Genomic DNA, 144,179 nt, shown 5'->3' with positions numbered 1-144,179 from the left:
CCAAGCTGGATCTCTGAAGAAACAAGCTTCATTCGGGCTCCTTGCAGATCATTTCCAGCCACACTGAGACGAAGGACATCAAGATGTGACTAATTCCTCTCACCTTGATGCTTAATGTTGTTGTTGGCTTCTCTTTTCTTGAGCAGTTCCTTCTTTCCCCCCCAATGTACCACGCCCTTCCAATTTTATCTGTCTGTCTGTCTGTTTTGTCTGTCTGTCTGTCTGTCTGTCTGTCTGTCATATATTGATTATTGTCCCTTGTATATTGACTAGGGGAGAAGGGGGAAGACCTGTTGGATCAAGGCATCAAGCATCAGGAGGTTGGATGTGCAAAGCTCCAAGTCTGTTCCTCTGTCTCTCTTCAACTTCCATTCACACACACACACACACACACACACACGCACGCACGCACGCACGCGCGCACACACACACACACACACACACACACACACACACACACACACACACACACACACACACACACACACACACACACAAACCCACCCATCCGTATATGAAGTCTAAGAGGGGTACATGGGCGGTTTAAGGTAAGGGTTAAGGTTTAGCTTTATGATGCGTTTAGGCCAGGTGTATATGGCCTGTAATGCAGTTACTCTGGTCACTGGGGGGTGTGAGCCACCCTGTAAACACCTCTTCATTCACACTCCCCCTATTCCTCTCTCTCTCTCTCTCTCTCTCTCTCTCTCTCTCTCTCTCTCTCTCTCTCTCTCTCTCTCTCCCTCCCTCTCCATCGTTCCACTCCTCAACCTCTCCCTCAACATCAGCAAAACAAAGAAGCTGATTGTGGACTTCAGGTGGAACCACGCTGGACACGCCACCATCCTCAACAGGGCAGCGACAGCGACTCTTCAACCTCAGGATGCTGAAGAAATGTGTCCTGTCCACACGAGGGCCTTCACAGTGTTCTAAAGGGGCACCATCGAGAGCATACTGTCGGGCTGCATCACAGCCTGGTACGGCAGCTCCACCGGCAAGGACCGCAAGGTGCTATAAAAGGTGGTAACGCTCAGCTGAATAGACACTACTAGTTTCTATCCCCCAGACTACTGAATAGACACTACTAGTTTCTATCCCCCAGACCATCAGATTGCTGAATATACACTACTAGTTTCTATCCCCCAGACTGCTGAATAGACACTACTAGTTTCTATCCCCCAGACCATCAGATTGCTGAATAGACACTACTAGAGTCTATCTCCCAGACCATCAGACTGCTGAATAGACACTACTAGTTTCTATCCCCCAGACTGCTGAATAGACACTACTAGTTTCTATCCCCCAGACCATCAGATTGCTGAATAGACACTACTAGAGTCTATCTCCCAGACCATCAGACTGCTGAATAGACACTACTAGTTTCTATCCCCCAGACTGCTGAATAGACACTACTAGTTTCTACCCCCCAGACTGCTGAATAGACACTACTAGTTTCTACCTCCCAGACCATCAGACTGCTGAATAGACACTACTAGTTTCTATCCCCCAGACCATCAGACTGCTGAATAGACACTACTAGTTTCTATCCCCCAGACTGCTGAATAGACACTACTAGTTTCTATCCCCCAGACTACTGAATAGACACTATTAGTTTCTATCCCCCAGACCATCAGACTGCTGAATAGACACTACTAGTTTCTATCCCCCAGACTACTGAATAGACACTACTAGTTTCTATCCCCCAGACCATCAGACTGCTGAATAGACACTACTAGTTTCTATCCCCCAGACTGCTGAATAGACACTACTAGTTTCTATCCCCCAGACTACTGAATAGACACTACTAGTTTCTGTCCCCCAGACCATCAGACTGCTGAATAGACACCACTAGTCAGCTACCTGTCCCCCCCCCCCCCGCCCCCCTGCCCTGATTGTGCAACGACGTTTGGAGTAATGCAACAGCTGAAACAGATCTGGGACCAGATTTAGACCAGGCTAGACTGAACAATGAGCCATGATGATCTTCCCCCAGCCTTCTTTCCAGGGTGAGGAGGTTAGTCCCTGTTGGCACTGAAAGAGGAAACTAACAAACTAGCTGCCCCCCTCTCTCTCCATCCCCCTCACCCCCAACTCTCTCATCTTGACCTCTGACCTGTGAGGGTCAGCACCCATAGAATTCCCAGATGTCAGGGTAGGGAGCAGGGCTCTGGCAGGCTCAGGTTACCCCCAGGCAGAGTGGCGCCATGGAGCTTCTCCAAGAGAAAAAGAGAGAGAGAGAGACAGAAAGAGAAAGTGAAAGAAGAGAGAAAGAGAGGGAGAGAGAGAGAGAAGGAAGAGAGAGAAAGACAGAATAGAGAGAGAAGATAGAGAGAGAAGACAGAAAAGAGAGAAAGATGGAGAGAGAGAGAGAAAGAAGAGAGAAAAATACAGAATAGAGAGAGAATGGAGAGAGAATGGAGAGAGAGAGAGAGAGAGAGAGAGAGAAAGAGAGAGAGAAAGAAAGAAAGAAAGAAAGAAAGAGAGAGAGAGAGAAAGAGAGAGAGAGAGAGAGAGAGAGAGAGAGAGAAAGAGAGAGAGAGAGAAAGAGAGAGAAAAATACAGAATAGAGAGAGAATAGAGAGAGAATGGAGAGAGAGAGAGAGAGAGAGAGAGAGAGAGAGAGAGAAAGAGAAAGAGAGAAAACATACCTGTCAGCCGCCCCTCTCCAACCAAGCCTCCACAGGAGAGGAAAAGAGGAGGAGGGGAAAAGGAGAAGAAACGGAGTGGAGAAGTGGGTAAAGAGAAGGAGGAGGAGAAGAGAATGAGAAGACTCCAGTCTACCCTGCCACCCAGTATGTCCAACACATCTTCCTATAACCTAATGTCACTCCCTCCCTGGGTTTCCCCTCGATGACATCATCACTTCCTCCACACACCACCCAGCCCCTTGTACTAGGTCAGAGGTCAACTGACAACCTGCGAGGGCTGCTATGATCTCCCTGAAGTCATTATTTGTCTGGGCTCTTTCTATATTCCTCTCTCTGTCCTTCTCTCCTTCTCTCCTTCTCTCTCCTTCTCCCTCACTCCGTAGCTCCTTCTCTCTCTGTCCTCTTCTCTCTCTCTCTCTCCTCTCTCTGTCCTTCTCTCTGTCCTTCTCTCCTTCTCTCTCTGTCCTTCTCTCCTTCTCTCTCTCTCCTTCTCCCTCACTCCATAGCTCCTTCTCTCTCTGTTCTCTTCTCTCTCTCTCCTCTCTCTGAACTTCTCTCCTTCTCTCTCTCCTTGTCTCTTTCTCCTCTCTCTCTCCTTCTCTCCTCTCTCTCTTTCTATCCTCTCTCTCCTTCTCTCCCTCCCTCCCTCTCTCCTCTCTCTCTCATTCTCTCACTCTCTTCTCTCTCATTATTTCCTTCTCATTTGTCTTTCCTTGATTCCTCCTTGCGTCCTTTAGTCCTTGAATACTCCTTCCTTCCTTTAGTCCTTGATTCCTCCTTCCTCCCGTTAGTCCTTGATTCCTCCTTGCGTCCTTTAGTCCTTGATTCCTCCTTCCTCCCGTTAGTCCTTGATTCCTCCTTGCGTCCTTTAGTCCTTGATTACTCCTTCCTTCCTTTAGTCCTTGATTCCTCTTTCCTTCCTTTAGTCCTTGATTCCTCCTTACGTCCTTTATAGTCCTTGATTCCTCCTTGCGTCCTTTAGTCCTTGATTCCTCCTTGCGTCCTTTAGTCCTTGATTCCTCCTTGCGTCCTTTAGTCCTTGATTCCTCCTTGCGTCCTTTAGTCCTTGATTCCTCCTTGCGTCCTTTAGTCCTTGATTCAAGAAAAAATAAGTGACCAGAAGAGAAAAGGATGTTGAAAGAGAGGCGATAAATAAGGGAAGACTTTTGAGATGCACCGATGGACATTCTTCCTACCCAGAATGCTCAGTTTCCTTTTTCAGGAAGTAGGCTACACTACCTTTTAGGAATGAAACAAACAAAACACATTATTACGTCAAATCTACAAACAATCAGACAGTTTTCCAGGGTAGCCTAGTGGTTAGAGCGTTGGACTAGTAACTAGAAGGTTGCAAGTTCAAACCCCCGAGCTGACAAGGTACAAATCTGTCGTTCTGCCCCTGAACAGGCAGTTAACCCACTGTTCCTAGGCCGTCATTGAAAATAAGAAGTTGTTCTTAACTGACTTCCCTTGTTAAATAAAGGTAAAAAATAAATAAAAAATATGGGATGAATGAACTATTCACAATCGATTTGTGGAGATAAAATCATGGTTTATGGAGGAAGAAAACAAAGTTCCATTGAGTTTGATAAAACGGTTATAAATTAAAAATTGTTTATTGATGAGATACCATTTTCTGAGGCCTGACCCCCCCCCCCCCCCACCTCCACATCCAAAACGCCATTCTTCCCCAACACTCACAAGCAAAGCAGAGCATTTCATCAGACTTGTTCCGTTTCAATTCAACCGTATCTATTCGGGGTAGAATGAATGTTTGTGTGAAGATATCATTTATTTATTTATTTTTTAAATCACAATACTTGTCTCCATAAATACACTTGCAGTCACGTTTGCTCGTACATGTATGAACACAGATGACAAACAGGAGAGAAATGTGGTCACACACAGTATCATCAAACACGGAGATTGACCTAAGGATAACTGCTAACAGCTGTATCTAGTATATTGAGCATTAATGTGTTAAAAGTAGGAACAGAGTGTACAAAACATTAAGAACACCTGATCCTTCCAGGACATAAAGACTGACCAGGTGAATCCAGGTGAAAGTTATGATCCTTTATGGACATCAATTGTTAAATCCACTTCAGTCAGTGTAGATGAAGGGGAGGAGACAGGGTTAAAGAAGGATGTTTGAGCCTTGAGACAGTTGAGACATGGATTGTGTATGTGTGCCATTCAGAGGGTGAATGGGAAAGACAAAAGATTTTAGTGCCTTAGGGTATGGTAGTAGGTGCCAGGCGCATGGGCTTTAGTGTGTCAAGAACTGCAACACTGCTGTTTTTTTCATTACCGTGAACAGTTTCACAATTTCCCAAGAATGGTCCACCACACAAAGGACATCCAGCCAACTTGACACAATTGTAGAAAGCATTGGAGTCAACATGGGACAACATGAGTTCATGCCCAGACACATTGAATATGTAACTCAATATTAGGAAGGTGTTCTCAATGTTTTGTACACTCCGTGTGTAAATTACCAGCAATGTAATAACCCTATAGCCTATTGGGACAAGTCGCACAGTTCGAAACATTTTTTGCGTGCCTTTACGAAACATTTACGTGTCTATTTTCTGTTTCCCCTCCCCTCCCTCCCTCCCCCCTCCCCCCATGAAAGGTTAAATAAATGAGCGTATTTCTGAATGTGTTTCTGCAGCCAGTACGGAAAGGAAGTTATGCTATATCTCCGCCGGTGGAGAGGCGTGGCTATACTCACATTCCAAGGGGCGGGACTTCATCTGTAGCCTCCGGACTCTATAGTTCGTGGTTGACTCCAAACTGTGGACCATTTGTTTTTGTCCCTTTTCTGCCTAAATAGAAACACGTTTCGTCATGTATAAGCTACTTTTCGATTATTTACTCTACCGTTCTCATTTGTGGTGGTGAGCGAGTAACACACACAGCAAGCAGTCAGGAGGGTATATTTAAGAGTATAAGAGTATATTTTGGTTGTAAATCAGGTTATTTAAAGGGTTAAATGTTTTAAGGACACTGGACCACACATGGTAGTATGAGAAGCTAAGGGTTAAAAACTCCTTTACCTTCAACATAAGTCTGCCTCAAAAATAGTCTCAAATGACCTAGAAGTATATAGGCTATTGAAATATAGGCTATTGAACTCAAATGTCAAAACCAAATCGAATTTAACAATTCTTTATGGAAAATTTTGATAATAGATATTTCAATTTAAATGATCTCAAACGAATTACAAAGTAGTGACGGTCTACGGCAAAACGTTGTGATTGTATTTGTGTGTGATTTGATGTTTTCTTCATGCGAACATAATTATAATGTTGCTCACTGTTGACCGGATAACAAATGATTTGCGTTCGTTCAGGAAGAGAAATACAACATTGTTAAAAGTATCTAAGCTAGATTTTATAACGGGGGGGGGAAAAAGACGTTCATACAAAATGTATGTAATTTTGTATACAATTAAAAGTGTAATTTAATATGTATTTTTATATCTTTCTATATATTTTAGGACTACATACATAATCCCACATTTGGGGAAAAAAATGAATAATATAGATAACATATATTGTATGGACATAATGGACATGGTCAAGTTGAGTAATATTCATGTGATTATACAAAGTGGAGAAACAGAAAACAATACCAATTAATTATCACCAAAGGATAAGATTTTTTAATTCTAGTAAATCTATATATTTGGCTGTTTGAATAAAGGTTGTTTTGAGAGATAATCATAAAACTATACATTTTGACGTAATAATAATGGCTCGATGAATAATATAGTTATTTTGCTTGGTAATAGTATTAATTATAAACAGCTAAATATCCCCGACTTGGAAGTTGAAAGTGAAAAATCAACATTCTCTTACTATTTGATCACCTTGTTATAAATTCTGACCGAGCTGCTAGGGCTTCCATCTGAGTTGAAACAGTTCAGCTAAATGAAATGCAACGACATCTAAAATGAGTCATCTTTGATAATTACAAGGGGTCATTAAAACATTACTTTTTAATTTTGTCTATTACCTTTTTAATTGATTCGTCTTGACTTTAGATTTAAACTCAAATGTGAATCTTGTTTAGTTTTGTAAGTCAATAATATCAAGAACTTTAACATTGTTTTAACTATTTCATAAGCAAAACATTGTATTATATTTGCTTATTTACTGCTCTTCCCCATGCTGTGCTAGATTTGATTCAGTTCATTTTTCTTCAGTCTTTTAAAATGGTTTCTGTATTAAAATAACCATATAGTCCCAAATGAAATACCTTACTTTTTTTATGTCCACATTACTATAATGAAAGTGGATATATTGTACAGGCAAAGTAAATAACTTAAAGACAGAACCACTTAGGTAAAAAATAAATATATCCTCTCACCTCTGCACACAAGTAAGAACTTGTGATCCAAAATGCTTTCATTGACTGATATGTAAAGGAGAGAGTAGAGAGTTGAAGGACCACACAAACCACACAAAAACTCAACAGTCCTTACAGGCAGGTCACAATGGCTTGCAAGGTCTGCAATTGGTCATTCAACTCTTTACTCTTTCCTTTCTAGCTCTTTCCCTAGTTGTGTTATATATCTATAGTGTTCTATATCTATAGTGTCTTTATCTATAGTGTTCTATATCTATGGTGTTCAATATCTATATTGTTCTATATCTATGGTGTTCAATATCTATATTGTTCTATATCTATGGTGTTCTATTCTATGGTGTTCTATATCTATATTGTTCTATATCTATGGTGTTCTACATCTATAGTGTTCTATATCTATGGTGTTTTATATCCATATTGTTCTATATCTATAGTTTTCTATATCTATGGTGTTCTATATCTGTGGTGTTCTATATCTATGGTGTTCTATATCTGTGGTGTTCTATATCTATGTTGTTCTAAATTTATGGTGTTCTATATCTATGGTGGTCTATATCTATGGTGGTCTATATCTATGGTGTTCTATGTCTATATTGTCTATATCCATATTGTTCTATATCTATGGTGTTCTATATCTATACTCTCTATATCTATATTGTTCTATATCTATGGTGTTCTATATCTATATTGTCTATATCTATATTGTTCTATATCTATGGTGTTCACCATCTTCCCTGTCATGTCCTGGAGGTCAGAGGAGGCAGAAATGGTAGCCAGGATCCTTCAGGCCTGGTCAATCTTCCCCACCCTACCCCCAACCATCCCCATACCGTACAACCCCACTGACGTTTACATGTAGGACCAAAATGACCAAGCTGACCATCTCTGAATGAGGCTCTGGTCAAACATAGGTTTGGGAATTATTCCTATCATATTTGTTTTGTGAATATGTTTATGTGAAATGTTATGTGTGGTTGTGCATTTGAGCATGACTGATCGTTGTGTGTGTATATATGTCTGTGTGTGCGTGTATGTCTGTGTGTATTTCTGCGTGTGTGTGTGTGCGTGTTTGTTAGTGAGTATAAACACATGGGAGTTCAGAGGAATTCCAGTGGTCTCCCTACTGTCCTGTATCTCCGCATTCCTACCTCACTGGAGGTGAATAGGTCAGGGGTCACCAATCACATTACCATGGAGAGAGAGAGAGAGAGCTCTGTTCAAACCACCCTGGAATTTCAGGTTGGGACTCGGAAAAGAGGGGTGGGAGGGAGGGAGGAGGGGAGGATGAGGGGGTAGGCTTCCACACGGTGCCCAGAGAAGAGAAGGAGATGGGGGAGGGTGGAGGGGGAGGAGAGGAGGATGAGGGGGTAGGCTTCCACACGGTGCCCAGAGAAGAGAAGGAGATGGGGGAGGGTGGAGGGGGAGGAGAGGAGGATGAGGGGGTAGGCTTCCACACAACGCCCAGAGAAGAGAAGGAGATGGGGGAGGGTGGAGCGGGAGCCAGGTTGAAGGGCCAGGGGTGAAGGGTTAAGGGTTAAGGGTGAGGGGTAAGGTAGGATGCCATAGCCCTTTCCTGCTGTCAATGACTTAAAGTGCCCTCTAAAGATTATTTAAAATAAACAGTTTTGTTATATGTCAGTCTTCTGTGATTTATATGAAGTGTAATAGTGGAATGCAATCTAACAACTGAATAAATGTCAACTCTATATCTGACGTGGTTCAGGTGTCTTATTATTTTTAAGCCCATAACCACGTGTGTGAGGTGTATACTTTTGTTTCAAAGTAGATTTGTTTCAGCCTACCAATAATCACTCTCTCTCTGACCCTGATTTAATCACTCTCTGTGACCCTGATTTAATCACACTGTGACCCCGATTTAATCACTCTCTGTGACCCTGATTTAATCACACTGTGACCCTGGTTTCATCACACTGTGACCCTGATTTAATCACATTGTGTTCCTGATTTAATCACTCACTGTGACCATGATTTAATTACACTGTGACCCTGATTTAATCACACTGTGACCCTGATTTAATTACACTGTGACCCTGATTTAATCACACTGTGACCCTGATTTAATCACTCTCTGTGTAACCCTGATTGAATCACTCTGTGTAACCCTGATTTAATCACTCTGTGTGACCATGATTTAATCACTCTGTGTGACGCTGATTTAATCACTCTCTGTGACCCTGATTTAATCACTCTGTGTGACGCTGATTTAATCACTCTCTGTGACCCTGATTTAATCACTCTCTGTGACCCTGATTTAATCACTCTGTGTGACCATGATTTAATCACTCTGTGTGACGCTGATTTAATCACTCTCTGTGACCCTGATTTAATCACTCTCTGTGACCCTGATTTAATCACTCTGTGTGACCCTGATTTAATCCACTGCAATAAAAGGTTTAAGGAGCTATATGTAATATCTTTGCATATTGTAATTTCAGAGAATTGCCTTGATGTATCCACAGTAATACTAGTGTGATAGTGTTTCACAATATTCTCTTTTCGGAGGGCATCTGCAAGTTCTGCTGTATCTGTCAGGGCACTCTGGGAGAGAGAGAGAGAGAAAGAAAAGAAAGAGAGAGAGGTAGAGAGCTAAAGAGAGAAGGTGAGAGAGAGAGAAGTGTTTTGTTTGGCCAGCCACGTCTGGTGTGTTTTGGTTGGCCAGCCACGTCTGTTGTGTTTTGGTTGGCCAGCCATGTCTGGTGTGTTTTGGTTGGCCAGCCACGTCTGGTGTGTTTTGGTTGGCCAGCCACGTCTGGTGGTTTTGGTTGGCCAGCCACGTCTGGTGTGTTTTGGTTGGCCAGCCACGTCTGGTGTGTTTTGGTTGGCCAGCCACGTCTGGTGGTTTTGGTTGGCCAGCCACGTCTGGTGTGTTTTGGTTGGCCAGCCACGTCTGGTGGTTTTGGTTGGCCAGCCACGTCTGGTGTGTTTTGCCTGGCCAGCCACGTCTGGGTGTGTTTTGGTTGGCCAGCCACGTCTGGTGTGTTTTGCTTGGCCAGCCACGTCTGGTGGTTTTGGTTGGCCAGCCACGTCTGGTGTGTTTTGGTTGGCCAGCCACGTCTGGTGTGTTTTGGTTGGCCAGCCACGTCTGGTGTGTTTTGGTTGGCCAGCCACGTCTGGTGTGTTTTGGTTGGCCAGCCACGTCTGGTGTGTTTTGGTTGGCCAGCCATGTCTGGTGTGTTTTGGTTGGCCAGCCACGTCTGGTGGTTTTGGTTGGCCAGCCACGTCTGGTGTGTTTTGGTTGGCCAGCCACGTCTGGTGTGTTTTGGTTGGCCAGCCACGTCTGGTGTGTTTTGGTTGGCCAGCCATGTCTGGTGTGTTTTGGTTGGCCAGCCATGTCTGGTGTGTTTTGGTTGGCCAGCCATGTCTGGTGTGTTTTGGTTGGCCAGCCACGTCTCTGTACCCATGATGACCCCTCTTACAGACATCTGACACATAAGTGTCTCAGTCTATATTGTGGCAGTGGAATGTACACATTCTCTGACCGTCTGAAGCAAAGAACCTGTAAAACAGGATACAACATGAGTTACTGTGAGGAGGAGGAGGAAGAGGAAGAAGAGGCAAAGTGACACCAAGGGCTTGTTTTAGTGAGGTAATGGGTGGGTTAATATTTTTTAATTTAACCAGGCAAGTCAGTTAAGAACAAATTCTTATTTACATTGACGGTTTAACTGCCTTGTTCAGGGGCAGAATGACAGATTTTACCTTGTCAGCTCGGGGGATCCAATCCAGCAACCTTTTGGTTATTGTCCCAACGCTCTAACCACTAGGATACCTTGTCGCCCCAAATATCATTAATATCGTTTCTCAAACGACACACACACACACACACACACACACACACACACACACACACACACACACACACACACACACACACACACACACACACACACACACACACACACACACACACACACACACACACACACACACAATGAACAATGATAACATGGCTATATACTGTACATGGGACACCAGTACCAAGTCAATGATAACATGGCTATATACTGTACATGGGACACCAGTACCAAGTCAATGATAGAGTCCAATGTGTGGTATAGAGTCCAGTGTGTGGGTATAGAGTCCAGTGTGGATATAGAGTCCAGTGTGTGGGTATAGAGTCCAGTGTGTGGGTATAGAGTCCAGTGTGTGGTATAGAGTCCAGTGTGTGGGTATAGAGTCCGGTGTGTGGGTATAGAGTCCAGTGTGTGGGTATAGAGTCCAGTGTGTGGTATAGAGTCCAGTGTGTGGGTATAGAGTCCAGTGTGTGGGTATAGAGTCCAATGTGTGGATATAGAGTCCGGTGTGTGGTATAGAGTCCAATGATTGGGTATAAAGTCCGGTGTGTGGTATAGAGTCCAGTGTGTGGTATAGAGTCCAGTGTGTGGTATAGAGTCCAGTGTGTGGGTATAGAGTCCAGTGTGTGGGTATAGAGTCCAGTGTGTGGGTATAGAGTCCAATGTGTGGATATAGAGTCCGGTGTGTGGTATAGAGTCCAATGATTGGGTATAAAGTCCAGTGTGTGGTATAGAGTCCAGTGTGTGGGTATAGAGTCCAGTGTGTGGGTATAGAGTCCAATGTGTGGATATAGAGTCCGGTGTGGTATGGAGTCCGGTGTGTGGTATAGAGTCCAGTGTGTGGTATAGAGTCCAGTGTGTGGTATAGAGTCCAGTGTGTGGGTATAGAGTCCAGTGTGTGGGTATAGAGTCCAGTGTGGGTATAGAGTCCAGTGTGGGTATAGAGTCCAGTGTGTGGTATATAGTCCAGTGTGGGTATAGAGTGTGGGACACAGGTGTGTCCTGTTTCCATTGTTCATCCTTAAGATGTTTCTACAACGCGATTGGCGTCCACCTGTGGTAAATTCAATTGATTGGCCATGATTTGGAAAGGCACACACCTGTCTATATAAGGTCCCACAGTTGACAGTGCATGTCAGAGCACAAACCAAGCCATGAGGTCGAAGGAATTGTCCGTAGAGCTCCTGTTTTGGCTTTTTCATTATGGGGTATTGTGATGTCCTTATGAGGTATTGTGTGTAGATTGATGAGGAGAAAAAAACCTATTTAATACATTATAGAATAAGGCTGTAACGTAACAAAATGTGGAAAAAGGAGTGTGAATAATTTCAGAAGACACTGTGTGTGTTTTCTCTGTACCAACACTACGTGAAAATACGCTGTTAGAACCTCTGAATGATTAGTGTTCACACACATGGTTATCCCAATGACGGTATGAATCTATAACTGCTAGGAATCTCACCTCAAATCAGAGCCAACCAGAGGAAGGATGTGGGTACCAGCAACATCCATGAACGGATCTGGCACGGCCAGGAAGAAACGGGAGCAAACACGTCACCATGGCAACCCTAGCTGCTACAGACATGCTGGCTCACATGGTAACGGAATTGGACAGGAGAACAGTGTAACCTAATGTTCCACAGAGTCCCCGATCTATTCACCCAACCAACCAACGTGTCAGAAAACAGATGTTCACACCATGCCAGGGTCAGAAAGTCTGTTACAGAATCAAACAAGTAGCATTCAGTCTCTCTGACTACATCATTCAGTCTCTCTGACTACATCAGTCTCTCTGACTACATCATTCAGTCTCTCTGACTACATCATTCAGTCTCACTGACTACATCATTCAGTCTCACTGACTACATCAATCTCTCTGACTACATCATTCAATCTCTCTGACTACATCAGTCTCTCTGACTACATCATTCATTCTTTACCTCCTTTCCCACTTCCTCTCTCTCTGATTCCATCTCAAAATCAAATCAAATGTTATTTGTCACATGCGCCGAATACAACAGATGCAGACCTTACAGTGAAATTATTAATACAACAGGTGTAGTAGACCTTACAGTGAAATGCTGAATACAACAGGTGTAGTAGACCTTACAGTGAAATGCTGAATACAACAGGTGTAGTAGACCTTACAGTGAAATGCTGAATACAACAGGTGTAGTAGACCTTACAGTGAAATGCTGAATACAACAGGTGTAGTAGACCTTACAGTGAAATTATGAATACAACAGGTGTAGTAGACCTTACAGTGAAATGCAGAATACAACAGGTGTTGTACCCCCCCCCCCTCCACCCCATCACCCTACAGAAAGATCCAGCTACCCCCCCCCTCCACCCTCTATCACTCTACAGAAAGATCCAGCTACCCCCCCCTCCACCCTCTATCACCCTACAGAAAGATCCAGCTACCCCCCCCCCCCCTCCACCCTCTATCACCCTACAGAAAGATCCAGCTACCACCCCCCTCCACCCTCTATCACCCTACAGAAAGATCCAGCTACCACCCCCCCCCCCACCCTACAAAAAGATCCAGCCACCCCCCCCCCTCCACCCCATCACCCTACAAAAAGATCCAGCTACCCCCCCACCCCATCACCCTACAAAAAGATCCAGCTACCCCCCCCCCTTCACCCCATCACCCTACAGAAAGATCCAGCTACCACCCCCCTCCACCCTCTATCACCCTACAGAAAGATCCAGCTACCACCCCCCCCCCCCACCCTACAAAAAGATCCAGCCACCCCCCCACCCCATCACCCTACAAAAAGATCCAGCTACCCCCCCACCCCATCACCCTACAAAAAGATCCAGCTACCCCCCCACCCCCCTACAAAAAGATCCAGCTACCCCCCCCTCCACCCCATCACCCTACAGAAAGATCCAGCTACCCCCCCCTCCACCCTACAAAAAGATCCAGCTACCCCCCCCCCTCCACCCCATCACCCTACAGAAAGATCCAGCTACCCCCCCTCCACCACATCACCCTACAAAATTATCCAGCTACCCCCCTCCACCCCATCACCCTACAAAAAGATCCAGCTACCCCCTTCCACCCCATCAGTCTACAAATAGTTCCAGCTACCCCCACTTCACCCCATTACCCTACAAAAAGATCCAGCTACCCCCCCCCCTCCACCCCATCACCCTACAAAAAGATCCAGCTACCCCCGCTTCACCCCATCACCCTGCAAAAAGATCCAGCTACCCCCGCTTCACCCCATCACCTTACAAAAAGATCCAGCTACCCCCCCTCCACCCCATCACCCTACAAAAAGATCCAGCTACCCCCCCTTCCCCCAGTCACCTCCCCCTCTAGTCACCCCCTCCCACCCCCAACCCCCATATTCACCACTTCTCATCCCAAATGCCCCCCCCCCCCCCAACTCCCCACCTTCTCCCCTGTGACCCCTCCACCCCCAACTCTCAGAACTGAAGTGTCACCCCCCCACCCCCCTACAAAAAGATCCAGCTACCCCCCCTCCACCCCATCACCCTACAGAAAAATCCAGCTACCCCCCCCTCCACCCTACAAAAAGATCCAGCTACCCCCCCCTCCACCCCATCACCCTACAGAAAGATCCAGCTACCCCCCCTCCACCACATCACCCTACAAAATTATCCAGCTACCCCCCTCCACCCCATCACCCTACAAAAAGATCCAGCTACCCCCTTCCACCCCATCACCCTACAAAAAGATCCAGCTAACCCCCCCCCAGCCCATCACCCTACAAATAGTTCCAGCTACCCCCACTTCACCCCATTACCCTACAAAAAGATCCAGATACCCCTCCTTCCCCCAGTCACCTCCCCCTCTAGTCACCCCCTCCCACCCCCAACCCCCATATTCACCACTTCTCATCCCAAATGCCCCCCCCCCCCCCCCCCAACTCCCCACCTTCTCCCCTGTGACCCCTCCACCCCCAACTCTCAGAACTGAAGTGTCACCAAGAGGGGAAACAGTCATATGGCTAACTGCCAGTAATATCGTTTTATTTCTCTAACATAAACAGCGTATTAAAATACATGAACAGTACAGTAAAATGAAGATGTTTATTTAGGCTTTTTTGTTGTTGTTGATTAGACCTTGCAAGGCCTCTTGAAACCGAGGTACTCATAGGATTAGGAGTTAGTCATTTAATAGACTCTCTACGGGGACACCACTGTCAGTCATTTGAGCACCCGACGGTTCCATGGTGAAGAGTAGAATCAGAATGAAGAGCATCAAAACATTTGTGATAGCCTCTTCTGCCATCTACTGGCCATAAGAGAAAATTGCACCCTGAATTTCAGTGCATTCAGTATTCAAACCCCTTGACTTTTTACACATTTTGTTACGTTGCAGCCTTATTCTAATATTGATTCTATTGTTTGTTTCCCCTCATCAATCTACACACAATACCCCATAGTGACAAAGCAAATATTTGCAAATCACATTTAAGTCCCACAGTTGACAGTGCATGTGATAGTAAAACCAAGCAATGAGGTCAGAGGAATTGTCCATAGAGCTCTGAGACAGGATTGTGTCGAGTAACAGATCTGGGGAAGGGTACCAGAACATTTCTGCAGCATTGAAGGTCCCCAAGAAAAACAGTGGCCTCCATCATTCTTCAATGGAAGAAGTTTGGAACCACCAAGACTCTTCCTTGAGCTGGCTGCCCAGCTAAACTAAGCAATAGGGGGAGAAGGGCCTTGGTCAGGGAGGTCACCAAGAACCCAATGGTCACTCTGACAGAGCTCCAGACTTCCTCTGTGGAGATGGGAGAACCTTCCAGAAGGACAACTATCTCTGCAGCATTCCACCAATCAGGCATTTATGGTAGAGTGACCAGACGGAAACCACTCCTCAGTAAAAGGCACATGACAGCCTGCTTGGAGTTTACCAAAAGGCACCTAAAGACTCTCAGACCATGAGAAACAAGATTCTCTGGTCTGATGAAACCAAGCGTGGCGTCTGGAGGAAGTCTGGTATCATCCCTACGGTGAAGAATAGTGGTGGGAGCATCATGCTAGCCTAGTGGTTAGAGCCAGGGTAGCCTAGTGGTTAGTGGTTAGAGCGTTGGACTAGTAACCAAAAGGTTGCAAGTTCATATCCCCGAGCTGACAAGGTACAAATCTGTCGTTCTGCCCCCGAACACTGTTCCTAGGATGTCATTGAAAATAAGAATTTGTTCTTAACTGACTTGCCTAGTTAAATAAAGGTAAAAAAAATAAAATAAAAATGCTGTGGGGATGTTTTTCATCGGCGGGGACTGGGAGACTAGTCAGGATCGAGGTAAAGATGAACGGAGCAAAGTACAGAGAGATCCTTGATGAAAACCTGCTCCAGAGAGCTCAGGACCTCAGACTGGGGTGAAGGTTCACCTTCCAACAGAACAACGACCCTAAGCTCACAGCCAAGACAACACACGTGTGGCTTCGGGACAAGTATCTGAATGTCCTTGAGTGGCCCTGCCAGAGCCCGGACTTGAACCCAATCTAACATCTCTGGAGAGACCTGGAAATAGCTGTGCGGCAACACTCCCCATCCAACCTGACAGCTTGAGAGGATCTGCAGAGAAGAATGGGAGAAACTCACCAAATACAGGTGTGACAAGTTTGTAGCGTCATACCCAAGAAGACCCAATGCTGTAATCACTGCCAAAGGTGCTTCAACAAAGTACTAAGAAAAGGGTCTGAATACTTATGTAAATGTAATGTTTCAGTTCTATATATTTTTGTATAAATTAGCAAAAATTCTAAAAACTTGTTTTTGCTTTGTCATTATGGGGTATTGTGATGTCATTATGGGGTATTGTGATGTCATTATGGGGTATTGTGGTGTCATTATGGGGTATTGTGAGGATTGATGAGGGGGGAAAAAACAAATTAATCAACTTTAGAATTTCTTTATTTTACTAGGCAAGTCAGTTATTTTCAATGATGGCCTAGTGGGTTAACTGCCTTGTTGAGGGGCAGAACAACAGATTCGTACCTTGCCAGCTTGGGGACTTGAACTTGCAACCCTTCGGTTACTCGTCCAACACTCTAACCACTAGGCTACCCTGCCGCCCTAGGTGTAACCTAACAAAAAGTCAAGGGGTCTGAATACTTTCAGAAGGCACTATATCTCCCTTATTGTCTTCAACAGACGCTCAAGAAAGTAGGGGGGCGTTGCCAGTAGTGACAGATGAAACAGCCTTTAAGGGGTTAATGAAGTGGTCCTTAATGTGGTTTGAACTTTTCTACTCTCTACTTTACGGCTCTCCACATTAGTGACACAGAATATCATATGTTTCTAACCATTTTCTGGTCGGCCTACATTCTAAATCATTTGCATTTTTCATTCATTTCAATCATTCATTCATCCACTAAACCCACCAACCCATCCATTCAGCATATCCTTCCTGATTCTTCAATTGACATATTCAAACCTGACTGTCGCTGTGGTCTCGTTTATAATGCACCACTAAATGTCCATCACAATAGATGCCACTTATCCTCTAGCCCCTGGTCTCTCGGGTCCGTCTGCCGGTAAACTGCTGTGACGAATTACACTGTTTGTCTGCTAGAAGCTACCCCTGGATGATTATAATGTTTTCCCTTTGTAATGTTGGTCTTTTAATCATTACCCAACTGGGCACAGTCAACTCAACGTCTATTACACGTTGGTTCAATGTCATTTCAACCAGTGTGTAACCTGTGGGTAGTCTAGTCTATGTTATTTGTGTGTGTGTGTGTGTGTGTGTGTGTGTGTGTGTGTGTGTGTGTGTGTGTGTGTGTGTGTGTGTGTGTGTGTGTGTGTGTGTGTGTGTGGTGGCTATAATATCCTGAATACTCTCTTCCAGTCCGTGTGTGAGAGAAGATGTTTCATGTTTCCACATGCAGTACCTGGTTCGAGTCCAGGCTGCATCACATCCGGTCGTGATTGGGAGACCCATGGGGCCCGCTTACAATTGGCCCAGCGTCGTCTAGGGTAGGCCGTCATTGTAAATAAGAATTTGTTCTTAGCTGACTTGCCAATTAAATAAAGGTTACATTTAAATAATAATAATAATTGTTAAAGAACGTTCTCGCTCTCTATTCAGCGCCTCTCTTATCTTGAGGGTTTTTTTCTTTAGTAAAATGCATCCAATCCCCTTGATCCCCAACATAACTAGGCCAATCGTATGCTTCAATGTGACATGGTTCACAGTGCTGTAGCAAGCCAGGAACGTCTCAAAACATACCGACAAATAACCCCCGTTGACTCATCAGTAGAAAATATTTGTTTTTCTTTTGGTTCATTCAACAACAATATGAGCCTTGTTACAACAGGATGTTGTATCTATATATACCTTATGTCATGCCTTATTGCAGTTATTCCCAAACTGCAATGCTGCCAAATAAAAATGTGATTCACATAAAAAAATAAAATAAAAAAAAATTGGGGGGGGGAAATTTCACATTTTCCAACAGGGCTATACATAAGCGTCTTATAAGGTGAGCTACCGAGTCGCTAGGACAGGCAATCCCCATACTATTGTCGAGGACTTCATTCTTCCTGCTGCCGTGGATATGGCTGGGACAATGCTGGGAGAAAAGGCCAAAAAACTATACAGACAATGTCTTCATCAAACAACACTGTTTCCCGACGCATCAGTGGCATGTCAGGAGATGTTTTGAAACAATTACTGCTTCGCATGCAAGCCAGTGAATTCTATGCGTTACAGCTGGATGGGTCAACAGCTCCTGGTATATGTATGTTACGTTTATGGGGGGTCAGTTTAGGAAGACATCCTCTTCTGCAAACCACTGGAAACCAGGACATGAGAGGATATATTTAAAGTACTGGACAGCTTTGTGACATCAAATGGACTTTGGTAGTCAAGATGTGTTGGTATCTGTACTGATGGAGCAAAAGCCATGACAGGGAGACATTGTGGAGTGGTAACGTGCATGCAAGCAGTTGCTCCCGACGCCACTTGGGTACACTGCAGCATCCACCAAGAGGCTCTTGCTGCCAAGGGAATGCCTGACAGCTTGAATGACGTTATGGACACTATAGTGAGAACGGTTAACTTTGTTTAAGCAAGGCCCCTGAACTCTCGTGTATTTTCTGCACTATGCAATGATATGGGCATTACAACATACAGAAGTGCACTGGTTATCAAGGGGCAAAGTATTGACAAGTTTTTTTTAATTGAGAGACGAGCTTAAAGTTTTCTTTACTGACCATAATTTTCACTTGTCTGACCGCTTGTATGATGACGAGTTTCTCACACAACTGGCCTATCTGGGTGATGTTTTTTCTCGCCTGAATGATCTGAATCTAGGATTACAGGAACAAGTTGGAGCTCTTCTCTGTCTGCATTAACAAGGAAAACACACAGGTCTTTCCATCATTGTATGATTTTCTGTGTGCAAATGAACTCAATCTTATGGACAATGTCAAATGTTATATAGCGAAGAACCTGAGTGAGCTGGGTGCCAATTACGCAGGTACATTGCTGAAAAGGAAGACACAAACAACTGGATTCGTTATCCCTTTCATGCCCTGCCTCCAGTCCACTTACCGATATCAGAACAAGAGACCCTCATCGAAATTACAACAAGCGGTTCTGTGCTAATGTAATTCAATCAGAAGCCACTGCCAGATTTCTGGATTGGGCTGCGCTCAGAGTATCCTGCCTTAGCAAATCGCGTTGTTAACACCATCGTGCGCAAATTGATTTTGTCCCTCCACACCAAACGCAATCACGACACATAGCTTGAAATATCAAAACAAACTCTGTGCCAATTATATTAATTTTGGGACAGGTCGAAAACTATTAAACATTTATGGCAATTTAGCTAGCTAGCTTTCAGTTGCTAGCTAATTTGTCCTATTTAGCTAGCTTGCTGTTGCTAGCTAATTGTCCCTGGGATATAAACATTGAGTTGTTATTTTACCTGAAATGCACAAGGTCCTCTCCTCCCACAGTTAATCGACACATAAAACGGTCAACCGAATCGTTTCTAGTCACCTCTCCTCCTTCCAGGCTTTTTCTTCTTTGGACTTTATATGGTGATTGGCATCTAAATGTTTATAGTATTCCCACGACTGACCTACCTCAGTTCAACTTTCAATCACCCACATGGTGATAACCAATGAGGAGATGGCACGCGGGTGGGTATCTGCTTCTATAAACCAATAAGGAGATGGGAAAGGCAGGACTTGCACCGCGTTCAGTGTCACAAATAGAATTGACTTCCATTTTAGAGCTTGGCAACACAGACGCTCATTGGCGCATGTAAGTGTACATTTAGTTTGCAAAGATCGTGGCACGCGATGCGAGCGGTGTGGTCAGCATGTTAGACACTGATGCCCTTTGCAACCATGTTAGACACTGATGCCCTTTGCAACCACGTACCTATGTGAGAGTGGATTCTCAGCCCTCACTAGCATGAAAACTAAATACAGGCACAGACTGTGTGGAAAATTATTTAAGACAAAGACTCTCTCCAAATACAACCCAACATTGCCATTATGTGCATCTTTTCAAGCACACCCTTCTCATTAACCTGTGGTGAGTTATTCACAATTTTCGATAAACAAATAAGGTTTTATATGTAAGATGGTTAAACAGAGAGCAAAATTATTGATTATTATATTATTATTATTTGTGCCCTGGAGCTCCTTAAGAGCTCTTTGTCACTTCCCACGAGCTGGGCTGTGACAAAAACTCACACTCATTCTTAAGTTTAATAAATGTATCATATAGTGTGTGTGTGGCAGGCTTACAATGATGGCAAAAAACCACATTCGAGAGTGCGCTGACCCTGGTGCTAGAGGGGGTACGCAGCTGGAGGTCGAATGTTTGAAGGGTTACGGGACTATAAACATTTTGGGAGCCACTGCCTTATTGGAATGATTTTATTGGTAAGATATTTTGGAAAAAGTTAAGATGTTGCCACACACATACCTACTTATTAACACAATTAAGGGAATGCATTTTGAAATGATTCATAAATATTATCCTGCCAACCACTATATGAAGAAGTTAAAAAAATAAATACATTCAAATTGTATCTTTGTAATGACCACCGTGTTCCATCTTTTTTTGGCTTTGTATTCATGTAAGGAATCTGTGACAAGACATCAGTAGATTTATGATGGAACACATTTATGAAGATTTCACACTATTATGGAGAGATGTGCTGCTTGGATTCTTTACTTAGAAATAAGTTGACATTTGTATGTAAATTCATTTCATAATTTTTGAGGGACAAATGTCATAGTCACAAATGTACATTTACAAAACAAAACACAGTTCCTTACCTTACAAAAACAAATATTTTAAGACAATTAAATACTTGACCAACAAAAAAGCTGTTAGAAGTATAAATGCGTGTACGCCCCTTAAGGTCCCTGTGTAATGTGATATTGTACTCTCTAGCCCAATTGTCCTTTGTATATTCTTTAAATATACTTGTGTTCCCCCATGTACCTTTGTATTGATTTGTTGTTAATAATAATAACAATAAAACAATATACAAATAACAAAAAAATGATAGAGATTACGCTCATGATGTTAAATTGCAGTCGCAATTTTGGAGCGCAGTTGAAAAGTTAACGCACTGACTATACAACGGACTCATTAGAAAAAATAAAAGCAGTACTTTTCAATGCGTGAGATTTAAGAGGTGTGCCGTGTGAGTGTGAGAATAGGGTCAAACGCGTGTGTCTCACGGCCAATGCCTGAGAGCTTGCAGCTCTGTCGACCGTACCAAGCCTATAATCAATTTACCAATATGTCGTATCTACTTCCGGTTAGGTTACACTTTCAACCGGAAGAGCATCTAGAAACTGTCATGGCGGCGTTGTGTTTCTTTTGTGCTAGCCACTAACTTGACAATTAGCTTTTCCGTGGCACTTATGCTTCTTAGAACTTCTAATCACATATAAATATAATTTTGTTATTTACATTTTGTAAATAGCAGCTATTTGTTCTCAGCTGGCTAGCTAACTTAGTGTCGCTGTGCTGTTTCCAGTCATGAAGACAGTTTTGATGGTGGCGGAGAAGCCGTCGTTGGCTCAGTCAATTGCCAAAATCCTATCTAAAGGTAAGTGATCTCTAATGTTTACTCTGTTAAAGCAACTAGCAAGCTAGGAATCAACAACCATGTACCAGGGAAAAGCCAGCAGCAGCAGTTAGTTATCGTTCATCTTGTGAGTAACTCCTTATCTAAATGATTAACTCCATGTAAAGCAACAGAGAAACACGTGTTTTTGGTGCTGTAAAATTAGTTTATTGTCTGTTTTAAGCCTTTAGCAGATGATAAGGGAACAATTGACTTCTTCTTGACCAATGACCAATACATTTTCGTTGTCATTGTGGCAAACAACTAACATGAGAGTTGGAACGTATACTGAGTGATTTCAACAATAACAATAATAATAGTAATAATAATAATCTTTACCCTACTGTCAAAAAAAAATACATTCAAAACACACATTCAATCTAATTTATAGCCTCAACATTTACAAATAAATAAATATTTTTAATATTTTAGAATCGATCGGTTAGAAATCCACTTTGTCTGGAAGTGGCGCATATACAGGCTATATTGATGGGCTCGAACTCCAGGGAGAAGGAGGTACAGCGGGGGTTTTTCCTCAGCACGGGCATCCTGAGGGTGATGGGGATGGTCTCTAACCTGAGGGTGCTGTCCAGACCCTTACAGGAGTGGCTTTCAAGGCAGTTGGCTTCATAAAGGACTGGAGGCACCCGGTTCAAGTCAATTTTTTCCCTTGGAAGGAGGAAGAGAAAACAACAAGATTGTCAGACTCGGAACCAAGCCACAATTGAAGGAAGAAGAATATATCCTTAGAATGGAAACGTGCATTTACACACAGTCTCCGAAGCCTAGTATCCAAGGATGCATTGGTGATTTAGCACTCATAAGTGTGTGGCTGTACATGCATTTTGATAGTCTAATACATTCTTCCAATCAGTCCATCCGTACAGTAAAGGTACTCACACGTAGTTCCAGGCGGCTACACTGCGTTCGTTAAGGCGGTTGGGCAGGCTGACTAGCTGTGCGTGGTACTCCTGCAGGCTGCTAGTGCAGAAGCTCTCGTCCACACACTGGCCACCCAGGGGCACACACACGCACTGACGCAGGGCCAGCACGCACAGGAGTAGCAGACGCAGGTGCTGCATAGGAAAACACACACAGGGAGAAAACACAGAGTTTTGAGTATCAATGTTGAGTTGGAGCTGAACACAGAAAACACAAGGGGGTTGAATATCATTGTTAAACCCAGGGATGTACTGTCTCTGGTTTAATGATATAATGTCCTGTCATTAGGCTACTGGCAGCTGAAGCTGAGTGGATATAAAACACTAGGGAGTAAACATTACATCTGTGCAACTAAAGACAAAAACTAGCCTTAGTTTAAATTACATTTTTTTATCATCTCTTTAATCTGTTAAAAGGAATTTGTCCAAATGCCAGAAAATTCCTAGCTACATTCAACTCTTGTACCATAAAACCATTCTAATCAAACCTCAAACGAATAATTAATTTGACGGTTTGACCTTCCGTAAAAATAAAAAAAATCCTCAGCCGATCACTCAGTAGCACTGTTGCTCATACTCTGCTATAAGAATGAGCCTAATAGCAACAGCAAAGGAGGAAAATCAAAGCACATAGTCTGTCTTTACATTATGCCCCCACAGCATAGCCAATGAGAATCAAGAGCAGTCATAGTGAAAGTTAGCTCTAGTCCCTAGCCCCTGATCACACATCACCTGGAGAGTACCACTGGCTAGTTACAGCTTCTGTTGTTATGGATCTCTTTGTATCTCACCTGGAGCTGTTGCATGTTGAGTTCTGGAGTGAGTTCTGGCTTCTGGTTCTGGAGTCTCGTTCTGTCTCTGCTGTTCTGTGTGTTTCTGTAGCTTTCTGTCTCGGCTGCTGCTGCTCTTGGTACCCTTTGGTTCGTTCAGAGCTGATGTCCATCGTCTCGAACCAGGGATGTATTTATGCACCTGGGATTGTAAGGGTGGTAGGGGTCAGCTTCACAACTAGAGATGGGTAGAAAGGTGGGGGGGGGGGTCACTCAGTCACTGGCTTGTTGTGTCTCTCATTACCATGGTCTTTACCATGCATGTACCGCCATTAGCATTCAGCCTTGAGAGAGGCATGTCATTAACTTTACTTCGTCACGACGTAGCGTTTAGCTCAGGTGGTATGAGCCCCATGACAGGGTCAGGGGAAGGGCAATGGAGTTTCCGCTATGGTTTAGCCTTGATATACTTTGAAATCCTTTTTTTTTTTTTAAATAAGAGTTGAATCATGCTATTAGCTTCCGTTTTTTTTGTTGTGTAAAATAACCTCCCGAAATAGTTTGAATCTGTATTTTCAATAAGTCGTGACATTTCTACAAAAATATTTGATTAGTTGGACCAAGGCAAGTCAGCTAGGTAGCTTTTCCATTTCACATCTTGTCACATGTAGACCAGATGGGTCCACAAAAGGTATTTTTTTTAACAAGGGTAGTCTCATCAGGTAGTCTCCTCGGGTAGTCTCATCGGGTAGTCTCCTCGGGTAGTCTCCTCGGGTAGTCTCCTCTGGTAGTCTCCTCTGGTAGTCTCCTCTGGTAGTCTCTTCAGGTAGTCTCTTCAGGTAGTCTCCTCTGGTAGTCTCCTCTGGTAGTCTCCTCTGGTAGTCTCCCAGGGTAGACTCCTCTGGTAGTCTCCTCTGGTAGTCTCTTCAGGTAGTCTCTTCAGGTAGTCTCCTCTGGTAGTCTCCTCTGGTAGTCTCCTCTGGTAGTCTCCCAGGGTAGACTCCTCTGGTTGTCTCCTCTGGTGGTCTCCTCGGGTAGTCTCCTCTGGTGGTCTCCTCGGGTAGTCTCCTCTGGTAGTCTCCTCGGGTAGACTCCTCGGGTAGACTCCTCTGGTAGTCTCCTCTGGTGGTCTCCTCGGGTAGACTCCTCTGGTAGTCTCCTCTGGTAGTCTCCTCGGGTAGTCTCCTCTGGTAGTCTCCTCTGGTAGTCTCCTCGGGTAGACTCCTCGGGTAGTCTCCTCGGGTAGTCTCCTCTGGTAGTCTCCTCTGGTAGTCTCCTCGGGTAGACTCCTCTGGTAGTCTCCTCTGGTAGTCTCCTCTGGTAGTCTCCTCGGGTAGACTCCTCTGGTAGTCTCCTCTGGTGGTCTCCTCGGGTAGTCTCCTCTGGTAGTCTCCTCTGGTAGTCTCCTCTGGTAGTCTCTTCAGGTAGTCTCCTCGGGTAGACTCCTCTGGTAGTCTCCTCGGGTAGACTCCTCTGGTAGTCTCCTCGGGTAGTCTCCTCTGGTAGTCTCTTCAGGTAGTCTCCTCGGGTAGACTCCTCTGGTAGTCTCCTCGGGTAGACTCCTCGGGTAGACTCCTCTGGTAGTCTCCTCTGGTAGTCTCCTCGGGTGGTCTCCTCTGGTGGTCTCCTCTGGTAGTCTCCTCTGGTAGTCTCCTCGGGTAGACTCCTCTGGTAGACTCCTCTGGTAGTCTCCTCTGGTAGTCTCCTCGGGTAGTCTCCTCTGGTGGTCTCCTCGGGTAGTCTGGGAGAATTACCACTTTTTACAAGTCACACTATTTTAAGGATAGATTTTTTATGTTCCTCTGTTGGTTCTTTTCATCAAGTGGTTCAGAGTATATAGTCTACAATGTTGACTGGGTGTGTGTGTGTCCCAAATGGAACCATAACACTATATATAGTGCCAACCAATAGGGAATAGTGTGCCATTTAGGAGACGCCATAGATCCAGGTTTAACTCCTCATGTTTCTCTTCTCAACCCCAGGCAGCTGCTCCAGTCGCAAAGGTCTCAACGGAGCATGTTCGGTCCACGAGTACATGGGCACTTTCTCAGGCCAGAGCGTGCGCTTTAAGATGACATCAGTGTGTGGGCACGTGATGAGTCTGGATTTCATAGGTAGGTTTTTTTGTTGTTGTTGTTGATTTTAGGCTAAATCCTACATTTTTGACTGGATTCAATCTGTGTCTCAAATCTTAGTGGGATAAGTTGATAACTCCGGTGCCTGTTCGGTCCCCCTCTCCCTCTCTCCAGGGAAGTATAATAACTGGGACAAGGTGGATCCAGCTGAACTCTTCACTAAAGCCCCTACTGAGAAGAAGGAGGCCAACCCCAAACTCAACATGGTCAAGTTCCTACAGGTTCGTCTGTGTCTCTAGTCACAGCTGAAGGGGTTTTGACCTTTGGAAACAGGGTCGTTTTCCTGTCAATCGTTCATGTAACTGTTCCAGCCCCCCCCCCCCCCCCCCTCTATATCAGTTGATTGGTCTCCTTTGTAAAATAATAATAATAATTCTGTCACTGTCTTTCTCCAGGTTGAAGGCAAGGGATGTGACTACGTGGTTTTGTGGTTGGACTGCGACAAAGAGGGAGAGAACATCTGCTTTGAGGTAACCCCAATTCAACGTTACGTTCTCTAGTGCTAGAGGCGTCACTACAGACCCGGGTTCGATCCCAGGCCTGTGTCACTACAGCAGGGCCTTCCGAGTGGCTCGGCGGTCTAAGGCACTGCAGTGCTAGAGGCGTCACTACAGATCCGGGTTCGATCCCAGGCCTGTGTCACTACAGATCCGGGTTCGATCCCAGGCCTGTGTCACTACAGATCCGGGTTCGATCCCAGGCTGTGTCACAACAGATCCGGGTTCGATCCCAGGCTGCGTCACTACAGATCCGGGTTCGATCCCAGGCCTGTGTCACTACAGATCCGGGTTCGATCCCAGGCCTGTGTCACTACAGATCCGGGTTCGATCCCAGGCTGTGTCACTACAGATCCGGGTTCGATCCCAGGCTGTGTCACTACAGATCCGGGTTCGATCACAGGCTGTGTCACTACAGATCCGGGTTCGATCCCAGGCCTGTGTCACTACAGATCCGGGTTCGATCCCAGGCTGTGTCACAACAGATCCGGGTTCGATCCCAGGCTGTGTCACTACAGATCCGGGTTCTGCGTCACTACAGACGCAGAACCCGGACCCGGATCTGAGCTGTGTCACTACAGATCCGGGTTCGATCCCAGGGCTGTGTCACTACAGATCCGGGTTCGATCCCAGGGCTGTGTCACTACAGATCCGGGTTCGATCCCAGGCCTGTGTCACTACAGATCCGGGTTCGATCCCAGGCCTGTGTCACTACAGATCCGGGTTCGATCCCAGGCTGTGTCACTACAGCAGGGCCTTCCGAGTGGCTCGGCGGTCTAAAGCACTGCAGTGCTAGAGGCGTCACTTGCTGCTGGTCTTAACCCACCCTCTCCTTGCTGCTGGTCTTAACCCAGCCTCTCCTTGCTGCTGGTCTTAACCCAGCCTCTCCTTGCTGCTGGTCTTAACCCACCCTCTCCTTGCTGCTGGTCTTAACCCACCCTCTCCTTGCTGCTGGTCTTAACCCACCCTCTCCTTGCTGCTGGTCTTAACCCACCCTCTCCTTGCTGCTGGTCTTAACCCACCCTCTCTGCTGCTGGTCTTAACCCACCCTCTCTGCTGCTGGTCTTAACCCACCCTCTCTGCTGCTGGTCTTAACCCACCCTCTCTGCTGCTGGTCTTAACCCACCCTCTCCTTGCTGCTGGTCTTAACCCACCCTCTCCTTGCTGCTGGTCTTAACCCAGCCTCTCCTTGCTGCTGGTCTTAACCCACCCTCTCCTTGCTGCTGGTCTTAACCCACCCTCTTCTTGCTGCTGGTCTTAACCCACCCTCTCTGCTGCTGGTCTTAACCCACCCTCTCTGCTGCTGGTCTTAACCCACCCTCTCCTTGCTGCTGGTCTTAACCCACCCTCTCCTTGCTGCTGGTCTTAACCCACCCTCTCTGCTGCTGGTCTTAACCCACCCTCTCTGCTGCTGGTCTTAACCCAGCCTCTTCTTGCTGCTGGTCTTAACCCACCCTCTCCTTGCTGCTGGTCTTAACCCACCCTCTCCTTGCTGCTGGTCTTAACCCAGCCTCTCCTTGCTGCTGGTCTTAACCCAGCCTCTCCTTGCTGCTGGTCTTAACCCAGCCTCTCCTTGCTGCTGGTCTTAACCCAGCCTCTCCTTGCTGCTGGTCTTAACCCAGCCTCTCCTTGCTGCTGGTCTTAACCCAGCCTCTCCTTGCTGCTGGTCTTAACCCAGCCTCTCCTTGCTGCTGGTCTTAACCCAGCCTCTCCTTGCTGCTGGTCTTAACCCTCTCTCTAGGTTGGAAAGTGTTTTATTACAGCTTATTCATAACAGTTATTACAAGGTTGTCACTTTCCCAGGTCCTGGACGCCATTGAGCCGGTGATGAACCGTCCGTACGGCAGTGAACGGACCGTCTACCGAGCCAAGTTCAGCTCCATCACCGACACCGACATCTGGGCAGCCATGAATAAGCTGGGAGAGCCCAACCGTAACGAGGCTCTGTCCGTAGACGCCCGGCAGGAGCTGGACCTGCGCATTGGCTGTGCATTCACCCGGTACACTACACCACCCGACAACACACCCCATTCCAACACGTCAAATACAGTGCCTTGCGAAAGTATTCGGCCCCCTTAAACTTTGCGACCTTTTGCCACATTTCAGGCTTCAAACATAAAGATATAAAACTGTATTTTTTTGTGAAGAATCAACAACAAGTGGGACACAATCATGAAGTGGAACGACATTTATTGGATATTTCAAACTTTTTTAACAAATCAAAAACTGAAAAATTGGGCGTGCAAAATTATTCAGCCCCTTTACTTTCAGTGCAGCAAACTCTCTCCAGAAGTTCAGTGAGGATCTCTGAATGATCCAATGTTGACCTAAATGACTAATGATGATAAATACAATCCACCTGTGTGTAATCAAGTCTCCGTATAAATGCACCTGCACTGTGATAGTCTCAGAGGTCCGTTAAAAGCGCAGAGAGCATCATGAAGGAACACACCAGGCAGGTCCGAGATACTGTTGTGAAGAAGTTTAAAGCCGGATTTGGATACAAAAGATTTCCCAAGCTTTAAACATCCCAAGGAGCACTGTGCAAGCGATAATATTGAAATGGAAGGAGTATCAGACCACTGCAAATCTACCAAGACCTGGCCGTCCCTCTAAACTTTCAGCTCATACAAGGAGAAGACTGATCAGAGATGCAGCCAAGAGGCCCATGATCACTCTGGATGAACTGCAGAGATCTACAGCTGAGGTGGGAGACTCTGTCCATAGGACAACAATCAGTCGTATATTGCACAAATCTGGCCTTTATGGAAGAGTGGCAAGAAGAAAGCCATTTCTTAAAGATATCCATAAAAATTGTCATTTAAAGTTTGCCACAAGCCACCTGGGAGACACACCAAACATGTGGAAGAAGGTGCTCTGGTCAGATGAAACCAAAATTGAACTTTTTGGCAACAATGCAAAACGTTATGTTTGGCATAAAAGCAACACAGCTGAACACACCATCCCCACTGTCAAACATGGTGGTGGCAGCATTATGGTTTGGGCCTGCTTTTCTTAAGCAGGGACAGGGAAGATGGTTAAAATTGATGGGAAGATGGATGGAGCCAAATACAGGACCATTCTGGAAGAAAACCTGAAGGAGTCTGCAAAAGACCTGAGACTGGGACGGAGTTTGTCTTCCAACAAGACAATGATCCAAAACATAAAGCAAATTCTACAATGGAATGGTTCAAAAATAAACATATCCAGGTGTTAGAATGGCAAAGTCAAAGTCCAGACCTGAATCCAATCGAGAATCTGTGGAAAGAACTGAAAACTGCTGTTCACAAATGCTCTCCATCCAACCTCACTGAGCTCGAGCTGTTTTGCAAGGAGGAATGGGAAACAATTTCAGTCTCTCGATGTGCAAAACTGATAGAGACATACCCCAAGCGACTTACAGCTGTAATCACAGCAAAAGGTGGCGCTACAAAGTATTAACTTAAGGGGGCTGAATAATTTTGCACGCCCAATTTGTCCGTTTTTGATTTGTTAAAAAAGTTTGAAATATCCAATAAATGTTGTTCCACTTCATGATTGTGTCCCACTTGTTGTTGATTCTTCACAAAAAAATACAGTTTTATATCTTTATGTTTGAAGCCTGAAATGTGGCAAAAGGTCGCAAAGTTCAAGGGGGCCGAATACTTTCGCAAGGCACTGTATACAGAGAGAGTTGGCCTTCACCTGGTACACTACCCTACACTACAATACCCTACCCTACACTACAATACACTACACTACAATACAATACACTACCCTACACTACAATACCCTACCCTACACTACAATACACTACACTACAATACCCTACCCTACACTACAATACACTACACTACAATACACTACCCTACACTACAATACACTACCCTACACTACAATACACTACACTACACTACAATACACTACAATACCCTACCCTACACTACAATACACTACACTACAATACCCTACCCTACACTACAATACACTACACTACAATACACTACCCTACACTACAATACACTACACTACCCTACACTACAATACCCTACACTACAATACACTACAATACACAACCCTACACAACACTACCCTACACTACAATACACAACCCTACACAACCCTACACTACACTACAATACACAACACTACACTACAATACACAATCCTACACTACCCTACACAACACTACACAGCCCTACACTACAATACACTATCCTACACTACACAACCCTACAATACACTGCCCTACACAACCCTGCACTACCCTACACAATCCTACGCTACAATACACAACCCTACTCTACACTACCCTACACAACCCTACAATACACAACACTACCCTACAATACACAACCCTACACAGCTTTGCACAACCCTACACAATCCTTCACAAACCTACCCCACACAGCTTTACACTACCCTGCACTACACAACCCTACACTATCCTACACAACCCTACACTAACCTACCCTGCACAAAAATACACAACTCTACATTCCCCTACCCCAGACTGCCCTACCCCAGACTGCCCTACCCCAGACTGCCCTACCCCACCCCAGACTGCCCTACCCCAGACTGCCCTACCCTACCCCAGACTGCCCTACCCTACCCCAGACTGCCCTACCCTACCCCAGACTGCCCTACCCTACCCCAGACTGCCCTACCCTACCCCAGACTGCCCTACCCTACCCCAGACTGCCCTACCCTACCCCAGACTGCCCTACCCTACCCCAGACTGCCCTACCCTACCCCAGACTGCCCTACCCTACCCCAGACTGCCCTACCCTACCCCAGACTGCCCTACCCTACCCCAGACTGCCCTACCCTACCCCAGACTGCCCTACCCTACCCCAGACTGCCCTACCCTACCCTGCCCTACCCTAGACTGCCCTACCCTAGACTGCCCTACTCTACCCTAGACTGCCCTACTCTACCCTAGACTGCCCTACTCTACCCTAGACTGCCCTACTCTACCCTATACTGCCCTACCCTACCCCAGATTGCCCTACCCCAGACTGCCCTACCCCAGACTGCCCTACCCTACCATAGACTGCCCTACCCTACCCCAGACTGCCCCACCCCACCATAGACTACCCTACCCCACCCTACCCTACCATAGACTGCCCTACCCTAGACTATACTTGACTACACTACCCCAGACTGCCCTACCCTACCCCAGACTGCCCTACCCTACCCCAGACTGCCCTACCCTACCCCAGACTTCCCTACCCCAGACTGCCCCACCCTACCCCAGACTGCCCCACCCTACCCCAGACTACCCTACCCTAGACTGCCCTACCCTACCCTAGACTGCCCTACCCTACCCTAGACTTCCCTACCCTACCCTAGACTTCCCTACCCTAGACTGCCCTACCCTACCCTAGACTGCCCTAGGGCTGGCCCCTATCTAGACTGCCCTACCCTAGACTCCATTACCCTACCCTAGGCTCTCCTACCCTAGACTATACTCGACTACACTACCCTAGACTCTCCTACACTAGTCTATACTCGACTACACTACCCTAGACTAAACTATACTACCCTAGACTCTCCTACCCTCATCAGACTGGCTTTCACCTGGTCAGTTATTTCAGATCACTGCAATGAAGGCGAGGAGAGAGGATTTTTGTTGTTGTTGAGAAAGAGCCACAGAGTTTGACTGATTTTAATTCAGCCAATGTTGAGGTTATTGTGTCAACTATGCTGATGCCAGTGGTGCTATCCTGTTTTTTGGAATGTGTTCCAGGTTCCAGACCAAGTACTTCCAGGGTAAATATGGTAACCTGGACTCATCCCTGATCTCCTTTGGGCCATGTCAGACCCCCACACTGGGCTTCTGTGTGGAGCGCCACGACAAGATCCAGTCCTTCAAACCAGAGACCTACTGGGTCATACAGGCTAAGGTGAGCTCCCAACCCTAAACCGAGTCTTTAAAAAGATACATCAGGATTATTCTATGTAAAAAAAAAAAAAAAAATACTGAAGTATTCCTTTAAGGCTAACCTCGTCCCTAACCTCAAACCTCGAACCTAACCTTGACCCTAGATCCAGTCCCTCAAACCAGAGACCTACTGTGTGTTACAGCAGTGTAGGCTGGTGGTTGGCGATTATAGGAGGATGTGCTCATTGTAATGGCTGGAATGGAATACATTGAAAGGTTTTAAACCCATCAAACATATGGAAAACATGTTTGACTCTGTACCATTTATTCCATTTCAGCCATTACAATGAGCTCATCCTCCTTGTGCTCCTCCCACCAGCCTCCACTGTCATACAGGCTAAGGCGAGCGAGCCCCCCCCCCCCCCCCAAAAAAAAAAAGCCTGTCAGAGGGTTTCATGTGGGAATGGGGTGCTTCTTTGAGTAAATATTTTATATCCTGACCCTTCTCCCTCAACAACACCCAAAGATGACCTCGGATACTCTCAGAAGCAAACAGGTGCTCAAAGAGCCATTAGTCTAACATAATACATGTAATGTTGTTCTGTAGGTTTTAAAAGGGAAAGAGTCTCCTCTGACTCTGGACTGGGACAGGGTGAGGGTCTTTGACAGAGAGGTGGGACAGATGTTTGTCAACATGACTAAGACCTCCAGAGAGGCCAAGGTAAGACCTGTCTCTCTACCTGTCTCGCTGCCTGTCTCTCTACCTGTCTCTCTACCTGTCTCTCTGCCTGTCTCTCTGCCTGTCTCTCTACCTGTCTCTCTACCTGTCTAGCTGCCTGTCTCTCTGCCTGTCTAGCTGCCTGTCTCTCTGCCTGTTCTAGCTGCCTGTCTTTTTTCTCTCTGTCTTTCTGTCTCTATCTCACTCTCTTTCTGTCTCTGTTCGTCTGATGGTCGTTAGTAGCCTACCAAACTTGCTTACTACTCCGCTCTCTATTGCCCCTTTAATCACTCTGACATCAATGCAAATGTAATTTAAAAAAATCTAATCAAACACTTCATTAGATCCCATGAGTTCATGTTGTGCAACATTTCTAAAGGAATTGCGTGAGAAAACATAGTGATGGCCTCTACTAAAAATAGGAGCATCCCATCAGCTTTCTATAGGCTAGGCCTACTATTTATCGGCATTCCTAATATTAAGCTCATTGTTTGTCTTTACAACAGGAGTATAGCCTAGCTAGCTGGCATGAAAATGAACCATGGGAAAAGCATCCTCCATTCGCTATTTAAGTGCATAGAGGACACTTCTATTTTTTTCCCCCATGCCCCTGTTTCGAGACAGGTGCATGAAAATGGTCCTTTCTAAATCAAAACTAATTTCACACACATATTATTTAGTATTTCTAAAGACAACATTCAATTAAGAATAGTCTGATGGGGGGGTGACAATATTAGCCTATCACTTTAGGATGATGTATTATAACTTGCGAATGATGCCCAGCATGTGCAGTAAAGGCAAGGAACAGCACTTGCCTTTTTTTTAAACAAATTTTTCAAATCCTAGTCGCACACCTCATGTAGTCTTAGCCCATTGGCCAAATGTTTTGATAAGGTTTCTGACACAACCAAAGTGGCCAAATAACTAATCCGTTTTATAACTGGTGAAGAGCCTAACTGACATACATAGGCTGCGCGTGAGCATCAAGTTAGGGGAAGAAAATGTTCACCATAAAAATTCACCTTTTTTAATAACGCATTATTACATGCATAATCCCATTTGCATTCACACTTTCGAGAATAGTGTTTTCCAGCTAATTTATTACATTTGGGAACATTCGTGCTTATTTATTTTTTAAATTTTTTTATTTCACCTTTATTTAACCAGGTAGGCTAGTTGAGAACAAGTTCTCATTTGCAACTGCGACCTGGCCAAGATAAGGCATAGCAGTGTGAACAGACAACACAGAGTTACACGTGGAGTAAACAATTAACAAGTCAGTAACACAGTAGAGAAAAAAAAGGGGAGTCTATATACATTGTGTGCAAAAGGCATGAGGAGGTAGGCGAATAATTACAATTTTGCAGATTAACACTGGAAGCTTATAGCCTACTGCCGCGTGTGCATTGCCAGTCTTATAACATTTTAAGCTAAATGTTCTGATGTGGTGCATCAGCCTCATTGCTTCTAAGTTTATTTTTGTTGATGCTAGTGGTTGTATTAATGTGGGATCTATCGCATCCCACAACTGTCCCAGAGTATGTTTGGAATATTTACTTATTGTACAGATGGACAAGTTGACCAATGGCATAGGTCAAATTTTGTATTACGGGGGATAGTGGATTGTCATAGGCTAGTGCATTTCCTGTTTGTTAGATCTACTCATCTTATTGGCTGACAAAGTAAATTTGGACAGTTCTAACATCTTCTACATGCGCCTCAGAATTCAATAAGAGAGACCGTGCACAGTTGCGTCCCCGATGTGTCTGTCTTCATTCACTTGTAGCCCACTTCTTAGCTGAAGTGCCTGTGAGATGAACCTGATAACGTGACAGGCATTGGCTGTGTGTGAGCCAATTTTGGGCAAAATATCTGATATGATTGGTTCAAAGATCAGAATTGGGCTGCCTGTGTAAACGCAGTCAAAAGAGCGCCTTTATGAAAGGTGTAGTTGTCTTCCCGTCCTGAAGGTGGAGTCGGTGAGTAAGAAGGAGAAGGCCAAGCAGAGACCTCTGGCCTTGAACACCGTGGAGATGCTTCGAGTGGCCAGCTCCTCTCTAGGTGAGACCACCAATCACAGCACAGACATTAGCATCCGTTCAGCCAGTAGTCAAGCCATTCAGCCAGTAGTCAAGCCATTCAGCCAGTAGTCAAACCATTCAGCCATTCAGCCAGTAGTCAAACCATTCAGCCAGTAGTCAAACCATTCAGCCAGTAGCCAAACCATTCAGCCAGTAGCCAAACCATTCAGCCAGTAGTCAAACCAGTCAGCCAGTAGCCCAGCCATTCAGCCAGTAGTCAAACCATTCAGCCAGTAGCCAAACCATTCAGCCAGTAGCCCAGCCAGTCAGCCAGTAGCCCAGCCATTCAGCCAGTAGTCAAACCATTCAGCCAGTAGCCAAACCATTCAGCCAGTAGCCAAACCATTCAGCCAGTAGCCCAGCCATTCAGCCAGTAGCCCAGCCATTCAGCCAGTCAGCCAGTAGTCAAACCATTCAGCCAGTAGCCAAACCATTCAGCCAGTAGCCAAACCATTCAGCCAGTAGCCCAGCCATTCAGCCAGTAGCCCAGCCATTCAGCCAGTCAGCCAGTAGTCAAACCATTCAGCCAGTCAGCCAGTAGCCCAGCCATTCAGCCAGTAGCCCAGCCAGTCAGCCAGTAGCCCAGCCATTCAGCCAGTAGCCCAGTCATTCAGAAGTGGATACGCTTCATTCACAATCATCAAGGATGGCACAAATGTATTACAACTGTTCCTCTGAAGTCTGAATTGAAGGTGCTGTGTTCTCTTCCATTTTAGGAATGGGTCCACAGCACACCATGCAGATAGCAGAGCGTCTGTACACCCAGGGTTATATCAGCTACCCCCGTACTGAGACCAACCACTACCACGACAACTTTGACCTGAAGGGGACACTCAGACAGCAGGCTAACAACCCCTTCTGGGCTCAAGAGGTGAGAGCAGAGCGACACCGAGGCTGCGTGTGCTTCCACTATTTCTCCAACTCTTATTCCAGAAGTGTGCACTTGCAAACTCAGCGTCGGAGATTCTAAAAGCATAAGATTGGCTGGAGAAAGTGTGTGAACTTTTGGAGACTGGCGGAGAATCAGGAAGCAGTCTGAGACTGAGGAGGTCACACACCGATACAAAGACATGTACGCACACACACACAGATGAAACATATATACTCTAACAAGAAGACAAACCTATCAAATAGACAAGGACTCACACTGATTTAATGCGTAACATGTGATGAATTCAGGTTATTGTTATTGCATACTGCCCTGAGTTACGTAATTTGGAAGTTACCTCGCAATAAATTCAAAATGTAGCAAAAAGCATCTAACAAAACTGGGACAGACGCACACACACACACACACACACACACACACACACACATACATTATTATGCATGCAAACACTTGCTCCAACACGTGATTAGTTGTGAATTAGATACATCCTCCTGGTTGACATTATTTGAAGTTACCTTCAAAAAATTGTGCCAAGACAAAATACAGTGAAACTGATCCCAGAGCAGCAAGCCTACGTTGAGACTATGAAAACCAGCCTTGACGTGGTCTATCCCCCTCTAGGTGAAGGCTCTGCTGTCAGAGGGACTGAACCGTCCCAGGAAAGGAGCTGACGCAGGAGATCACCCTCCCATCACCCCCATGAGGGCTGCCTCCGAAGGAGAGCTAGGTGGGTAGTGGCACCTTGAAACTAGCCTGGTAACATCTGCTTGTGTTTCCTCACTATTGCCGACTCCAGCACAAACAATTCATGGAACCAAGCTACCTTGTATCATGTCATGTTTCACCTGCTATATCTACATATCTTTCCTTTTGACTTCTCCTCCTCCCGTCCTTCGATTCCTTATGTTAGCTCCCCTCCCATCACTTTCCGGTCTCCACCAGGGTCATGTTCATCAGGGCACGTCCTTGGGGAAAAAAACATGTTTTGTCGATGTGAAACGGAAATGAGCATTTCATATTGGACAATTTGGTTGAGGTAGTCCCTCCCAGTTTGTTTGTTTGTTTCCATTTGGAGCCTAATGAACATGACCCTGGCATCTCATTGTGCTGCCTTCATTCTCACACACCTTGCACAGTCTTTACATGATGCCTTAAAATTAAATGTAAAAAAATTATTACATTTTTTTTTTTTCCTTACCAGTCCATGTACAGTTAAAGATTATATATTTTTTTTATTTTAGAGTTAGTACGTGGTGGAAACATTTTTAAGATTCGACAAACTTTTAGGGCAAGATGTTTCCAAAGTTTGTGTCAAAATTGCTCAAACTCAGTCAATTTGGTTGGGGATTATTGATGGACAGGAATATTCAAACTTTGATTTTCAAGCAAATTTAAGTCAGGACTGAGAATGGACCGTTCAGGAACACTCAAAACCTCTTGGAAAGCAATTCTGTTGTGTCTAGCATAAAACAATTGTGTAATTGTCCCACTTAAAAATAAAAACCATCACGAGTGTTTCATATTGAAAAAAGTGTTTTTCTAATGTCCATGTAGTGCCTTCCTGTTTCAGTCTGTTTTCTTCTGTTTGGTACCTAATGAACACACCCACTGCCTGTCTCCCCAACAGGAAGTGACGGGTGGCGTCTGTATGAGTACATCGTGCGTCACTTCATCGCCACGGTGAGCCAGGACTGTAAATACCTGCAGACAACCATCTCCTTCACCATCGCCTCCGAGGGTTTCTCCTGCAGTGGGAAGACACTCATATCGCCTGGTGAGGTCCTGTTGTTGTTTACTGTTGTTGTTGTTGTCCTCTGGTCTTGTTTCCTAATATTGTTATGCTGAGAAATGTATTCTGATACACATGACTAATACAGTTCAACCAACTAATTGGTGTTGCCGTTTTCATGAATAAGACATTAATAAATCATTCTAAATGCTTCATAAATTATACTAAATGTTAATAAGCTGTTGTCTAAAATCTTTATGAATGATACTAAATGTTAAGCTATAGTTTAAATGCTTTCTAAATTGTACTATTTATTTATAATGCTAATAGATGTCTAAATGTTTGTTGTGACTGGGACACAGGCTTTACGGAGGTGATGCCGTGGCTGGGTATCCCTCTGGAGGAGGCCATGCCAGTGTGTGAGAGGGGAGATGTCTTCACAGTGGAGGAGATTAAACTAGTGGAGAGGCAGACCAGCCCTCCAGACTACCTTACTGAGGCCGACCTCATCACACTGATGGAGAAACACGGCATAGGTGTGTGTGTGTGTGTGTGTGTGTGTGTGTGTGTGTGTGAGATTCATATTATATTACCGCAGGCGTCTGTCTAGGATTAAGTTCATGGTGGAATACTGTGTGTGTGTCCCCATCCCTCCCTCCAGGTACTGACGCCAGTATCCCGGTCCATATCAACAACATCTCTCAGAGGAATTATGTGACAGTGGAGAACGGACGCAAGCTCAAACCCACCAACCTGGGCATCGTCCTAGTGCATGGATATTACAAGACAGGTGTGTGTGTGTGTGTGTGTGTGTGTGTGTGTGTGAGCATCGTCCTGGTGCACATATTCTTCAAGACAGGTCAGTACTAACTTTTAACACTCATCACACTTGCAGGTGGATCATACATTTGCCATTAGCACAAGATAGACATATTTTCATGTATGTTCTAGGCCATGTGTATCCATATGTCCGTGTGTGTGTATTTACCCCGCAATGTGTGTGTAGATGCTGAGCTGGTGCTGCCTACCATCCGTGGTGCGGTAGAGAAACAGCTAAACCTGATTGCTCAGGGCAAGGCCAACTACCAACAGGTTCTGCAACACACACTGGACATCTTCAAGAGGAAGTTCCACTACTTCTTTGACACCATCGCTAGTGAGTACAACACACTCACACACACACACACACACTGGACATATTCAACAGGAAGTTGCACTACTTCTTTGACACCATCGCTAGTGAGTACAACACACTCACACAAACACACACACTGGACATCTTCAACAGGAAGTTCCACTACTTCTTTGACACCATCGCTAGTGAGTACAACACACACTCACACACACACACACACACACTGGACATTCAACAGGAAGTTCCACTTGAAAAGGAACTAGCAGGAGCGCTTCAGGTATCCCATAAAACCCACAGGTGCTCTCGGATGGGAATAGTGATTGAAAAGCGAAGAAAAACAACCACAAATACTGTAATAGAGTCAATACTCTACTGTAATTTAGTCAATACTCTACTGTAATAGAGTCAATACTCTACTGTAATTTAGTCAATACTCTACTGTAATTTAGTCAATACTCTACTGTAATAGAGTCAATACTCTACTGTAATAGAGTCAATACTCTACTGTAATTTAGTCAATACTCTACTGTAATAGAGTCAATACTCTACTGTAATAGAGTCAATACTCTACTGTAATAGAGTCAATACTCTACTGTAATTTAGTCAATACTCTACTGTAATTTAGTCAATACTCTACTGTAATTTAGTCAATACTCTACTGTAATTTAGTAAATAGGTAGGTAGGTATGAACTAGCTAATGGATGGCATAAACTACCCATGTATCTGTCCTGTAGGTATGGACGAGCTCATGGAGGTGACGTTCTCTCCCATCGCTGCCACTGGCAAGCCCCTGTCTCGCTGCGGCAAGTGCCATCGCTTCATGAAGTACATTCAGGTCAGTGTTACAAAACAACAACAAAAGGTCACTGGGTCAACCCCCATCTGATCAATACTGCTAATCACCATCTGATCAGTACTGCTAATCACCATCTGATCAATACTGCTAATCACCATCTGATCAATACTGCTAATCACCATCTGATCAGTACTGCTAATCACCATCTGATCAATACTGCTAATCACCATCTGATCAATACTGCTAATCACCATCTGATCAATACTGCTAATCACCATCTGATCAATACTGCTAATCACCATCTGATCAATACTGCTAATCACCATCTGATCAATACTGCTAATCACCATCTGATCAATACTGCTAATCACCATCTGATCAATACTGCTAATCACCATCTGATCAATACTGCTAATCACCATCTGATCAATACTGCTAATCACCATCTGATCGGTACTGCTAATCACCATCTGATCAATACTGCTAATCACCATCTGATCAGTACTGCTAATCACCATCTGATCAGTACTGCTAATCACCATCTGATCAATACTGCTAATCACCATCTGATCAGTACTGCTAATCACCATCTGATCAGTACTGCTAATCACCATCTGATCTGTACTGCTAATCACCATCTGATCAATACTGCTAATCACCATCTGATCAGTACTGCTAATCACCATCTGATCAATACTGCTAATCACCATCTGATCAGTACTGCTAATCACCATCTGATCAATACTGCTAATCACCATCTGATCAGTACTGCTAATCACCATCTGATCAATACTGCTAATCACCATCTGATCAATACTGCTAATCACCATCTGATCAGTACTGCTAATCACCATCTGATCAGTACTGCTAATCACCATCTGATCAATACTGCTAATCACCATCTGATCGGTACTGCTAATCACCATCTGATCAGTACTGCTAATCACCATCTGATCAATACTGCTAATCACCATCTGATCGGTACTGCTAATCACCATCTGATCAATACTGCTAATCACCATCTGATCAGTACTGCTAATCACCATCTGATCAGTACTGCTAATCACCATCTGATCAATACTGCTAATCACCATCTGATCAATACTGCTAATCACCATCTGATCAATACTGCTAATCACCATCTGATCAATACTGCTAATCACCATCTGATCAATACTGCTAATCATCTATTTTAATAATTATACATCATAATTATACATAGGATTTAAAGGACGCTGTAAAGAAGATTTCTGTGACAAACCTTTTTAATCGATCTAAATGGTTTATGTGAACTATGTTCATAGTTCCTGACTGTGATTACGTTGTGCGTTCCCCTTTAAGAGCGTCCCGCAAATCCGTGTTAGAAGGAAAAAAATGTAGCTCTGGTAAAATATTCTCTACCTCTCTGCTCTCTCTCCCTCTTTTCCCTCTCATCTCTCCCACTCTCTATCACCCCCCTCCCCTTCACTAATGTGGAAAAGTTGCCCCCCCCCCCTATTGAGTTTGTCCCCTCATTGAAAAACATCACAAACTTGCCAGCCAGATGGCCAGCTGGAGAGCAAGCCAGAGAGCTAGCCGGTCAGAGAGCCAGTCGGCCAGCCACCCAGTCAGTCAGAGAGCCAGCCAGCCATCCAGTCAGAGAGCCAGCCAGCCATCCAGTCAGAGAGCCAGCCATCCAGTCAGTCAGAGAGCCAGCCAGGCAGTCATCCAGTCAGTCAGAGAGCCAGCCAGGCAGTCATCCAGTCAGTCAGAGAGCCAGCCAGGCAGCCATCCAGTCAGTCAGAGAGCCAGCCAGGCAGTCGTCCAGTCAGTCAGAGAGCCAGCCAGTCAGCAGGTGTAGTAGACCTTACAGTGAAATGCTTACTTACGAGCCTCTAACCAACAATGCAGTTAAAAAAAATACGGATAAGAAATAATAAATAAAAGTAACTAAAGAGCAGCAGGAAGCCAGTCTAGTGGTTACCGGTGTCTCATTAACCCTAAGCTAGGTCAGGGATGGTAACCGCAAAGATATTTTTTAACCAAGATAGTCCATCTCTGTCATTTTTACAGTAGAAGCAAACGAAGCATGGTGGGCAGAACGCGGAAAGGAGGTAGGCAATGCCAAGTACGAGCTAGCGAGATGCTATTGGCGCGTCGTAGCATGTATTTACATATATCCGTTAGGGATTATTGCCTCTGTGAAGTGAACTCAATTTGACCTAGCATTCCTTCTAAACAACACATTTTTTTTCTTCTATATAAAACTTAGCACACTGTGTTCCTTACAGATTTTAGTTTTGGGAACAGAAACATTTATTGAGATCGAGATGTTTAATCAATGAGAATGTGAATCTTGGTCCAGTTTTTACCTAGTTCCATCCTCTCCCAATACACGCGACTGGACTTCCTCTCACCACCATATCGTGTGAAGAGACCGCCTTGAAAATGTTCATCTGGTCTTTCGTGTCATAAATAATCCTTGGTTCCTGCCTGCGCTTGGTAAAGAAATGGGATGGCGACATAACCCCCCTCCTTGGGACCATCTGGCAGAACGCCCAGAATATGTTCTATAAGTTAAGATAGGAGACGGTGCCAGACACATGCCAGAACCAAACCTATGAACCATGCCTATGTAACGTGTCTGTAACCAGTATATAAGGGAACTAACGGGACTGCCCCGTTGGTGCTCCTGACAGACCGGTTCTTTATGCAGCTGTTTGACTGTGACGTCTCCAGCTTGCTGTTAATATACAATGATTCATTTAAGATGGACTTCGACTGTCCCATGGGTAGAATTTCCACCACAGGATGCTTCAGCTTTATAGCCCCTTGCGACGTGTCTGTCTGTGGTAAAACGTGTTGGACGAGTGTGATGTTAGCATCGCTAGCTTTTGGCTAAAAGCTTCAGCTAAGTAGCATACCGGTATGTTACTGTAAATTATTATAATTATCCATGCTAGGACACTACTAATTTGGTTACATAATAATGTGCTATGCTTACTATTATTTTACTTTGGCAAAATGTGGAATATATAGTGATTACTTACTAGTTACTCTTCTGCTACGTTGGGATTTGAAAGTTTGAGAAAGTAGCCAACTAGCCATCGATGCAGTGTCACTCTTATTTCTTAATAGATACAGGTTTACCCAGTAAGGGGACAGGATGGTCAATCAAAACAGGGAATACTCAATATTTTTTGTTTGTTTGTGGAAACTTGCCTCATTTAAGAGTCAAGTTCAAAATCTCTTGACTGCCTTCAACAACGAAAAGGCAAGTGCCAAAGTTAGATGACTGCCACACACACACACACACACACACTTTGGTTGTCGGGGAGAGTGGCATAAGTTGAGCCATTATTTACATTCAACATCACTCCGTCAACAGACCATATAGTTTTATTTCTAGATATTTCAGGATGTTGTGTATCCCTGGAAATAATCAGAATTCATGTAAATGTTACAATTTTGAAAATGACTAAACCCCCCAAAAAGTGGCCACTTGTGGGTAAGTTGAGCTGCGGGACAGGTTAAATTACCCCGGGACAGGGTAGGTTGAGCTGCGGGATAGGGTAGGTTGAGCTGCGGGACAGGGTAGGTTGAGCTGCGGGACAGGGTAGGTTGAGCTGCGGGACAGGGTATGTTGATCTGCGGGACAGGGTAGGTTGAGCTGCGGGACAGGGTAAGTTGAGCTGTGGGACAGGGTAAGTTGAGCTGCGTGACAGGGTAGGTTAAGCTGCGGCGCGGGACAGGGTATGTTGAGCTGCGTGACAGGGTAGGTCGAGCTGCGTGACAGGGTATGTTGAGCTGCGGGACAGGGTATGTTGAGCTGCGGGACAGGGTATGTTGAGCTGCGGGATAGGGTCAGTTGAGCTGCGGGTCAGGGGCAGTTGAGCTGCGGGACAGGGGCAGTTGAGCTGCGGGACAGGTTAAGTTGAGCTGCGTGACAGGGTAGGTTGAGCTGCGGGACAGGGGAAGTTGAGCTGCGGGACAGGGTTGGTTGAGCTGCGGGACAGGGTAAGTTGAGCTGCGGGACAGGGTATGTTGAGCTGCGTGACAGGGTAGGTTGAGCTGCGGGACAGGGTAGGTTGAGCTGCGGGACAGGGTAGGTTGAGCTGCGGGACAGGGGCAGTTGAGCTGCGGGACAGGGGCAGTTGAGCTGCGGGACAGGGGCAGTTGAGCTGCGGGACAGGGGCAGTTGAGCTGCGAGACAGGGTAGGTTGAGCTGCGTGACAGGGTATGTTGAGCTGCGTGACAGGGTAGGTTGAGCTGCGTGACAGGGTAGGTTGAGCTGCGGGACAGGGTAGGTTGAGCTGCGTGACAGGGTATGTTGAGCTGCGTGACAGGGTAGGTTGAGCTGCGTGACAGGGTAGGTTGAGCTGCGTGACAGGGTAGGTTGAGCTGCGGGACAGGGTAAGTTGAGCTGCGTGACAGGGTAGGTTGAGCTGCGGGACAGGGCAGTTGAGCTGCGGGACAGTGGCAGTTGAGCTGCGGGACAGGGTAGGTTAAGCAGCGGGACAGGGTAGGTTAAGCAGCGGGACAGGGACAGTTGAGCTGCGGGACAGGGTAGGTTAAGCAGCGGGACAGGGTAGGTTAAGCAGCGGGACAGGGTAGGTTAAGCAGCGGGACAGGGTAGGTTAAGCAGCGGGACAGGGTAGGTTAAGCAGCGGGACAGGGTAGGTTAAGCAGCGGGACAGGGTAGGTTAAGCAGCGGGACAGGGTAGGTTAAGCAGCGGGACAGGGTATGTTGATCTGCGGGACAGGGTAGGTTGAGCTGCGGGATAGGGTAGGTTGAGCTGCGGGACAGGGTAGGTTGAGCTGCGGGACAGGGTAGGTTGAGCTGCGGGACAGGGTATGTTGATCTGCGGGACAGGGTAGGTTGAGCTGCGGGACAGGGTAAGTTGAGCTGTGGGACAGGGTAAGTTGAGCTGCGTGACAGGGTAGGTTAAGCTGCGGCGCGGGACAGGGTATGTTGAGCTGCGTGACAGGGTAGGTCGAGCTGCGTGACAGGGTATGTTGAGCTGCGGGACAGGGTATGTTGAGCTGCGGGACAGGGTATGTTGAGCTGCGGGATAGGGTCAGTTGAGCTGCGGGTCAGGGGCAGTTGAGCTGCGGGACAGGGGCAGTTGAGCTGCGGGACAGGTTAAGTTGAGCTGCGTGACAGGGTAGGTTGAGCTGCGGGACAGGGGAAGTTGAGCTGCGGGACAGGGTTGGTTGAGCTGCGGGACAGGGTAAGTTGAGCTGCGGGACAGGGTATGTTGAGCTGCGTGACAGGGTAGGTTGAGCTGCGTGACAGGGTAGGTTGAGCTGCGGGACAGGGTAGGTTGAGCTGCGGGACAGGGTAGGTTGAGCTGCGGGACAGGGGCAGTTGAGCTGCGGGACAGGGGCAGTTGAGCTGCGGGACAGGGGCAGTTGAGCTGCGAGACAGGGTAGGTTGAGCTGCGTGACAGGGTATGTTGAGCTGCGTGACAGGGTAGGTTGAGCTGCGTGACAGGGTAGGTTGAGCTGCGGGACAGGGTAGGTTGAGCTGCGTGACAGGGTATGTTGAGCTGCGTGACAGGGTAGGTTGAGCTGCGTGACAGGGTAGGTTGAGCTGCGTGACAGGGTAGGTTGAGCTGCGGGACAGGGTAAGTTGAGCTGCGTGACAGGGTAGGTTGAGCTGCGGGACAGGGCAGTTGAGCTGCGGGACAGTGGCAGTTGAGCTGCGGGACAGGGTAGGTTAAGCAGCGGGACAGGGTAGGTTAAGCAGCGGGACAGGGACAGTTGAGCTGCGGGACAGGGTAGGTTAAGCAGCGGGACAGGGTAGGTTAAGCAGCGGGACAGGGTAGGTTAAGCAGCGGGACAGGGTAGGTTAAGCAGCGGGACAGGGTAGGTTAAGCAGCGGGACAGGGTAGGTTAAGCAGCGGGACAGGGTAGGTTAAGCAGCGGGACAGGGTAGGTTAAGCAGCGGGACAGGGTAGGTTAAGCGGCGGGACAGGGTAGGTTGAGCAGCGGGACAGGGTAGGTTAAGCAGCGGGACAGGGTAAGTTGAGCAGCGGGACAGGGTAGGTTAAGCAGCGGGACAGGGTCAGTTAAGCAGCGGGACAGGGTAGGTTAAGCAGCGGGACAGGGTAGGTTAAGCAGCGGGACAGGGTAGGTTAAGCAGCGGGACAGGGTAGGTTGAGCAGCGGGACAGGGTAGGTTAAGCAGCGGGACAGGGTCAGTTAAGCAGCGGGACAGGGTAGGTTAAGCAGCGGGACAGGGTAGGTTAAGCAGCGGGACAGGGTAGGTTAAGCAGCGGGACAGGGTAGGTTAAGCAGCGGGACAGGGTAGGTTGAGCAGCGGGACAGGGTAGGTTAAGCAGCGGGACAGGGTCAGTTAAGCAGGGGGACAGGGTAGGTTAAGCAGCGGGACAGGGTAGGTTGAGCTGCGGGACAGGGTAGGTTAAGCAGCGTGACAGGGTAGGTTAAGCAGCGGGACAGGGTAGGTTAAGCAGCGGGACAGGGTGCGGGACAGGGTAGGTTAAGCAGCGGGACAGGGTAGGTTAAGCAGCGGGACAGGGTAGGTTAAGCAGCGGGACAGGGTAGGTTAAGCAGCGGGACAGGGTAGGTTAAGCAGCGGGACAGGGTAGGTTAAGCAGCGGGACAGGGTGGGTTAAGCAGCGGGACAGGGTAGGTTAAGCAGCGGGACAGGGTAGGTTAAGCAGCGGGACAGGGTAGGTTAAGCAGCGAGACAGGGTAGGTTAAGCAGCGAGACAGGGTAGGTTAAGCAGCGAGACAGGGTAGGTTGAGCAGCGTGACAGGGTAGGTTAAGCAGCGGGACAGGGTAGGTTGAGCTGCGAGACAGGGTAGGTTGAGCTGCGAGACAGGGTCAGTTAAGCAGCGTGACAGGGTCAGTTAAGCAGCGTGACAGGGTAGGTTAAGCAGCGTGACAGGGTAGGTTAAGCAGCGTGACAGGGTAGGTTAAGCAGCGTGACAGGGTAGGTTAAGCAGCGTGACAGGGTAGGTTAAGCAGCGTGACAGGGTAGGTTAAGCAGCGTGACAGGGTAGGTTAAGCAGCGTGACAGGGTCGGTTAAGCAGCGTGACAGGGTAGGTTGAGCAGCGGGACAGGGTAGGTTGAGCAGCGGGACAGGGTAGGTTGAGCAGCGGGACAGGGTCGGTTAAGCAGCGGGACAGGGTCGGTTAAGCAGCGGGACAGGGTAGGTTGAGCAGCGGGACAGGGTAGGTTGAGCAGCGGGACAGGGTCAGTTAAGCAGCGGGACAGGGTAGGTTGAGCAGCGGGACAGGGTAGGTTGAGCAGCGGGACAGGGTCAGTTAAGCAGCGGGACAGGGTAGGTTGAGCAGCGGGACAGGGTCAGTTAAGCAGCGGGACAGGGTAGGTTGAGCAGCGGGACAGGGTCAGTTAAGCAGCGGGACAGGGTAGGTTGAGCAGCGGGACAGGGTAGGTTGAGCAGCGGGACAGGGTCAGTTAAGCAGCGGGACAGGGTAGGTTGAGCAGCGGGACAGGGTAGGTTAAGCAGCGGGACAGGGTCGGTTAAGCAGCGGGACAGGGTCGGTTAAGCAGCGGGACAGGGTCGGTTAAGCAGCGGGACAGGGTCGGTTAAGCAGCGGGACAGGGTAGGTTAAGCAGCGAGACAGGGTAGGTTAAGCAGCGGGACAGGGTAGGTTAAGCAGCGGGACAGGGTCAGTTAAGCAGCGGACAGGGTAGGTTAAGCAGCGGGACAGGGTAGGTTAAGCAGCGGGACAGGGTAGGTTAAGCAGCGGGACAGGGTAGGTTAAGCAGCGTACACATTTCTGTACTGAATTAAATATTACCACAACCTTTTTTAAAACCTTTTTCTAGTTTTATTTTCAAAACACAATTCAACACAATCACTTTTTTTTTGTCTTTTTAATAATTTTAAGCATCTTTTAACCCCTAACAAACACTTTGCTCCTTTTTTGATAAGCACTTAACCCTTAACGTAGGCAAGGCCCTGTTGTTACTTAATATCCTAGCGATACGGCCTTGCAATGATTGGCTCAACCCACACATCCCACAATGATTCACTTTCATGCTGTTGAAGCTTATAGAGCCCCCGACTGATGTGTGTGTATAGCAATAAAACAATGATCTACTTTGGTTTAGATGATACAAGCATCATGAAACCTCAATATTTTCATTTGACTTGGTGAAAATCAGTTTTTTTTTAAATTTAACTCGCTTTTTCCATGTGGTTTCTTCCTTCACAGACTCCATGAAAAAATTACCTCTTTCTTCAATATTTGGTCAAATTCTACATTTTGTTTATGGTTTCTTAGAAACAAGGATGGCTCAACTTTATCCCACTCTCCTCTACGGGAAGGCACTAGACTCTCTGACACGTGGCCAGCATGCATTAATTCCCCCCCCGTACCCCGTTCTACCGGTTTGGTGGCCGAGCTACGGCCTTCGGTCGGCGGAAAGGGACCAGAAAAGGGAGCTTTTAAATGAAAATAAGCCACTTCAACTGAGGAAGTCATAGAGGCATGTATTATTCATCAGGGTCCTTCATTAGGGGACATTGTTACAAAACGTTTTGCAATTGGAAAAACTAAGAAGGAGCGTTTTGTCATTGGACCAGGTAGTCCCTCTCATGTTCTAGTCTGATTGCGTCGGCATGTTGCTATGGGACGACGTGTCCCCAGAGTGGCGTGTACCGGTCTAGTGACGTTGGGGAGAGCGGAGGAGACAGACAGAGGGGTAGAGGCAGAGAAGGACAGAGGGATAGACAGAAAGACCCACGTGGCTGATTTGACTGATGAAGAAAGCCACAAGGGAACCATGAAATGACCTCATAAGGAGGATGGGAAGACATCCGGTATCCAAACAAAAGGTTGCTGGTTTGATTATAATTATTTTTTTAACCTTTTATTTAACTAGGCAAGTCACTTAAGAATAAATTCATATTTTACAATGACGGCCAAACCCTCCCCTAACCCGGGCCAAACCCTCCCCTAACCGGGCCAAACCCTCCCCTAACCGGGCCAAACCCTCCCCTAACCCGGGCCAAACCCTCCCCTAACCCGGACGACACTGGGCCAATTCTGCACCGTCCTATGGGACTCCCGATCACGTCCGGTTGTGATTACAGCCCGGGATCAAACCGGGGTCTGTAGTGACACCTCTAGCACTGAGATACAGTGTCTTTAGACCGCTGCGCCGCTCGGGAGCTGAACCGACAAGGTGAAAAATCTGTCGATGTGCCCTTGAGCAAGGCACTTAACTTGAATTTGCTCCAGAGCTGCCGTACTACTTTGGCTGACCCTATAAAACAACACATTTCACTGCACCTATCCGGTGTATGGGCGATTTTAAACACCATATATACACATTTCAGGACCTTCAGAAAGCATTCACGCCTCTTGACTTTTTTCCCACATGTTGTTGTGTCACAGCCTGAATTTAAAATGGATTACATTTAGATTTTGGTCTCCAGTAGTGAGCGAGTGGAATTTTAAATGGATGTTCTGGAACGAGCCTACCGGAGGTGACAACAGATTTAATATATAGCATATAACTTCAGGGGCAGCAGGTCGCCTAGTGGTTAGAGCGTTGGGACAGTAAGGTTGCTGGATCTAATCCCCAAGCTGACAAGGTAAAAGTCTGTCGTTCTGCCCCCTGAACAAGGCAGTTATAATCCACTGTTCCCCGGGAGGCCGTCATTGTAAATAAGAATTTGTTCTTAACCGACTTGCCATGTTAAATAAAGGTTAAATAAAAAATGTAAACAATGACATCTCATTTGCCCAGACCTGCATTCACTCCTCCTTCCTTAGTACCTGCATTGTTGTTTGCCACTTGGCCTTAAATTGTATCAATTTGTTTTTCCTCTGTCGACCATGCTATATCAATATTTCAATAATAAATCATTTGATTTTTCGGATTGATTGATTTCCACCATTTTAGTCTGTTTTAAAAACATTTTGTTAAAGATGAGTTGATGAGAAGAGAATCATCCAGCCCATTGGGTATCTCACTAAACCCCAAAATGCCATGTCTTGAAATATGCAGACAGACTGATTTTAAAAGTAAGTTTACAATGTAATACTTTTGGCAGCCAACTTTCTAGTTCTGCCCAGAAGATTCCGGACTTCATAGCATTCCCAGAATGCATTGGATTATTGAGTCATTGTTAGTTTTACACTGAAGACGTGACTCTGACGTTGTGCTCTAGAATTTGTGAATTTTGTCTCTTGTATAATTATTTATTTCTATACATTAGTTTATACTGGATTAAAGCATTTAACTGTTATTTTGTTAGTTATGCTTCAACTTTCCCTCCATTTTTGTACCAACATCAGTTTATATTTATAATACTTAGAAAAAGTAAGTGACGTCAAATATATAAAGATAACTTCATCCCATTACTCACCAATATGAAAACGGATCTAATTAAATTGAATAATCTTCCCATAAATCTTACAGGGAGAATATACCATGGTGGCCAAAACAATAACAACAACTAATTCTGCTAATACCAATTACCCCCACCGAAGATGTTCTTTTAAATAGTGTACTCGGTCATAACAGACTTTTATAAAATAAAAGTTATAGAAAAAAAAGATGTAGAACTTTCCAAGTCTTGATTTTTATCCTTCTATCAACTCTCTACCCAATACTTTTACTTGTGACTTATACAGTACCAGTTTGGACACACCTACTCATTCCAGGGTTTTTATTTTATTAGAATAATAGAATAAGTAGAATAAGACAGACATCAAACCTGTGAAATAACAAATATGGAATGATGTAGTAACCAAAAAAAAAAAGTGTTAAATAAATCAAAACACATTTTATATTTAAGATTCTTCAAAGTAGCCACCCTTGATGACGTTGCACACTTTAGTGAAAACAAATCAAACTTTATTAGTCACATGCGCTGAAAACAACAAGTGTAGAACCTTACCGTGTAATGCTGACTTACAAGCCCTTAACCAACAGTGAAGTTCAAGAAGAGTTAAGAAAATATTTACCAAGTAGACTAAAATAAAAAGTAACACAATAAGAATAACATTAACAAGGCTATATACAGGGGGTACCGGTACAGAGTCAATGTGGAGGTTATATACAGGGGGTACCGGTACAGAGTCAATGTGGAGGTTATATACAGGGGGTACCGGTACTGAATCAGTGTGGAGGCTATATACAGGGGGTACCGGTACTGAATCAGTGTGGAGGTTATATACAGGGGGTACCGGTACTGAATCAGTGTGGAGGCTATACACAGGGGGCGCCGGTACAGAGTCAGTGTGGAGGCTATATACAGGGGGTGCCGGTACCGAGTCAGTGTGGAGGCTATATACAGGGTATTACGGTACAGAGTCAGTGTGGAGGCTATATACAGGGTATTACGGTACAGAGTCAGTGTGGAGGCTATTTACAGGGGTACCGGTACAGAGTCAATGTGGAGGCTATATACAGGGGGTACCGGTACAGAGTCAATCTGGAGGCTATATACAGTGCCTTGCGAAAGTATTCGGCCCCCTTGAACTTTGCAACCTTTTGCCACATTTCAGGCTTCAAACATAAAGATATAAAACTGTATTTTTTTGTGAAGAATCAACAAGTAGTGGGACACAATCATGAAGTGGAACAACATTTATTGGATATTTCAAACTTTTTTAACAAATCAAAAACTGAAAAATTGGGCGTGCAAAATTATTCAGCCCCTTTACTTTCAGTGCAGCAAACTCTCTCCAGAAGTTCAGTGAGGATCTCTGAAGGATCCAATGTTGACCTAAATGACTAATGATGATAAATACAATCCACCTGTGTGTAATCAAGTCTCCGTATAAATGCACCTGCACTGTGATAGTCTCAGAGGTCCGTTAAAAGCGCAGAGAGCATCATGAAGAACAAGGAACACACCAGGCAGGTCCGAGATACTGTTGTGAAGAAGTTTAAAGCCGGATTTGGATACAAAAAGATTTCCCAAGCTTTAAACATCCCAAGGAGCACTGTGCAAGCGATAATATTGAAATGGAAGGAGTATCAGACCACTGCAAATCTACCAAGACCTGGCCGTCCCTCTAAACTTTCAGCTCATACAAGGAGAAGACTGATCAGAGATGCAGCCAAGAGGCCCATGATCACTCTGGATGAACTGCAGAGATCTACAGCTGAGGTGGGAGACTCTGTCCATAGGACAACAATCAGTCGTATATTGCACAAATCTGGCCTTTATGGAAGAGTGGCAAGAAGAAAGCCATTTCTTAAAGATATCCATAAAAAGTGTTGTTTAAAGTTTGCCACAAGCCACCTGGGAGACACACCAAACATGTGGAAGAAGGTGCTCTGGTCAGATGAAACCAAAATTGAACTTTTTGGCAACAATGCAAAACGTTATGTTTGGCGTAAAAGCAACACAGCTGAACACACCATCCCCACTGTCAAACATGGTGGTGGCAGCATCATGGTTTGGGCCTGCTTTTCTTCAGCAGGGACAGGGAAGATGGTTAAAATTGATGGGAAGATGGATGGAGCCAAATACAGGACCATTCTGGAAGAAAACCTGATGGAGTCTGCAAAAGACCTGAGACTGGGACGGAGATTTGTCTTCCAACAAGACAATGATCCAAAACATAAAGCAAAATCTACAATGGAATGGTTCAAAAATAAACATATCCAGGTGTTAGAATGGCCAAGTCAAAGTCCAGACCTGAATCCAATCGAGAATCTGTGGAAAGAACTGAAAACTGCTGTTCACAAATGCTCTCCATCCAACCTCACTGAGCTCGAGCTGTTTTTCAAGGAGGAACAGGAAAAAATTTCAGTCTCTCGATGTGCAAAACTGATAGAGACATACCCCAAGCGACTTACAGCTGTAATCGCAGCAAAAGGTGGCGCTACAAAGTATTAACTTAAGGGGGCTGAATAATTTTGCACGCCCAATTTTTCAGTTTTTGAAATGTTAAAAAAGTTTGAAATATCCAATAAATGTCGTTCCACTTCATGATTGTGTCCCACTTGTTGTTGATTCTTCACAAAAAAATACAGTTTTATATCTTTATGTTTGAAGCCTGAAATGTGGCAAAAGGTCGCAAAGTTCAAGGTGGCCGAATACTTTCGCAAGGCACTGTACAGGGGGTACCGGTACAGAGTCAGTGTGGAGGCTATATACAGGGGGTACCGGTACAGAGTCAATGTGGAGGTTATATACAGGGGGTACCGGTACAGAGTCAGTGTGGAGGCTATATACAGGGGGTACCGGTACAGAGTCAGTGTGGAGGCTATATACAGGGGGTACCGGTACAGAGTCAATGTGGAGGTTATATACAGGGGGTACCGGTACAGAGTCAGTGTGGAGGCTATATACAGGGGGTACCAGTACAGAGTCAATGTGGAGGCTATATACAGGAGGTACCGGTACAGAGTCAATGTGGAGGCTATATACAGGGGGTACCGGTACAGAGTCAATGTGGAGGCTATATACAGGGGGTACCGGTACAGAGTCAGTGTGGAGGCTATATACAGGGGGTACCGGTACAGAGTCAATGTGGAGACTATATACAGGGGGTACCGGTACTGAATCAGTGTGGAGGCTATATACAGGGGGCGCCGGTACAGAGTCAGTGTGGAGGCTATATACAGGGGGTACCGGTACTGAATCAGTGTGGAGGCTATACACAGGGGGCGCCGGTACAGAGTCAGTGTGGAGGCTATATACAGGGGGTGCCGGTACCGAATCAGTGTGCGGGGGTACAGGTTAGTTGAGGTAATCTGTACATGTAGGTAAGGGTAAAGTGACTATGATCTAGATAATAAACAGTAGTACAGGTTAGTTGAGGTCATGTGTACATGTAGGTAGGGGTAAAGTGACTGTACATAGATAATAAACAGTAGTACAGGTTAGTTGAGGTCATGTGTACATGTAGGTAGGGGTAAAGTGACTACATAGATAATAAACAGTAGTACAGGTTAGTTGAGGTAATCTGTACATGTAGGTGGGGGTAAAGTGACTGTACATAGATAATAAACAGTAGTATAGGTTAGTTGAGGTAATCTGTACATGTAGGTAGGGGTAAAGTGACTGTACATAGATAGTACAGGTTAGTTGAGGTCATGTGTACATGTAGGTAGGGGTAAAGTGACTGTACATAGATAGTACAGGTTAGTTGAGGTCATGTGTACATGTAGGTAGGGGTAAAGTGACTGTACATAGATAATTAACAGAGTAGCAGCAGTGTACAAAGGGGGGGTGGGGTCATCCGGTGGCCATTTTATTAATTGTTCAGCAGTCTTATGGCTTGGAGTTAGATGCTGTTCAGGAGCCTTTTGGTCCTCCTTAAAAGTTACATATCACAAAATGTTGATTTGAAACATTATGGCCATCAGAGCAACCTTGAGGGAATCTTATTTCAGTCAGAAACTGACAATCTCTTAGAAAAACACCATCATCTATTACAACCTAGAAAAGGACGCGGTCACTGTGTGTGCGCGCGCAGTCCCATCTCAAAGCATCTTACCCTAAACACAAGGACGCACACACAACCGTGTGTGTGTGTGTGTGTGTGTGTGTGTGTGTGTGTGTGTGTGTGTGTGTTTTGTTAGATGCTTTTTGTTTTGCATTTCATTGAGTTCCACAAGTCTTCCAGATGATGTCGTCCAGGAGAGAAGACATTATATTCACACTGAGTGAACAAAACATTTTAAGAACGTCTTCCCAATATTGAGTATTGACCCCCTCCCCTTTCCCCTCAGAACGGGCTCGTCTGGGCATGGACTCTAAATGTTGTTTGAAAGCGTTCCACAGGCCCAAGTTGACTCCAGATGTGTCAAGTTGGCTGGATGTCCTTCGGGTGGGGGACCGTTCTTGATACGCATGGGGAACTGTTGAGCGTGGGAAAAACCCAGAAGCGTTGCAGTTCTTGACACAAACCAGTGTGCTTGGCACCTACTACCATACCCTGTTCTAAGACACTTAAATATTTTGTCTTGCCCATTCACCCTCTGAATGGAGCATCAGTGCTAGAGCATTCGTGTGTGTGTGTGTTCTTGTCAGTTTCCTGGTATGTCTACTTTAGGAGCGTTTGATTTAACTTGCACGGTACAGTGGAACCAATTGTCTCAGAAGTGCGAACTCTGCCCATCCTGCACGCTAATTATTGATTGTTTCTCCCAGGCCAAGCCCAGCCGGCTGCACTGTGCTGGGTGTGATGAGACGTACAGCCTGCCTCAGAACGGAGCCATCAAACTGTACAAGGAGCTGCGCTGCCCGCTGGATGAGTTTGAGCTGGTGCTGTGGACCTCTGGATCCAGGGGAAAGAGCTACCCCCTTTGTCCCTACTGCTTCAGCAACCCCCCCTTCAGGGACATGAAGAAAGGTGAGGGGAGTGTGTGGGTGGTGAGTGATTGGTCGTTATAGGGTTTGGGGTCAATTTCAATTCAGGAAGTAAACTGATGTTCCAACTTTTCCTTATTGTTTTTCTCTCCCCCTCCCCATCTCTCTCACCCTCCCTCCCTATTTATCTCCCCCTCCCTCCCTATTTCTCTCCCCCTCCCTCCCTATTTCTCCCTCCCTCCCTCCCTCCCTCCCTCCCAGGTATGGGATGTAATGAGTGCACCCACCCGTCCTGCCAGCACAGTCTCAACTCCCTGGGTATTGGTCAGTGTGTGGAGTGTGAGGGCGGGGTGCTGGTTTTGGACCCTACCTCTGGCCCCAAGTGGAAGATGGCTTGCAACAGGTGCAACGTGATGGTGCACTTCTTTGAACACGCACACAGGGTGCAGGTAGGCAGGAAGAGGACTTTAGTTGTTTTCATTGTTAATTCTCATAAACCTAATTTGCATTTTTTCACAGTGTTTATTTTATTTATATTCCATTATTTATTTATCTTTTTATTTAACTGGGCAAGTCAGTTAAGAATCAATTATTTTTTACAATGACGGTCTAGGAACAGTGGGTTTAACTGCCTTGTTTAGTGGCAGGATAACAGATTTTTACCTTGTCAGCTCGGGGATTCGGGTTACTGGGTTATTGGCCCAACACAATAGGCTACCTGCCACCCCTTATAACAGTTATCCCTCTTTTCTCTCTCTCTCTTTCTTCCCTCTTGCTGTGTTCACTCCCCCCCCCCCCCCCCCTTCCCATCCCCACCCCTCGTCTCCTCTTGCTGTGTTCACTCCCCCCCCCCCCCCCTTCCCATCCCCACCTCTCGTCTCCTCTTGCTGTGTTCACTCCCCCCCCTCCCATCCCCACCCCTCGTCTCCTCTTGCTGTGTTCACCCCCCCCTTTCCCATCCCCACCCCTCGTCTCCTCTTGCTGTGTTCACTCCCTTCCTCCCTATCCCCATCCCCACCCCTCATCTCCTCTTGCTGTGTTCACTCCCTTCCTCCCTCTCTGCCCCCCCTCCCCATCCCCACCCCTCGTCTCCTCTTGCTGTGTTCACCCCCCCCTTTCCCATCCCCACCCCTCGTCTCCTCTTGCTGTGTTCACTCCCCCCCTTCCCATCCCCACCCCTTGTCTCCTCTTGCTGTGTTCACTCCCTTCCTCGTTCTCTGCCCCCCCCCCCTTCCCTCCCCCACCCCTCGTCTCCTAGGTAACCCAGGAGAGCTGTGAGGCATGTGAAGCGTCCCTGGTAGCGGTGGACTTCAACAAGACGCGCTCCCCGCTGCCTGACGGAGAGACGCAGCACAGCGGCTGTGTGTTCTGCGACCCAGTCTTCCAGGACCTGGTTGAACTCAAACACGCCACCATGAGACACCCCTCAATGACCCGCGGCGGGGGTGCACGGCGAGGGGGGCGGGGCAGGGGCAGAGGGCGCAGGGAAAAGAAACCTAAAGACAAGATGGCTGCCTTGGCAGCGTACTTTGTGTAGCAGTAGATCAGGGTCATTATGTGAAGCTGGGTTAATATGTGATGTTATGGCATCTTTAATAAATGATGGCATCGTGTGGAAAGTAAATGCCTTTTTGTAAACAGAAATTGGTCGTTGTGTTTTCTGAGTCTTTGTTATTGTAGCTGTCTTAGCAGATTGCGCCTGGGGAGAGAAACACTGATCTATGTCATATACATCTTCATCTTCATCAGTAGGCAGGTTTCCATTGACCCAGTTAATTAGACAAAAGCAATGTCGCCCCCCAAAAAATCGCTGTGACGTGTGTATTGGGACACGGCAGCATGTGTAATGGGACAGGGTAGCATGTGTAATGGGACAGGGTAGCATGTGTAATGGGACATGGCAGCATGTGTATTGGGACATGGTAGCATGTGTATTGGGACATGGTAGCATGTGTATTGGGACATGGTAGCATGTGTAATGGGACAGGGCAGCATGTGTAATGGGACAGGGTAGCATGTGTAATGGGACATGGTAGCATGTGTAATGGGACAGGGTAGCATGTGTAATGGGACATGGTAGCATGTGTAATGGGACAGGGTAGCATGTGTAATGGGACAGGGTAGCATGTGTAATGGGACAGGGTAGCATGTGTAATGGGACAGGGTAGCATGTGTAATGGGACAGGGTAGCATGTGTAATGGGACAGGGTAGCATGTGTAATGGGACAGGGTAGCATGTGTAATGGGACAGGGCAGCATGTGTAAAGGGACAGGGCAGCATGTGTAATGGGACAGGGCAGCATGTGTAATGGGACAGGGTAGCATGTGTAATGGGACAGGGTAGCATGTGTAATGGGACATGGCAGCATGTGTATTGGGACATGGTAGCATGTGTATTGGGACATGGTAGCATGTGTATTGGGACATGGTAGCATGTGTAATGGGACAGGGCAGCATGTGTAATGGGACAGGGTAGCATGTGTAATGGGACATGGTAGCATGTGTAATGGGACAGGGTAGCATGTGTAATGGGACAGGGTAGCATGTGTAATGGGACAGGGTAGCATGTGTAATGGGACAGGGTAGCATGTGTAATGGGACAGGGTAGCATGTGTAATGGGACAGGGTAGCATGTGTAATGGGACAGGGTAGCATGTGTAATGGGACAGGGTAGCATGTGTAATGGGACAGGGTAGCATGTGTAATGGGACAGGGCAGCATGTGTAATGGGACAGGGCAGCATGTGTAATGGGACAGGGTAGCATGTGTAATGGGACAGGGTAGCATGTGTAATGGGACAGGGTAGCATGTGTAATGGGACAGGGCAGCATGTGTAATGGGACACGGGCAGCTTGTGTAATGGGACAGGGCAGCATGTGTAAAGGGACACGGCAGCATGTGTAATTGGACAGGGCAGCATGTGTAAAGGGACACGGAGGCATGTGTAATTGGACAGGGCAGCATGTGTAATGGGACACGGGCAGCTTGTGTAATGGGACAGGGCAGCATGTGTAAAGGGACACGGCAGCATGTGTAATGGGACAGGGCAGCATGTGTAAAGGGACACGGCAGCATGTGTAATTGGACAGGGCAGCATGTGTAATGGGACACGGGCAGCTTGTGTAATGGGACAGGGCAGCATGTGTAATGGGACAGGGCAGCATGTGTAATGGGGCACGGTAGCATGTGTAATGGGACACGGTAGCATGTGTAATGGGACAGGGCAGCATGTGTAAAGGGACAGGGCAACGTGTGTAATGGGACAGGGCAGCATGTGTAATGGGACACGGGTGCATGTGTAATGGGACACGGAGGCATGTGTAATGGGACACGGAGGCATGTGTAATGGGACATGGCGGCATGTGTAATGGGACAGGGCAGCATGTGTAATGGGACAGGGCAGCATGTGTAATGGGACAGGGCAGCATGTGTAATGGGACAGGGTAGTGTGTGTAATGGGACAGGGCAGCATGTGTAATGGGACAGGGCAGCGTGTGTAATGGGACAGGGCAGCATGTGTAATGGGACAGGGCAGCATGTGTAAAGGGACAGGGCAGCATGTGTAATGGGACACGGTAGCATGTGTAATGGGACAGGGTAGCGTGTGTAATGGGACAGGGCAGCGTGTGTAATGGGACAGGGCAGCATGTGTAATGGGACAGGGCAGCGTGTGTAATGGGACAGGGCAGCGTGTGTAATGGGACACGGGTGCATGTGTAATCGGACACGGGTGCATGTGTAATGGGACAGGGCAGCGTGTGTAATGGGACAGGGTAGTGTGTGTAATGGGACAGGGCAGCGTGTGTAATGGGACAGGGCAGCATGTGTAATGGGACAGGGCAGCATGTGTAAAGGGACAGGGCAGCATGTGTAATGGGACACGGTAGCATGTGTAATGGGACAGGGTAGCATGTGTAATGGGACAGGGTAGCATGTGTAATGGGACAGGGTAGCATGTGTAATGGGACAGGGTAGCATGTGTAATGGGACAGGGTAGCATGTGTAATGGGACAGGGCAGCATGTGTAATGGGACACGGCAGCATATGTAATGGGACAGGGCAGCATGTGTAATGGGACAGGGCAGCATGTGTAATGGGACAGGGCAGCGTGTGTAATGGGACAGGGCAGCGTGTGTAATGGGACAGGGCAGCATGTGTAATGGGACACGGCAGCATGTGTAATGGGACACGGCAGCATGTGTAATGGGACACGGCAGCATGTGTAATGGGACACGGCAGCATGTGTAATGGGACAGGGTAGCATGTGTAATGGGACAGGGTAGCATGTGTAATGGGACAGGGCAGCATGTGTAATGGGACACGGAAGCAATAGGAGAAATGTTCCAAAGATTGGAAACAGTTTTATCCATTAGACCGGGTGGATTTCTTAATTGTCCATTTAAATAATAATCCACTCCACATTTCATTATTAATGCCTACCGCTGGCTAAATCTAGTTTTCAACTATAAAAATGCAGGACAAACGATTGTCTTTTTTCTTTACAGGAGTTTCACCATCCAATTAGGCTATTTCAGATCCAAGGATGAAATCTCTTCATCCACCATTTTGTTTTCAAGAGTCTAAATGAAAAAAAAAAACAACAACACTTAGTAACAAGAATAATAATGCAACTATCTAATAATAATAATGAAATAACCCGCAAATTATTAACTGCCTTGCTCAAGGGCAGAACGGCAGATTTTTCCACCTTGCCGACTTGGGGATTCGAACCAGCGACATTTCACTTACTGGCCCAACGCTGTTAGATCTGTATAGTAACCCAAGCTTATAGTTAATTGTTTTATTAATATAATCAATAATTAGCTTTCCAAAAATGTATTCAGAATCTATCCTCAAAATCAGATATTTCAAACAATCAACACTTTCAAACATTGTTCTATCACTTACAGTGGGGCAAAAAAGTATTTAGTCAGCCACCAATTGTGCAAGTTCTCCCACTTAAAAAGATGAGAGTGGCCTGTAATTTTCATCATAGGTACACTTCAACTATGACAGACAAAAGGAGATTTTTTTTCCCCCTAGAAAATCACATTGTAGGATTTTTTATGAATTTATTTGCAAATTATGGTGGAAAATAAGTAGCTGGTCACCTACAAACAAGCAAGATTTCTGGCTCTCACAGTCCTGTAACTTATTCTTTGAGGCTCCTCTGTCCTCCACTCGTTACCGGTATTAATGGCACCTGTTTGAAATTGGTATCAGTATAAAAGACACCTGTCCACAACTGATCCGTGTAATGGAAAGAATGAATGGGGCCATGTATCGTGAGATTTTGAGTGAAAACCTCCTTCCATCAGCAAGGGCATTGAAGATGAAACGTGAGTGGGTCTTTCAGCATGACAATGATCCCAAACACACCGCCCGGGGATTGAAGGAGTGGCTTCGTAAGAAGCATTTCAAGGACTTGGAGTGGCCTAGCCAGTCTCCAGATCTCAACCCCATAGAAAATCTTTGGAGGGAGTTGGAAGTCCGTGTTGCCCAGCAACAGCCCCAAAACATCACTGCTCTAGAGGAGATCTGCATGGAGGAATGGGCCAAAATACCAGCAACAGTGTGTGAAAACCTTGTGAAGACTTACAGAAAATATTTGACCTCTGTCATTGCCAACAAAGGGTATATAACAAAGTATTGAGATAAACTTTTGTTATTGACCAAATACTTATTTTCCACCATAATTTGCAAATAAATTCATTAAAAATCCTACAATGTGATTTTCTGGATTTTGTTTCCTCATTTTGTCTGTCATAGTTGAAGTGTACCTATGATGAAAATTACAGGCCTCTCTCATCTTTTTAAGTGGGAGAACTTGCACAATTGGTGGCTGACTAAATACTTTTTTTGCCCCACTGTACCTACATTTTGAAATTGCCAGCTGTGTAATTTATTATTCGCCCTGTAACAAACAGCATGATATAGGATTTGATATAGGATTTAAAACCAAATTATATAGTATGTTATGTCAAACAATGAAAATTCAAACGATATTATTTATTTTTTTGCTCAGAAAACTTGGGGGCCAAATAAAACCGTGTGTGGGCCAAGTTCGGCCCGGGGGCCGCCAGTTGGGGAACCCTGGTATACATACAGGCTGTCGCAAATGTATTAATGCGCAATATGCCTAAATGGATCATGGAAACACATCCACCACTTCATTTTGTTCGACACTGGGTTTCAGTGAAAAAGTTTTTTTTGTGTGTGTGAGGTCGGCAGGGTAGCCTAGTGTTGCGTTGGCCTAGTAACCCGAAGGTTGCAAGTTCGAATCCCCGAGCTGACAAGGTACAAATCTGTCGTTCTGCCCCTGAACAGGCAGTTAACCCACTGTTCCTAGGCCGTCATTGAAAATAAGAATTTGTTCTTAACTGACTTGCCTAGTAAAATAAAGGTCAAATTAAAAATAAAATTACGTCCAGCTGTTTTTATCGACACGACAGTTCAATGAAAACGCATCGCAGCAGGCATATTGTCCCATCTATTGTATATGCCGAACATTCTAAATGTCGACAAAAAAAAATCACAGGACAAGTTAATGGAAACGTAGCTAATGTTAGTGTCCTGTGAGGGAGTGTCACATTTGCTGAAGTGCAAATCTTTCTGAATACCCCTGACTGAATAGGCTTTCGTTTGTCTCGCCTGGCCAGCCTTCTACAACATCTGTTTCGTTCAGTTTAGGCTTCCAAGGCTCGTATTTTATATACGCTATAAAACGGTTCAGATTTTGCCCATTTTGAGACTATCTAATATGTTCATAGATCTGTGTTTGGCTGCGTAGACACTACGGGAATGTAACGTTCCTGAACATTGGACTCGACTTGCAGAGCGCATGACAGACCATGGGAGAATCTCAAATGTATCGTCCTCGTGTCCTCTCTCTCCTGCTGAAAACCCATTGGATTAAGGAAGCCAGAGGTCCCGCCCCTCTAACCTTCTCCTCCAATAGGTTTTGAGGAGGTAAAGAGCGAGGACGCATGGAGTACACACACTTGAGATTCTCCCATGGTCTGTCGTGTGCTCGGCAAGTCGGAGTCTGGTGTTCAGGAACGTCAAATTCTCGTTGTGTCTACGCAGCCAAACACAGCTCTATGAACATAGTCTCAAAATGAGCTTGCGCCCACCACGAGCAAGCCCATGATCTACAACTCAGTGATATGCGCAATATTCAGTGTATTAGCGGTCTTCGAACAAAGTGGTTCGTTTTCACGTCGCCACGCTTCTTCTGGACTTCCATGACTTTAAACTGTTTTTTGTGTCAGTCTTGAAAGGGCGTGTAGTTGTCTAGCTCAGTCCAGTAGCGAGCTAGTAAAGGGAGTGCCCTGAAGAAGATAGGCCAAGGTAAGAAATGTTATCGTGTCGTACTGTAGCTTGAAAGTAGTTTGTGCTTCTTTTTTTTTTTTTTTTTTTGCAAAGCCGTAAATATAATCAAACGTGTTGTTTGTGGAGACTCAGACTGCATCTCCGACGGTTTAATATATAGCAAATAGGTTTTGCAACTAGGAATGTAGACATCGAATGGCCTAACAGAAACAGTGTGTCAAATACACGCACGTCTCAACAGTGATTTTTATTCGTCATGTTGTGTTAAATTATTGTATTATTAAAACATTAATTCACATCATGTGCACAACATTTCCTCTATTTCTGTTCCTAAGCTACACACACACACACAGGTGACCACGAGCCCCTTGCTAAAGCTACACTACATCAAATCAAAGTTTATTTGTCACGTGCGCCGAATACAACAGGTGTAGTAGACCTTACAGTATAAATGCTGAATACAACAGGTGTAGTAGACCTTACAGTGAAATGCTGAATACAACAGGTGTAGTAGACCTTACAGTGAAATGCTGAATACAACAGGTGTAGTAGACCTTACAGTATAAATGCTGAATACAACAGGTGTAGTAGACCTTACAGTGAAATTATGAATACAACAGGTGTAGTAGATCTTACAGTGAAATTATGAATACAACAGGTGTAGTAGATCTTACAGTGAAATGCTGAATACAACAGGTGTAGTAGATCTTACAGTGAAATGCTGAATACAACAGGTGTAGTAGACCTTACAGTGAAATGCTGAATACAACAGGTGTAGTAGACCTTACAGTATACATGCTGAATACAACAGGTGTAGTAGACCTTACAGTGAAATGCTTACTTACAGGCTCTAACCAATAGTGTAAAATATGTATTAGGTGAACAAGAAAATAAATAAAAACAGTAAAAAGACAGTGAAAAATAACAGTAGCGAGGCTATATACAGTAGAGAGGCTATATACAGTAGCGAGGCTATATACAGTAGCGAGGCTATATACAGTAGTGAGGCTATATACAGTAGCGAGGCTACATACAGACACCGGTTAATCGGGCTGATTGAGGTAGTATGTTGGTATGGTTAAAGTGACTATGCATATATGATGAACATGGAGTAGCAGTAGTGTAAAAGAGAGGGTGGTGGGGGGGACACAATGCAGATAGCCCGGTTAGCCAATGTGCGGGGGCACTGGTTGGTCGGGCCAATTGAGGTAGTATGTACATGAATGTATTGTTAAAGTGACTGTGCATATATGATAAACAGAGAGTAGCAGCAGCGTAAACATGGCCAAAAGTATGTGGACACCTGCTCGTCAAACATCTCATTCTAAAGTCATGGGCATTAATAAGGAGTTGGTCTCCCATTTGCTGTTGTTGGACACTGATGTTGGGTGATTAGGCCTGGCTTGCAGTCAGCGTTCCAATTCATCCCAAAGGTGTTCGATGGGGTTGAGGTCAGGGCTCTGTGCCGGCCAGTCAAGTTCTTCCACACCGATCTTGACAAACCATTTCTGTATGGACCTCGCTTTGTGCACAGGGGCATTGTCATGTTGAAACAGGAAAAAAGTTGGAAGCACAGAATCGTCTAGCATGTCTTTGTATGCTGTAGCGTTAAGATCTCCCTTCAATGGAACTAAGGGGACCGAACCATGAAAAACAGACCCAGACCATTATTCCTCCTCCACCAAACTTTACAGTTGGCACTATGCATATAGGCACTAAGGATTCCACCAAACCCAGATTCATTCTTCGGACTGCCAGATGGTGAAACGCGTTTCCACTGCTCCAGAGTCCAATGGAGGCAAGCTTTACAACACTCCAGCCGACGCTTGGCATCGGGCATGGTGAACTTAGGCTTGTGTGAGGCAGCTCGGCCATGGAAACCCATTTCATGAAGCTCCCGACAAACAGTGCTTGTGCTGACGTTGCTTCCAGAGGCAGTTTGTAACTCGGTAGTGAGTGTTGCAACCGGGGACAGATACATTTTACGCGCTTCAGCACCCGGCGGTCCCGTTCTGTGAGCTTGTGTGGCCTACCACTTTGATGCTGAGCCGTTGTTGCTCCTAGACGTCTCCACTTCACAATAACAGCACTTACAGTTGGCCGTGGCAGCTCTACCAGGGCAGAAATTTGACGAACTGACTTGTTGGAAAAGTGGCATCCTATGACGGTGCCACGATGAAAGTCACTGAGCTCTTCAGTAAGGTCATTCCACTGCCAATGTTTGTCTATGGAGATTGCATAGCGGTGTGCTCGTTTTTATAGACCTGTCAGCAATGGGTGTTGCTGAAATAGCCGAATCCACAAATTTTGATTTCATATCAATGAGAAATAATTTTCAAAAAGTCAAAAGTTACAGTGCCTTCAGAAAGTACTCACACCCCATTAGTTTTTCCACAATGTGTTACAAAGTGGGATTAAAATGTAATTTTACACAAAACACTCTGTCAAAGTGGAAGAAAAATTCTAACAACAAAGTCAACATAGTCCTTAAGTGAAATCCCTGAGCGGTTTCCTTCCTGTCCGGCAACTAAGTTAGGACGGACGCCTGCATCTTTGTAGTGACTGGGTTTATTGTTACACCATCCAAAGTGTAATTAATTACCACCATGTTCAAAGGGATATTCAATGTGTTTTATTTATATATATATATAATTTTTTTACCCAATAGGCAATGGAAAACCTCCCTTTTTTGTGTTTGAATCCCACATGGCCATTGTTCCATGTTGCAGTGCTTGTTTTTGCTAGTTATCTGTCTATCTGCCTGCCTGCCTGCCTGCCTGCCTGCCTGTCTGTCTGTCTGTCTGTCTGTCGTTACCGCTGCGCCAAGAAAGCGATCTCCCTTGGGAGAGCGGTAATTAGGTTTGTTACAATAATAAAACCTAATGGTAAAAATGATTTTACAATCATTCTGAGCAGAACCCCTATTTTTCTTTTTGTTCCATTCCGATGTTCCGATAAGAAAATAAAAGTTCTGAACCGTTTCGAACCTCTAAAAATTGCCGGTTCATTATGGTTCCTTTTATAAAAATAAAAAAAATGAAACTCAAATCAACATTGTTTACATTTGGCTCTTTAATTTACTCCCTAATTAGCACCAATGGAGCAGCTTATTGTAGAACGGGTGAGATAGTTGTTTACCAGTGTTGGGGAGTAGTGAACTGCATATTGTTCAACGAGTAATTTAACTACATTTTGTAGTACTTTGGCGGTCGTTGAGCTAAATTCAAATCTTGGTAGTGTTTCCAGTAGTTATTTACCTCATTTTGCCATGTAGCGGTGTAGCTAACTACTGGAACTACACACTACTGTTTTACCATGTAGCTAACTACTAGAACTACACACTACTGTTTTACCATGTAGCTAACTACTGGAACTACACACTAAGGTTTTAACATGTAGAGGTGTAGCCAACTACTGGAACTATACACTACTGTTTTACCATGTAGCGGTGTAGCTAACTACTGGAACTACACAATACTGTTTTACCATGTAGCGGTGTAGCTAACTACTGGAAGTACACACTACTGTTTCACCATGTAGCAGTGTAGCTAACTACTAGAACTACACACTACTGTTTTACCATGTAGCTAACTACTGGAACTACACACTACTGTTTTACCATGTAGCGGTGTAGCTAACTACTGGAACTACACACTACTGTTTTACCATGTAGCTAACTACTGGAACTACACACTACTGTTTTACCATGTAGCTAACTACTGGAACTACACACTACTGTTTTACCATGTAGCTAACTACTGGAACTACACACTACTGTTTTACCATGTAGCGGTGTAGCTAACTACTGGAACTACACACTACTGTTTTACCATGTAGCTAACTACTGGAACTACACACTACTGTTTTACCATGTAGCGGTGTAGCTAACTATTGGAACTACACACTACTGTTTTACCATGTAGCGGTGTAGCTAACTACTAGAACTACACACTACTGTTTTACCATGTAGCTAACTACTGGAACTACACACTACTGTTTTACCATGTAGCAGTGTAGCTAACTACTGGAACTACACACTACATGTTTTACCATGTAGCAGTGTAGCTAGCTACTGGAACTACACACTACTGTTTTACCATGTAGCGGTGTAGCTAGCTACTGGAACTACACACTACTGTTTTACCATGTAGCGGTGTAGCTAACTACTGGAACTACACACTACTGTTTTACCATGTAGCGGTGTAGCTAGCTACTGGAACTACACACTACTGTTTTACCATGTAGCGGTGTAGCTAACTACTGGAACTACACACTACTGTTTTACCATGTAGCGGTGTAGCTAGCTACTGGAACTACACACTACTGTTTTACCATGTAGCAGTGTAGCTAGCTACTGGAACTACACACTACTGTTTTACCATGTAGCGGTGTAGCTAGCTACTGGAACTACACACTACTGTTTTACCATGTAGCGGTGTAGCTAACTACTGGAACTACACACTACTGTTTTACCATGTAGCTAACTACTGGAACTACACACTACTGTTTTACCATGTAGCCGTGTAGCTAACTACTGGAACTACACACTACTGTTTTACCATGTAGCTAACTACTGGAACTACACACTACTGTTTTACCATGTAGCTAACTACTGGAACTACACGCTACTGTTTTACCATGTAGCGGTGTAGCTAACTACTGGAACTACACACTACTGTTTTACCATGTAGCGGTGTAGCTAACTACTGGAACTACACACTACTGTTTTACCATGTAGCGGTGTAGCTAGCTACTGGAACTACACACTACTGTTTTACCATGTAGCGGTGTAGCTAACTACTGGAGCTACATACTACTGTAGTTTGGATGTAGGGAGCTACTAATTTTTAAGGTACCTTGAGTAAATGGAAAGATTCACCCATTTTGAATGTTATATTGTTTTTGTGCGTCTCTGAGCGATGTTCTATCGATTCCCGCGGTCATTTCATGCTTTCATGTGTATCTGAGCTATTCGCCCTGTTCAAGAAGGCAGAAATGCTGCCGTTTCAAGAACAGTAGAGATCACTTTCGTTCCCTGAACCGGTACCAACCCCTGAATGGTATGCTGTGTGTATGTGTTCCAAGTTCAGGTATGGGTGGTGTCATGGAGGAGGAGGTGGTGCGGGGGTGCCTGAGGAGGTTCCTAGAGGATTTCCCTGCTCCGCTGGGTCCTGAAGACCCCCTGCCTCTCAACCCCCTCAGCAGGAAGGTCACCCTGGACGAACTAAGAGGAGAGAGCCTGGATCTGGGCTTACGCCTACTCAACACCAGGTGTGTGGACAAGCTGACGGGAGACAGCATGGACCTCGGCCTATGCTTGCTCAACAGTGTGTGTGTGAGTGTGTGTGTGTGTGTGTATCTGTCTAGGTATAGGACTACCTGGTCCAATAAGAATCACTTGTTTTCATTTTCCGTTGAAAAATGTTTTGTTCCGGTTTGCTTTAATGAACATGACCCCGCTGGTGTTGATGCCGCAGCTTGCAGACCGCATTGTTTACATTCCTGTTGTGCAGCAGCAAGCTGATCCTCATATCAGTGTCCTGTCCTGTTCATTATACCCTGCGTGAGTAGAGGGGCTGAGTTACAGGGCTGTCTATCACAGAGAGAGAGTGAGAGAGGGGGATGGAGAAAGAGAAGAGGGAGAAAGGAAATTAGAGAATATGCAGTTAGATAGTTACGAAGAGCAGTCAGATAGTTACAAAGAGCAGTCAGATAGTTACAAAGAGCAGTCACGAAGAGTAGTCAGATAGTTACGAAGAGCAGTCAGATAGTTACGAAGAGCAGTCAGATAGTTACGAAGAGCAGTCAGATAGTTACGAAGAGCAGTCAGATAGATAGTTACGAAGAGCAGTCAGATAGATAGTTACGAAGAGCAGTCAGATAGATAGTTACGAAGAGCAGTCAGATAGTTACGAAGAGCAGTTAGCTAGATCGTTACAAAGGGTAGTCAGATAGTTACGAAGAGCAGTCAGATAGTTACGAAGAGCAGTTAGATAGTTACGAAGAGTAGTCAGATAGATAGTTACGAAGAGCAGTTAGCTAGATCGTTACGAAGAGTAGTCAGATAGTTACGAAGAGCAGTCAGATAGTTACAAAGAGTAGTCAGATAGTTACGAAGAGCAGTTAGATAGATTGTTACGAAGAGAAAGCAACACAGCCACAGGGAGGGCTGTATGTAAACTGCCTCTGAACACACTTCAGGGATAATTACCCAGCTGGGTAACACTTTACCTGACACCCAGCATCATAACATGTTGTGACAATGTCATAACCACGTCATATGTCATAACAGCTGACATAACTTGTCATATGGTCATAACACTGTCATGACACATATTTACACCTGTTGTGAAATATATTGTGTTATTTTATGGCTGGTTATGACACCTACATAAGAGTGTCAAAACACCACTAAACCTACCACACGAGGCAAAACATTCCATTACACCATAGCCTACCTATGTTTATGTTTATGCTACGTAACATTTTATGAAATCATTGTAATTGTGCAAACATGCACCAACCCCAATGCTCTGTTTTGCTGATGACTGGGATGAATGTAGGAGCAGATTTCAGAAGCAGGACAAGACACCCTCTTTGTTGACTGATAAATAAGGGCTTGTACGTGATTGGCCTATCTGGTTTATGTGATTATGATGTCATAATGCTTCTTGACAGTGTCATAAAGTGTATGTTCTACAAGTTATTTAAAATATGATGGGGGTGGGGGGGGGGAGCATGACTGTAAAGAATGAATTACAGCAACAACAGAGGACTTTAGAAATCAACTTTCAAACAAAAGAAAACCTCTTGGCAGGGAAAAAAACTCATTTTAATACATTTGGGTTTTGACACTATGTAGGTGTCACAACCAGCCATAAAATAACACAATATATGTCACAACAGGTCTAAATATGTGTGTGATGAGTGTTGTTATGACCATATTATGACAAGTTATGACACGTTGTCAGCGGTTATGACCGTGTCATAACGACTTCTTTTGCTGGGTGTCAAGTAAATTGTTTTCAAAAGCAGTAGTATTGAAAACAACAAATGTCAGAGATTTAAACAACAATGTGCCAGGCCAGGCCAGAGGAGCTCAAGACAACAATGTGCCAGGCCATAAGAGTTAGGTCTCTGATAGTGTGTCCTCTTTTCTTTCTGTCTTCTGACTCTTCTGAGGCACTTCCTGTTTGTATGACCTAATTTCCTGTCTGTAGAATCACTATTGTTCTACCCACTTCCTGTTTCCCCCTGAGCATGTATCAGTCCCCTGTTCCACCCTGGCAGCACTCTAATCTCGTACAGAGAAATTACAGATGTGTGTGTGTGCTGTTTAGCTTTGTTTAATTTTGGCTGTGTGTGTTTACCATAGAGAGAGAGAGAGGACTCCTCTTTGTATCTGTAGTATTATAGCGTCCATGACAGCATAGGCAGCGCCATTAAGGCAATATCCATTTTGAAGTAGTCTGTTTTTTCTTCTTCATTCCTCCCGATGACCTGGTTGGACATAGACTCCCAACGGGGTCACAAGGGAGGATTAACCAAAATAAGTTGGAAGTACCACTACAGTAAAATGGTAGAAGCCCTCAATGTTGCTGCCCATACCTTTGTCCACTAGAGACCTCTAACATTCTCTATGGTGTTCACTCATAAAGGACTCTCTCTCTCCTCTCATGCAGAGACGCTCCTTCAACACTGAATGCAGCCATGTGCCACGCAGCCTTGGCTGAGCTGCTGAAGGCTGACCTTTCACCTTTCCACCTCCCCCAGGAAACCGAACAGCAGCAAGGAGAGGAACAGGAAGTTGTTTGTGAGTTCGGACTCATGATGTCATCTGTGATTCAGACCACCTGTGTCCAGCAGAGCGTCCCCTTCTCTGTGTGTGTGCCGTGGCGGGGAAATGTAGCCAATTGTCATACTTGAGTAAAAGCAAAGATACCTTGAGTCATTTTCTATTAAAAGGTCAAAGTGAAAGTCACCCAGTAAAAGACTAAATTGCAGTCCGCTAGGTTCCATCACTGTGTGTGTGTGTGTGTGTGTGTGTCCATTGACCACCCTTTAACCCCTGGGGTTTCATCTCCCAATACCAATGAACCCCTAGACAATTGTGTAAGTCTGAAAGGCTTGGATATGTGTCCTACAATATGGAGAACATTCTCATCTGGATTACCAGAGACCTAACTGAATTTCCTTTGGCCCCTCCCCTCTCGTCCTAAGTGCTCCAATCGGAGCCCGTCCAGCGGCTGTTTCTCAATAAGCTTCGAGAGGTGGGTGTGGCTTGGCATCAGAATCTCCCCTCCCCTCTCCCAATAGGACCCTCCCGTTTCCTCATGTGCTCCGCCCACGCCATCAGGAACACTCGAAGGAAGATGGAGGATCGCCATGTGACCCTCCCTGACTTCAACACACTCACTGGCCTCAAGGTAATAACTCTGTTATAAACAGTTTATCTCAGCTGGACCCAATTCTCTTCATAGCCCATACCCCTCTGCCCTAACCAGTGCTTAACAGGAACAGGAACCTTGCCATTTTAACAGGAACAGGAACAGGAACTGGATTGTTTCGTTCTGGAACCTATTTGACCGGATCCAGTACTTCTCGTGGCACTTTTTTTTGCAATGTAGAAATTCAAATAAGAGTGATCAAAGTTCATTTGAGTTTCCTCTTCGTTAATTCTCCTGCCCCCCCCCCCCCCCCCCAAGGTGTCCTCCAACACATTGGAGCGGCTGGCTTCCGGGTTGGATGCGCGCTGTGTTAAGAAGCAGTGCGGCTTGGTTTTTGGTTGTGTATCGGAGGACGCATGACTTTCAACCTTCGTCTCTCCCGAGCCCGTACGGGAGTTGTAGCGATGAGACAAGATAGAAGCTACTAAAACAATTGGATACCAAGAAATTGGGGAGAAAAAGGGGTAACATTTTAAAATAAACTGTAACTTAAAGCAGGTACATCCTCAGTGTTCACAGTAAAACTGTAACTTAAAGGGGGTAGAGCCTCAGTGTTCACAGTAAACGTGCGCTGGAAGTTGCACAGAATTCAAGTTTTTAAACAAATTCAAACGATCAAGTTTGCACTCAGCAGACCTGAAATTATGCTCAGTGACAAATATTTTAGGGAACATTGGTTGCACCCTCCCCCCCACCCCTTTTCCCTCAGAACAGCCCCAATATGTCAGTGCATGTTGACTCTACAAGGTGTCAAAAGCGTTCCACAGGGATGCTCGCCCATGTTGACTCCAATGCTTCACACAGTTGTGTCAAGTTTTCTGGATGTCCTTGATACACACAGGAAACTGTTGAGCGGGAAAATCCCAGCAGCGTTGCAGTTCTTGACATAAACTGGTGTGCCTGGCACCTACTACCCTACCCCGTTCAAAGGCACTTACATCCTTTGTCTTGCCCAGTCTTGCCCTGTCTTGCCCAGTTACACTAACTAGTACTTGAAAGTATTTTTACTTAAGTAATTTATACCACTGGCTGTGCTTGTGTGATAAATAATACACGGCAATTTAATTCCACTAAATTATGCAAATTAACCTGTGAATGCTCTCAATGGGATTTGATAGGAGTGAAGTCAAATTCAAACTGGCTTCCTTTGACACTTTTTTGTGCGCCAGGACCAATCACAGTTGAGCTCACTCAGTTTAGCTCAATGCTGATTGGCTAGTTTGTTTTGTCAAGGGAGGCCAGATGCTCGCTGGCTTCCGTTGCCTTCAATGCTACGGGTGGCAACAATGTCATACTCGTTTGGCTTACCCACAGAGAGACAGAGGGGCGCTGTTTCGCTCGCTCGGATGCTTTCTCCTGTGAGATACAGTGCATTTGGAAAGTATTCAGACCCCTTGACTTTTCCCACATTTTGTTGTTACGTTACAGCCTTATTCTAAAATAAATTATATTAGTTTTTTCCCCTCATTGATCTACACACAATAACCCATAATGACGAAGTTTTTTAGAAATTTTAGCAAATTTATGAAAATAAAAAACTATCACATTTACATAAGTATTCAGACCCTTTTACTCAGTACTTTGTTGAAGCACCTTTGGCAGCGATTACAGCATCAAGTCTTCTTGGGTATGATGTTAGAAGCTTGGCACACCTGTATTTGGGGAGTTTCTCCCATTCTTCTCTGCAGATCCTCACAAGCTGTGTCAGTTTGGATGAGGAGCGTCGCTGCACAGCTATTTTCAGGCCTCTCCAGAGATGATAGATCGGGTTCAAGTCCAGGCTCTGGCTGGGCCACTCTCAAGGACATTCAAAGACTTGTCCCAAAGCCACTCCTACTCCTACGTTGTCTTGGCTGTGTGCTTAGGGTCGTTGTCCTGTTCGAATGTGATTTCGTGTTTCGGAAGACACATGGCTCTCGACTTTCGCCTCTCCCGAGTCCGTACGGGAGTTGCAGCGATGGGACAAGACTGTAACTACCAATTGGATACCACGGGAAAAGGGGGTAATTTAAGAAAATAATAATAATAATAATAACAAAAATGTATGATGGAGGCCACTGTGATCTTGGGGACCTTTTAGTGCTGCAGACATTTTTTGGTACCCTTCCCCTGATCTGTGCCTCGACACAATCCTGTCTCGGAGCTCTATAATTCCTTCGACCTCATGGCTTGGTTTTTGCTCTGACAGGCACTGACAACTGTAGGACCTTTTATATAGACAGGCGTGTGCCTTTTCCAAATCATGTCCAATCGATTGAATTCACCACAGGTGGACGCCAATCAAGTCGTAGAAACATTTTAAGGATGATCAATGGAAACAGGATGCACCTGAGCTCAATTTCGAGTCTCATAGCGAAGGGTCTGAATACTTATGTAGTAAGGTATTTCTGTTCTTTTATTTGTAATAGATGTAAATACATTTCTAAAAACCTGTTTTCACTTTGTCATTTTGTTGTATTGTGTGTAGATTGATGAGGAAAACAAATATTTAATAAATTTTAGAATAAGGATCTAATGTACCGTAAAGGTAGAACATATCTGACATACTTTCCAAATACACTGTACATTCTCTATAATTATAATTATATATATTTTTTTCCTAAAAAAAAGAATTGTGAGCTCAGCATCCATGGATACACACCACTGTCATGTACACGCCTTTTTATTTGGGGAAATGGCGTTTACCCTCTTATTGCGTTGCCAACATTGATCAAAGCTCAACATTGCTTATTTTCTTGATCAGAGTTCTAATCGCGTCTGCCTTTTTGCGAGCGAGGAGAATCATGTACAGTTGGTAGGCTTAACTTCCCCGTAGGCTTAACTTCCCCGTAGGCCTAACTTCCCCGTAGGCTTAACTTCCCCGTAGGCCTAACTTCCCCGTAGGCCTAACTTCCCCGTAGGCTTAACTTCCCCGTAGGCCTAACTTCCCCGTAGGCCTAACTTCCCCGTTGGCCTAACTTCCCCGTAGGCCTAACTTCCCTGTTTAAAATGCGATCAAATGCCAATAATCCAGTTCTATAAATATCCTTGGTTTTGGTTTATATCAGTGGTTGTTCGTCGTATCTTGATCATCCACTGGGGTCGATAGTTTACCCTCTACATCCCTGGAGTTGGTAGTTTACCCTCTACATCCCTGGAGTTGGTAGTTTACCCTCTACATCCCTGGAGTTGGTAGTTTACCCTCTACATCCCTGGAGTTGGTAGTTTACCCTCTACATCCCTGGAGTTGGTAGTTTACCCTCTACATCCCTGGAGTTGGTAGTTTACCCTCTACATTCCTGGAGTTGCTAGTTTACCCTCTACATCCCTGGAGTTGGTAGTTTACCCTCTACATCCCTGGAGTTGGTAGTTTACGCTCTACATCCCTGGAGTTGGTAGTTTACGCTCTACATCCCTGGAGTTGATAGTTTACCCTCTACATCCCTGGAGTTGGTAGTTTACCCTCTACATCCCTGGAGTTGATAGTTTACCCTCTACATCCCTGGAGTTGGTAGTTTACCCTCTACATCCCTGGAGTTGATAGTTTACCCTCTACATCCCTGGAGTTGGTAGTTTACCCTCTACATCCCTGGAGTTGGTAGTTTACCCTCTACATTCCTGGAGTTGATCGTTTACCCTACATCCCTGGAGTTGATAGTTTACCCCTGGAGCTGATAGTTTACCCTCTACATCCCTGTAGTTGATAGTTTACCCCTGGAGTTGATAGTTTACCCTCTACATCCCTGGAGTTGGTAGTTTACCCACTACATTCCTGGAGTTGATAGTTTACCCTCTACATCCCTAGAGTTGGTAGTTTACCCCTGGAGTTGGTAGTTTACCCTCTACATCCCTGGGTATAAGCAGTTCAGGGGAGGATCTTCCAGCTTACAGATCTACTTCCATGGAAGGAGAAGAGGAAGGGTTCCGTTTGGGTCTTCGTTTCACGGTTTCATTTATTGGAGCACTTCTTTCTTACTGCAAGTTGATTGGCTGAACCTCTGACTGCTTCCTGTACCTCTTCCTGTAGGACGGTGTGGAGCGTGGTTACTATGCTGTGTTTGACGGGCATGGCGGTGTGGACGCTGCTATCTATGCTGCCACCCACCTGCACGTCACTCTCAGCCAGCAGGAGGAGCTGCAGAGCGACCCGGCCACTGCCTTCAAGACAGCCTTCACTCGCACTGATGACATGTTGAGAGGGAAAGCCAAGAGAGAGGTAAGCAATAGACATGGTGGAGATTGGGGCTTTTATATGGAAAGCCAAGAGAGAGGTAAGCAATAGACATGGTGGAGATTGGGACTTTTATATACTCAGACATGGATCCTAATAAACCCGGCTCTAACCGAACAACCGTTGGAAATGATTCTCATAGATCTGAGAGGATAAGATAACTGTAGCAATATACCTATACTATTCCAGTATTACTTACACACATCATTTTAGATCTGAAGGAAATGTGAAGGTTAGGCTGGGGTAGGACTGGACAGTCCTCTCATCCTCTATGATGTGAAGGTTAGGCTGGGGTAGGACTGGACAGTCCTCTCATCCTCTATGATGTGAAGGTTAGGCTGGGGTAGGACTGGACAGTCCTCTCATCCTCTATGATGTGAAGGTTAGGCTGGGGTAGGACTGGACAGTCCTCTCATCCTCTATGATGTGAAGGTTAGGCTGGGGTAGGACTGGACAGTCCTCTCATCCTCTATGATGTGAAGGTTAGGCTGGAGTAGGACTGGACAGTCCTCTCATCCTCTATGATGTGAAGGTTAGGCTGGGGTAGGACTGGACAGTCCTCTCATCCTCTATGATGTGAAGGTTAGGCTGGAGTAGGACTGGACAGTCCTCTCATCCTCTATGATGTGAAGGTTAGGCTGGGGTAGGACTGGACAGTCCTCTCATCCTCTATGATGTGAAGGTTAGGCTGGGGTAGGACTGGACAGTCCTCTCATCCTCTATGATGTGAAGGTTAGGCTGGGGTAGGACTGGACAGTCCTCTCATCCTCTATGATGTGAAGGTTAGGCTGGGGTAGGACTGGACAGTCCTCTCATCCTCTATGATGTGAAGGTTAGGCTGGGGTAGGACTGGACAGTCCTCTCATCCTCTATGATGTGAAGGTTAGGCTGGGGTAGGACTGGACAGTCCTCTAATCCTCTATGATGTGAAGGTTAGGCTGGGGTAGGACTGGACAGTCCTCTCATCCTCTATGATGTGAATGTGTTGGATGCTGGGAAGGTTGTCTATCTTTTATGACGGGGGTGTCTATCTTTTATGGCGGGGGTGTGTCTGTCTGTGTGACGGGGGGGGGGGGGGTGTCTGTCTGTGTGACGGGGGGGGGGGATGTCTGTCTGTGTGACGGGGGGGGTGTCTGTCTGTGTGACGGGGGGGGGGTGTCTGTCTCTGTGTGACGGGGGTGTGTCTGTCTGTGTGACGGGGGTGTGTCTGTCTGTGTGACGGGGGTGTGTCTGTGTGACGGGGGTGTGTCTGTCTGTGTGACGGGGGTGTGTCTGTCTGTGTGACGGGGGTGTGTCTGTCTGTGACGGGGGTGTGTCTGTCTGTGTGACGGGGGGGGGGGGTGTCTGTGTGACGGGGGTGTGTCTGTCTGTGTGACGGGGGTGTGTCTGTCTGTGTGACGGGGGTGTGTCTGTCTGTGTGACGGGGGTGTGTCTGTCTGTGTGACGGGGGTGTGTCTGTCTGTGTGACGGGGGTGTGTCTGTCTGTGTGACGGGGGTGTGTCTGTCTGTGTGACGGGGGGGTGTGTCTGTCTGTGTGACGGGGGGGGGTGTCTGTCTGTGTGACGGGGGTGTGTCTGTCTGTGTGACGGGGGTGTGTCTGTCTGTGTTGTGTCTGCAGCGTCTTCGCAGCGGCAGTACAGGTGTGGCGGTGCTGCTGCAAGGGGAGTGGCTTCATGTGGCGTGGCTGGGAGACTCCCAGAGCATGCTGGTCCGACGAGGACAAGACATCACTCTGATGGACCCACACAAGCCTGACAGAGAGGTCACACACACTTTATTGATTATTTTTACCTTTATTTAACTAGGCAAGTCAGTTAAGAACAAATTCATATTTACAATGCCGGCCTCCCTTATCCCAGACGACGCTGGGCCAGTTGTGCACCGCCCTATGGGACATACACAGTGCTAAACATCTCTCCACTGCTGTCTTCCTATAGGATGAGAAGCAGCGTGTAGAAGGCCTGGGTGGATGCATCGTCTTCATGGGCTGTTGGCGTGTCAATGGAACCTACGCCGTCTCTCGGGCCATAGGTGAGTGGAACCCAACCTTGTGGTGGTTGAAACAACGCCCCAGGAATAGACAACAACTCTGCTCTTCTTCTTCAACATGCCTCCACTGTTACCTTGGTAACCTCTGTCCTGAAATGGCTTCCTTTCACCTCTGTCCTGAAATGGCTTCCTTTCACCTCTGTCCTGAAATGGCTTCCTTTCACCTCTGTCTTGAAATGGCTTCCTTTCACCTCTGTCTTGAAATGGCTTCCTTTCACTTCTGTCTTGAAATGGCTTCCTTTCACCTCTGTCTTGAAATGGCTTCCTTTCACCTCTGTCCTGAAATGGCTTCCTTTCACCTCTGTCTTGAAATGGCTTCCTTTCACTTCTGTCTTGAAATGGCTTCCTTTCACTTCTGTCTTGAAATGGCTTCCTTTCACTTCTGTCTTGAAATGGCTTCCTTTCACTTCTGTCTTGAAATGGCTTCCTTTCACCTCTGTCCTGAAATGGCTTCCTTTCACCTCTGTCCTGAAATGGCTTCCTTTCACCCCTGTCTTGAAATGGCTTCCTTTCACCCCTGTCCTGAAATGGCTTCCTTTCACCTCTGTCCTGAAATGGCATCTTTGCAATCCTCCGTCTTTATTTTGATGCCTGTAACTGTATGTTCATATTTATACTGAACTGATGAGCACAGACTGATATGCAAGCCAGGACGGTGCACATCCAATAATACTCAACACATCTAATAACCAGTCTCCTTTACTTTACTTGTGAACCGCTGCCTCTACACACTGACACAACACCTCTTTCCCAGGGGACTTTGACCAGAAGCCCTATGTCTCTGGCGACGCTGACTGTTCCTCCACACGGCTACACGGAGACGAAGACTACATCCTCCTGGCCTGCGACGGTTTCTTTGACGTCGTCCGGCCCGCAGAGGTCCCGGCTCTGGTTCTCGGGGCGCTACGGGAGCAGGGGGAACCCCAGGGGGCCGTGGAGGGGGCCGGGTGTGAAGAGATCTCAGAGGGTGTACTAGGGGAGCGAGTGGCCCAGGAGCTAGTAGCTCATGCCAAGGCAGCGGGCTCTAGTGATAACATCACTGTCATGGTGGTGTTTCTATGTCCTCCTGCACAGCTACTGCTCCAGGACCAGAGCAACATCGCTGTTGCTACGGAGGGGCCAGCCCAGGAGTAGGGTAAAGTTGTCCCTAGGCACTGATCTGGGGTAAGTTTTGTATTAATGGTTAAGGTTAGAATTCGGGGGGGATCTGTACCTAGGGGAAACTTCACCCCGGAGTGCCAGCCCAGGCCTCCAACTCCCAGAACACACAGGGGCAGTGAGACAGGAAGTCTGCTGCTGCTACCCACAGTGCACGTGGGCAGGAATTGGACTGGATTTAAAAGGCAGTATTTATTATGTAATGACGGGACGGTGCCAAACACTTCTCGGTCACTGCGTGTTGTGGTCAGCCTTTTGATTCACCGCTGGTGCTGAAACAGATATTCAACTGGACTGGAGAAGCTCTGTTCATAACAAAACAAGTCTTAGCACAGACTAATAGTTTCTACTATGGTTCTGCCAATGGTCAGAATCCAGTGTGCTTCAATAAGGTCCTTCTGGATTCGTCAGGAGATGTAATGCAGAGCTGCCCAACCCTCTTCCTGGAGATCTACTGTCATCTAGGTTTTCAGTTTAACCCTCTTCCTGGAGATCTACTGTCCTGTAGGTTTTCAGTTTAACCCTCTTCCTGGATATCTACTGTCCTGTAGGTTTTCAGTCCAACCCTCTTCCTGGAGATCTACTGTCATCTAGGTTTTCAGTCCAGCCCTCTTCCTGGAGATCTACTGTCATCTAGGTTTTCAGTCCAACCCTCTTCCTGGAGATCTACTGTCCTGTAGGTTTTCGGACTCCTCTTCCTGGAGATCTACTGTCCTGTAGGTTTTCAGTCCAACCCTCTTCCTGGAGATCTACTGTCCTGTAGGTTTTCGGACTCCTCTTCCTGGAGATCTACTGTCCTGTAGGTTGTCAGTCCAACCCTCTTCCTGGAGATCTACTGTCCTGTAGGTTTTCAGTCCAACCCTAATTTAGCGGTTCTGATTCAGCTTGTTAACGTCTTTGTTGAGCAGCTAATTAATATAATCAGGTGTGTTAAATTAGGGTTGGACTGACAACCCACAGGGGCGGTAGATCTCCAGGAAGAGGGTTGGACTGACAACCTACAGGGACGGTAGATCTCCAGGAAGAGGGTTAAACTGACAACCCACAGGGACGGTAGATCTCCAGGAAGAGGGTTGGACTGACAACCTACAGGGGCGGTAGATCTCCAGGAAGAGGGTTGGACTGACAACCCACAGGGGCGGTAGATCTCCAGGAAGAGGGTTGGACTGACAACCCACAGGGGCGGTAGATCTCCAGGAAGAGGGTTGGACTGACAACCCACAGGGGCGGTAGATCTCCGGGAAGAGGGTTGGACTGACAACCCACAGGGGCGGTAGATCTCCGGGAAGAGGGTTGGACTGACAACCCACAGGGGCGGTAGATCTCCGGGAAGAGGGTTGGACTGACAACCCACAGGGGCGGTAGATCTCCAGGAAGAGGGTTGGACTGACAACCCACAGGGATGGTAGATCTCCAGGAAGAGGGTTAAACTGACAACCCACAGGGACGGTAGATCTCCAGGAAGAGGGTTGGACTGACAACCTACAGGGGCGGTAGATCTCCAGGAAGAGGGTTGGACTGACAACCTACAGGGGCGGTAGATCTCCAGGAAGAGGGTTGGACTGACAACCTACAGGGGCGGTAGATCTCCAGGAAGAGGGTTGGACTGACAACCCACAGGGGCGGTAGATCTCCAGGAAGAGGGTTGGACTGACAACCCACAGGGGCGGTAGATCTCCAGGAAGAGGGTTGGACAGCCCTCATATAAGGGATGTAGAACTCTGTTGGTGTCTCTAACATACTCCCTCCATTTCTCTTAGCGTCACCAATTCTTTGGTATCTCTGTTACAAGCTAAGGGATAGAATGCTGTCATCCATGCCTCAGGTTTTATTTCAGACGGGTGTGATAGAATTATTCAGTTTCCTACCATCTTGGATTGAAAGGGCTGAGAGGATTCATCCTCTTGGATTGTTCTAAAACAAGAGGTAAACTAGATGGGTCATTTATGTCAATACCTCAAACCACTTTTACCCCTGTTGATATGATGCGTGATATGTGCCATTTTGTGTGTGTGTGTGTGTGTGCACGTGAACTGTACGCCAAGGTGTGTGTGCACTGTACTGTTCACACGTGTGATGTGTATTTCTGTCGTTTTATTTTCTGCCTTTTAAACATGATGTCAAAACACTGTGTCCAGCAAGAACACAAGCAGTGTAACTTTCCCACCTATATCAGTATTACGGACCAATCAGCCTTCTGTCCATGGATATTAAATATATCCTGGCCTCACTTCTTCAAGGCATTATCAGTGTTAAAAATGTCTGGATCGGGGATTTGGTTTTGAGGGTGAAATCCAAGATGGCCGCACTTCAGTTTTTTTTTGAGTCAGTGAGAGCGTACCGTGAGGGTTCGAGAAAGAGAGTTGGTTAAACCTCTTTAAAGAACTTTTGTGCCAAATGCAATTAGTCTTTGCATCTCTTTTTGTTTCTTGTCTCGTTGAATCAGCACAAGATGTGTGAATCAGCAGTGTAGTCATTCATTATCAGTGTTCCTGTGTGGTTTGTTTTTGGAGGAGTGTGTCTCTCTGTAGATGCGGTGGTTGTCAGGTTGTAACAGTTCTCTACTTGTAGTGCCTTCACTAGGTATCTCTACTCACTTACAGGGCTAACACTAGCTGATTCTTTTAATCAGGACAAAGAGAGTAGAGGGGGGGAAATCATGTCTCTTTCTACCTTTTTTGATGCCCCCAAACTAACTCCTCACTCGCAAACAGATTTTGAAATGAATTTAAAAGCAAAAAAAAAAAAAAAGTGTTTTATTGGAGTAGAGCTATGTGTATCTAACCAACCTTTGGCTGTTTAACGTGTACACACACACACATAGTTCCGTAAGTCTCTGGACTTCGTTAGACAGTGTTTCCACTTCCTGTTTACTACCACAGCTTTATAATCTTTAACGTCCTCATACTCATACCTATAACCACTTGATGTCGTTTAAACCTTTTAAAAACTATTTAGAGTGTTTTTACCACTTTAGGCCTCTACTGTCGTCGTCCTTGTTGAACCGTGTATTAAAACAACATTTCCTAAATCAACTTCGATGTCTGGTTGGTTCTTTGCTTTGGGTAAATGGACCCAGTGGAACTGTAGCAGATTCTTCTGTGTTACTAATAAACTAGAACAAGTCCACTACTCTCCTATACTTAATCATATGTTGTTTGACAGGGATCATGTGTAAATTATTTTTTTGGGGTGTAGTTGATTGCACCAGATTGGAGACATCGGTGAAAAGGTAGAAGTCGGAGGTAGACCTTTTGAGAAGTGAAACTACTGTCCTTTTGAGTCTCTACTGTTTTCCCTCTGCCACACAGCTGTTGGTGTTTTAAGAGACACACACACACACACACACCCCTGCTTTCCTGGAAATCAAAACAGTCTCCCTGCCAAATGAAAGACAGTCCCGTTTAAGCCAATCAGGCGTAAGAGGTGAAAGGGAAAGTCCAGAACAAACTCCATTCCTTCAATAAAAGGAGGGAACTTGATTCCATTTGACTTTCAGTTGAGTTTGTTTCAAAGAAAGACGCTGGAAACGGGGCCCTTTTCCACCTCATCAGCTTTAACTCACTCAGCTGTTCTCCAGTAGACTACTAACAACGCATGTCTCTTATTGATTAGGTTAATCAATTAAGTTGATGCATATGTAACATAACTTTAGACCGTCTATCGTCCCTACCCGGCCCGAATCAGGGACCCATTGAAACGCTATTTAGCGCGCACCACTGCTAACTAGCTAGCCATTTCACATCGGTTACACATATACAATATTGATCTAAAAGTCCTTGTACTTTTATCCAGGAGACAGACTTCTGACAAAAACACAATACATTAGACTTGTTTATGGTTGGTATTTGTGATTAGCATGTGATGCAGCTTCCGTGGAGCTGTAACCTGAATACTGTAGATTTGACAAGTATCCTTTTAATGTTGTACAATATAAAAACATACAAACGACAGCATACAGATGCACAGAAACATTCACGTCACCCCTGCCCATTCCCCCATCTCCAGCGCCCGCATCACTCTCAGCCACATGTCCTCAAACTGCACGGTTTGGTTTCTCTCTGTCGCCCACACACTTTCAACATTTAGATAAAGCAGTTGAACTTTTCATTTGTGTAAAAAAATGAGATTTTTTTTTAGGTAGATGTTTTTTCAAGATGATTGACCAGAAAAGTCCAACCCAAATGTATCACATTTCTATCCGGCCCGCGCTATGATTTGGGTCGTCAATTCATTTTGGCATGCTTCCATACAGCCGGTGGTTGGCGGAGCTGAGGATGTTCCGCTGCGCTACAAGTCACAGCGAGCAATGCCAATGTGCTGCACGCCAAACGGTAGTGCATTGCCACACACACACACACACACACACTAGCCAGCCACTGCGCTGTATCATATCATCACTAATGGCACTGACCGAATCTTCTACCGGACCGAAGTTTTAACTTGTAGGCTAAATCTCCGTGCCAAGTTACGATTCCAACGGATCGTTGCTGTAGCCTACAGAAAACGTCATCATGGTTGTCAAAAAGTTATAAGATAAAGGGTTCACACGCAGGTAGGTTTACTTTACTACTAAAGGACGATGGGACACACAAGCGAGTATAAATTAGTCAACAGTTGAGTATGAAATTACAGCCTGATGCGCTCGCGTCGGTGAATTCAACATCAATCAGCTGCTTTCGTGTGTGTTGTTTACCTGGCGCAGTAGAGGGGAAAGTGTACAGACACAGTCCTAGCTTGGCTATTAACATGTTGCAGTCTTGGCTTCGGTTTTTAAAGATTGACAATGAATAACCAAAATACAAAACCTGCATCAAAACACCATGCAAAGGAGAAACAGGCTATGGCAACATTTTGAGCAGTAGCCTAGGCTGGCACCTCAACTACGGCAACATTTTGAGCAGTAGCCTAGGCTGGCACCTCAACTACAATACATTTTGAGCAGTAGCCTAGGCTGGCACCTCAACTACGGCAACATTTTGAGCAGTAGCCTAGGCTGGCACCTCAACTACAATACATTTTGAACAGTAGCCTAGGCTGGCAACTCAACTACAATACATTTTGTGCAGTAGCCTAGGCTGGCACCAACTACAATACATTTTGAGCAGTAGGCTGGCACCAACTACAATACATTTTGAGCAGTAGCCTAGGCTGGCACCCCAACTACAATACATTTTAAGTGCACCATACAACAATGTTGCGTTCAATCGTACCAGTGATCCCCACAGTGCAAAAAAAATATAACCATATTTTAAGTTTAAATGTTACAATAACCTAGCAACGTTTTTGTTACTTGGAGATCATTAAATACTATTTGATTAGGGTCGCAGCATATTATGGACATCTGAACGCATAGCGGCAAAGGCTGGACAAATATTATTGATATCTTATTTTAATATGTAAAAAATGCTATATACAGCAGTCAGTGTATATTTATAAAGTGACATATTTTCATCTAATAGAACAATGGCCAGTTTGGATCGCAGTTGTATCCACGTTATACATAATAACATACTGGGCTATGTCTGGCCTGCGAATTCGTTTTTTTTCTCTCAATATATGGCCCTTGCGCTCATTGAGTTTTACACCCCTGATCCAACCGGGTCGAGTATCTCACTGCACCCTCATATGTCATGTCTTGAAATATGCATTGAAGACAGATTAAAAGGACATTTACAATGTCATACATTGCCAACTTTTTAACTCTGCCGATAACTTTTGGACTTTATAGCATTCCAATTTATTTATTCTAGGCAAGTCAATTAAGAACAAATTCTTGTTTTCAATGACGGTCTAGGAACAGTGGGTTTAACTGCCTTGTTCAGGGGCAGAACGACAGATTTGTACCTTGTCAGCTCAGTGGTTTGAACTTGCAACCTTGCGGTTACTAGTCCAACGCTCTAACCACTAGGCCACCAGCTTATTGAGTTATTGTTAGTTTTACACGTTTATTTATATATTTTTTAACCTTTTATTTAACGAGGCAAGTCAGTTAAGAACAAATTCTTATTTACAATGGACGGCCTACACCGGACGACGATGTTGTAGGTATTCCACTAGACACTCTAATGTACTTGTCCTCTTGCTCAGTTGTGCACCGGGGCCTCCCACTAGTCATTCTATTCTGGTTAGGGCCAGTTTGCGCTGTTCTTGAAGGGAGTAGTACGAGATCTTCAGTTTCTTGGCAATTTCTCGCATGGAATAACCTTCATTTTTCAGAACCAGAATAGACTGACGAGTTTCAGAAGAAAGTTATTTGTTTCTGGCCATTTTGAGCCTGTAATCGAACCCACAAATGCTGATGCTCCAGATATTCAACTAGTCTAAAGGCCAGTTTTATTGCTTCTTTAATCAGGACAACAGTTTTCAGCTGTGCTAACAAAATTGCAAAAGGCTTTTCTAATGATCAATTAGCCTTTTAAAATGATAAACATGGATTAGCTAACACAACGTGCCATTGGAACACAGGAGTGATGGCTGCTGATAATGGTTCTCTGTACACCTATGTAGATATTCCATTTAAAAAAATCTGCCGTTTCCAGCTACAATAGTCATTTACAACATTAACAATGTCTACACTCTATTTCTGATCAATTTGATGTTATTTTAATGGATTTAAAAAAAACAGTTTCTTTCAAAAACAAGGACATTTCTAAGTGACCCCAAACTTTTGAACGGCAGTGTAAGTATTCAGACCCTTTACTCAGTACTTAGTTGAAGCAACTTTGGCAGCGATTACAGCCTTAAGTCTTCTTTGGTATCACGCTACAAGCTTGGCACACCTGTATTTGGAGAGTTTCACCCATTCTTCTCTGCAGATCCTCTCGAGCTCTCTCAGGCTATTTTCAGGTCTCTCCACAGATGTTCTATTGGGTCTGAATACTGATGTAAATGTGACATTATGAATACATTTACTAAAAAATTAAAATACTTAAACCTCTTCACTTTGTCATTATGTAGTATTGTGTGTAGATTGAAGAGGAAAGAAAGTAATTGATTCAATTTTATGTGGAAAAAGTCAAGGGGTCTAAATACTTCCCGAACTAACAGAGGGTTCAAAACATTACGGACACCTGCTAGTTCCATGACATAGACTCACCAGGTGAATCCAGGTGAAGATTATGATCCCATATTGATGTCACTTGTTAAATCCACTTCAATCAGCGTAGAGGAAGGGAAGGAGACGGGGTTAAAGAGGATTTTTAAGCCTCTAGACAATTGAGACACGGATTGTGTTAAAGGGTGAATGGGTGTACGGTAGTAGGTGCCAGGCGCACCGGTTTGTGTCGAGAACTGGGCGATGATGCTGTCTTTTTCACGCTCAACAGTTTCCCGTATCAAGTATGGTCCACCACCCAAAGGACATTCAGCCGACTCGACACAACTGTGGGAAGCATTGGAGTCAACGTATGCCAGCACCCCCCCCCCCCCCCCCCCCCGTTGAACTCTTTAGACACTTGTCATTTTGAGATATATTCTTTGGTTGTCAAAATTGTCCACAAGAAATGTAAACGGACATTTGTGTAAATACTATATACACTGCTCAAAAAAATAAAGGGAACACTTAAACAACACAATGTAACTCCAAGTCAATCACACTTCTGTATATGAATATTTCATTCATTCAGATCTAGGATGTGTTATTTTAGTGTTCCTTTTATTTTTTTGAGCAGTGCATTTTCTTCTGTATTGTTTACGTTTTCTATCAAGTTAATAAAGAAATGGTGTTAACTGTGAATGTGTTCTATTTTTCCTCTGTTCAACTAGCAAACCAAATGTCACCACAGTATAATGAGTCAATATTGACGCAAAATGCAGAGTGGGATGACTTCTTGATGTCTTCTTGAGAATAACCAAAAGGAGGAATACATTAAACACATTTGGAAATCATGATCAGTCTTGGTAACAAATATGACTTCATGTAACATGCAATAAAAACTTTATAAACAGATGCTTCACAAAAAAATGACAACAATATATTACATATATTACATTGGGGCGGCAGGGTAGCCTAGTGGTTAGAGCGTTGGACTAGTAACCGGAAGATTGCAAGTTCAAATCCCCGAGCTGACATGGTACAAATCTGTCGTTCTGCCCCTGAACAGGCAGTTAACCCATTGTTCCTGGTCCATCATTGAAAATAAGAATTTGTTCTTAACTGACTTGCCTGGTTAAATAAAGGTTAAAAAAATAAAGCATGACAGCCGCCTGAGATCCAGGAATTTTTAATTGTTTATTATTATTTAAATTTTTTACACCACGTAAGTTTTTGTGGTGAAAATAAACATACTGCGAATATACATTACCAGTCCAAAGTTTGGACATGTCACGCCCTGACCATAGTTTGCGTTGTATGTTCCTATGTTTTGTTTGGTCAGGGTGTGATCTGAGTGGGCAATCTATGTTACATGTCTAGTTTGTCTATTTCTATGTTTGGGCCTGATATGGTTCTCAATCAGAGGCAGGTGTTCGTCATTGTCTCTGATTGGGAGCCATATTTAGGTAGCCTGTTTGGTGTTGGGTTTTGTGGGTGATTGTTTCCTGTCTTTGTTACACCAGATAGGGCTGTTTTCGTTTTTTTGCACGGTTCTTGTTTTTTTTTGGGTTCATTTATCATCTTCATTAAAGATGTATAAAAAATAACCACGCTGCGTTTTGGTCCGCCTCGCCTTCAACAGAATAATCCCGTGACAGGACATATTAACATACTGATTCAAGGGTTTTTCTTTATTTGTACTATTTTCTACATTTTACTATTTTCTAGATTCTTCAAAGTAGCCACCCTTAGCCTTGATGACAGTTTTCCAAACTCGTGACATTCTCTCAACCAACTTCATGTGGTAGGCACCTGGAATGCATTTCAATGAACAGATATGCTTTGTTAAAAGTTAATTTGAGCCAATCAGTTGTGTTGTGACAAGGTAGAGGTTGTATACAGAAGATAGGCCTGTTTGGTAAAAGACCAAGTCCATATTATGGCAAGAACAGCTCAAATAAGCAAAGAGAAATGACAGTCCATTATTACGTTAAGACATGAAGGTCAGTCAATCCAGAACATTTCAAGGACTTTTAAAGATTCTTCAAGTGCAGTCGCAATAACGATCAAGCGCTATGATGAAACTGGCTCTCATGAGGACCGCCACAGGAAAGGAAGACCCAGAGTTACCTCTGCTGTGATGAAACTGTCTCTCATGAGGACCGCCACAGGAAGACCCAGAGTTACCTCTGCTGCAGAGGATAAGTTAGTTAGAGTTAACTGCACCTCAGATTGCAGCCCAAATAAATGCTTCACAGAGTTCAAGTAACAGACACATCTCAACATCAACTGTTCAGAGGGGACTGCTTGAATCAGGCCTTCATGGTCGAATTGCTGCAAAGATAACACTACACTACTAACGGACACCAATAAGAAGAAGAGACTTGCTTGGGCCAAGAAACACGAAATGGACATTAGAAATGGACATTAGACAAGGGGAAATCTGTCCTTTGGTCTGATGAGTCCAAATTTGAGATTTTTGGGTCCAACCGCTGTGTCTTTGTGAGGCGTAGAGTAGGTAAACTCATTCATATATGGTTTCCACCGTGAAGCATGGAGGAGGAGGTGTGATGGTGTGGGGATGCTTTGCTGGTGACACTGTCTGTGATTTATTTAGTATTCAAGGCACACTTAACCAGCATGGCTACCACAGCATTCTGCAGCGAAACGCCATCCTATCTGGTTTGCACTTTGTGGGACTATCATTTCTTTTTCAACAGGGCAATGACCCAACCCACTTCCAGGCTGTGCGAGGGCTATTTGACCAAGAAGGAGAGTGATGGATTGCTACATCAGATGACGTGTCCTCCACAATCACCTGACCTCAACCCAATTTAGATGGTTTGGGATGAGTTGGACCGCAGAGTGAAGGAAAAGCAGCCAACAAGTGCTCAGCATATGTGGGAACTCCTTCAAGCATTCCAGGTGATGCTGGTTGAGAGAATGCCAAGAGTGTGCAAAGCTGTCATCAAGACAAAGGGTGGCTACTTTAAAGAATCTCAAATATAAAATATATTTTGATTTGTTGAACACTTTTTTTGCTTACCCCATGATACCATGTGTGTTATTCCATAGTTCTGATGTCTTCACTATTACTCTACAATGTAGAAAATAGTAAAAAAATAAAGACTTGAATGAGTAGGTGTGTCCAAACTTTTGTCTGGTGCTGTCACGGGCGTCCTCCTCTTCATCTGAAGAGGAGAGGCGAGATGGATCGGAGGACCGAAATGCGGCGTGGTATGTGTTCATCATTAATTTTAATACAGAAAACACTGAACACTGAAACCCTATACAAAACAATAACCGAAATAACAACCGTGAAGCTAATGAGAACTGTGCTGACACAAGAAATCAACATAGACAATCACCCACAAACAAACAGTGAAACCCAGGCTACCTAAGTATGATTCTCAATCAGAGACAACTAATGACACCTGCCTCTGATTGAGAACCATACTAGGCCGAAACATAGAAATCCCCAAATCATAGACTGCCCACCCCAACTCATGCCCTGACCATACTAAATAACGACAAAACAAAGGGAAATAAAGGTCAGAACGTGACAGGTGCTGTATATATTTAAAGAAATATGGGTATTTTCTTTGTATTGTTTGTGCAATGTCCGTTAGGACTCGGTTGATAATAAATATGAAACATGTAGCATAACAGTAGATGGGGACAGAAGGTGAAAAAACATATTGAATTCTGATGTCCATCAGTGACGTATGCAGAAATTGCTGTGTAAAAGTGACTGGGCCAACATTTTCTAACAAAACATATCCCGACCTAATTCAGTGAAAATTTAACACATAACATATAAATGTGACCAAGAATAACCACACATTTCCTCTGAACCGTTAGTGGCCTATTGACAAGTAAAAGTAGCACAAAATACACAAGTTACAACAACTTGTAACGCCACTCACAAAAAAAACAGGCTGATGATCCCAGTCTAAACCAACAGAATGAAATACATCATAGACACAGCGCATGAGGTTCATGTTTGGGGAACTCCGCCCCAGAGGAACAGTCTTTAGGAGGATACGGGAAAACATTTTATAAACACTTTTCATGAAATTATGCGACATTTGACATGTAACGGAGACATGATCAGAATCTTTCATAGCCCACTACAAAAAGGACGCCTACACTGCTGACACTGACGAACTGAAATCAATAGAAATGACTTTGTCTTGAATACAACCATTTAATTATTAGATTTGGAAATGGGAGACCACACACTGTAGGCCTATTGTACAACATGACGTCCTGCACTGAAGGGGGAAATTACTGTTTCAAACATTCCAGGGGAACTGACTCATCCGATGAACTCCGCTGTGCCAAGAAATTAATCCTGGTGTTTCCTATTAATGGAAACAAATTACAGTGTTGTTGGAAAGTATTCAGACCCCCAATTCTACACACAATACCACATAATGGCAAAGCGAAAACCGTATTTTAGATATGTTTGCATAAAAACATTAAAAAAACGTTAAATACCTTATTTACAGTGCCTTGCGAAAGTATTCGGCCCCCTTGAACTTTGCGACCTTTTGCCACATTTCAGGCTTCAAACATAAAGATATAAAACTGTATTTTTTTGTGAAGAATCAACAACAAGTGGGACACAATCATGAAGTGGAACGACATTTATTGGATATTTCAAACTTTTTTAACAAATCAAAAACTGAAAAATTGGGCGTGCAAAATTATTCAGCCCCTTTACTTTCAGTGCAGCAAACTCTCTCCAGAAGTTCAGTGAGGATCTCTGAATGATCCAATGTTGACCTAAATGACTAATGATGATAAATACAATCCACCTGTGTGTAATCAAGTCTCCGTATAAATGCACCTGCACTGTGATAGTCTCAGAGGTCCGTTAAAAGCGCAGAGAGCATCATGAAGAACAAGGAACACACCAGGCAGGTCCGAGATACTGTTGTGAAGAAGTTTAAAGCCGGATTTGGATACAAAAAGATTTCCCAAGCTTTAAACATCCCAAGGAGCACTGTGCAAGCGATAATATTGAAATGGAAGGAGTATCAGACCACTGCAAATCTACCAAGACCTGGCCGTCCCTCTAAACTTTCAGCTCATACAAGGAGAAGACTGATCAGAGATGCAGCCAAGAGGCCCATGATCACTCTGGATGAACTGCAGAGATCTACAGCTGAGGTGGGAGACTGTCCATAGGACAACAATCAGTCGTATATTGCACAAATCTGGCCTTTATGGAAGAGTGGCAAGAAGAAAGCCATTTCTTAAAGATATCCATAAAAAGTGTTGTTTAAAGTTTGCCACAAGCCACCTGGGAGACACACCAAACATGTGGAAGAAGGTGCTCTGGTCAGATGAAACCAAAATTGAACTTTTTGGCAACAATGCAAAACGTTATGTTTGGCGTAAAAGCAACACAGCTGAACACACCATCCCCACTGTCAAACATGGTGGTGGCAGCATCATGGTTTGGGCCTGATTTTCTTCAGCAGGGACAGGGAAGATGGTTAAAATTGATGGCCAAATACAGGACCATTCTGGAAGAAAACCTGATGGAGTCTGCAAAAGACCTGAGACTGGGACGGAGATTTGTCTTCCAACAAGACAATGATCCAAAACATAAAGCAAAATGTACAATGAAATGGTTCAAAAATAAACTTATCCAGGTGTAAGAATGGCCAAGTCAAAGTCCAGACCTGAATCCAATCGAGAATCTGTGGAAAGAACTGAAAACTGCTGTTCCTCACTGAGCTCGAGCTGTTTTGCAAGGAGGAATGGGAAAAAATGTCAGTCTCTCGATGTGCAAAACTGATAGAGACATACCCCAAGCGACTTACAGCTGTAATCACAGCAAAAGGTGGCGCTACAAAGTATTAACTTAAGGGGGCTGAATAGTTTTGCACGCCCAATTTTTCAGTTTTTGATTTGTTAAAAAAGTTTGAAATATCCAATAAATGTCGTTCCACTTCATGATTGTGTCCCACTTGTTGTTGATTCTTCACAAAAAATACAGTTTTATACCTTTATGTTTGAAGCCTGAAATGTGGCAAAAGGTCACAAAGTTCAAGGGGGCCGAATACTTTCGCAAGGCACTGTATGTACAGTTGAAGTCGGAAGTTTACATACACTTATGTTGGAGTCATTAAAACTCGTTTTTCAACCACTCCACACATTTCTTGTTAACCAAATTATAGTTTGGTCAGTTAGGACATCTACTTTGTGCATGACAAGTAATTTGTCCAACAATTGTTTACAGACAGATTTCACCTATAATTCACTGTATCACAATTCCAGTGGGTCAGAAGTTTACATAAACTAAGTTGACTGTGCCCTTAAACAGCTTGGAAAATTCCAGAAAATGATGTCATGGCTTTAGAAGCTTCTGATAGGCTAATGGACATAATTTGAGTCAATTGGAGGTGTACCTGTGGATGTATTTTAAGGCCTACCTTCAGACTCAGTGCCTCTTTGCTTGACGTCATGGGAAAATGAAAAGAAATCAGCCAAGACTTCAGAAAAAAATTTGTAGACAGGATTGTGTTGAGGCACAGATCTGGGGAAGGGTACAAAAAAATGTCTGCAGCATTGAAGGTCCCGAAGAACACAGTGGCCTCCATCATTCTTAAATGGAAAAAGTTTGGAACCACCAAGACTCTTCCTAGAGCTAGCCACCCGGCCAAACTGAGTAATCGAGGGAGAAGGTACTTGGTCAGGGAGGTGACCAAGAAACCGATGGTCACTCTGACAGAGCTCCCCAGTTCCTCTGTGGAGATGGGTAAATATTCCAGGTAGGCAAGTTGAGAACACCTTTATTTAACCAGATAGGCCAGTTGAGAACACCTTTATTTAACCAGGTAGGCCAGTTGAGAACACCTTTATTTAACCAGATAGGCCAGTTGAGAACACCTTTATTTAACCAGGTAGGCTAGTTGAGAACACCTTTATTTAACCAGGTAGGCCAGTTGAGAACACCTTTATTTAACCAGGTAGGCTAGTTGAGAACAATTTACAATTGCGACCTGTCCAAGATAAAGCAAAGCAGTTCGACACATTCAATAACACATGGAGTAAAACAAACATACAGTCAATAATACAGTATAAACAAGTCTATATACCATGTGAGCAAATGAGGTGAGATAAGGGAGGTAAAGGCAAAAAAAAGGCCATGGTGGCAAAGTAAATACAATATAGCAAGTAAAACACTGGAATGGTCGATCTGCAGTGGAAGAATGTGCAAAATAGAAATAAAAATAATGGGGTGCAAAGGAGCAAAATAAATAAAGTATGTAAAATAAAGTATATCACAGTATGGCCTTAGAGATACGGATAAAAAATGAAATGCTGGGTCTCTGGAGGATACAAGGTCGTTACATCAGGTGCTTTGCCACAAAGGGACAGTCCTTTAACCTCCATGCATGCTATTTGTTCATGAATGATTTCTGAAGCATCTATGTAGGCCTTATAAATGGCTTATGAAGGCCTTCATTAAGCCTTTATGAAAAGTTGTGATTCGTTTCAATTGGGACCCCAAAAGTATATCCCATTCCCAACAACACGTTTCCAAATGAAATAAATTTCTCAAGGCCAATTGATACGTGGACAATGACTGACGCGGGTCGTGACCCCACTATCCGAGGTTGTCTCACGTGATGTTGGGATATTTCCCGCATACCACATACTTGTACATGTACGAAACAGGAAACATATAAACACCCACTATTTGATATTTGATCATCATGAAAGGGTTTGTTCTACTTTCATTCATCTCGTCACTCTCTCTATGCCCAGATAAAACACACAATGTACTGTAATGATGAGGGTTACCCAGGGTTCCCCAGTGGTGGGGGGGGGGGTTCCTTTCCTAGCTGCTATAAAATGCCTTCACACACTGTGTGCGCTTCATTTGTCCTTGGTAAAAGAAAAGCCAGTAGTATTTCAGACCTCAGGATTTTATTTATCAACTGGTCAAAATGAAGGGATTGATTGTCGTCGTGGTTTTGGTGACACTGATGATTTCAACTGATGGTAAGACCAGTGCGATATGTTATGCGATATGTTAATATGTTATGCGATATGTTAATATGTTATGCGATATGTTATATGATATGTTATACGATATGTTATATGGCGGCAGGGTAGCCTAGTGGTTAGAGCGTTGGACTAGTAACCGGAAGGTTGCAAGTTCAAATCCCCGAGCTGACAAGGTACAAATCTGTCGTTCTGCCGCTGAACAGGCAGTTCTTAGGCCGTCATTGAAAATAAGAATTTGTTCTTAACTGACTTGCCTAGTTAAATAAAGGTAAAAATAAAAATAGGAAATGCTGTTATAATGTGATGTGTTTTAATAACCGACAATATTTCATATCATAATGTAATTGTTTTAATAATACACTATAGCAGTTGTATACAGTATGTATTCATAAAATAAATTAAATATATATACACTTTTAGCTTCCTTGATGTGAATAGTGTCCATTTTCAGTGTTTCTGTTTTCTGTTTGCTCAATAACATTCACAAAATGCTAAAGTACTGTTTCTGAAACGTGCCATAGAGTGCATGCTAAAGTACTGTTTCTGAAACGTGCCATAGACTCGTTTTGTCTCCTGTTTCTCACAGCGTTCCTGATGCACAGCAGACAACGTTGCCTCTGTCTGAAAACACGGGACCGTGTGAATTCCAGTAACATAGTCCAATCCACCGTTCATCCGAGGAGTGCAATGTGTGACCATGTGGAGATAGTGTGAGTTTTTCTCATTTACACTCTACATATCTTATGCACGTACACCACCGTTCAAAAGTTTGGGGTCACTTAGAAATATCCTTGTTTTGTTTCATTTTTTCGACCATTAAAATATCCTCAGAATTGATCAGAAATAGAGTGTAGATATTGTTAATGTTGTAAATGACTATTGTAGCTGGAAACGGCTGATTTTTAATGGAACATCTACATAGGCGTACAGAGGCCCATTATCAGCAACCATCACTCCTGTGTTCCAATGGCACGTTGTGTTAGCTAATCCAAGTTTATCATTTTAAAAATGCTAAATGATCATTAGAAAACCCTTTTGTAATTATGTTAGCACAGCTGAAAACTGTTGTCCTGATTAAAGAAGCAATAAAACTGGCCTTCTTTAGACTAGTTGAGTATCTGGAGCATCAGCATTTGTGGGTTCGATTACAGGCTCAAAATGGCCAGAAACAAATAACTTTCTTCTGAAACTCGTCAATCTGTTCTTGTTCTGAGAAATGAAGGCTATTCCATGCAAGAAATTGCCAAGAAATTGAAGATCTCGTACAACGCTGTGTACTAGTCCCTTCACAGAACAGCGCAAACTGTCTCTAACCAGAATAGAAAGAGGAGTGGGAGGCCCCGGTGCACAACTGAGCAAGAGGACAAGTACATTAGAGTGTCTAGTTTGAGAAACAGATGCCTCACAAGTCCTCAACTGGCAGCTTCATTAAATAGTACCCGTAAAACACCAGTCTGAGGCGACCCCCGGGATGCTGGCCTTCTAGGCAGAGTTGCAAAGAAAAATGCTGATGCTCCAGATACTCAACAAGTCTAAAAGAAGGACAGTTTTATTGCTTCTTTAATCAGGACAACAGTTTTCAGCTGTGCTAACATAATTCCAAAAGGGTTTTCTAATGATCAATTATCCTTTTAAAATGATAAACTTGGATTAGCTAACACAACGTGCCATCGGAACACAGGGGTGATGGTTGCTGATAATGGGCCTCTGTACGCCTATGTAGATTTTCCATACAAAATCTGCCGTTTCCAGCTACAATAGTCATTTAGGAAATTAACAATGTCTAAGTGACCCCAGACTTTTGACCGGTAGTGTATATCTCACTTAAATTGCCTGTGATGTGCCACTATAATATGTATGCCAATATATGTTAAATTGCCTGTGATGTGCCACTATAATATGAATGCCAATATATGTTAAATTGCCTGTGATGTGCCACTATAATATGTATGCCAATATATGTTAAATTGCCTGTGATGTGCCACTATAATATGTATGCCAATATATGTTAAATTGCCTGTGATGTGCCACTATAATATGAATGCCAATATATGTTAAATTGCCTGTGATGTGCCACTATAATATGTATGCCAATATATGTTAAATTGCCTGTGATGTGCCACTATAATATGTATGCCAATATATGTTAAATTGCCTGTGATGTGCCACTATAATATGTATGCCAATATATGTTAAATTGCCTGTGATGTGCCACTATAATATGAATGCCAATATATGTTAAATTGCCTGTGATGTGCCACTATAATATGTATGCCAATATATGTTAAATTGCCTGTGATGTGCCACTATAATATGAATGCCAATATATGTTAAATTGCCTGTGATGTGCCACTATAATATGTATGCCAATATATGTTAAATTGCCTGTGATGTGCCACTATAATATGAATGCCAATATATGTTAAATTGCCTGTGATGTGCCACTATAATATGAATGCCAATATATGTTAAATTGCCTGTGATGTGCCACTATAATATGTATGCCAATATATGTTAAATTGCCTGTGATGTGCCACTATAATATGTATGCCAATATATGTTAAATTGCCTGTGATGTGCCACTATAATATGAATGCCAATATATGTTAAATTGCCTGTGATGTGCCACTATAATATGTATGCCAATATATGTTAAATTGCCTGTGATGTGCCACTATAATATGTATGCCAATATATGTTAAATTGCCTGTGATGTGCCACTATAATATGTATGCCAATATATGTTAAATTGCCTGTGATGTGCCACTATAATATGTATGCCAATATATGTTAAATTGCCTGTGATGTGCCACTATAATATGTATGCCAATATATGTTAAATTGCCTGTGATGTGCCACTATAATATGTATGCCAATATATGTTAAATTGCCTGTGATGTGCCACTATAATATGAATGCCAATATATGTTAAATTGCCTGTGATGTGCCACTATAATATGAATGCCAATATATGTTAAATTGCCTGTGATGTGCCACTATAATATGTATGCCAATATATGTTAAATTGCCTGTGATGTGCCACTATAATATGTATGCCAATATATGTTAAATTGCCTGTGATGTGCCACTATAATATGAATGCCAATATATGTTAAATTGCCTGTGATGTGCCACTATAATATGTATGCCAATATATGTCATTATGTAATTATGCAACATACAGTATATGCCACTACACTGAGTACAATGTTTCTAGATTTTCTTGGCATATTAACTTATGATGTGGTACTTTTGAATAGTTCATATGTTATTATTATGTAAGTACTATTTTACCGTGTAAGTAAACACCTGGCCATTTCTGTCATTAAAGTACTTTTCCTTAACAGGGTGCAGTTGAAAATACCATCAAAATATATCTGCCTGAATCCAGACTCTAAAATGGGCAAGAGAATACAGACTAAGTGGAACCTGAAGAACTGAGCCAAACATGATAACACAAACTATGTGATGATGATATAACTGACTGTACTGACCAAAAAGTACATGTAACTATGTTGTCTTTCTCTGCAGTTTCAGGTAACTTTACTTCTTCCACTGACAATGCAATTAGAAAGTGTATTTCAGAGCTACAGGGTAATGCACAAAGCTCGTAACAACATTCTAGAAAATCTCTGCTATGACAAGCCTGTAACAACATTCTAGAACATCTCTGCTATGACAAGGCTGTAACAACATTCTAGAACATCTCTGCTATGACAAGCCTGTAACAACATTCTAGAACATCTCTGCTATGACAAGCCTGTAACAACATTCTAGAACATCTCTGCTATGACAAGCCTGTAACAACATTCTAGAACATCTCTGCTATGACAAGGCTGTAACAACATTCTAGAACATCTCTGCTATGACAAGCCTGTAACAAGATTCTAGAACATCTCTGCTATGACAAGCCTGTAACAACATTCTAGAACATCTCTGCTATGACAAGCCTTTAACATCATTCTAGAACATCTCTGCTATGACAAGCCTGTAACAACATTCTAGAACATCTCTGCTATGACAAGCCTGTAACAGCATTCTAGAACATGTAATGGGAATTGAAATGTTTGTGCTTTTCTTATAACTAATGTCTGTGTTCATGCAAGTGACTGACTGAAGCAATTCTCACTAACAGTATCTGCAATTTGGCAGTACGCCCAGACCTTGTTTTGAGAACGAAAGATATCTCAGTTTCAAGGTCTCAGCGCAGAGAGAAGAAGCCTCGTGAGGTATTGGTCTGTCACATGTTAAGAACCAGCATTTGTCATTCACATGAATGAAAAAAAACGGTAATGATTAATTAAGTATGCTAAATCATGCACATATAATTTGTCTGTGTATAGCTGTATATAAGAAAACTGCTGGGACTGCCCCAGGAGAGCTCCTGATTGACATGTGTACTATGGTGCATTGATTTGGTTGGAACTTCTCCAGCTTGCTGTCAATAAACAATGATTAATATTAAGACTGACTTTGAGTGTCCCTGTGTAAGAATTTCCAGAACAAACATCTCCGGTAAGACCTGATGAATTTATATCTTTCAACAGATACTATAAGACTTCCTCCCTGTACAGGATTCAACAGAGGAACGGATCTCTAATTCAGATGCTCTGATGTGGAACAAACGGAATACGAAAGGCAGACACAACAATATAAAACTGGATTTGTTTGCAGCAGCCTTGCCTTAAAGGTCATAGGTTAGCTTTTGGGATCCGTTATTAGTTTAGACTAAGTCAATTATGTAAGGTATAATTAAATTGTTATTTCACAAGATTTTTTGGGTTGTTGAATTGTACATAAATGTATTTCTTGTTGGCTTGGTTTCCTTGTGTAGCATAAAGGAAGACCGTTATCACATGTAAAACCGTTGCCCCTAGATCTGGTCTTGGACCAGGGGACAATTGTAGAAAACACTGGTATCTCAACATCATATCCACAATAAGCCCTTTTGAGCTTTAATGATCTGAAGGCAAGGTATATGGTCATGACTCCATTGTTTGACAGGTACTTTCTAATTTCCCCCTCCCTCCCTCCCTGCCTCCGTCTCCCTGCCTCCCCCTCCCTCCCTGCCTCCGTCTCCCTCCCCGCCTGCCTCCATCTCCCTCCCTGCCTCCTTCTCCATGCCTCCATCCCTACCTGCCTCCGTCTCCCTCCCTGCCTCCTTCTCCATGCCTCCCTCCCTACCTGCCTCCGTCTCCCTCCCTGCCTCCCTACCTGCCTCTGTCTCCCTCCCTCCCTCCCTGCCTCCGTCTCCCTCCCTGCCTCCGTCTCCATGCCTCCCTCCCCGCCTGCCTCCATCTCCCTCCCTCCCTACCTGCCTCCGTCTCCCTCCCTGCCTCCCTCCCCGCCTGCCTCCATCTCCCTCCCTCCCTACGTCTCCCTCCCTGCCTCCTTCTCCATGCCTCCCTCCCTACCTGCCTCTGTCTCCCTCCCTGCCTCCGTCTCCATGCCTCCCTCCCCGCCTGCCTCCATCTCCCTCCCTCCCTAATTTTGACAGGTGTATTATTCTGTATAAGATTGGTTTACCTGTTGTCAACCGAGATATCATTATCACTCAGGTCAAACTGCTTCCTGTATCAAGGTATTTACGCCCACACATGGACATATATTTGTGTTAGCTGAGCAAGCTATTACACTGAGCAAAAATATGAACACAACATGCAACAATTTAAAAGATTTTGCTGAGATACAGTCAATTGAAATAAATTCATTAGGCCCTAATCTATGGATTTCACATGACTGGGAATACAGATATGCATCTGTTGGTCACAGATACCTTAATAAAAAGTTAGGGGCGTGGATCAGAAAACCAATCAGTATCTGGTGTGACCACCATTGGCCTCATGCAACGAGACACATCTCCCTCGCATAGAGTTGATCAGGCTGTTGATTGTGGCTTGTGGAATGTTGTCCCACTCCTTTTCAATGGCTGTTTCGAAGTTGCTGGATATTGGCAGGAACTGGAAAACTCTGTTGTACACATCAATCCAGAGCATCCCAAACGTGCTCAATGGGTGACTTGTGTGGCGAGTATGCAGGCCATGGAAGAACTGGGACATTTTCAGCTTCCAGGAATTGTGTACAGATCCTTGCGACATGGGGCCATGCATTATCATGCTGCAACATGAGGTGGATGAATGGCACGACAATGAGCCTCAGGATCTCATCACTGTATCTCTGTGCATTCAAATTGCCATTGATAAAATGCAATTGTATTTGTTTTTCGTAACTTATGCCTGCTCATACCATAACCCCACCACCACCATGGGTCACTCTGTTCACAACGTTGACATCAGCAAACCGTTCGCCCACACGACACCATACACGCTGTCTGCCATCTGCTCGGTACAGTTGATACCGGGATTAATCAGTGAAGAGCACACTTCTCCAGCAAGGCCAGAGGCCGCCAAAGGTGAGCATTTGCCCACTGAAGTCGGTTACGACGCCGAACTGCAGTCAGGTCAAGACCCCGGTGAAGACGGTGAGGACGCAGATGAGCTTCCCTGAGGCGGTTTCTGACAGTTTGTGCAAACATTCTTTGGTCATCAGCTGTCTGGGTGTCTGGTCTCAGAAGATCCCGCAGGTGAAGAAGCCGGATGTGGAGGTCCTGGGCTGGCGTGGTTACACCTGGTCTGCGGTTGTGTGGCCAGTTGGATGTACTGCAAAATGTTCTAAAACGATATTGGAGGCGATTTATGGTACAGAAATGTACATTAAAGTATCTGGCAACAGCTCTGGTGGTCATTCCTCCAGTCAGCATGCTAATTGCACGCTCCCTCAAAACTTGAGACATCTGCGTGACAAAACGGCTAATTTTAGAGTGGCCTTTTATTGTCCCCAGCAGAAGGTTCACCTGTGTAATGATCATGCTGTTTAATCAGCTTCTTGATATGCTACAGCTGACTGGTGGATGGATTATCTTGGCAAAGGAGAAAGGCTCACTAACAAGGATGTAAACACATTAGTGCACAACATTTGAGAGAAATTAGCTGTTTGTGTGTATGAAACATTTCTGGGATCTTTTTTTTCAGCTCATGAAACATGGGACAAACACTTTACATGTTGCATTTATATTGCTGTTCAGCATAGTTCTTACATCTATTTTAAATTGATTTTTTTTTATCGTAGTTGTATTTTTTTTAAAAATCTGTATTGTGCAATGCTTTAATCAAGCACCAGAGGTCAAGTTGTCAAGTGTAAATATCGTAACATTGATCAGCCCGGATCAGTAATGGTGTCAAATCTGATTCAAAAGTCGAATTAGCACTAGAAAGATGAAACGTCATTGCTCGAGCAAACGCTGAGTTGAGAGAAGAAAATGGTCGAGTGAGAAGAGGCTGGGTCCCGCGGAGTGCACAGGCCAGTCAAGAGCACAAATTGGACTTGAACGCTTGCAAGTGTGTCAGTACATTTTGTATTTTTTTTATTTAATCTTTATTTTAACAGTACATATAGAACTGTAAGAAAAAAAAGTGATTCAAACGTATATTTTTATTAATTTTGAACGTATTAAATTGTCCACCAGCAATAGTCACTTGTTATTGTCAAATTTTCGCTCACAATTTCTCAAATAGCTTTCTCTCAAGTCTTGGCATCTTTGGGTTTGGATATCCGGTTGATGGGGGCGGGCTTAAAGGCGGGTGCGTGTCTAGAAACCTTAGATTGGTCTCTTCGCTGGAGTGAAGGAAGAACTGACAAATTACTGCCATCGGTGTTGTGATTGGCTTTGCGACTCACTTCAGTGTTGCCAACTTAGCGACGTCGTCGTTATATTTAGCAAGTATTCAGACCCCTCTAGCGACACATTTTCAAAAAAGCGACTAGCGACAAATCTAGCGACTTTTCCTGGTGTTATTGGAGACTTTGACGTGAAAGCACGCATCGTTCTTACTCTTCTCAACGAGCAGCGTGTGCTGCCGTGGGCCCCACCCCGCCCCGGTCCCTTTCCTTACTGAGGAGTTGGCAACACACCAAGTGCCTGCGCAAAGGTGAAAGTGAAAGTTGTGTCTCAGTATAGGACTGAGGTGTAGATTGTTCTGTAAAAACGTGTAGATATGCACATATAGTGACTATTAGTGGTTATGGATTTAAATAAACTATTTTGAATGTGAAGTGGAGGACGTGAAGACCAGTAAAGGTAAGAGGAGATCTCAGTATATTTCACTTTCCAAACTAGACACAACAGTCCTGTTTTAAAACAATGAGGACTGGAGAACGAGGAAGTGATGTTTGTATCTGTGTGATTGAGCAAAAGAGAGAATTTGATGAATGGTAATGATGTAAATATGAATGTTTTCTCTTTTTATTGAGAAATGAGCCACACACCCCACCTTCTCCGGGTTGTATGTAATAACACACTAAAATGTCTGGCTAACAATGTAAGAAATAACACTGGAATGTTGCCTCGGGGCTAGAATCACTTCCTCCCTCTCTATCGGCGCCATTTTATATATTGACTACGTCCCTCCTGGCTCGCTCATTAATATCTTAATCTAAATGACTGATTGTCTCTTATCCGCTTGTCTTCCCATTATGCCATAGTTTGTTCATCTCCATTAACAGTAGAAACCACATTTGTTTAAGCAAGTCATCCATATCAGCTATGTTTTTTTAAAAGCAGTAAATGAGGCTGAATGAACTGTTTCACTGAATGGGGCCCAATGAGAAATAGTTCATGACAAATCCCCAGTAACCTTCTAAGACGACATGGTAATATTGTCTCGATAGAGAACGACAGATCAGCTGTAAACAAGCAGGGCAGGTGGTAATACAGGCAATTAACTTAAAAACAAACAGTTGGAATCAAATGCAGCTTTAAATATCTACCTGTAAAACATAAGATCTAGCATCACTTGTATATTTTGTACTCAAAATAAAAAACATGATAAAATAAATCTATAACATTTACATTGAATTCAGTTGCCGAAAAGCCACCTATTGTAGTGATTTGCTGCTATACTGAACATCTACAGCTGGGTCAGAACATACTGGTTTGGGTTTGAGGATGAACAGGGTAAAACACTGTTGCCAGGGGCTACCACATGACACAGCATTGTGCAGAATGTCCAACTACCTGTGCAAAGTTGAAAGTGAAAGTTGTGTCTCAGTATAGGACTGAGGTGTAGATTGTTCTGTAAAAACGTGTAGATATGCACATATAGTGACTATTAGAGTGGTTATGGATTTAAATCAACTATTTTGAGTGTGAAGTGGAGGACGTGAAGACCAGTAAAGGTAAGAGGAGATCTCAGTATATTTCACTTTCCAAACTAGACACAACAGTCCTGTTTTAAAACAATGAGGACTGGAGAACGAGGAAGGGATGTTTGTATCTGTGTGATTGAGCAAAAGAGATAATTTGATGAAAGGTAATGATGTAAATATGAATGTTTTCTCTTTTTATTGCAGTTAAAATGGCAGAGTCCAGAGTTCATAGTAAGTCACCATGCTATAATTAATGATTAACTTTTCTTTCATGTATCTGGGAGAACAGAACTAAACCAACTATTGAAAATGAAATGTGTTTGTGGTTTTATTTGTCTTTATGTGTAAATGTGTGTCTGGATGAAATGTGTTTGTGGTTTTATTTGTCTTTATGTGTAAATCTGTCTCTGGATGAAATGTGTTTGTAACATGAGGGGCGACAGGTAGACTAGTGGTTAGAGTGTTGGGCCAGTAACCGAAAGGTTGCTAGATTGAATCCCCGAGCTGACAAGGTAAACATCTGTTGTTCTGCCCCTGAACAAGGCAGTTATAACCCACTGTTCCCCTGAACAAGGCAGTTATAACCCACTGTTCCCCTGAACAAGGCAGTTATAACCCACTGTTCCCCTGAACAAGGCAGTTATAACCCACTGTTCCCCTGAACAAGGCAGTTATAACCCACTGTTCCTAGGCAGCAGGAACAAGGCAGTTATAACCCACTGTTCCTAGACAGCAGGAACAAGGCAGTTATAACCCACTGTTCCTAGGCAGCAGGAACAAGGCAGTTATAACCCACTGTTCCTAGGCAGCAGGAACAAGGCAGTTATAACCCACTGTTCCTAGACAGCAGGAACAAGGCAGTTATAACCCACTGTTCCTAGACAGCAGGAACAAGGCAGTTATAACCCACTGTTCCTAGGCAGCAGGAACAAGGCAGTTATAACCCACTGTTCCTAGGCAGCAGGAACAAGGCAGTTATAACCCACTGTTCCTAGGCAGCGGGGTTGGCTGTCATTCTAAAGTGCCTTGCTCAAGGGCATATCAACAAACGTTTTCCTAGTTTCCTCAGGTTCAAACCAGCAACATTTTTTTATTTTTTTATTTCACCTTTATTTAACCAGGTAGGCAAGTTGAGAACACCTTTATTTAACCAGGTAGGCAAGTTGAGAACACCTTTATTTAACCAGGTAGGCTAGTTGAGAACAAGTTCTCATTTACAACTGCGACCTGGCCAAGATAAAGCAAAGCAGTGTGAACAGACAACACAGAGTTACACATGGAGTAAACAATTAACAAGTCAATAACACAGTAGAAAAAAATGAGAGTCTATATACATTGTGTGCAAAAGGCATGAGGAGGTAGGCGAATAATTACAATTTAGCAGATTAACACTGGAGTGATAAATGATCAGATGGTCATGTGCAGGTAGAGATACTGGTGTGCAAAAGAGCAGAAAAGTAAATAAAAACAGTTTGGGGATGAGGTAGGTAAATTGAGTGGGCTATTTACAGATAGACTATGTACAGCTGCAGCGATCGGTTAGCTGCTCAGATAGCAGATGTTTAAAGTTGGTGAGAGAGATAAAAGTCTCAACTAGCTGAGTTTGTGTCTGTGAGAAACAGCTCTACTGCTCCACAGTGACCTCTCCCTCCAAACATCTCTTTATTATAGAACCCATTTAATCCAGTCAGACACAAAATGGAAGAAAATCAACCTTTTGTACTTTACTGGCTCTAGAGAAGTTAAAGTTGTACATATCAACAAATAAGTTGTTCTCCTGAGTGGCGCAGCGATGTATGGTGCTGTGTCTCAGTGTGAGAGGTGTCTCTACAGTCTCTGGTTCAATTCCAGGCTGTGTTACAACCGTTTTTCTGTAAAACATCTTATGTTGTTATTTCAGGGGGAATTGGCCATGTATAGACCCATAAAGTGAATTATTATAATAATTGAAGTGATATTTAATGTTTTTAGGTTTGTTTAGTATCTCTTGCACAATGGTAGACCTGGTTAGTATGAATGTTGAGTCTTGGACACTGGGGTAGACCTGGTTAGTATGAATGTTGAGGCTTGGACACTGGGGTAGACCTGGTTAGTGTGAATGTTGAGTCTTGGACACTGGGGTAGACCTGGTTAGTATGAATGTTGAGGCTTGGACACTGGGGTAGACCTGGTTAGTATGAATGTTGAGGCTTGGACACTGGGGTAGACCTGGTTAGTATGAATGCTGAGGCTTGGACACTGGGGTAGACCTGGTTAGTATGAATGTTGAGGCTTGGACACTGGGGTAGACCTGGTTAGTGTGAATGTTGAGATTGGACACTGGGGTAGACCTGGTTAGTATGAATGTTGAGGCTTGGACACTGGGGTAGACCTGGTTAGTATGAATGTTGAGGCTTGGACACTGGGGTAGACCTGGTTAGTATGAATGCTGAGGCTTGGACACTGGGGTAGACCTGGTTAGTATGAATGCTGAGGCTTGGACACTGGGGTAGACCTGTTTTATATGACTATGCTCATGGTTTTCCCTGGTTTATAATGGGGTGTAGGGATACACAAGGTCCATACAGGTAATGGGGTGTAGGGATACACAAGGTTCATACAGGTAATGGGGTGTGGGGATACACAAGGTCCATACAGGTAATGGGGTGTAGGGATACACAAGGTCCATACAGGTAATGGGGTGTAGGGATACACAAGGTCCATACAGGTAATGGGGCTGGATGGACGTCTATTGTCCATTCAAATCCTTTCTGGCAACAACGTTTGTGGTAGAAAAAGAGATAGGCTGTGACACATGTGTTATACCACTGTTATATTAGTTTATCTATGAAATGATTAGTGTTTACAGGTCAGATGTCACAGGACTAAAACATGCTGATAACAGGGTTGTGGTAGAAAAAGAGATTGGGGCTGGGACACATGTGTTATACCACTGTTATATTAGTTTATCTATGAAATGATTAGTGTTTACAGGTCAGATGTCACAGGACTAAAACATGCTGATAACAGGGTTGTGGTAGAAAAAGAGATTGGGGCTGGGACACACGTGTTATACCACTGTTATATTAGTTTATCTATGAAATGATTAGTGTTTACAGGTCAGATGTCACAGGACTAAAACATGCTGATAACAGGGTTGTGGTGTGCAGCGAATAGCTGGATAAAGGTTACTGTTGGTGACTTGGGGAATACAGGCCTAAGGAACGTGGGTAACAGGGCTGAGGAACGTGGGTAACAGGGCTGAGGAACGTGGGTAACAGGGCTGAGGAACGTGGGTAACAGGCCTAAGGAACGTGGGAATACAGGCCTAAGGAACGTGGGTAACAGGCCTAAGGAACGTGGGTAACAGGCCTAAGGAACGTGGGTAACAGGCCTAAGGAACGTGGGTAACAGGCCTAAGGAACGTGGGTAACAGGCCTAAGGAACGTGGGTAACAGGCCTAAGGAACGTGGGTAACAGGCCTAAGGAACGTGGGTAACAGGCCTAAGGAACGTGGGTAACTGGCCTAAGGAACGTGGGTAACAGGCCTAAGGAACGTGGGTAACAGGGCTAAGGAACGTGGGTAACAGGCCTAAGGAACGTGGGTAAAAGGCCTAAGGAACGTGGGTAACAGGGCTAAGGAACGTGGGTAACAGGCCTAAGGAACGTGGGTAACAGGCCTAAGGAACGTGGGTAACAGGACTGAGATAGGAAAGTAACAGGGATGAGGTGTATTGGCAAAGGAACTGGGGTCATTTGAGGGTATTGGCATGTGGGTGTTGGGGTTAGGACATGGGGGTAACAGGGCTGGGGTGTGTGGGTCATTGAGTTTAGGTGTGTGGGTAAGTGGGCTGAGGTATAGATATTGAGGTTGAGGAATAGGGGTAACAGGACTGGGGTGTGTGGGTCATTGAGTTTAGGTGTGTGGGTAAGTGGGCTGAGGTATATAGATATTGAGGTTGAGGAATAGGGGTAACAGGACTGGGGTGTGTGGGTCATTGAGTTTAGGTGTGTGGGTAAGTGGGCTGAGGTATATAGATATTGAGGTTGAGGAATAGGGGTAACAGGACTGGGGTGTGTGGGTCATTGAGTTTAGGTGTGTGGGTAAGTGGGCTGAGGTATATAGATATTGAGGTTGAGGAATAGGGGTAAATATCTGTTAATGTTATTATAGACAGAGCATTCTGTCACAACTGTGACCAAGAATAAAACATACTTTTAAATAAATAAATAATCAAAATGGATGACATGTTAGGCTACTAGTGGCATAAGATTAGCATAGTGGCATGTCTGGGAAAGATGTGGGAACAAATGGGATAATATCATTCTAGATTGTAGCATCACATTCTTCTATGACATATAGACTTTCCTTCAAATGAATCTGTCTGTCTGGGATTGTGGGGGTTGTATTTTAGAATTGACATGGTCCTGGTTGTTCTATGTCTGTTGTAGTTTTTAATTCAGCTGTGTTTATAAATGTACTGAGAGGATTTGTGTTCCTGACACAGATGTTGTCATTAAACATGAAATGTTCTCTCTTTCTGAACAGATCAGTTTAAACTCACCTCAGAAGACCAAGTGTGGGCCGATGGTGGTAAAGAGGTCACCCTCCCCTGTCACCTCTCACCTGACACCAGTGCTGTTGCCACGACGATCAGGTGGTTTAAAGGGACAGAGTGTATTTACCTGTATAAGAATGGCCAGGTGACAGAGAGGAGTGACTATGAGGGCAGAGTGAGTCTGATCACCCAGGAGCTGGAGAGAGGCAACGTGTCTCTGAGGCTGAGAGACTTCAGGAGGTCAGATACAGGATTCTACATCTGTCAGGTCATCCATGGAGAACAGAAGGAGGAGGCTGCAGTGGGTTTATTGGACAGAGGTGGTAAGTGTTCTAGAAGTCCAGTAATGTTTCTAAACACCTAAACAACAACAATAACAACCAGTCTCTTTCCCTGTACAGAACACTTGTACTTTCTCATGTAGGTAGGAGTTCATAGTAGGAGTTACAGATGAATAGACTAGATTCATTCTGAATATCATCTAGTTACAATGCATATTACCATCACTCTGAGCTTTGAGCTGGTCCTAAAGCATTAGAACCATTCCAACATTACTGTCACGTCCCTTGATTGTCATTAGTAATGAATGTGATGAACAGTCATATCAATATGATGTATGGTATTTGATTGAATAATGTAATGTGACTGAAATAGGATTGAATGTAACTGTAATAACTCATACATTTTGTTATACATTATCAATATTCATTCCTCTCCATCTTGGATAATGGATGATCAGGATCAATACCATAAACCTCCCACAATATACTTCCAAACAGGTCAACATTTCACATAGTCCTCCCACTGTATATCTGTCATAGAGGTCAATATTTCACATAGTCCTCCCATTATATATCTGCCATAGAGGTCAATATTTCACATAGACCTCCCACTGTATATCTGTCATAGAGGTCAATATTTCACATAGTCCTCCCACTGTATATCTGTCATAGAGGTCAATATTTCACATAGTTCTCCCACTATATATCTGCCATAGAGGTCAATATTTCACATAGACCTCCCACTGTATATCTGTCATAGAGGTCAATATTTCACATAGACCTCCCACTGTATATCTGTCATAGAGGTCAATATTTCACATAGACCTCCCACTGTATATCTGTCATAGAGGTCAATATTTCACACACCAAAATGAAAATAGAATCAGCTTGAATTCAGCTTGATGTCTTATTATGAAGCATTCAGTCATTCTCAGACTGCTCACATAGTAGCACTGCTTACATCCCTTTCCCTAGATGTACATTAGTAATGAATGTGATGAACAGTCATTCCAATATGATGTATGGTATTTCATTAAATTATGTAATGAGACAGACATTCAATGAACAATAATAACTAATGCATTCTGTTTTACATGATCATTATTCCTGACTCTCCATCTTGGATAATGGATGATCAGGACGGGGTGAGTAATTACTTATTTGTCTGTTTTGTTTATTGACAACCAATAACACAAGACAAAGAACAGACCAGAGTGTTAATCTGATACTATAAAAACTACAGGCCTTGTGAACAGCAGTGTGTCTTCTTCAAGGATACAAATTAAATCAGTTTCTTCACATTTATCAATACTCTCCCCAAATGTTCTCAAGGTAGGTTGGATTAAGATGTATAGATGTTCTTCAAATTATCCACAATTTGTATATCATAGATCTCCCACAGAATATCTGCTGTAGAGGTCAACATGTCAGAGGGGTTGAGTTAAATGTGGAAGACATATTTCAGTACAATACATTCAGTTGGACAACTGACTAGGAATCAATGTTTCCCTTTAACTTCCCTTTCACATAGTTCTCCCACAATATATCTGGCATTGAGGTCAATATTTCACATAGTCCTCCCACAATATATCTGGCATTGAGGTCAATATTTCACATAGTCCTCCCACAATATATCTGGCATTGAGGTCAATATTTCACATAGTCCTCCCACTATATATCTGGCATTGAGGTCAATATTTCACATAGTCCTCCCACAATATATCTGGCATTGAGGTCAATATTTCACATAGTCCTCCCACAATATATCTGGCATTGAGGTCAATATTTCACATAGTCCTCCCACAATATATCTGGCATTGAGGTCGATATTTCACTTAGTCCTCCCACAATATATCTGGCATTGAGGTCGATATTTCACTTAGTCCTCCCACAATATATCTGGCATTGAGGTCAATATTTCACATAGTCCTCCCACAATATATCTGGCATTGAGGTCGATATTTCACTTAGTCCTCCCACAATATATCTGGCATTGAGGTCAATATTTCACATAGTCCTTCTACTATATATCTGCTATAGAGGTCAATATTTCACATAGTCCTCCCACTATATATCTGGCATTGAGTTCAATATTTCACATAGTCCTTCTACTATATATCTGCTATAGAGGTCAATATTTCACATAGTCCTCCCACAATATATCTGCTATAGACGTCAATATTTCACATAGTCCTTCCACAATAGATCTGGCATTGAGGTCGATATTTCACTTAGCCCTCCCACAATATATCTGGCATTGAGTTCAATATTTCACATAGTCCTCCCACAATAGATCTGGCATTGAGGTCGATATTTCACTTAGCCCTCCCACAATATATCTGGCATTGAGTTCAATATTTCACATAGTCCTCCCACAATAGATCTGGCATTGAGTTCAATATTTCACATAGTCCTCCCACAATAGATCTGGCATTGAGTTCAATATTTCACATAGTCCTCCCACTATATATCTGCCATAGAGGTCAATATTTCACTTAGTCCCCCCACAATATATCTGGCATTGAGGTCAATATTTCACATAGTCCTTCTACTATATATCTGCTATAGAGGTCAATATTTCACATAGTCCTCCCACTATATATCTGGCATTGAGTTCAATATTTCACATAGTCCTTCTACTATATATCTGCTATAGAGGTCAATATTTCACATAGTCCTCCCACAATATATCTGCTATAGAGGTCAATATTTCACATAGTCCTTCCACAATAAATCTGCTATAGAGGTCAATATTTCACACTCCAAAATTAACATGGAATCAGCTTGAATTCAGTTTGATGTCCCAGTATGAATCATTCTGTGATGTTTAGACTGTTCCAATAGTAGCACTGCTTACATCCCTTTCCCTAGATGTACATTAGTAATGAATGTGATGAACAGTCATATTATTATGATGTATGGTATTTCATTAAATTATGTAATGAGACAGACATTTAATGAACAGTAATAACTAATGCATTCTGTTTTACATGATCATTATTCATGACTCTCCATCTTGGATAATGGATGATCAGAACAACGTGAGTAATTACTTATTTGTCTGTTTTGTTAATTGACAACCAATAACACAAGACAAAGAACAGACCAGAGTGTTAATCTGATACTATAAAAACTACAGGCCTTGTGAACAGCAGTGTGTCTTCTTCAAGGATACAAATTAAATCAGTTTCTTTACATTTATCAAAACTCTCCCCAAATGTTCTCAAGGTAGGTTGGATTAAGATGTATAGATGTCCTTCAAATTATCCAGAATTTTCAAATCATAGTCCTCCCATACTATATCTGCCATAGAGGTCAATATTTCACATAGTCCTCCCACTATATATCTACTATAGAGGTCAATATTTCACATAGTTCTCCCACTATATATCTGCCATTGAGGTCAATATTTCACATAGTTCTCCCACTATATATCTGCCATTGAGGTCAATATTTCACTTCGTCCTCCCACAATATATCTGCCATAGAGGTCAATATTTCACATAGTCCTCCCATACTATATCTGCTATAGAGGTCAATATTTCACATAGTCCTCCCACTATATATCTGCTATAGAGGTCAATATTTCACATAGTTCTCCCACTATATATCTGCCATTGAGGTCAATATTTCACTTCGTCCTCCCACAATATATCTGCCATAGAGGTCAATATTTCACATAGTCCTCCCATACTATATCTGCTATAGAGGTCAATATTTCACATAGTCCTCCCACTATATATCTGCTATAGAGGTCAATATTTCACATAGTTCTCCCACTATATATCTGCCATTGAGGTCAATATTTCACATAGTTCTCCCACTATATATCTGCCATTGAGGTCAATATTTCACATAGTTCTCCCACTATATATCTGTCATAGAGGTCAATATTTCACATAGTCCTCCCACTATATATCTGCCATTGAGGTCAATATTTCACATAGTTCTCCCACTATACATCTGCCATAGAGGTCAATATTTCACATAGTCCTCCCATTATATACAGTGCCTTGCGAAAGTATTCGGCCACCTTGAACTTTGCGACCTTTTGCCACATTTCAGGCTTCAAACATAAAGATATAAAACTGTATTTTTTTGTGAAGAATCAACAACAAGTGGGACACAATCATGAAGTGGAACGACATTCATTGGATATTTCAAACTTTTTTAACAAATCAAAAACTGAAAAATTGGGCGTGCAAAATTATTCAGCCCCTTTACTTTCAGTGCAGCAAACTCTCTCCAGAACTTCAGTGAGGATCTCTGAATGATCCAATGTTGACCTAATTGAAAAATGATGATAAATAATCAAGTCTCCGTATAAATGCACCTGCACTGTGATAGTCTCAGAGGTCCGTTAAAAGCGCAGAGAGCATCATGAAGAACAAGGAACACACCAGGCAGGTCCGAGATATTGTTGTGAAGAAGTTTAAAGCCGGATTTGGATACAAAAAGATTTCCCAAGCTTTAAACATCCCAAGGAGCACTGTGCAAGCGATAATATTGAAATGGAAGGAGTATCAGACCACTGCAAATCTACCAAGACCTGGCCGTCCCTCTAAACTTTCAGCTCATACAAGGAGAAGACTGATCAGAGATGCAGCCAAGAGGCCCATGATCACTCTGGATGAACTGCAGAGATCTACAGCTGAGGTGGGAGACTCTGTCCATAGGACAACAATCAGTCGTATATTGCATAAATCTGGCCTTTATGGAAGAGTGGCAAGAAGAAAGCCATTTCTTAAAGATATCCATAAAAAGTGTAGTTTAAAGTTTGCCACAAGCCACCTGGGAGACACACCAAACATGTGGAAGAAGGTGCTCTGGTCAGATGAAACCAAAATTGAACTTTTTGGCAACAATGCAAAACGTTATGTTTGGCGTAAAAGCAACACAGCTGAACACACCATCCCCACTGTCAAACATGGTGGTGGCAGCATCATGGTTTGGGCCTGCTTTCTTCAGCAGGGACAGGGAAGATGGTTAAAATTGATGGGAAGATGGATGGAGCCAAATACAGGACCATTCTGGAAGAAAACCTGATGGAGTCTGCAAAAGACCTGAGACTGGGACGGAGATTTGTCTTCCAACAAGACAATGATCCAAAACATAAAGCAAAATCTACAATGGAATGGTTCAAAAATAAACATATCCAGGTGTTAGAATGGCCAAGTCTAAGTCCAGACCTGAATCCAATCGAGAATCTGTGGAAAGAACTGAAAACTGCTGTTCACAAATGCTCTCCATCCAACCTCACTGAGCTCGAGCTGTTTTGCAAGGAGGAATGGGAAAAAAATTCAGTCTCTCGATGTGCAAAACTGATAGAGACATACCACAAGCGACTTACAGCTGTAATCGCAGCAAAAGGTGGCGCTACAAAGTATTAACTTAAGGGGGCTGAATAATTTTGCACGCCCAATTTTTCAGTTTTTGATTTGTTAAAAAAGTTTGAAATATCCAATAAATGTCGTTCCACTTCATGATTGTGTCCCACTTGTTGTTGATTCTTCACAAAAAAATACAGTTTTATATCTTTATGTTTGAAGCCTGAAATGTGGCAAAAGGTCGCAAAGTTCTAGGGGGCCGAATACTTTCGCAAGGCACTGTATCTGCTATAGAGGTCAATATTTCACATAGTCCTCCCATTATATATCTGCCATATAGGTCAATATTTCACATAGTCCTCCCATTATATATCTGCCATAGAGGTCAATATTTCACATAGTCCTCCCACTATATATCTGCTATAGAGGTCAACATTTCACATAGTCCTCCCACTATATATCTGTCATAGAGGTCAATATTTCACATAGTCCTCCCATTATATATCTGTCATAGAGGTCAATATTTCACATAGTTCTCCCACTATATATCTGTCATAGAGGTCAATATTTCACATAGTCCTCCCACTATATATCTGCCATTGAGGTCAACATTTCACACACCAAAATGAAAATAGAATCAGCTTGAATTCAGTTTGATGTCCCAGTATGAATCATTCTGTGATGTTTAGACTGTTCCAATAGTAGCACTGCTTAAATGCCTTTCCCTAGATGTACATTAGTAATGAATGTGATGAACAGTCATTCAAATATGATGTATGGTATTTTACTAAATTATGTAATGAGACAGAAATTCAATGAACAATAATAACTAATGCATTCTGTTTTACATGATCATTATTCATGACTCTCCATCTTGGATAATGGATGATCAGTACGGGGTGAGTAATTACTTATTTGTCTGTTTTGTTTATTGACAACCAATAACACAAGACAAAGAACAGACCAGAGTGTTAATCTGATACTATAAAAACTACAGGCCTTGTGAACAGCAGTGTGTCTTCTTCAAGGGAACAAATTAAATCAATTTCTTTACATTTATCAATACTCTCCCCAAATGTTCTCAAGGTTGGTTGGATTAGATGTATAGATGTTCTTCAAATTATCCAGAATTTTCAAATCATAGTCCTCCCACAATATAACTGCTATGGAGGTCAATATTTCACATAGTCCTCCCACTATATATCTGCCATAGAGGTCAATATTTCACATAGTCCTCCCACTATATATCTGCCATAGAGGTCAATATTTCACATAGTCCTCCTACTATATATCTGCCATAGAGGTCAATATTTCACATAGTCCTTCTACTATATATCTGCCATAGAGGTCAATATTTCACATAGTCCTCCTACTATATATCTGCCATAGAGGTCAATATTTCACATAGTCCTCCCACTATATATCTGCTATAGAGGTCAATATTTCACATAGTCCTCCCACTATATATCTGCCATAGAGGTCAATATTTCACATAGTCCTCCCACAATATATCTGGCATTGAGGTCAATATTTCACATAGTCCTCCCACAATATATCTGGCATTGAGGTCAATATTTCACATAGTCCTCCCACAATATATCTGGCATTGAGGTCGATATTTCACTTAGTCCTCCCACAATATATCTGGCATTGAGGTCGATATTTCACTTAGTCCTCCCACAATATATCTGGCATTGAGGTCAATATTTCACATAGTCCTCCCACAATATATCTGGCATTGAGGTCGATATTTCACTTAGTCCTCCCACAATATATCTGGCATTGAGGTCAATATTTCACATAGTCCTTCTACTATATATCTGCTATAGAGGTCAATATTTCACATAGTCCTCCCACTATATATCTGGCATTGAGTTCAATATTTCACATAGTCCTTCTACTATATATCTGCTATAGAGGTCAATATTTCACATAGTCCTCCCACAATATATCTGCTATAGACGTCAATATTTCACATAGTCCTTCCACAATAGATCTGGCATTGAGGTCGATATTTCACTTAGCCCTCCCACAATATATCTGGCATTGAGTTCAATATTTCACATAGTCCTCCCACAATAGATCTGGCATTGAGGTCGATATTTCACTTAGCCCTCCCACAATATATCTGGCATTGAGTTCAATATTTCACATAGTCCTCCCACAATAGATCTGGCATTGAGTTCAATATTTCACATAGTCCTCCCACAATAGATCTGGCATTGAGTTCAATATTTCACATAGTCCTCCCACTATATATCTGCCATAGAGGTCAATATTTCACTTAGTCCCCCCACAATATATCTGGCATTGAGGTCAATATTTCACATAGTCCTTCTACTATATATCTGCTATAGAGGTCAATATTTCACATAGTCCTCCCACTATATATCTGGCATTGAGTTCAATATTTCACATAGTCCTTCTACTATATATCTGCTATAGAGGTCAATATTTCACATAGTCCTCCCACAATATATCTGCTATAGAGGTCAATATTTCACATAGTCCTTCCACAATAAATCTGCTATAGAGGTCAATATTTCACACTCCAAAATTAACATGGAATCAGCTTGAATTCAGTTTGATGTCCCAGTATGAATCATTCTGTGATGTTTAGACTGTTCCAATAGTAGCACTGCTTACATCCCTTTCCCTAGATGTACATTAGTAATGAATGTGATGAACAGTCATATTATTATGATGTATGGTATTTCATTAAATTATGTAATGAGACAGACATTTAATGAACAGTAATAACTAATGCATTCTGTTTTACATGATCATTATTCATGACTCTCCATCTTGGATAATGGATGATCAGAACAACGTGAGTAATTACTTATTTGTCTGTTTTGTTAATTGACAACCAATAACACAAGACAAAGAACAGACCAGAGTGTTAATCTGATACTATAAAAACTACAGGCCTTGTGAACAGCAGTGTGTCTTCTTCAAGGATACAAATTAAATCAGTTTCTTTACATTTATCAAAACTCTCCCCAAATGTTCTCAAGGTAGGTTGGATTAAGATGTATAGATGTCCTTCAAATTATCCAGAATTTTCAAATCATAGTCCTCCCATACTATATCTGCCATAGAGGTCAATATTTCACATAGTCCTCCCACTATATATCTACTATAGAGGTCAATATTTCACATAGTTCTCCCACTATATATCTGCCATTGAGGTCAATATTTCACATAGTTCTCCCACTATATATCTGCCATTGAGGTCAATATTTCACTTCGTCCTCCCACAATATATCTGCCATAGAGGTCAATATTTCACATAGTCCTCCCATACTATATCTGCTATAGAGGTCAATATTTCACATAGTCCTCCCACTATATATCTGCTATAGAGGTCAATATTTCACATAGTTCTCCCACTATATATCTGCCATTGAGGTCAATATTTCACTTCGTCCTCCCACAATATATCTGCCATAGAGGTCAATATTTCACATAGTCCTCCCATACTATATCTGCTATAGAGGTCAATATTTCACATAGTCCTCCCACTATATATCTGCTATAGAGGTCAATATTTCACATAGTTCTCCCACTATATATCTGCCATTGAGGTCAATATTTCACATAGTTCTCCCACTATATATCTGCCATTGAGGTCAATATTTCACATAGTTCTCCCACTATATATCTGTCATAGAGGTCAATATTTCACATAGTCCTCCCACTATATATCTGCCATTGAGGTCAATATTTCACATAGTTCTCCCACTATACATCTGCCATAGAGGTCAATATTTCACATAGTCCTCCCATTATATACAGTGCCTTGCGAAAGTATTCGGCCACCTTGAACTTTGCGACCTTTTGCCACATTTCAGGCTTCAAACATAAAGATATAAAACTGTATTTTTTTGTGAAGAATCAACAACAAGTGGGACACAATCATGAAGTGGAACGACATTCATTGGATATTTCAAACTTTTTTAACAAATCAAAAACTGAAAAATTGGGCGTGCAAAATTATTCAGCCCCTTTACTTTCAGTGCAGCAAACTCTCTCCAGAACTTCAGTGAGGATCTCTGAATGATCCAATGTTGACCTAATTGAAAAATGATGATAAATAATCAAGTCTCCGTATAAATGCACCTGCACTGTGATAGTCTCAGAGGTCCGTTAAAAGCGCAGAGAGCATCATGAAGAACAAGGAACACACCAGGCAGGTCCGAGATATTGTTGTGAAGAAGTTTAAAGCCGGATTTGGATACAAAAAGATTTCCCAAGCTTTAAACATCCCAAGGAGCACTGTGCAAGCGATAATATTGAAATGGAAGGAGTATCAGACCACTGCAAATCTACCAAGACCTGGCCGTCCCTCTAAACTTTCAGCTCATACAAGGAGAAGACTGATCAGAGATGCAGCCAAGAGGCCCATGATCACTCTGGATGAACTGCAGAGATCTACAGCTGAGGTGGGAGACTCTGTCCATAGGACAACAATCAGTCGTATATTGCATAAATCTGGCCTTTATGGAAGAGTGGCAAGAAGAAAGCCATTTCTTAAAGATATCCATAAAAAGTGTAGTTTAAAGTTTGCCACAAGCCACCTGGGAGACACACCAAACATGTGGAAGAAGGTGCTCTGGTCAGATGAAACCAAAATTGAACTTTTTGGCAACAATGCAAAACGTTATGTTTGGCGTAAAAGCAACACAGCTGAACACACCATCCCCACTGTCAAACATGGTGGTGGCAGCATCATGGTTTGGGCCTGCTTTCTTCAGCAGGGACAGGGAAGATGGTTAAAATTGATGGGAAGATGGATGGAGCCAAATACAGGACCATTCTGGAAGAAAACCTGATGGAGTCTGCAAAAGACCTGAGACTGGGACGGAGATTTGTCTTCCAACAAGACAATGATCCAAAACATAAAGCAAAATCTACAATGGAATGGTTCAAAAATAAACATATCCAGGTGTTAGAATGGCCAAGTCTAAGTCCAGACCTGAATCCAATCGAGAATCTGTGGAAAGAACTGAAAACTGCTGTTCACAAATGCTCTCCATCCAACCTCACTGAGCTCGAGCTGTTTTGCAAGGAGGAATGGGAAAAAAATTCAGTCTCTCGATGTGCAAAACTGATAGAGACATACCACAAGCGACTTACAGCTGTAATCGCAGCAAAAGGTGGCGCTACAAAGTATTAACTTAAGGGGGCTGAATAATTTTGCACGCCCAATTTTTCAGTTTTTGATTTGTTAAAAAAGTTTGAAATATCCAATAAATGTCGTTCCACTTCATGATTGTGTCCCACTTGTTGTTGATTCTTCACAAAAAAATACAGTTTTATATCTTTATGTTTGAAGCCTGAAATGTGGCAAAAGGTCGCAAAGTTCTAGGGGGCCGAATACTTTCGCAAGGCACTGTATCTGCTATAGAGGTCAATATTTCACATAGTCCTCCCATTATATATCTGCCATATAGGTCAATATTTCACATAGTCCTCCCATTATATATCTGCCATAGAGGTCAATATTTCACATAGTCCTCCCACTATATATCTGCTATAGAGGTCAACATTTCACATAGTCCTCCCACTATATATCTGTCATAGAGGTCAATATTTCACATAGTCCTCCCATTATATATCTGTCATAGAGGTCAATATTTCACATAGTTCTCCCACTATATATCTGTCATAGAGGTCAATATTTCACATAGTCCTCCCACTATATATCTGCCATTGAGGTCAACATTTCACACACCAAAATGAAAATAGAATCAGCTTGAATTCAGTTTGATGTCCCAGTATGAATCATTCTGTGATGTTTAGACTGTTCCAATAGTAGCACTGCTTAAATGCCTTTCCCTAGATGTACATTAGTAATGAATGTGATGAACAGTCATTCAAATATGATGTATGGTATTTTACTAAATTATGTAATGAGACAGAAATTCAATGAACAATAATAACTAATGCATTCTGTTTTACATGATCATTATTCATGACTCTCCATCTTGGATAATGGATGATCAGTACGGGGTGAGTAATTACTTATTTGTCTGTTTTGTTTATTGACAACCAATAACACAAGACAAAGAACAGACCAGAGTGTTAATCTGATACTATAAAAACTACAGGCCTTGTGAACAGCAGTGTGTCTTCTTCAAGGGAACAAATTAAATCAATTTCTTTACATTTATCAATACTCTCCCCAAATGTTCTCAAGGTTGGTTGGATTAGATGTATAGATGTTCTTCAAATTATCCAGAATTTTCAAATCATAGTCCTCCCACAATATAACTGCTATGGAGGTCAATATTTCACATAGTCCTCCCACTATATATCTGCCATAGAGGTCAATATTTCACATAGTCCTCCCACTATATATCTGCCATAGAGGTCAATATTTCACATAGTCCTCCTACTATATATCTGCCATAGAGGTCAATATTTCACATAGTCCTTCTACTATATATCTGCCATAGAGGTCAATATTTCACATAGTCCTCCTACTATATATCTGCCATAGAGGTCAATATTTCACATAGTCCTCCCACTATATATCTGCTATAGAGGTCAATATTTCACATAGTCCTCCCACTATATATCTGCCATAGAGGTCAATATTTCACATAGTTCTCCCACTATATATCTGCCACAGAGGTCAATATTTCACATAGCCCTCCCACTATATATCTGCCATAGAGGTCAACATTTCACATAGTCCTCCCACTATATATCTGCTATAGAGGTCAACATTTCACATTGTCCTCCCACTATATATCTGCTATAGAGCTCAACATTTCACACACCAAAATGAACACGAAATCAGATTGAATTCAGTTTGATGTCCCAGTATGAATCATTCTGTGATGTTTAGACTGTTCCAGTAGTAGCACTGCTTAAATGCCTTTCCCTAGATGTACATTAGTAATGAATGTGATGAACAGTCATTCCAATATGATGTATGGTATTTCATTAAATTATGTAATGAGGCAGAAATTCAATGAACAATAATAACTAATGCATTCTGTTTTACATTATCATTATTCATGACTCTCCATCTTGGATAATGGATGATCAGAATCTGGTAAGTAATTACTTATTTGTCTGTTTTGTTTATTGACAACCAATAACACAAGACAAAGAACAGACCAGAGTGTTAATCTGATACTATAAAAACTACAGGCCTTGTGAACAGCAGTGTGTCTTCTTCAAGGCTACAAATTAAATCAGTTTCTTTACATTTATCAATACTCTCCCCAAATGTTCTCAAGGTAGGTTGGATTAAGATGTATAGATGTTCTTCAAATGATCCAGATTTGACATACAATAGCCCTCCCACAATAGATCTGGCATTGAGGTCAATATTTCACTTAGTCCTCCCACAATAGATCTGGCATTGAGGTCAATATTTCACCTAGTCCTCCCACAATATATCTGGCATTAAATCGATATTTCACTTAGCCCTCCCACAATATATCTGGCATTGAGGTCAATATTTCACATAGTCCTCCCACTATATATCTGGCATTGAGGTCAATATTTCACATAGTCCTCCCACTATATATCTGCTATAGAGGTCAATAATTCACATAGTCCTCCCACTATATATCTGCTATAGAGGTCAATATTTCACATAGTCCTCCCACTATATATCTGGCATTGAGGTCAATATTTCACATAGTCCTCCCACTATATATCTGCTATAGAGGTCAATAATTCACATAGTCCTCCCACTATATATCTGGCATTGAGGTCAATATTTCACATAGTCCTCCCACTATATATCTGCTATAGAGGTCAATAATTCACATAGTCCTCCCACTATATATCTGGCATTGAGGTCAATATTTCACATAGTCCTCCTACTATATATCTGGCATTGAGGTCAATATTTCACATAGTCCTCCCACTATATATCTGCTATAGAGGTCAATAATTCACATAGTCCTCCCACTATATATCTGGCATTGAGGTCAATATTTCACATAGTCCTCCCACAATATATCTGCTTTTGACTTGAACATTTCTCACTTCGAAATGAACATGGAATCAGCTTGAATTCAGTTTGATGTCCCAGTATGAAGCATTCTGTGATGTTTAGACTGTTCCAATAGTAGCACTGCTTACATCCCTTTCCCTAATGTACATTAGTAATGAATGTGATGAACAGTCATTCAAATATGATGTATGGTATTTCATTAAATTATGTAATGAGGCAGAAATTCAATGAACAATAATAACTAATGCATTCTGTTTTACATTATCATTATTCATGACTCTCCATCTTGGATAATGGATGATCAGGATCAGGTGAGTAATGACTTATTTGTCTGTTTTGTTTATTGACAACCAATAACACAAGACAAAGAACAGACCAGAGTGTTAATCTGATACTATAAAAACTACAGGCCTTGTGAACAGCAGTGTGTCTTCTTCAAGGCTACAAATTAAATCAGTTTCTTTACATTTATCAATACTCTCCCCAAATGTTCTCAAGGTAGGTTGGATTAAGATGTATAGATGTCCTTCAAATTATCCAGAATTTTCATATCATAGATCTCCCACAATATATCTGCGATGGAGGTCAACTTTTCACATAGTTCTCCCACAATATATCTGCCAAAAAGGTCAACATTTCACATATCCCTCCCACAAAATATCTGTTGTAGAGCTCAACATTTTAGAGGGGTTGAGTTAAATGCGGAAGACACATCTCAGTTGGATACATTCAGTTGGACAACTGACTAGGTATCCCCCTTTCCTTTCCCTTTCACAATATATCTGCCATAGAGGTCAATATTTCACATAGTCCTCCCACTATATATCTGCTATAGAGGTCAATATTTCACATAGTCCTCACACTATATATCTGCCATAGAGGTCAATATTTCACATAGTCCTCCCACTATATATCTGCTATAGAGGTCAATATTTCACATAGTCCTCCCACTATATATCTGCCATAGAGGTCAATATTTCACATAGTCCTCCCAATATATATCTGCCATAGAGGTCAACATTTCACATAGTCCTCCCACAATATATCTGGCATTGAGGTCGATATTTCACATAGTCCTCCCATTATATATCTGGCATTGAGGTCGATATTTCACTTAGCCCTCCCACTATATATCTGCCATAGAGGTCAATATTTCACATAGTCCTCCCACTATATATCTGCCATAGAGGTCAACATTTCACATAGTCCTCCCACTATATATCTGCTATAGAGTTCAACATTTCACACACCAAAATGAAAACGGAATCAGCTTGAATTCAGTTTGATGTCCCAGTATGAATCATTCTGTGAGGTTTAGACTGTTCCAATAGTAGCACTGCTTACATCCCTTTCCCTAGATGTACATTAGTAATGAATGTGATGAACAGTCATATCAATATGATGTGTGGTATTTGATTAAATTATGTAATGAGACAGACATTCAATGAACAATAATAACTAATGCATTCTGTTTTACATGATCATTATTCATGACTCTCCATCTTGGATAATGGATGATCAGTACTGGGTGAGTAATGACTTATTTGTCTGTTTTGTTTATTGACAACCAATAACACAAGACAAAGAACAGACCAGAGTGTTAATCTGATACTATAAAAACTACAGGCCTTGTGAACAGCAGTGTGTCTTCTTCAAGGCTACAAATTAAATCAGTTTCTTCACATTTATCAAAACTCTCCCCAAATGTTCTCAAGGTTGGTTGGATTAAGATGTATAGATGTCCTTCAAATTATCCAGAATTTTCATATCATAGATCTCCCACAATATATCTGCGATGGAGGTCAACATTTCACTTAGTTCTCCCACAATATATCTGCCAAAAAGGTCAACATTTCACATATCCCTCCCACAAAATATCTGTTGTAGAGCTCAACATTTTAGAGGGGTTGAGTTAAATGCGGAAGACACATCTCAGTTGAATACATTCAGTTGGACAACTGACTAGGTATCCCCCTTTCCTTTCCCTTTCACAATATATCTGCTATAGAGGTCAATATTTCACATAGTCCTCCCACTATATATCTGCCATAGAGGTCAATATTTCACATAGTCCTCCCACTATATATCTGCCATAGAGGTCAATATTTCACATAGTCCTCCCATTATATATCTGCCACAGAGGTCAACATTTCACATAGTCCTCCCACAATATATCTGCTATAGAGGTCAATATTTCACATAGTCCTCCCACTATATATCTGCCATAGAGGTCAATATTTCACATAGTCATCCCACTATATATCTGCCATAGAGGTCAATATTTCACTTAGCCCTCCCACTATATATCTGGCATTGAGGTCGATATTTCACTTAGCCCTCCCAATATATATCTGCCACAGAGGTCAACATTTCACATAGTCCTCCCACAATATATCTGGCATTGAGGTCGATATTTCACATAGTCCTCCCATTATATATCTGGCATTGAGGTCGATATTTCACTTAGCCCTCCCACTATATATCTGCCATAGAGGTCAATATTTCACATAGTCATCCCACTATATATCTGCTATAGAGGTCAATATTTTAGAGGGGTTGAGTGAAAAGCAGAAGACACATCTCAGTTGAATACATTCAGTTGGACAACTGACTAGGTATCCCCCTTTCCTTTCCCTTTCACATAGTCCTCCCATTATATATCTGCCATAGAGGTCAATATTTCACATAGTCCTCCCATTATATATCTGCTATAGAGGTCAACATTTCACATAGTCCTCCCACTATATATCTGTCATAGAGGTCAATATTTCACATAGTCCTCCCACTATATATCTGCCATTGAGGTCAACATTTCACACACCAAAATGAAAATAGAATCAGCTTGAATTCAGTTTGATGTCCCAGTATGAATCATTCTGTGATGTTTAGACTGTTCCAATAGTAGCACTGCTTACATCCCTTTCCCTAGATGTACATTAGTAATGAATGTGATGAACAGTCATATCAATATGATGTGTGGTATTTGATTAAATATGTAATGAGACAGACATTCAATGAACAATAATAACTAATGCATTCTGTTTTACATGATCATTATTCATGACTCTCCATCTTGGATAATGGATGATCAGTATTAGGTGAGTAATTACTTATTTGTCTGTTTTGTTTATTGACAACCAATAACACAAGACAAAGAACAGACCAGAGTGTTAATCTGATACTATAAAAACTACAGGCCTTGTGAACAGCAGTGTGTCTTCTTCAAGGATACAAAATAAATCAGTTTCTTTACATTTATCAATACTCTCCCCAAATGTTCTCAAGGTTGGTTGGATTAAGATGTATAGATGTCCTTCAAATTATCCAGAATTTTCATATCATAGTCCTCCCACAATATATCTGCTATGGAGGTCAACATTTCACATAGTTCTCCCACAATATATCTGCCAAAGAGGTCAACATTTCACATATTCCTCCCACAAAATATCTGTTGTAGAGCTCAACATTTTAGAGGGGTTGAGTTAAATGCGGAAGACACATCTCAGTTGAATACATTCAGTTGGACAACTGACTAGGTATCCCCCTTTCCTTTCCCTTTCACAATATATCTGCCATAGAGGTCAATATTTCACATAGTCCTCCCACTATATATCTGCTATAGAGGTCAATATTTCACATAGTCCTCACACTATATATCTGTCATAGAGGTCAACATTTCACATAGTCCTCCCACTATATATCTGCTATAGAGGTCAATATTTCACATAGTCCTCCCACTATATATCTGTCATAGAGGTCAATATTTCACATAGTCCTCCCACAATATATCTGACATTGAGGTCAATATTTCACATAGTCCTCCCACTATATATCTGCTATAGAGGTCAATATTTCACATAGTCCTCCCACTATATATCTGCCATAGAGAACAACATTTCACACTCCAAAATGAACATGGAATCAGCTTGAATTCAGTTTGATGTCCCAGTATGAATCATTCTGTGATGTTTAGACTGTTCCAATAGTAGCACTGCTTACATCCCTTTCCCTAGATGTACATTAGTAATGAATGTGATGAACAGTCATTCCAATATGATGTATGGTATTTTATTAAATTATGAAATGAGACAGAAATTCAATGAACAATAATAACTAATGCATTCTGTTTTACATGATCATTATTCATGACTCTCCATCTTGGATAATGGATGATCAGATGAGGGTGAGTAATTACTTATTTGTCTGTTTTGTTTATTGACAACCAATAACACAAGACAAAGAACAGACCAGAGTGTTAATCTGATACTATAAAAACTACAGGCCTTGTGAACAGCAGTGTGTCTTCTTCAAGGCTACAAATTAAATCAGTTTCTTTACATTTATCAATACTCTCCCCAAATGTTCTCAAGGTAGGTTGTATTAAGATGTATAGATGTTCTTCACATTCTACTGAATGTATATTCCATAGAACCCTGCCTCCTGACACAATATCCTGTATCTGACATAGAGCCCAATGCTGGTTATCACAAACTAGGCTTGAGTGACAGGAGAAATCTGATTGGTCCTGTTTCTTCTGTATATAGTGATGTCGTCTACCACACAGAACTCACCTCTCTGTTTTACACCACAGACTCAGGATCATGGTATTTACAACGTGAGACCCAGGAGAACAAGCTGAAGAGGGAGGCATCAGCTGGTGAGCTTGGTAAGTATGAGAGAGTCTGGAGGAGAGAGGATTGAATCAGGGAACATGAGTGATGTCATTCAGTTTTTCAGACTAATTCATTTGTAATGTATCAAATAGTCAATAGACCAGTTGATGATTGGTTCAGCTCAGATAACTGTTGACTGGAGGAAATAATTACTAATAATTGTACCACCTCCATCAAATGATAATGTCTTTATAGACATACTATTGAATTAATTAATACATTACTTATTCAAACAACCAATTAAATATGTTAATTTCTCTCAGAGTTGAAGATGTTTAAAGAGATGATGAATCAACTAGAGGAGAAAGACAAACAACTGGATGATATGACCCAGGAAGTGAGAGAGAAAGACACACAACTGGATGATATGACCCAGGAAGTGAGAAACAAAGAGAGACTCCTGGAGGAGAAGAACCAGATAATGGAACAGAGGGAGAAACTATTAGAAGAGAAAGACAAGCAACTGGAAGAGAAAGACAAGCAACTAAAGGATAGAGACATTCAACTAGAGGCTCTGAGAAAGAACCTGCAGGACAAGAACAGCCAAGTAGAGAACTTCAGAGTCCTACTGCAGGAAAAAGACCTTCAACTAGAGGACAGGAACCACAGACTGGGAGAGAAGGACAGACTACTAGAAGAGAGAGTCAAACAACTAAAGGATAGAGACATTCAACTAGAGGACAGGAACCACAGACTGGGAGAGAAGGACAGACTACTAGAAGAGAGAGTCAAACAACTAAAGGATAGAGACATTCAACTAGAGGACAGGAACCACAGACTGGGAGAGAAGGACAGACTACTGGAAGACAGAGACAAAGTACTGGAAGAGAGAGAGAAACTACTGGAAGAGAGAGACAGACTACTGGAGGGAAAAGAAAATGAACTAAAAGAGAGGAGACAGGAAGTAGAAGAGAGGAGACAGGAAGTAGAAGAGAGGAGACAGGAAGTAGAAGAGAAAGACAACCTACTAGAGGAGAGAGAGAAGCAGTTAAAGGAGAGAGACAAACAGGTGGAGGATGTCAACAATGAAAATGCTGAACTGGGTGAGATTATTCACACCATTAATACATTTAGTCTTCTGTACTTTCCTCAATTCTCAGGTTATTGTCGACTCTCCACTGAGTTGTGAATATTGTTGTCCATCACTTCATACTTTCCCTCTGCATCATATTTCTGTCTAAAGTCTTTAACACAGAATTCAGATCCTAGTCCTCCTTTGTTATTTCAGCTCAACAGATATGTGATATGAAGACTGAGGTAGAGAGACTGAGAAGAGAGATCTCAGCCCAGATGATTGGTGAGTGAGATATGTGATACTTAACATTTCAGTAGAAACCCAGAACTCCCCTTCAGTAGGTCTATGTGCCTTCATGTGTCACTGAGGTAAATGTTCCCATTCTAAATGGTTGTTCTATTATTCTAGAACATGGAGAGACGTCAGATACAGGTTCCATACTCCCAGTCAGGAGGAGAGACAGCATGGACCTTCCTCCACTTAGTGAGTTATCAATATTGTCCTGTTGTCTCCTACTGTTTCTAGTCTATAGTGACCATCCTTCACTTAGTTAGTTCTCAATGTTGTCCTGTCGTCTCCTACTGTTTCTAGTCTATAGTGGACCATCCTTCACTTAGTGAGTTATCAATATTGTCCTGTTGTCTCCTATTGTTTCTAGTCTATAGTGACCATCCTTCACTTAGTGAGTTCTCAATGTTGTCCTGTTGTCTCCTACTGTTTCTAGTCTATAGTGGTCCATCCTTCACTTAGTGAGTTATCAATATTGTCCTGTTGTCTCCTACTGTTTCTAATCTATAGAGGACCATCCTTCACTTCGTGAGTTGTCAATATTGTCTCAAACTGTCATCAATCTTGATATTCTCTATTTTCTCCAGTAATTTATATTTCACTATGATGTGTAATGTATTTGTAGTTTGTTTATACTATGTTTTAAATGTGTCTCTGATGAGTCAGTATGTTGACCAGTTCTCTATGTTGTTACAGTGGGAGGAGAGACCTCAGATACAGACCCCACACTTCCACTGAGGAGGAGAAACAGCATGGAGTTTATTCCTCCAGATAGTGAGTTATGGATGTAGATGATATTATATTAGACACTGTTGTACATCCTCCAGAGAGTCAGAGTGTTGATCAGTGCTGTGTGTTGTGTTGCAGTGGGAGGAGAGAGCAGCAGTCCAGACTCCCCAGTGTCTCCCAGTGTGTCTGAGCTGAGACTGGTGCTGCTGGGGAGGACTGGGGCTGGGAGGAGTGCAGCAGGAAACACCATCCTGGGCAGAGAGGAGTTTGGGGCCCAGGCCAGCCCCTCTGCAGTGACCCAGAGGAGTAAGAGGAGAGAGGGGGACGTGTGTGGGAGACGGCTGGTGCTGGTGGACACTCCAGACTGGTTCTGTCCTGGACTCTCTCTGGAGGAGATGAGACACGATGTGGGGCTCTGTGTCCGTCTGTCTGCCCCGGGACCCCACGCCTTCCTCCTGGTCATACCAGTGGAGCCCTCTAAGGGGGAGGAGAGAGGGGTGCTGGAGAGAATAGAGGAGATGTTTGGGGAGGGTTGTTGGGGACACATTGTGATTCTATTCACCCATGATGATGGCCTGAAAGAGCAGAGCATTGAGGAGTTTCTCCAAACAGGAAGTCAGGACCTCCAGCAGCTTGTGGAGAAAAGTGGGAGCAGGTACCACGTCCTCAACATTAAGGACAGGGCCCATGGCACTCAGGTATCAGAGCTGCTGGATCAGGTAGAGGAGATGGTGGCAGGAAACAGAGAGAGATTCTACAGCAGTCAGACCTACCAGGAGGCAGAGGACCAGGTTAGAGAGATGGAGGGAAACATCCAGAGAGAGAGAGGAGAGAGGAAACAGAGGGATGAGAGAGACTTGAGAGAGAGGCTTCAGAAGGAGTTGCAGGACTCTCTGATAAAGATAGAGGGAGTGATCCAGGAACATGAGGGAGATATCAGAACACTCAGTGAAAGAACCAGTGAACTGGAGAGACAGGTGAAAGAAGAGAGGGATGAGGAGAAGAAAAGAGAGCTGGAGAGGGAGCTGAAGAGGGAGTCTGATAGGAGGGAGGAGATGGAGAGAAAGCTGGAGAGATTTAGAGAGAAGAGAGAGAATGAGAGGAGGGAGATGGAGGAGAGACACAGACAGGAGATAGAGGAGATGATGGAGAACTATGAAGGAGAGGCCAGAGTTGAAGCAGAGAGAAACCTGATGAAGATAGTCCTGCCTGAGTTACAGAGGAACATCATGATCTCACAGACAAAGATGCAGAGGGAGTTCAGCAGACAGATGGAGGAGAAGGATAGACAGATGAAGGAGAAGGATAGAGAGATGGAGGAGAAGGATAGAGTGATTGTGGAAAGGGATGGAGAGATAGAGACACTGATAGAAAGACTGTGGTTAATGTGTAAATGAGTTATTGTAACCAGCCTGAAGAAGTGCTGGGATACATGGAGAGGTAGAAGAAGAGAGAGGAAGAAGACATGGAGAACTGATGAAGATCTGAGGAATGTTTGGGAATATGTAACCTAGTTCACCATTTCACTGAATTGGCCTGACAACGAGGTTAGAGATGAGATGACTTTTTCATGGAGGGATTGGAGAAGCTAGAGATAATCACATTATATTTATCTGACAATGCAAGAACAACCTGATACTCTGTCCTGTGATGAGTGTCATGGTGGGAAAACAGGTCAAAATACTGTCTGATCCTGTCTAGAACAACCTGATACTCTGTCCTGTGATGAGTGTCATGGTGGGAAAACAGGTCAGAATACTGTCTGATCCTGTCTAGAACAACCTGATACTCTGTCCTGTGATGAGTGTCATGGTGGGAAAACAGGTCAGAATACTGTCTGATCCTGTCTAGAACAACCTGATACTCTGTCCTGTGATGAGTGTCATGGTGGGAAAACAGGTCAGAATACTGTCTGATCCTGTCTAGAACAACCTGATACTCTGTCCTGTGATGAGTGTCATGGTGGGAAAACAGGTCAGAATACTGATCCTGTCTAGAACAACCTGATACTCTGTCCTGTGATGAGTGTCATGGTGAGAAAACAGGTCAGAATACTGTCTGATCCTGTCTAGAACAACCTGATACTCTGTCCTGTGATGAGTGTCATGGTGGGAAAACAGGTCAGAATACTGTCTGATCCTGTCTAGAACAACCTGATACTCTGTCCTGTGATGAGTGTCATGGTGGGAAAACAGGTCAGAATACTGTCTGATCCTGTCTAGAACAACCTGATACTCTGTCCTGTGATGAGTGTCATGGTGGGAAAACAGGTCAGAATACTGTCTGATCCTGTCTAGAACAACCTGATACTCTGTCCTGTGATGAGTGTCATGGTGGGAAAACAGGTCAGAATACTGATCCTGTCTAGGTCAAAATCTGTACTTCTGCCCCTGAGCAAGGCAGTTAACCAAATGATCTCCGGGCGCCGAAGACGCAGATGTCGATTATGGCAGCCCCCCCCCCCTCTCATTCAGAGGGGTTGGATTAAATGCATAAGACACATTTCAGTTGAATAAATTCAGTTGAAAACGGATTACGTTTCCCCCCTTTTACACTGTCTAGAGAGAGAGGGAGGGAGGTCTGTAAAGATATTGATGAGATTTAACACAGAATTCCAAACCAACGTAGATTATTGACCTTTGCACTGCAGCCTTTTAGAATGGAGAGGGTTGTGGGGGGTCAGGAGGTCAGCGGGCGGAGTCAGAGACTGAGAACTCTAAAGATCTGAGTGAGACTTTTACTCAGTGTTTGAGGAGGTCTACTATTGAACAGAGAACCATACTGTATCTAACACACACTACTTCCTGTTCTTATTCAAATTGTTTCATGTTGAAACTTTTGTCTCCTACTTTTATATTTTCTTGGTTGGTGTTTTGTATGGTTCCCAATTAGAGACAGCTGGTAATCGTTGTCTCTAATATGGAATCATATTTAAATAACAGTTTTCCCCACCTGTGTTTGTGGGATATTGTTTTGTGTTTGTGGGATATTGTTGTGTGTTTGTGGGATATTGTTTTGTGTTTGTGGGATATTGTTTTGTGTTTGTGCACCACGTAGTCACGGTTCGTTGATCGTTTATTGATTTAATGATTTACGACATTTAAATGGCTCCTTGTGGTTTGGTTGAACCAAGCTGGTGTAATAAGTCACCATATCTGACACCTGAAGACTGGTGGAAGCCAACACAGTCTTCTGATCCACACGAGACTCTGGCTCCAAACCAATCTGTCCGTAAGAGTTATTTAATGTTGAGAAGAGTGAGAGGTCTACAGATGTCACGCCCTGACCTTAGTTATCTTTGTTTTCTTCATTATTTTGGTTAGGTCAGGGTGTGACTAGGGGTGGTTTGTTGTGTTTTTGTCCTGTCTAGGGGTTTTGTCCTGTCTGGGGTTTTTGTCCTGTCTGGGGTTTTTGTCCTGTCTGGGGTTTTTGTCCTGTCTAGGGGTTTTGTACTGTCTGGGGTTTTTGTCCTGTCTAGGGTTTTTGTCCTGTCTGGGGTTTTTGGCCTATCTGGGTTTTTTGTCCTGTCTAGGGTTTTTGTCCTGTCTAGGGGTTTTGTCCTGTCTGGGGTTTTTGTCCTGTCTGGGGTTTTTGTCCTGTCTAGGGTTTTTGTCCTGTCTAGGGGTTTTGTCCTGTCTAGGGGTTTTGTCCTGTCTAGGGTTTTTGTCCTGTCTAGGGTTTTTGTCCTGTCTAGGGTTTTTGTCCTGTCTGGGGTTTTTGTCCTGTCTAGGGTTTTGTCCTGTCTAGGGTTTTTGTCCTGTCTAGGGTTTTTGTCCTGTCTAGGGTTTTTGTATGTTTATGGGGTTGTTTACTAGTCTAGGTGTTTTGTATGTCTATGGTTGCCTAGAGTGGTTCTCAATTAGAGGCAGCTGTTTATCGTTGTCTCTGATTGGGAACCGTATTTAGGAAGCCATATTCCTTGGGTAATCTGTGGGTGATTGTCTATGTGATGTTGCATGTTTGTACTCAGTGGCGTTATTGGTCATGTTGTTGGTTTGTTTAGTGTACTTCGTGTTCATTCATCTTACATTAAAAATATATCTTCACACTGTGCTTTAGTTTCCTCACTACGATGATCGTGACAACAGACCAGACTCCACATGGTTTCTAACCCCAGACTCTGAAGTGATTGTACAGACATGTGGACTGTACTGTAAATGAGGTCATTGAGACAGAGACTAAAAGTCAACATTGTCACTACTTTTGGTGTTCTGTTATTATTTGGAGTGGTTGAGATATTTGTCTATTGTATTGTTGACCAGGATTAGCATGGGTCAAGACACTGGAATTCCTGAAACCGTAAATAATATATAATAATTGTTTGTGAAGTTTCTTCTGATGAAAGTTATAAATGTTAATTTAAAGGCAGTTGTCATATTCTTGGTTTCCTGTCTGACTCCCTGTAACACACACAGTCTATTCAGGACGGGGGGGGGGGGGTTGTGTGTGTTGAATGCTGGGGTTTGTGTGATGACATTATACACAGGCATGTCTAAGTCTAACACCTTCTCTCAGACAGGAAGTGGCAGCCACACCTTAACAATAATACATGTTTTTTATACAGAGCTTTTCACTGAGGCTCACTGCACTTTACATGGAATGGTAACCTACACACAAACACACACACACACACACACACACAACTCCTGAATACTCCAAACACACACCACTAAAACACAACTCCTGAATACTCCAAACACACACACCACTAAAACACAACTACTGAATACTCCAAACACACACACACCACTAAAAACACAACTCCTGAATACTCCAAACACACACACCACTAAAACATAAGTGATGGAAATGAGGGAGGTGAGGGAGAAGGAGAAATGAGTTAGAAGGTGAGGGAGAAGGAGAAATGAGTTAGAAGGTGAGGGAGAAGGAGAAATGAGTTAGAAGGTGAGGGAGAAGGAGAAATGAGTTAGAAAGTGAGGGGTGGAAAGAAGAAAAGAGTGAGGACGTTCAGGGTGAGGGGTGATGAGAAGGAAAGGTTGGTGATGAAGGAGGGGAGAGGAGAGGAGAGGGGGCTGGTGAGAGGTGAGGAGAGGAGACTGGTGAGGGGTGATGAGAAGGAAAGAGTGAGGACGTTCAGGGTGAGGGGTGATGAGAAGGAAAGGTTGGTGATGAAGGAGGGGAGAGGAGAGGAGGCTGGCGAGAGGTGAGGAGAGGAGATAGGAGAGAGGTGAGGAGAAGAGGCAGGTGAGTGGTGAGGAGAGGAGGCTGGTGAGAGGTGAGGAGAGGAGGCTGGCGAGAGGTGAGGAGAGGGGACTGGTGAGAGGAGAAGGGGCTGGTGAGAGGTGAGGAGAGGGGCAGGTGAGTGGAGAGGAGAGGAGGCTGGCGAGAGGTGAGGAGAGGAGGCAGGTGAGAGGTGAGGAGAAGAGGCAGGTGAGTGGTGAGGAGAGGAGGCTGGTGAGAGGTGAGGAGAGGAGGCTGGCGAGAGGTGAGCAGAGGGGACTGGTGAGAGGAGAAGGGCCTGGTGAGAGGTGAGGAGAGGAGGCAGGTGAGAGGTGAGGAGAAGAGGCAGGTGAGTGGTGAGGAGAGGAGAGGAGGCTGGCGAGAGGTGAGGAGAGGAGGCAGGTGAGAGGTGAGGAGAAGAGGCAGGTGAGTGGTGAGGAGAGGAGGCTGGTGAGAGGTGAGGAGAGGAGGCTGGCGAGAGGTGAGGAGAGGGGACTGGTGAGAGGAGAAGGGGCTGGTGAGAGGTGAGGAGAGGGGCAGGTGAGTGGTGAGGAGAGGAGGCTGGTGAGAGGTGAGAGGTTAGGAGAGGGGGCAGGTGAGAGATGAGGCGATAGGATTGCATGTAAATGGACAGAAACAACCACACATAAGGGTTATAACTATCAAGTAGTTCAGATGTAGTCCTATACAAACATCAAATATATTATTATTAAGTATTGTCATGCTAGTCACCTGTACATCCTCCACAGACAACCCTAAAGACAACTCCACATGACTCCCTAATGAAGGAGAAATGAGGCATTATCAGGCATTATTAGAAGCATGTCAGTTACCCAGTAAATTAACAGTGGTGAAATGTGATCCTCATACTAGTCGTACAGATCAAATCTCCATAGGTAATCATAAAGCAGAGGGAATGGCTGAGGTGGCTGCCTTGGTGAGAGAAAGTGTTAGAGGACCACATGTAAATATTGTGGATTCCGGAAGAAAAATTGGCTAAATTTGACACAGGAAAACATGTTTTGGGTTGAAGATTCTAGGTGAAATGACAGAGGAGTGGATACTAAAGGTAACACATTGTCAGGGATTTCCTCCTCTTCCGAAGAGGAGAGGCGAAAAGGATCAGAGGACCAATATGCGGCGTGGTAAGTGTCCATGGTTCTTTTAATAAGAAATAGTACACATGAACAACTGACTACAAAAACAATAAACGTGGAAACACAAAAACAGCCCTATCTGGTGCAAAACACAGAGACAGGAACAATCACCCACAAACACACAGTGAAACCCAGGCTACCTAAGTATGATTCTCAATCAGAGACAACGAATGTCACCTGCCTCTGATTGAGAACCATACTAGGCCGAAACATAGAAATACCCAAATCATAGAAAAACAAACATAGACTGCCCACCCCAACTCGCCCTGACCATGCTAAATAAATACAAAACAAAGGAAATAAAGGTCAGAACATGAAACACATTTAAATTATATGACACAACACTCTCAGAAGGCCTTGGGGGTTTTTAAATCATGAGACATTTTATGTGGTTTTATTTGGAAATAAATGTAGATTATATGTCGTCTTATTCTGGAATAGGATTCTGGAATGGAAGGGTGGAGGGGTCACAAGGAATTAGTATAGGTGTTACCTAACCTAAAATGAACTGGGGTCACGAGGAATTAGTATGGGTGTTACCTAACCTAAAATGAACTGAGGTCACAAGGAATTAGTATAGGTGTTACCTAACCTAAAATGAACTGGGGTCACGAGGAATTAGTATAGGTGTTACCTAACCTAAAATGAACTGGGGTCACAAGGAATTAGTATAGGTGTTACCTAACCTAAAATGAACTGGGGTCATGAGGAATTAGTATAGGTGTTACCTAACCTAAAATGAACTGGGGTCACGAGGAATTAGTATAGGTGTTACCAAACCTAAAATGAACTTTAATTAGTTTTATGTGGTGTGGTGGTTATGGAGAATCATGGGGAAAAGGAGACCTGTGAATCGTTAGACTCGGTGGAGAGATCATGTCGCCGTGTTGTGGGATTTATCGGATGGGGTCTTTTCAATGCAGGTAAATCGGGTTTGCAGAAGGATGGAAATGTTTTGACGAGGTATTTATATGGTTTCCTAAGGACAGGGAGAGAAACGGAGAGGAAACATTTTAATGGTGTGGAAAGCCCTGTTTACTAGACATCTCTAATGAGGAATGATCAACCTCAATTGAAGTTAACAGAACAGGGGGATTTAATTATATAATTAGTGAGAAACACTATTCTCTATTCAAATTGTACCATTACTTTAGGAGATTATTATTTCGGTAGAGTTATAAAGAGTTGTAATTCTAAGATGATTAGTTAGTCGAATTGGTTTATTTTTTTTAAATCACGTGTTTGAAAGGGGAAAATGACCAGTTCCCTGAGGTCCTGGTTTTGGGTACTTATACAGTGGTACTGTGTTCAGGCTGCCTGTAGAAAGGAAACTATATGTTAATAAGGAAAGACAGTAACTTCTAATGGATTGTGATATATGTATTGTGATATATGTATTGTGATATATGTATTGTGATATATAGATTGTGATATATGTATTGTGATATATGGATTGTGATATATGTATTGTGATATATGTATTGTGATATATGTATTGTGATATATGTATTGTGATATATGTATTGTGATATACTGTATGTATTGTGATATATGTATTGTGATATATGTATTGGGATATACTGTATGTATTGTGATATATGTATTGTGATATATGTATTGTGATATATGTATTGTGATATATGTATTGTGATATATGTATTGTGATATATGTATTGTGATATATGGATTGTGATATATGTATTGTGATATATGTATTGTGATATATGTATTGTGATATATGTATTGTGATATATGTATTGTGATATACTGTATGTATTGTGATATATGTATTGTGATATATGTATTGGGATATACTGTATGTATTGTGATATATGTATTGTGATATATGTATTGTGATATATGTATTGTGATATATGTATTGTGATATATGTATTGTGATATATGTATTGTGATATATGTATTGTGATATATGTATTGTGATATATAGATTGTGATATACAGTGCCTTGCGAAAGTATTCGGCCCCCTTGAACTTTGCGACCTTTCGCCACATTTCAGGCTTCAAACATAAAGATATAAAACTGTATTTTTTTGTGAAGAATCAACAACAAGTGGGACACAATCATGAAGTGGAAGGACATTTATTGGATATTTTCAACTTTTTTAACAAATCAAAAACTGAAAAATTGGGCGTGCAAAATTGTGTGGCTGTGTGAATCTGATAGGGAAAAGAAGACAAAAAAGAACCAGAAAAAGAAGAATCACTCAGCCACACATTTATCAAGGCTGATGGCTTCATATCACTTGTGTTCTTTTCCCTATCAGAATCACTCTGCCACACATTTATCAAGGCTGATAGCTTCATATCACTTGTGTTCTTTTCCCTATCAGAATCACTCTGCCACACATTTATCAAGGCTGATGGCTTCATATCACTTGTGTTCTTTTCCCTATCAGAATCACTCTGCCACACATTTATCAAGGCTGATAGCTTCATATCACTTGTGTTCTTTTCCCTATCAGAATCACTCAGCCACACATTTATCAAGGCTGATGGCTTCATATCACTTGTGTTCTTTTCCCTATCAGAATCACTCTGCCACACATTTATCAAGGCTGATGGCTTCATATCACTTGTGTTCTTTTCCCTATCAGAATCACTCTGCCACACATTTATCAAGGCTGATAGCTTCATATCACTTGTGTTCTTTTCCCTATCAGAATCACTCTGCCACACATTTATCAAGGCTGATGGCTTCATATCACTTGTGTTCTTTTCCCTATCAGAATCACTCTGCCACACATTTATCAAGGCTGATGGCTTCATATCACTTGTGTTCTTTTCCCTATCAGAATCACTCAGCCACACATTTATCAAGGCTGATGGCTTCATATCACTTGTGTTCTTTTCCCTATCAGAATCACTCAGCCACACATTTATCAAGGCTGATGGCTTCATATCACTTGTGTTCTTTTCCCTATCAGAATCACTCTGCCACACATTTATCAAGGCTGATGGCTTCATATCACTTGTGTTCTTTTCCCTATCAGAATCACTCTGCCACACATTTATCAAGGCTGATAGCTTCATATCACTTGTGTTCTTTTCCCTATCAGAATCACTCTGCCACACATTTATCAAGGCTGATAGCTTCATATAACTTGTGTTCTTTTCCCTATCAGAATCACTCTGCCACACATTTATCAAGGCTGATAGCTCCATATCACTTGTGTTCTTTTCCCTATCAGAATCACTCAGCCACACATTTATCAAGGCTGATAGCTTCATATCACTTGTGTTCTTTTCCCTATCAGAATCACTCTGCCACACATTTATCAAGGCTGATAGCTTCATATCACTTGTGTTCTTTTCCCTATCAGAATCACTCTGCCACACATTTATCAAGGCTGATAGCTTCATATCACTTGTGTTCTTTTCCCTATCAGAATCACTCTGCCACACATTTATCAAGGCTGATAGCTTCATATCACTTGTGTTCTTTTCCCTATCAGAATCACTCTGCCACACATTTATCAAGGCTGATAGCTCCATATCACTTGTGTTCTTTTCCCTATCAGAATCACTCAGCCACACATTTATCAAGGCTGATAGCTTCATATCACTTGTGTTCTTTTCCCTATCAGAATCACTCTGCCACACATTTATCAAGGCTGATAGCTTCATATCACTTGTGTTCTTTTCCCTATCAGAATCACTCAGCCACACATTTATCAAGGCTGATAGCTTCATATCACTTGTGTTATTTTCCCTATCAGAATCACTCTGCCACACATTTATCAAGGCTGATAGCTTCATATCACTTGTGTTCTTTTCCCTATCAGAATCACTCAGCCACACATTTATCAAGGCTGATAGCTCCATATCACTTGTGTTCTTTTCCCTATCAGAATCACTCAGCCACACATTTATCAAGGCTGATAGCTTCATATCACTTGTGTTCTTTTCCCTATCAGAATCACTCAGCCACACATTTATCAAGGCTGATAGCTTCATATCACTTGTGTTTAATTTAGATTAATTTCACTTGATCGGGTGCAAGGAACCCAGAATGAGGAACTGAAAATTCCAACAAGCATTAAGATGCCAGACAATGTTTTTTCTATTAGCAGACTGATGGAAAGAGCTCTCTATTGGCCGTGGACTGCCCGGTGATGACCACATCTAATTTTACATTGTGGTCATTTATCAGACACTCTTATCCAGAGTGACCTACATATAAGGATTGTTCCCATTGGCAGTTTGAAATGACTCAAGTCCACATTTTTTGCATATCCGATTCTAATCTGTTATTTTTCCTGCAGTCTGAACAGCAAAAAGCAGATGGAATTGGACATTTCAAGTCACATTTCAAGCCACCTTCATAGGTGGTTTTAAGTCAGATACAAATCTGATTCCTGGCCATGTGACTTGTGTCTGAACTGTCAAATCTGATTTATTTGCCCTCAAGTGGTTTTTAGGCTGTTGTTTGGCATATCTTGTTGCTTCCTAGCTACTCTGTTGACAGTTTGACAAGAACATGAGAGAGCTAACTAGCTTGTTAGTTGTTTACAAACAAATGAGTGAATATGGTAGAAAGGTAAACAGCTAGCTAGCTGACTGCTGTGGCTAGCTAATTGACTGGTGTGACTAGCTAGCTGACTGCTGTGGCTAGCTAATTGACTGGTGTGACTAGCCAGTTGACTGCTGTGGCTAGCTAATTGACTGGTGTGACTAGCTAATTGACTGGTGTGACTAGCTAGCTGACTGCTGTGGCTAGCTAATTGACTGGTGTGACTAGCTAGTTGACTGATGTGGCTAGCTAAACGACGCTGTGGCTAGCTAATTGACTGGTCAAATCAAATCAAATTTTATTTGTCACATACACATGGTTAGCAGATGTTAATGCGAGTGTAGCGAAATTCTTGTGCTTCTAGTTCCGACAATGCAGTAATAACCAACAAGTAATCTAACTAACAATTCCAAAACTACTGTCTTGTACACAGTGTGAGGGGATAAAGAATATGTACATAAGGATATATGAATGAGTGATGGTACAGAGCAGCATAGGCAGATACAGTAGATGGTATCGACTAGTGTGTCGATGGTGTGACTAGCTAGCTGACTGCTGTGGCTAGCTAATTGACTGGTGTGACTAGCTAGTTGACTGCTGTGGCTAGCTAATTGACTGGTGTGACTAGCTAGTTGACTGCTGTGGCTAGCTAATTGACTGCTGTGGCTAGCTAGTTGACTGCGGTGACTGCGGTGATTATAACATGTATAATAACATGGGTTAAATAACATGGGCATAATAACATGGGTTGAATAACATGGGTATAATAGCATGGGTATAATACCATGGGTTGAATAACATGGGTATAATAGCATGGGTATAATAACATGGGTTGAATAACATGGGTATAATAACATGGGTTGAATTTTACCTTTATTTAACTAGGCAAGTCAGTTAAGAACAAATTCTTATTTTCAATGACGGCCTAGGAACAGTGGGTTAACCGCCTGTTCAGGGGCAGAATGACAGATGTGTAGCTTGTCAGCTCGGGGATTTGAACTTGCAACCTAACATGGGTATAATAACATGGGTATAATAACATGGGTATAATAACATGGGTATAATAACATGGGTAGAATAACATGGGTAGAATAACATGGGTATAATAACATATGTCTTATAATGAAGGCTATTATGGTCAGATAAAATAGGATTAGATGAAGGCTAATACAAGTTTATAACAAAGTAATAATGTAATAGTAGCTGTGTTAGTATTACTATATTACCGTACTTTAATAGTCCCAGACTGACAGTGAGTCTAGTAGACAGGAGGCCTATTATATCAGTACCATCATTATAATACAGGTTTTTATGGCTTTGCAGAACCAAAAAACTCCAAATGGACCAAAGGAGGAAGAAAGCACAGCATTTCACTTCCTGGATTTCACTTTCCCCTCTGAACCAGAATAGAAAGTTAGGCAATATAATGAAACTGAACACCGTGTGGGTAAACCACATGCAGCCAGCCCATGTCTGTGCTACCTTCTATGATCTGAGTATGATGAGCATGGTGGGTCAGTGGAAACCTGGGGTGTATTCACGACCCCTCAAACCCACACGGAAACCAGCAGAAGCAAACTGAAGGAAAAGGGGAGGGACCAACATGAATTTGTCCAAAAGAAACTTTAATTTTTATTGAAAAGCATGTTTTTGTTCAAAGTTAATGGTTTCCGTTACAAACTGTTTGTTACGGTTTTGTTCTGAATGAACAGACCTCCGGGTGTTAAGACCAGTGTCTCCCAATCCTGGTTCTGGAAACCCAAAGGGGAGCACGCACAACCCTGATTCAAATCAAAGGTTTGATGATGACTTGATTAGTTGAATCAAGTCTGAGTGCTCCTGCAAACAGCACTAACTGTTATATAGACCTGATAACACTGTTATATAGACATTATAACACTGTTATATAGACATTATAACACTGTTATATAGACATTATAATACTGTTATATAGACATTATAACACTGTTATATAGACATTATAACACTGTTATATAGACATTATAACACTGTTATATAGACATTATAACACTGTTATATAGACATTATAACACTGCTATATATACACATTATAACACTGTTATATAGACATTATAACACTGCTATATAGACATTATAACACTGTTATATAGACATTATAACACTGCTATATAGACATTATAACACTGTTATATAGACATAACACTGTTATATAGACATTATAACACTGTTATATAGACATTATAACACTGCTATATAGACATTATAACACTGTTATATAGACATTATAACACTGTTATATAGACATTATAACACTAACTGTGAGAATCACACGGTTTCATTCAGTGGAAACTATTGCAGCTCATACTGTAACTATCATGCATGTTGGTCCCAGTAGTTTCCATTGGAAATGATGAGTGTGCACCTAACCTCATCACTGAAGGACTGTTAGCAGACTCCCACACTAAAGGACTGTTAGCAGACTCCCACACTAAAGGACTGTTAGCAGGCTCCCACACTAAAGGACTGTTAGCAGGCTCCCACACTAAAGGACCATTAGCAGGCTCCCACACTAAAGGACTGTTAGCAGGCTCCCACACTAAAGGACCGTTAGCAGGCTCCCACACTAAAGGACTGTTAGCAGGCTCCCACAGTAAAGGACTGTTAGCGGGCTCCCACACTAAAGGACTGTTAGCAGACTCCCACACTAAAGGACCGTTAGCAGGCTCCCACACTAAAGGACTGTTAGCAGGCTCCCACAGTAAAGGACTGTTAGCAGGCTCCCACACTAAAGGACTGTTAGCAGGCTCCCACACTAAAGGACTGTTAGCAGGCTCCCACAGTAAAGGACTGTTACCAGACGCTCTTATCCAGAGAGACTTACAGTTTAGTGTGTTCATCTGAATATAGCTAGGTGGGACAAGTTAGACATACTTCTGCCTGGTTTGTTAGGCCGATATAGTTACAGCTTAGTCATTTAGCAGACATTTTATCCAGAGGGACTCACAGGAGCAGATTAGGGTGAATTGGTGAGGCTGATCTCATTTCCGGTTCAGGAGGTAAGATGAAACATGATAGCACTAGCAAACACTTGAGTGGAGAGAGAAGAACTGTGGTAAATCACCACAGAAGAACTGTGGTAAATCACCACAGAAGAACTGTGGTAAATCACCACAGAAGAACTGTGGTAAATCACCACAGAAGAACTGTGGTAAATCACCACAGAAGAACTGTGGTAAATCACCACAGAAGAACTGTGGTAAACCATCACAGAAGAACTGTGGTAAATCACCACAGAAGAACTGTGGTAAATCACCACAGAAGAACTGTGGTAAACCATCACAGAAGAACTGTGGTAAATCACCACAGAAGAACTGTGGTAAATCACCACAGAAGAACTGTGGTAAATCGAGCAGAGGATGGTGCCACGAGCAGCAGGCCAGCGTGGAGTAGCCAGGCTCAGCAAGAGAAGATTGTGTAAATATATGCTTTGTGTCGAGGGGAACATGATTAAGGTGAATGTGGAAGCAATGTGAAGGTTAAGTGCTCTAATTGTGGGGGAGAACACGGTGCAGCATTTGGTGGATGGCAGGTACAGAGAGAGGCTAGAGAGGCTCACATATAGACAATTAGTCATGATGTATCATATGTAGAGGCTGTAAAACAGATTGGTGGACTTGCAGTGTGGACTGATGGAGCTTCCATAGCTGCTCCTGTAGTAAGTGAACCTACTGTCAGACTGATGGAGCTTCCATAGCTGCTCCTGTAGTAAGTGAACCTACTGTCAGACTGATGGAACTTCCATAGCTGCTCCTGTAGTAAGGGAACCTACTGTCAGACTGATGGAGCTTCCATAGCTGCTCCTGTAGTAAGTTAACCTACTGTCAGACTGATGGAGCTTCCATAGCTGCTCATGTAGTAAGTGAACCTACTGTCAGACTGATGGAGCTTCCATAGCTGCTCCTGTAGTAAGTGAACCTACTGTCAGACTGATGGAGCTTCCATAGCTGCTCCTGTAGTAAGTGAACCTACTGTCAGACTGATGGAGCTTCCATAGCTGCTCCTGTAGTAAGTGGACCTACTGTCAGACTGATGGAGCTTCCATAGCTGCTCCTGTAGTAAGTGAACCTACTGTCAGACTGATGGAGCTTCCATAGCTGCTCCTGTAGTAAGTGAACCTACTGTCAGACTGATGGAGCTTCCATAGCTGCTCCTGTAGTAAGTGAACCTACTGTCAGACTGATGGAACTTCCATAGCTGCTCCTGTAGTAAGTGAACCTACTGTCAGACTGATGGAGCTTCCATAGCTGCTCCTGTAGTAAGTGAACCTACTGTCAGACGGATGGAGCTTCCATAGCTGCTCCTGTAGTAAGTGAACCTACTGTCAGACTGATGGAGCTTCCATAGCTGCTCCTGTAGTAAGTGAACCTACTGTCAGACTGATGGAGTCACTAGCCCACAATTGGACAAGGAAATGGAGGTTGCGGTAGAAGTTAGTAGGGATTTATTTGGTTTTAATTTTCATGATTATACAGAATTGGGCATATCATGATTGATAGTACTTTCTAGCACAGTAGGTGATGCACTTACATGATTGTTTGCAGAACGCCATGATATCATAGAAGAAGCAGAAGAAGAAGAGAGAAGAAACCGCATCAGCCCCTCGAAAGTGAGGCAGCTTGTATTTCCGAATGCAAATCTCTCATAAAAGCTAAATATGGTCATCATTGCTGGTTATAACATGGTAATACAGCAGAGAGAGAAAAGAGAGACCAGTTTAATGTTTTAAGTGGGATGCTGCAGATTTGCAAATTGTTATTTATTTTTCTTTGATATTTTACAATATTCTCTTGTTATGTTGTTCAGAATGAATTCATTTTTAATTGTTACATTTATATACATTTTGTTTATATACATTAAAAAGTAATACTTTAAATGCAAATGTTTAATTGGTAGAATGCATTTTTAAATACATTGTAGTTAAGGTAGAGTATGATTTAATTTAATAATTGAATTGGAATTGTTTTAACACCAATCATAGTCAAACTGTCGCAAACTGTTTGACTTGAAAAAACACAAAGAGCCGTTTGGGGCCAAAAAGAGCTGGACTGCCAACAACAGCCCCCTAAATCATGTCTTGACTTTCTGATTTGTCAGTTCACCGCAGTTCCCAACATTGACCAGCAGGTGGTAGTGATACTCTCTTCTCAGACAGTAAATGACCACCAGTCAGCTACATTTATTTTGTTAGGAGGGGATGGAAAAGCATTGAGACTATTTGTCATGGAAGCAATTTCACTCATTTACTCATGTGAATGTGTCCAAAGAGATAAGAGAAGCTAATATTGATAGACACTGTTAAATCTTTACAGCTCAGGATAATATGACTATAATTAAAGATCATCACTACCATCTGCTGGCTGGATCGGTCTTCTGATTTGAACCCTATTCTACACACTGCTAACCTTATGCCGAACCTTAAACCTAAATTAAGATCAGAAATGCACATTTTTGTTTTCATGACATTTTATGATAGGCCTGTAGACAATTTAGACTTTGTGGCTTGGTTTTCTAATAACTAGAGAGGCTGGGGGGGAGGAGTTTACTCCAAGTGCCTGAGCAAAGGGGAAAGTGAAAGTTGTGTCTCAGTATAGGACTGAGGTGTAGATTGTTCTGTAAAAACGTGTAGATATGCACATATAGTGACTATTAGAGTGGTTATGGATTTAAATCAACTATTTTGAATGTGAAGTGGAGGACGTGAAGACCAGTAAAGGTAAGAGGAGATCTCAGTATATTTCACTTTCCAAACTAGACACAACAGCCTTGTCGTTGTTTTAACGCTTGCTCAGCAATCCGGTGCTCATGAATGTGCAGCGTCAAAAAACACTTTGATAATGAATAAAGTTGACTTCATAGCTTTACTGGTAAGGTAATCAATACGACTCGGGTTTGTGGAAAGCTGAAATGCCAGTTTGAAGGTTATTGGGCAGTAACAGCTGTTACTGTTGAAGTGGTTGTTGACATGCTGAGCAATCCTAAGGGTGGAGTGTTTAAACATGCTATAGATAGATCAAGTAGAATGGGGGAGGGTGGATCGGGAGGCGTTTTAGGGGGAGGGTGGTTGGGGAGGTGTTTTAGGGGGAGGCGTTTTAGGGGGAGGGTGGTTGGGGAGGCGTTTTAGGGGGAGGGTGGTTTGGGAGGCGTTTTAGGTGGAGGGTGGATGGGGAGGCGTTTTAGGGGGAGGGTGGTTGGGGAGGCGTTTTAGGGGGAGGGTGGTTGGGGAGGCGTT

At 43.3% G+C, this 144,179-nt stretch overlaps 4 protein-coding genes and 1 long non-coding RNA gene across 7 annotated transcripts; 4 read left to right on the top strand and 1 right to left on the bottom strand.

The window, feature by feature from the left end:
* Positions 1-21,632: 21,632 nt before the first annotated feature.
* On the top strand, positions 21,633-56,387 carry LOC139411890 (DNA topoisomerase III beta). The gene is made up of 18 exons (XM_071158638.1): positions 21,633-21,910; positions 25,622-25,753; positions 25,889-25,995; positions 26,170-26,244; positions 28,075-28,271; positions 32,000-32,156; positions 32,742-32,855; positions 34,823-34,913; positions 35,650-35,804; positions 36,444-36,549; positions 37,450-37,596; positions 37,914-38,087; positions 38,213-38,341; positions 38,558-38,707; positions 39,422-39,522; positions 54,585-54,786; positions 55,005-55,192; positions 56,002-56,387. Exons 1-18 carry the CDS (start codon positions 21,841-21,843, stop codon positions 56,278-56,280), a joined length of 2,574 nt encoding a protein of 857 aa, XP_071014739.1. The 5' UTR covers positions 21,633-21,840; the 3' UTR covers positions 56,281-56,387.
* Positions 22,357-23,790, bottom strand: LOC139411889 (interleukin-17F). The gene is made up of 3 exons (XM_071158637.1): positions 23,661-23,790; positions 22,829-23,004; positions 22,357-22,597 (listed from the first exon to the last, which is right to left on the bottom strand). Exons 1-3 carry the CDS (start codon positions 23,673-23,675, stop codon positions 22,357-22,359), a joined length of 432 nt encoding a protein of 143 aa, XP_071014738.1. The 5' UTR covers positions 23,676-23,790.
* A 5,535-nt stretch (positions 56,388-61,922) lies between the features above and the next one.
* LOC139410580 (protein phosphatase, Mg2+/Mn2+ dependent, 1F) lies at positions 61,923-78,576 on the top strand. Of its 2 annotated transcripts, none has more exons than XM_071155877.1 (8): positions 61,923-62,093; positions 67,161-67,346; positions 69,758-69,888; positions 70,296-70,501; positions 74,529-74,717; positions 76,351-76,494; positions 76,670-76,763; positions 77,536-77,978. In XM_071155877.1, exons 2-8 carry the CDS (start codon positions 67,168-67,170, stop codon positions 77,913-77,915), a joined length of 1,323 nt encoding a protein of 440 aa, XP_071011978.1. In that variant the 5' UTR covers positions 61,923-62,093; positions 67,161-67,167; the 3' UTR covers positions 77,916-77,978. The 2 variants fall into 2 exon arrangements, with proteins under 2 accessions (XP_071011978.1, XP_071011979.1); XM_071155878.1 differs by having other exon boundaries at positions 61,972-62,093; positions 67,166-67,346; positions 77,536-78,576.
* Positions 78,577-82,312: 3,736 nt separating this feature from the next.
* LOC139410583 (uncharacterized) lies at positions 82,313-97,423 on the top strand. 2 transcript variants are annotated; one of them, XR_011634515.1, is made up of 3 exons: positions 82,313-82,494; positions 93,590-93,713; positions 96,351-97,423. It is a non-coding gene; the product is annotated as an uncharacterized lncRNA (long non-coding RNA). The 2 variants fall into 2 exon arrangements; XR_011634516.1 differs by lacking the exon at positions 82,313-82,494 and adding an exon at positions 92,892-92,997.
* Positions 97,424-100,996: 3,573 nt separating this feature from the next.
* On the top strand, positions 100,997-131,407 carry LOC139411825 (trichohyalin-like). Its single transcript, XM_071158566.1, has 9 exons — positions 100,997-101,140; positions 102,412-102,438; positions 106,736-107,068; positions 124,899-125,000; positions 125,271-126,050; positions 126,236-126,304; positions 126,431-126,505; positions 127,007-127,084; positions 127,178-131,407. The coding sequence occupies exons 2-9, from the start codon at positions 102,417-102,419 to the stop codon at positions 128,434-128,436; spliced, it is 2,718 nt and encodes a 905-aa protein (XP_071014667.1). The 5' UTR covers positions 100,997-101,140; positions 102,412-102,416; the 3' UTR covers positions 128,437-131,407.
* Positions 131,408-144,179: the final 12,772 nt, after the last annotated feature.

This window comes from Oncorhynchus clarkii, chromosome 6 (assembly GCF_045791955.1).
Source record: "Oncorhynchus clarkii lewisi isolate Uvic-CL-2024 chromosome 6, UVic_Ocla_1.0, whole genome shotgun sequence".
Taxonomy (NCBI): domain Eukaryota; kingdom Metazoa; phylum Chordata; class Actinopteri; order Salmoniformes; family Salmonidae; genus Oncorhynchus; species Oncorhynchus clarkii.
The sequence above is the reverse complement of the archived record's forward strand: the minus strand, read 5'-3'. Positions and strand labels throughout refer to the sequence as shown.

Excerpts from the sequence above, each read along its gene's own strand:
- LOC139411890 (XM_071158638.1), top strand. The coding sequence starts at position 21,841 with ATGAAGACAGTTTTGATGGTGGCGGAGAAGCCGTCGTTGGCTCAGTCA. Across the intron at positions 34,914-35,649 it reads AGTGGCCAGCTCCTCTCTAG|GAATGGGTCCACAGCACACC; the intron begins GTGAGACCACCA and ends CTTCCATTTTAG. Across the intron at positions 36,550-37,449 it reads TGCCTCCGAAGGAGAGCTAG|GAAGTGACGGGTGGCGTCTG; the intron begins GTGGGTAGTGGC and ends TCTCCCCAACAG.
- LOC139411889 (XM_071158637.1), bottom strand. Across the intron at positions 22,598-22,828 it reads GTAGCCGCCTGGAACTACGT|GGAAAAAATTGACTTGAACC; the intron begins GTGAGTACCTTT and ends CCTCCTTCCAAG.
- LOC139410580 (XM_071155878.1), top strand. The coding sequence starts at position 67,168 with ATGGGTGGTGTCATGGAGGAGGAGGTGGTGCGGGGGTGCCTGAGGAGG. Across the intron at positions 70,502-74,528 it reads ACACACTCACTGGCCTCAAG|GACGGTGTGGAGCGTGGTTA; the intron begins GTAATAACTCTG and ends CTCTTCCTGTAG. Across the intron at positions 76,495-76,669 it reads CACACAAGCCTGACAGAGAG|GATGAGAAGCAGCGTGTAGA; the intron begins GTCACACACACT and ends GTCTTCCTATAG.
- LOC139411825 (XM_071158566.1), top strand. The coding sequence starts at position 102,417 with ATGGCAGAGTCCAGAGTTCATA. Across the intron at positions 126,305-126,430 it reads GATCTCAGCCCAGATGATTG|AACATGGAGAGACGTCAGAT; the intron begins GTGAGTGAGATA and ends CTATTATTCTAG. Across the intron at positions 126,506-127,006 it reads CATGGACCTTCCTCCACTTA|TGGGAGGAGAGACCTCAGAT; the intron begins GTGAGTTATCAA and ends ATGTTGTTACAG.